The sequence below is a fragment of the Haliotis rubra genome, unplaced genomic scaffold (genome assembly GCF_003918875.1).
Source record: "Haliotis rubra isolate DU_JTF1 unplaced genomic scaffold, ASM391887v1 Scf160, whole genome shotgun sequence".
Taxonomy (NCBI): domain Eukaryota; kingdom Metazoa; phylum Mollusca; class Gastropoda; order Lepetellida; family Haliotidae; genus Haliotis; species Haliotis rubra.
The window spans coordinates 824,598-968,776 of record NW_025765559.1 but is presented as its reverse complement, the minus strand read 5'-3'; the positions used below and the strand labels follow the sequence as shown (position 1 = coordinate 968,776).

Below are 144,179 nucleotides of genomic sequence, written 5' to 3'. Positions count from 1 at the left end.
GACCTTTAGCGCTATGTGTGCTAAAGGTGCTGTCAGGCCTCGATTTGGGGAATTAGCTATAGGGAGCAAGCCTTGAAACCTTGAAACAAGAAAGGAGCCAGAGCTATGAGATCCAGGGTTTATTCAAGCAAGTGTGCTTGCATGACATTCAATATACCTCAATTCATACATAATAATGACAAACAATAATAGAAATAGTAATCAATGATATCCTAATACAGTTTATATCTAAGTCCGGTAATATAAGCAATGTATGGTACAACAGGGTATGTACGGTAACTGCTTACAGAAACATAATGCAAATAATACAACATTTACTTGAGCAACTACGGTACTGATTAACAACATAACCTGACGGATAAATTAATCCTAAACAACAATTGCAAAGAACAAGTACTGAGCGGAGCGCCATAAGTTTAATTACAGCATGTGCCTGGTCCATTAACTGTTGTGCGGATTTATGACTATTACGTTATGTCGCGCCTAATGCGTTAACTACGGTACCGATTTATGACAATTACGGTATGTAGTGCCTATCGCGTTAACTACGGTAGGAATTTATGACTATTACGGTATGTTGCGCTTAGTGTATTGACTACGGTAGGAATTTACTATTATTACGGTATGTCGCGCTTAATGAATTAGCTACGGTAACGATTTATGACTTGTGTAAGTAATTTCCGTTATCAACATACATGCCTTGAGCAAATACGGTAAACGGCGCGAAGTGCTCAGATTTGACATATACCATTTAACTCCGGTATTCTTCTAACTGTAATGTTAACATTAATTTTCTTAATACAATAATTTCGGTAGATACGGTAAGTGGAACTAGAGAGTGATATAAATATGTGTAACTACGGGGACAGACGATATAGTTTTAGCTAGAGTTCTACTACTTTGTCCCATCCTGAATTATTTGGGTGACTACGGTAAATGTATTTCGACGGTGATGTTGCTATTGGCAACGTGTAATTTCGACATATACGGAGTTAAGCCATGACCTAGAATATATGTAATGCTGTAGTGCTACATTTTGTGCTTTACAAAACAAGACAGTAACTTAGTTAAATGAATATGTAATAATGTACTAGGACGGCGCTGTTGTCATAGGCTACGCGTATTTCTTAAATTACGGAGCTAAACAAATACGGAACGAAGACTGTAATTGCAAACTACACGGATTTGAATGTATATTTTCTGGTAATATGAAGAGTAGACAATACCATTTTCTACTGATTACGGTAATGTGATTCGCGTATAAACTGTTTTGTACGGTATACAACTGCACGCGTAACGGAACGTTTAATACATCATCATTCAAATTATTATAGTGTTGGTGAAATGTCAAAATACAAATGTTGGCTGTTATACCTATCATGTGAGCGCGTATCTGAGGTAAATCTACACGAATATCATTTGATCGGCGGACTATAGTAAAATACATAAACTTCGTCTTTGCTGGAATTGATTGTATAAACTCTCGGAACTGTTTTTGTGACTAAGCTACTAGAATCTAGACTACTGAACGAGAATCTAACCTGCATATACAGAACTAACACGCAAAATGAATAAAACAAGACAAAAGACTGGGAATACACTCATGTGTGTCGAAACATAGAAAAGAACTATTCGTTTGTACATGAAAACATAAACTTGAGGAGCCCACGACGCAATGTGCATAAATAAATATCCCTGGGTAGTGCCTAATAATTAATCGGTTATCTAGAACTAGCATTTGCAATGACAAAGCGCTCCAATGTTGTAGGAATGTTTCTAACCTAACTCTAACATTTTCTAGACGATAATTGCAAAGAAATAACAAGTTAAACAAGACTAAAGTTTAAATGTTTCTTACCTTGAAACAAGAAAGGAGCCAGAGCTATGAGATCCAGGGTTTATTCAAGCAAGTGTGCCTGAGATGGAAGAACCCAGGATTTTATACCCCACAGCTCTGCTCGTTTGTCATTATCAAGTTTCTATAAAGTTGAAGTTTCCATATGCGTTATCTACCCTATGCTGACAAAGTATACTACACGAGGTGGGTGGTAAGAAGATGATTACCTAACAAGGTTTGATTTTCTTTGTGGTGTAGCCACGGTCAGCTTGCGCCAGCTGCTTAACAAAATATCTGACCATGGCATTTTACGACAGGACAAAGAGGATGGCATGATGGTAATCTCGATCTTGTTCAACAAAAGTTGATTTTCGATTACGACTTAGTTGGTGGTAGATATGCTCCTGCTGGGATGAGACTATTTATCTGTGCTTGACCAAGGGATGTACCCGAGAAGAAAGGCCGGAGCCGACACAGCTCGCTAGCTTCATCTTTGATTAATTAGTTTAAGGTTGGCGTGGACGCGTTTGCTAATTGCCTACTACTGCGCTTGATACGCGGGGCTATAAACAAGACACACTATGCACTGCAACTTGAACGTATACGAATTTTCTTTGTTATGAATAATTTGTGAAAAATATAAAAATGTATGAAGAAATATATGCACTGTAACAATACCCCTATGCGTCGTGGAGCTTTTGTCCTCAAAAGCTTTTACAAAACAGGAAAGGGTTACAAATACCAAGATGTACAATGAGAATCAAAGAGGTGCGCATGATAGCGTTTGACAAACGTATACACAATGATCAAAACAAGCAAAAATAGGATGGACATAGGGGTGGTATATTTAAAAACAATTATGGTACAAGAATTGAAATACAATTATTTGACCTGAAATACAAATACACATGGCAGTAGAAGAAATCAGGGACAATTTAAAAAGATGGACAAGTAAAAAAGGAACCTGAAAAGGTGAAAAGATACATAGTATATACTTGAGACAGGTTGAATGATGAGGGAGTTTTTAGCGTTCCCTAACAATTTGCCCTTTAAAAGACCTTTAAAAGACCATGCCAGTCGGTTCCAAAACTTGAAAATACCCATGGTGGACTAGTAAAATATATGCGGTAAACGGTTGCTGAAAGAGTTTGCGTAATTTGCGGGAAGTGAGATAGGAGACCGAGATTGATTTGGGGATGTTGAGTGAACGGTGGGTCAGTTTATTGGTGACATGGAAATCAGGCCAGTGGAGTGTGAGAGTGGGAAAGAAATATCCTGAGAGTTGAAGGTCTTCTATGACAGAAGGAGGTTGGATGCGCCAGTAGGAAGGACACAGTGTGAGTGGAAAGAAATAGGCAATAGTGACACACTCAGGACCAGAAGTGAGTTCGAGGAGTAGACAGTTGTTATGTTGAGAATGTTGTGTGTAAAAGTCAAAGATGAGAATTGCTGGCAAAAGGACAGTCGGGACAGGAAGCACAGATATCAGCAGTAACGAAAGGATGGTGACTCCCCATGATGGACCTAAGACAAGACAAGAAACCAAGGGACAAGTCAGATGGGATGACCATAATGCAGGAAAGTTGTGGCCACAACATTTCACAGCGTAGCACTTATAAAACACAAGGTAATATGATTACCTGTAAGGGTTGGTCAGAGCTCATCTACCTTGACCGAAGATGACATGTTGTCAGGAGGAATACCATGGAAGGTCATGACCTATGATTTTGCAAAATATCTGGGCTTCCGTTTTCGTCTGTGACCTGATCGGGTTCTGTAAGTGTGGTAATCACTTATCATTTCAGGACTAAGGTTAGAGGCTGGTTCCCAGGTACGCTGTGGGTAACCTTCCCATTCAATTAAGTAATGGGTTTCTCCTGATCGCTTTTTGGCTTTGTGAATGCGTTTTACCGCATACAGTTGATCATCTTGTTGGGAAGATGATGGGTGTGTGTTGTCTGGTTCATTATCTGGTTCTTGGCTTGACATGTGCTGTGTTGTGATAGGATTGTCTGGCTGTGAGGATGTTGACGGAGTTGGAGTAGCTGTTTGTGAGCCTTGTCTATGTGCATTGTCAGGCTGAGAGGATGTTGACTGAGTAGGTGTTGCCAGATGCTGGGTGGGTTGTGACACTTGCATACGAGGAGTGGGAGGTGTATAAGGCTTGAGTCTGTTGGCATGTATGAATGATTTATGTTCCTTGTTTGTGCTTGCATTCATGAGTTTGTATGTGTGGTTTAGACCAATGCGAATGATTCTGTAAGGCCCTATCCATTTCTTTGATAGTTTGGGTGAAAGGCCGGTTTTGACTGTGGGATCAGTCATTAGAACCTGATCGCCAACAGAGTAGGAAGGTTCCTTGGCTCTGATATCCTGAAGACCCTTGCTTTTGTCCTGTGCAGCAGACATGTTGTCCTTTGCAAGTGATTTAGCCACACTGAGGTTTGTTAAGAGATCTTGCAGATGACCCTGTGCATCCTTGCCAAGAGTAGATTTGGGCAGTAAGGTAGTGTCAAAAGGGAGATTCATTTCCTTCCCAAACAGAAGGTAGTGTGGCGAATACCCAGTTGATTGACAAGGTACATTGCGCATGGCCATCATTACACATGGAATGAGTTTGGCCCAGTTGGTTTGATCAGGGTCAGCATATGTTCGAGAGCCTGTTCTATTACACTATTCCTCCTCTCACACATGCCATTGGTTTGGGGTGATAGGATGAAGTGTAATAGTGTTTGATATCCAAGAGTTCACAGAGGGCATTTACCAACTTGGACGTGAACTGCCTGCCTCGGTCAGTAAGAAGTGTACGAGGAGCACCAAATCGTGAAAACACCTCATTAAACAGGATTGATGCAACCTCAGATGCTTCTTGAGTGCGCATTGGGAAACCTTCAGTCCAGCGAGAGAAGGAATCAACGGCAAGGAGAACATATTTGTAGCCTTCTTTAGTCTCAGGTAGTGGACCGAGGATGTCAACATGGACACGAGAGAATGTGTCCTCAATAGGCATAGGCACCATTGGTGCTGGCTTGGCATTTGTCCTTCTTTTGGAGCGTTGACAGTCATCACAGGACTTGATATAATTCTCAATATCCTGGTATAGGCCTGGCCAATAATACTTAGTGAGTATTGTTTGACGTGTGGCGTCTCGTCCAAAGTGGCAACCACCAGCTTTGGAATCATGGTAAGCAAAAAGAAGCTCTTTGCGACAGCAAACGGGGACAGCTAGCTGCGTGACCATGGGAGGGCGGTTGTTTTTCTGACCTCTATGCTTGGCATGATAGAAATGGTACAGAATACCGTCACGAATGTCATACTCCTGGGAAAGGCCTGCAAGACCCTTCACTTGAGCATCTGTATAGGTGGAGGGAATTTCACCTTTCTCAATGTAGTCAATGATTGGACGAAGGTCCAAAGACTTACGTTGTTTTTCTGCCAAGCCTTCATCGTCTAGATCAGTGCCTATAGTGAAAACCATAGGACCAGCGGGGGTTGGACCTGATTTGTAGACAAAGTCTACAGATATAGAGGATGACACGTCATCTCTGCAGGTGTCTTCTGTAGAAACATTGTGTGAATGAAGTCGTTGATTGTCAGTATTTGAATGTGATGTAGTTTTGAACTTGGCGTGATCTGTGTGTTGTAGAATAGTGTCTTGAGAGGAAAAAGGTGATTTGTCTGAACATGTAGACACTAGTTGATTTGAGGGACGAGATATGAATTGTCGACCTTGTTGATGTTTGTGCAATAAGGCTTTCGGGGATGTAGACCTTGCGTTGCCTGGTTTTGAATGAGCATGTGGATGACAGGGGGCATTTGAGCGTGTAGAGCTCATGTTGCCTTCGATAGAATGTGCATATGGGCGCGTGGAGGCAGTCGAGGGTGTAGGCCTCATGTTGCCTGCATTGGAATTGGTAGAATGGCGGGTGGAGGCAGTCGAGGGTGTAGGCCTCATGTTGCCTGCATTGGAATTGGTAGAATGGCGGGCAGAGGCAGTCGAGGGTGTAGGCCTCATGTTGCCTGCATTGGAATTGGTAGAATGGCGGGTGGAGGCAGTCGAGGGTGTAGGCCTCATGTTGCCTGCATTGGAATTGGTAGAATTGCGGGTGGAGGCAGTCGAGGGTGTAGACCTCATGTTGCCTGCATTGGAATTGGTAGAATGGCGGGTGGAGGCAGTCGAGGGTGTAGACCTCATGTTGCCTGCATTGAAATGGGAAGAATTGCGGGTGGAGGCAGTCGAGGGTGTAGACCTCATGTTGCCTGCATTGAAATGGGTAGAGTGTCGAGTGGAGGCAGTCGAGGGTGTAGACCTCATGTTGCCTGCATTGAAATGGGTAGAATGGCGAGTGGAGGCAGTCGAGGGTGTAGACCTCATGTTGCCTGCATTGAAATGGGAAGAATTGCGAGTGGAGGCAGTCGAGGGTGTAGACCTCATGTTGCCTGCATTGAAATGGGTAGAGTGTCGAGTGGAGGCAGTCGAGGGTGTAGACCTCATGTTGCCTGCATTGAAATGGGTAGAATAGCGAGTGGAGGCAGTCGAGGGTGTAGACCTCATGTTGCCTGCATTGGAATGAGCATAATGTTGAGAAGAGGCAGTCGAGGTTGTAGACCTCATGTTGCTCTCGGGGTGTGGAAATGACACTTGCTTGATGGGGTTGCTTGACTGGGGTGTGGTATGTGAAGTTGGAGTGGGTAAGAGTGGGGAGGAAGCAGTGGCAGCTACCTGTGCATATTGGCATGGTGAAGAGATTGGTTTTGTTGAAATGGGTGGGGAAGGTATGTCTTCAGTGTTGGGTTCATGTACCTGTTCTGCATGTGCAATGCGAGATAGGGCATCTGCATTTGTGTTAGATTTGCCTGGTCTGTGTATAATCTCAAAATCATATTCTTGCAGCATCAGGGACCATCTACTAAGCCGACCAGAGTCATGTTTCGTTTTCTTTAGCCAAGTAAGAGCCTTGTGGTCTGTGTAGACAGAAAATGAACCATTGGCAAGATACACCCTGAAGTTTTGATACCCTCTAGGACGGCTAGGCATTCTAAATGTGTGATTCCCCAATTCTTTTCTGTAGTGTGGAGAGAGCGACCGCCATAACAGATTACTCGTTCTCTGCCCTGTGAATCAAGTTGGCCTAAAATGTACCCTATTGCAGTTTGTGATGCATCAGTTGTGAGTATGAAGGGCTTTGTTTGGTCAGGGTATGCAAGGATAGGTGCAGTTGTAAGAGCTTGTTTCAGCTTTTCAAATGCCTGCTGACAATGGTCAGACCATTCAAATGACACATCTTTTTTCAGAAGGTTAAACAGTGGGGAGGCTATACCAGAAAAGTTGGCCACAAATTTGCGATAATATGATGCCAAGCCCAGGAAATGGCGCACATCATGGACATTGTTAGGAGGTGGGATGTGTGTGACCGAATCTATTTTTGAAGGATCAACATGGATGCCATCTTTGCTGAAGATATGACCTAAATAGGTGACTTGTTTTGTGGCGAATTTACACTTGCTGGGTTTTAGAGTGAGGCCTGCTTCTCTGATCTTTTGAAATACTGCCTTGAGGTGACTCAGATGTTCCGAAAAGGTTTTGGAAAATATTATGATGTCGTCAACATATATCAATATGTAACGCCAATTCATTTCTTTTAGTGCCTCTGAAATTGTTTGCTGAAAAGCCATTGGGGCATTTTTGAGACCAAAGGGGAGGCGATTCCATTCAAACACGCCATCAGGTGTAATGAATGCTGATTTGTGTTTTGTTTCGGGGTGAAGTGGTATTTGCCAAAAGCCACTAGCACAGTCAAGGACACTAAAATTTTGGCATGGCTATCGCCTACAGCATCAACGACATCTTCAAAACGTGGTAGAGGAAAAAAATATGGGCTTGGTAACTGCATTGAGGCGTCTATAATCTACGGCAAAACGGTAAGAAGAGTCACGTTTTTTAACCATGACAACAGGAGAGTGCCACTCAGAAGAACTAGGCTGAATGATATTAGCTTCTAACATTTCTTGTACTTGTCTAGAGCATTCTTTCCTAATGGCTGCATTTTGTCTGTAAAAAGGGAGTCTAATGGGTCTGGCATCACCTGTATCTATTTTGTGATGATGTAAGTGAGTGTGTCCTAAGTCTGACAAATCTGTGGCAAAACTGACCTTTGTGATTGTAGAAATGCATGTAAATGTTTTCGTTGTTCCTGTGTGAGATCAGCATCGCTGAGATCAAACTCAATGTCTTGTGAATGTGTTGTGTTAGCACTTGTAGAAGGAGAGTCAGAATCAGACGTGTCAGGGAGGTCAAGGACAGATGTAGGGTCAATCTCTGAGGCAACAGCAATGACAGTTTTAGAAAACAGTGTGACATGGCTGTCACTTGCATTAAGTAATCTCATGCAAACTGATTTGGGATGGTTTGTAATGAGACATTTGGCACCTTGGAGCTCCATGTCATTTAGTGTTGGGACGGGTTCCAAGAGAAAACTTGACCTTGTTGACAATGAGAAATTTTGATGGGAATGTCAGCTTGAGAGTGTGGAGGAATGACAACAGATTTGTATGGCCTTACATAACCTCCATTGATTGATGCCAGAGAGACAGACACAAGACCTTCGTGTATGTGTAAGCACTTTGAGGGCAGGTCTATGGTGACTTTGTTGGACTCAAGGAAGTCAATGCCTAAGATGAGTGAGTGATGTAGGTTATGGAAGACATGAAAGGTTTGAGAGAGATAGATGTGACCTATGTTGATGTCAAGAGAGATAGAACCTAGCACAGAGTGTTTTTCACCTCCTACACCAATGATTTCAGTGAGGTGAGATGGACCTAAATGAAAGGGTTTGATACCTATCTTGCGTAAGTAACCCATGCTGACACAGCTAACTGAGGCACCTGTGTCAACAAGAGCTAATGTTCTGACTTGTTTCACCTTGACATGAACAGTGTTCTTTGTCAAGGGTGCCACAAGAGATACAAAATCTGACTCTTGCCTGACCCCAGAATGTTGAGAATCAGGCGTGCATACTTTGTGACTGACTGCCTTGAGCATAATATGCACGCATGCAAACTTTAGTATGGTGACCAGTTATACCGCAGTAGCTGCATATTGTGTTTCTATGAGGGCAATTGTGAGGGAACCGAAAAAACTCACCACATCCGCGACATCTGCCTTGAAGATGCTGTGGAGTCGATAGTCGGCTGCTGGGGCTGGGTGGTGGGTGTTGCTGCGCTGAGCTGTATGGTTGATGAAGTGGGGTTGGATACTGCTGTTGTTGTGGTGGCTGTTGCTGGTGGCGGGCTGGTGCTGTGCTGTGGTGGTGGTGGTGGCTGGTGCTGCTGCTGTGGTGGTAGTGTGGTGGTGGTTGGTACTGCTGCTGTGGTGGGTGGTGGTTGGTACTGCTGCTGTTGCTGTGGTGGTGGTGGTACTGCTGCTGCTGCTGCTGTGGTGGTGGTTGGTGCTGCTGTTGCTGTGGTGGTGGCTGGTACAGCTGCTGTTGCTGTGGTGGTGGTGGTACTGCTGCTGCTGTTGTGGTGGTGGTGTGGGTGGTACTGCTGCTGCTGTGGTGCTGGCTGGTGGTGGTGGTTTGTACTGTTGCTGTGTTGCTGAGGAGGGGTGTCTGTTGTCTGTGGTGGTGTTCCCAAGGCTCTTGCTGCTGTAGACCAGTTGAAGGAATTGCTGACTGTACAGCACAGGCCCTGTTTGTTGTGATCAGCATGGCCACCAAGTTTGTTAATTGTTCAACTTGTTGGACCAAGCCGACCTCTGCTGTGCTGGGAGCCTGCGACTGTGCAGCCAGCTGTGCCTGGTGGCGAACCCTCGTCCAGGGTTGCTGGCTCCTTCGTGTACACCCACTGCTTAATCTGTGGAGTAGCCCATTGATTGCAATAGCTACTATCACAGATTGTGGCAATGTGGAGTGCAACATGGATGATTGCACCCTGGTGATGTAGTCTTCTATCGTTTCCTGCTCCTTCTGTGCCATGTGTAGAAGACCCACGTCAAAGGAACGCCGAAAACGTTGTTTGAAGGCTGCCTTCAGTGACTGCATGTCGCGTTGTGTGGTTTCAGGCAGGCAGAGAAACCATACCTTTGCAGCGTCGTCCAAGTAGAATGGCAGAATTCTACAGGAAATGTAGTCTGAATGTCCATGGAGGATGTTAAAGTTGGCAAAATCTGCCCACCAACTTTCAGCATCCTGTTGTCCATTGTATTTTGGAAGGTGTACTTGCGCCTTTGTTGTGGGATGTTGCTGGGTGCATTGAGGCGAACTGTCAAGGGTCTGTGATGTGATGTCTGACCGTGTCTCATCCGTTGATAAAGTGGGTGATGGTGTCGTCTGACATAGTGTTGTTGTATTGGACTGTGGAGATGGTGTTGGGGCTTAGGTGTTTGGAACTTCTCACGGAAACTGCGCAGTCTCAACTTGTAGTTTTCAGGGTTGGCTCCAGGCATCGAGGATCGAACGTCTCCACCAATTAAGACAGCTTTTTCTTTTTGTGTCCAGTTAGGACGACCTTTAGCGCTATGTGTGCTAAAGGTGCTGTCAGGCCTCGATTTGGGGAATTAGCTATAGGGAGCAAGCCTTGAAACCTTGAAACAAGAAAGGAGCCAGAGCTATGAGATCCAGGGTTTATTCAAGCAAGTGTCTGCATGACATTCAATATACCTCAATTCATACATAATAATGACAAACAATAATAGAAATAGTAATCAATGATATCCTAATACAGTTTATATCTAAGTCCGGTAATATAAGCAATGTATGGTACAACAGGGTATGTACGGTAACTGCTTACAGAAACATAATGCAAATAATACAACATTTACTTGAGCAACTACGGTACTGATTAACAACATAACCTGACGGATAAATTAATCCTAAACAACAATTGCAAAGAACAAGTACTGAGCGGAGCGCCATAAGTTTAATTACAGCATGTGCCTGGTCCATTAACTGTTGTGCGGATTTATGACTATTACGTTATGTCGCGCCTAATGCGTTAACTACGGTACCGATTTATGACAATTACGGTATGTAGTGCCTATCGCGTTAACTACGGTAGGAATTTATGACTATTACGGTATGTTGCGCTTAGTGTATTGACTACGGTAGGAATTTACTATTATTACGGTATGTCGCGCTTAATGAATTAGCTACGGTAACGATTTATGACTTGTGTAAGTAATTTCCGTTATCAACATACATGCCTTGAGCAAATACGGTAAACGGCGCGAAGTGCTCAGATTTGACATATACCATTTAACTCCGGTATTCTAACTGTAATGTTAACATTAATTTTCTTAATACAATAATTTCGGTAGATACGGTAAGTGGAACTAGAGAGTGATATAAATATGTGTAACTACGGGGACAGACGATATAGTTTTAGCTAGAGTTCTACTACTTTGTCCCATCCTGAATTATTTGGGTGACTACGGTAAATGTATTTCGACGGTGATGTTGCTATTGGCAACGTGTAATTTCGACATATACGGAGTTAAGCCATGACCTAGAATACATGTAATGCTGTAGTGCTACATTTTGTGCTTTACAAAACAAGACAGTAACTTAGTTAAATGAATATGTAATAATGTACTAGGACGGCGCTGTTGTCATAGGCTACGCGTATTTCTTAAATTACGGAGCTAAACCAATACGGAACGAAGACTGTAATTGCAAACTACACGGATTTGAATGTATATTTTCTGGTAATATGAAGAGTAGACAATACCATTTTCTACTGATTACGGTAATGTGATTCGCGTATAAACTGTTCTGTACGGTATACAACTGCACGCGGAACGGAACGTTTAATACATCATTATTCAAATTCTTATAGTGTTGGTGAAATATCAAAACACAAATGTTGGCTGTTATACCTATCATGTGAGCGCGTATCTGAGGTAAATCTACACGAATATCATTTGATCGGCGGACTATAGTAAAATACATAAACTTCGTCTTTGCTGGAATTGATTGTATAAACTCGGAACTGTTTTTGTGACTAAGCTACTAGAATCTAGACTACTGAACGAGAATCTAACCTGCATATACAGAACTAACACGCAAATGAATAAAACAAGACAAAAGACTGGGATTACACTCATGTGTGTCGAAACATAGAAAAGAACTATTCGTTTGTACATGAAAACATAAACTTGAGGAGCCCACGACGCAATGTGCATAAATAAATATCCCTGGGTAGTGCCTAATAATTAATCGGTTATCTAGAACTAGCATTTGCAATGACAAAGCGCTCCAATGTTGTAGGAATGTTTCTAACCTAACTCTAACATTTTCTAGACGATAATTGCAAAGAAATAACAAGTTAAACAAGACTAAAGTTTAAATGTTTCTTACCTTGAAACAAGAAAGGAGCCAGAGCTATGAGATCCAGGGTTTATTCAAGCAAGTGTGCCTGAGATGGAAGAACCCAGGATTTTATACCCCACAGCTCTGCTCGTTTGTCATTATCAAGTTTCTATAAAGTTGAAGTTTCCATATGCGTTATCTACCCTATGCTGACAAAGTATACTACACGAGGTGGGTGGTAAGAAGATGATTACCTAACAAGGTTTGATTTTCTTTGTGGTGTAGCCACGGTCAGCTTGCGCCAGCTGCTTAACAAAATATCTGACCATGGCATTTACGACAGGACAAAGAGGATGGCATGATGGTAATCTCGATCTTGTTCAACAAAAGTTGATTTTCGATTACGACTTAGTTGGTGGTAGATATGCTCCTGCTGGGATGAGACTATTTATCTGTGCTTGACCAAGGGATGTACCCGAGAAGAAAGGCCGGAGCCGACACAGCTCGCTAGCTTCATCTTTGATTAATTAGTCTAAGGTTGGCGTGGACGCGTTTGCTAATTGCCTACTACTGCGCTTGATACGCGGGGCTATAAACAAGACACACTATGCACTGCAACTTGAACGTATACGAATTTTCTTTGTTATGAATAATTTGTGAAAAATATAAAAATGTATGAAGAAATATATGCACTGTAACAGAAGATACAAAAAAAAAAGTGTCAAATATCGCTTGCTTGTCGGACTTGTACAATGGACTCTGCTTTGGATAGATATTTCAATTGATTTTGCAAACGACTTTTTGTTGTTTTTAGTTACTTTGGATTTTAGTTAAAGAAGTCTGTCTGATAGTGATGAAAACAAAAAATTGCCTTCATACTGGAGCTAAAAGTAAGCTTTTGTAAAAATATGAGTTTTTAACTGGCTTTTGAAAGATGCAAGTTCAGTCATTGATCGAAGTTCTTGTGGTACATTTTCCAGAGTTTTGCACCATTTGAAGAGATTGCTCGGTCACCAAAAGATTTTGTTCTTGTACATTGAATTTGCAGAAGAGATTGGTCACTGGAGCGAAGAGATCGGGTTTGCACATAGGTTTTACAAGTTGTGAAAGATACCCTGGAGCCAGTCCATGGATGCATTTCATAACAAGAAGCAATACTTTGTATTGGATTCTGAAATTGATTAGGAGCCAATGGAGATTTTTCATGACAGTGGTAATGTGTTCAATCTTCTTTGTTCTGCTGATCAATCTTGCCGCTGAATTCTGGACTCTCTGTAGCTTGTGTAGCATATAATTTGGAATACCACTGAGCAACGAGTTGCAATAAACAATGCGTGATGTTACATACACATGCACCAGAGCACTCGTTGTTTTCTCGTAAAGGTACCTTTGGATCAGGCCGATATTCCGAATGTGGAAATAAGCGCTGCGACAAACACTGTTGACATGTGGTTCCATGCAGAGAGATGAGATTCCGGACTTGAGAACTTGGTGTGATTTCACAGTGTCCAATAGAGAAAGTGGGAAGATCAAGTTTTGCCGGGAGCCGCTGGGGCCTGAAAACGATGAGCTTTGTTTTGTCGTCATTTAATTTCAACCAGTGCGTTGACATCCAAATTTTGATACAGTTAACACATTCCTGGACTGCTGTGAATGTGAAAGATGTTGAGGCAGAATCGAGTGTCTTGAAGGACACGTAAACTTGTGTGTCATCCGCATAAAGATGCATACTGACGATATCACTAAGAGGGGTTGTGTAGGCAGTAAAAGGCCCAGAACTGAGCCTTGTGGCACCCCAAACACTAAGTCACTAGGCAGCGACATTTGACCTTGAATAACCACTGATTGTTTCCTGGCTGAGGTGTAGGGCTTGTACCATTTCAACACGACGCCTTTGACATTGAATCTTCCTTCAAGAGTGGCTAGAAGAACATTGTGGTCAATCGTGTCAAAAGCGGTCGAGAGGTCCAACAGGACAAGAATGGAAGCACCGTCCTTGTCAATACCAATGAGTATGTCGTTCTGGACTTTGACAAGTGCCGTTTCCGTGCTGTGGAAGCAGCGGTAAGCTGATCGATAGACTTCATACAACCCATTGCTGTCCATATGATCCTTGAACTGTGTTGCAGCTATGCGTTCAATCAATTTGGAAATGAAAGTCAAATTGGACACGGGTCTGTAGTTTTTCAACAATTCATGGTCCAGGTTCTTCTTTTTGATGAGTGGGGTAACCCTCCAGTCTTTAATTGTTGGGGCATAACGCCCTCCGCCAGAGAAGAGAATCAACATTCTCCTTGAGAAGCCAAGTGGGCAAAGGATCAGAAGCATGCACGTTTTTGAAGGGCATCTTGAGACAAGTTTATGAATTTCAAGTTCTGTCAAGTTTTCAAAAGCTGAAAAGCTAATTTTGGAAGGATCATGGCTTGGCTGATTAGCTCGGGAGTTGTCACTATAACGAAGTGAGTGACGAATAGTTCTTATTCTCTCGCTAATGAAGGATGAAAACCGGTACCTTCAGGGTACCAAATCAACTCGGTCTGGTCAAAACGATGTACAGCCTCTTGAGGTATGACGAACATTCAGTGTTTTCGATCAAGCTATCATGCTGACACCCTTGTCATGCGCGGTTCTTTCCTCAGGTTGTTCTCAACACTCTGTTGACATGTGCCACCTGTATGGGATATGTGGAGTGTGGTGGGTCATCCACAATCATATCTTATCAACATTTTTCTCAGTGTTTCCAGCTGAATGTTTCCCTGACACTACAACCTCTTCTGGGCTCTCTGGTCCCTTCTTGAACTCCACTGTCCACCTCTAAACGGAAAGAGGACACATGTGCCTGCACTGGCACTGATGGCGAGCTTTGAGTTGGAAGTGTACCCCCACTGTGTCCACTTTTCTTAAAACAACCAAATGCAGTCACCGGTAGAACAATAGAGGGATTAGTTATAGTTTGTTTAAGTCTGTTTAAGTCTGGTGACGCCTTGACCACAAGTCTGAATAAACTGGTGAACACATTTCAGAACAAATTGGTGAACACGAATAAATGTCCCACTCATGTATTTCTATGATAAAACGAACCCCCACTTCATCATTCATCACCGTGGCCAATGCTCAAGTTGACGTGACAACTTCCTCATGCATTCAGCACCTGACAAGAACTTCATGATATTTTCCACACCAGACAACCTCCGCCATCAGACACCCTGTGTTCTGATGGGACATATATGTTGGTGATATGTTATCAAGCTGCTGCAGACACCCTGTATTGTGATGGGACATATATGTTGGTGATATGTTATCAAGCTGCTGCAGACACTGTATTGTGATGGGACATATATGTTGGTGATATGTTATCAAGCTGCTGCAGACACCCTGTATTGTGATGGGACATATATGTTGGTGATATGTTATCAAGCTGCTGCAGACACCCTGTATTGTGATGGGACATATATGTTGGTGATATGTTATCAAGCTGCTCCAGACACCCTGTATTGTGATGGGACATATATGTTGGTGATATGTTATCAAGCTGCTGCAGACACCCTGTATTGTGATGGGACATATATGTTGGTGATATGTTATCAAGCTGCTGCAGACACCCTGTATTGTGATGGGACATATATGTTGGTGTTATGTTATCAAGCTGCAACAGACACCCTGTATTGTGATGGGACATATATGTTGGTGATATGTTATCAAGCTGCTGCAGACACCCTGTATTGTGATGGGACATATATGTTGGTGATATGTTATCAAGCTGCTGCAGACACCCTGTATTGTGATGGGACATATATGTTGGTGATATGTTATCAAGCTGCTGCAGACACCTGTATTGTGATGGGACATATATGTTGGTGATATGTTATCAAGCTGCTGCAGACACCCTGTATTGTGATGGGACATATATGTTGGTGATATGTTATCAAGCTGCTGCAGACACACTGTATAGTGATGGGACATATATGTTGGTGATATGTTATCAAGCTGCTGCAGACACCCTGTATTGTGATGGAACATATATGTTGGTGATATGTTATCAAGCTGCTGCAGACACCCTGTATTGTGATGGGACATATATGTTGGTGATATGTTATTAAGCTGCTGCAGACACCCTGTATTGTGATGAAACATATATGTTGGTGATATGTTATCAAGCTGCTGCAGACACCATGCATTGTGATGGAACATATATGTTGGTGATATGTTATCAAGCTGCTGCAGACACCCTGTATTGTGATGGAACATATATGTTGGTGATATGTTATCAAGCTGCTGCAGACACCCTGTATTGTGATGGGACATATATGTTGGTGATATGTTATCAAGCTGCAGCATACACCCTGTATTGTGATGGAACATATATGTTGGTGATATGTTATCAAGCTGCTGCAGACACCCTGTATAGTGATGGAACATATATGTTGGTGATATGTTATCAAGCTGCTGCAGACACCCTGTATTGTGATGGGACATATATGTTGGTGATATGTTATCAAGCTGCTGCAGACACCCTGTATTGTGATGGGACATATATGTTGGTGATATGTTATCAAGCTGCTGCAGACACCCTGTATTGTGATGGGACATATATGTTGGTGATATGTTATCAAGCTGCTGCAGACACCCTGTATTGTGATGGGACATATATGTTGGTGATATGTTATCAAGCTGCTGCAGACACCCTGTATTGTGATGGGAAACATATATGTTGGTGATATGTTATCAAGCTGCTGCAGACACCCTGTATTGTGATGGGACATATATGTTGGTGATATGTTATCAAGCTGCTGCAGACACCCTGTATTGTGATGGGACATATATGTTGGTGATATGTTATCAAGCTGCTGCAGACACCCTGTATTGTGATGGGACATATATGTTGGTGATATGTTATCAAGCTGCTGCAGACACCCTGTATTGTGATGGGACATATATGTTGGTGATATGTTATCAAGCTGCTGCAGACACACTGTATAGTGATGGGACATATATGTTGGTGATATGTTATCAAGCTGCTGCAGACACCCTGTATAGTGATGGGACATATATGTTGGTGATATGTTATCAAGCTGCTGCAGACACCCTGTATTGTGATGGAACATATATGTTGGTGATATGTTATCAAGCTGCTGCAGACACCCTGTATTGTGATGGGACATATATGTTGGTGATATGTTATCAAGCTGCTGCAGACACCCTGTATTGTGATGGGACATATATGTTGGTGATATGTTATCAAGCTGCTACAGACACCCTGTATTGTGATGGGACATATATGTTGGTGATATGTTATCAAGCTGCTGCAGACACACTGTATAGTGATGGGACATATATGTTGGTGATATGTTATTAAGCTGCTGCAGACACCCTGTATAGTGATGGGACATATATGTTGGTGATATGTTATCAAGCTGCTGCAGACACCCTGTATAGTGATGGGACATATATGTTGATGATATGTTATCAAGCTGCAGCAGACACCCTGTATAGTGATGGGACATATATGTTGGTGATATGTTATCAAGCTGCTGCAGACACCATGTATAGTGATGGGACATATATGTTGGTGATATGTTTTCAAGCTGCAGCAGACACCCTGTATTGTGATGGGACATATATGTTGGTGATATGTTATCAAGCTGCTGCAGACACCCTGTTTTGTGATGGGACATATATGTTGGTGATATGTTATCAAGCTTCTGCAGACACACTGTAGAGTGATGGGACATATATGTTGATGATATGTTATCAATCTGCTGCAGACACCCTGTATTGTGATGAAACATATATGTTGGTGATATGTTACCAAGCTTCTGCAGACACACTGTATAGTGATGGGACATATATGTTGGTGATATGTTATCAAGCTGCTGCAGACACCCCAGTATTGTGATGGGACATATATGTTGGTGATATGTTATCAAGCTGCTGCAGACACCCTGTATTGTGATGGGACATATATGTTGGTGATATGTTACCAAGCTTCTGCAGACACCCTGTATTGTGATGGGACATATATGTTGGTGATATGTTATCAAGCTGCTGCAGACACCCTGTATTGTGATGGGACATATATGTTGGTGATATGTTATCAAGCTGCTGCAGACACCCCTGCATTGTGATGGGACATATATGTTGGTGATATGTTATCAAGCTGCTGCAGACACCCTGTATTGTGATGGGACATATATGTTGGTGATATGTTATCAAGCTGCTGCAGACACCCTGTATTGTGATGGGACATATATGTTGATGATATGTTATCAAGCTGCTGCAGACACCATGTATTGTGATGAAACATATATGTTGGTGATATGTTACCAAGCTTCTGCAGACACACTGTATAGTGATGGGACATATATGTTGGTGATATGTTATCAAGCTGCTGCAGACACCCTGTATTGTGATGGGACATATATGTTGGTGATATGTTATCAAGCTGCTGCAGACACCCTGTATTGTGATGGGACATATATGTTGGTGATATGTTATCAAGCTGCTGCAGACACCTGTATAGTGATGGGACATATCTGTTGGTGATATGTTACCAAGCTTCTGCAGACACCCTGTATTGTGATGGGACATATATGTTGGTGATATGTTATCAAGCTGCTGCAGACACCCTGCATTGTGATGGGACATATATGTTGGTGATATGTTATCAAGCTGCTGCAGACACCCTGTATTGTGATGGGACATATATGTTGGTGATATCTTATCAAGCTGCTGCAGACACCCTGTATTGTGATGGGACATATATGTTGGTGATATGTTATCAAGCTGCAACAGACACCCTGTATTGTGATAAGATATATTAGTTGGTGATATGTTATCAAGCTGCTGCAGACACCCTGTATTGTGATGAAACATATATGTTGGTGATATGTTATCAAGCTGCTGCAGACACCCTGTATTGTGATGGGACATATATGTTGGTGATATGTTATCAAGCTGCTGCAGACACCCTGTATTGTGATGGGACATATATGTTGGTGATATGTTATCAAGCTGCTACAGACACCCTGTATTGTGATGGGACATATATGTTGGTGATATGTTATCAAGCTGCTGCAGACACACTGTATAGTGATGGGACATATATGTTGGTGATATGTTATCAAGCTGCTGCAGACACCCTGTTTTGTGGTGGGACATATGTGTTGGTGATATGTTATCAAGCTTCTGCAGACACACTGTAGAGTGAAGGGACATATATGTTGATGATATGTTATCAATCTGCCGCAGACACCCTGTATTGTGATGAAACATATATGTTGGTGATATGTTACCAAGCTTCTGCAGACCACACTGTATAGTGATGGGACATATATGTTGGTGATATGTTTTCAAAGCTGCAGCAGACACCCTGTATTGTGATGGGACATATATGTTGGTGATATGTTATCAAGCTGCTGCAGACACCCTGTTTTGTGGTGGGACATATATGTTGGTGATATGTTATCAAGCTTCTGCAGACACACTGTAGAGTGATGGGACATATATGTTGATGATATGTTATCAATCTGCTGCAGACACCCTGTGTTGTGATGAAACATATATGTTGGTGATATGTTACCAAGCTTCTGCAGACACACTGTATAGTGATGGGACATATATGTTGGTGATATGTTATCAAGCTGCTGCAGACACCCTGTATATGTGATGGGACATATATGTTGGTGATATGTTATCAAGCTGCTGCAGACACCCTGTATTGTGATGGGACATATATGTTGGTGATATGTTACCAAGCTTCTGCAAGACACCCTGTATTGTGATGGGACATATATGTTGGTGATATGTTATCAAGCTGCTGCAGACACCCTGTATTGTGATGGGGACATATATGTTGGTGATATAATTTATCAAGCTGCTGCAGACACCCTGCATTGTGATGGGACATATATGTTGGTGATATGTTATCAAGCTGCTGCAGACACCCTGTATTGTGATGGGACATATATATTTGGTGATATATGTTATCAAGCTGCTGCAGACACCCTGTATTGTGATGGGACATATATGCCGTTGATGATATGTTATGAAGCTGCTGCAGACACCATGTATTGTGATGAAACATATATGTTGGTGATATGTTACCAAGCTTCTGCAGACACACTGTATAGTGATGGGACATATATGTTGGTGATATGTTATCAAGCTGCTGCAGACACCCTGTATTGTGATGGGACATATATGTTGGTGATATGTTATCAAGCTGCTGCAGACACCCTGTATTGTGATGGGACATATATGTTGGTGATATGTTATCAAGCTGCTGCAGACACCCTGTATAGTGATGGGACATATCTGTTGGTGATATGTTACCAAGCTTCTGCAGACACCCTGTATTGTGATGGGACATATATGTTGGTGATATGTTATCAAGCTGCTGCAGACACCCTGCATTGTGATGGGACATATATGTTGGTGATATGTTATCAAGCTGCTGCAGACACCCTGTATTGTGATGGGACATATATGTTGGTGATATCTTATCAAGCTGCTGCAGACACCCTGTATTGTGATGGGACATATATGTTGGTGATATGTTATCAAGCTGCAACAGACACCCTGTATTGTGATAAGATATATTAGTTGGTGATATGTTATCAAGCTGCTGCAGACACCCTGTATTGTGATGAAACATATATGTTGGTGATATGTTATCAAGCTGCTGCAGACACCCTGTATTGTGATGGGACATATATGTTGGTGATATGTTATCAAGCTGCTGCAGACACCCTGTATTGTGATGGGACATATATGTTGGTGATATGTTATCAAGCTGCTACAGACACCCTGTATTGTGATGGGACATATATGTTGGTGATATGTTATCAAGCTGCTGCAGACACACTGTATAGTGATGGGACATATATGTTGGTGATATGTTATCAAGCTGCTGCAGACACCCTGTTTTGTGGTGGGACATATATGTTGGTGATATGTTATCAAGCTTCTGCAGACACACTGTAGAGTGAAGGGACATATATGTTGATGATATGTTATCAATCTGCTGCAGACACCCTGTATTGTGATGAAACATATATGTTGGTGATATGTTACCAAGCTTCTGCAGACACACTGTATAGTGATGGGACATATATGTTGGTGATATGTTTTCAAGCTGCAGCAGACACCCTGTATTGTGATGGGACATATATGTTGGTGATATGTTATCAAGCTGCTGCAGACACCCTGTTTTGTGGTGGGACATATATGTTGGTGATATGTTATCAAGCTTCTGCAGACACACTGTAGAGTGATGGGACATATATGTTGATGATATGTTATCAATCTGCTGCAGACACCCTGTGTTGTGATGAAACATATATGTTGGTGATATGTTACCAAGCTTCTGCAGACACACTGTATAGTGATGGGACATATATGTTGGTGATATGTTATCAAGCTGCTGCAGACACCCTGTATTGTGATGGGACATATATGTTGGTGATATGTTATCAAGCTGCTGCAGACACCCTGTATTGTGATGGGACATATATGTGTTGGTGATATGTTATCAAGCTGCTGCAGACACCTTGTATTGTGATGGGACATATATGTTGGTGATATGTTATCAAGCTGCTGCAGACACCCTGTATTGTGATGGGACATATATGTTGGTGATATGTTATCAAGCTGCAGCAGACACCCTGTATTGTGATGGGACATATATGTTGGTGATATGTTATCAAGCTGCTGCAGACACCCTGTATTGTGATGGGACATATATGTTGGTGATATGTTATCAAGCTGCTACAGACACCCTGTATTGTGATGGGACATATATGTTGGTGATATGTTATCAAGCTGCTGCAGACACCCTGTATTGTGATGGGACATATATGTTGGTGATATGTTATCAAGCCGCTGCAGACACCCTGTATTGTGATGGGACATATATGTTGGTGATATCTTATCAAGCTGCTGCAGACACCCTGTATTGTGATGGGACATATATGTTGGTGATATGTTATCAAGCTGCAACAGACACCCTGTATTGTGATAAGATATATAAGTTGGTGATATGTTATCAAGCTGCTGCAGACACCCTGTATTGTGATGAAACATATATGTTGGTGATATGTTATCAAGCTGCTGCAGACACCCTGTATTGTGATGGGACATATATGTTGGTGATATGTTATCAAGCTGCTGCAGACACCCTGTATTGTGATGGGACATATATGTTGGTGATATGTTATCAAGCTGCTACAGACACCCTGTATTGTGATGGGACATATATGTTGGTGATATGTTATCAAGCTGCTGCAGACACACTGTATAGTGATGGGACATATATGTTGGTGATATGTTATCAAGCTGCTGCAGACACCCTGTATAGTGATGGAACATATATGTTGGTGATATGTTATCAAGCTGCTGCAGACACCCTGTATTGTGATGGAACATATATGTTGGTGATATGTTTTCAAGCTGCTGCAGACACCCTGTATTGTGATGGGACATATATGCTGGTGATATGTTATCAAGCTGCAGCAGACACCCTGTATTGTGATGGGACATATATGTTGGTGATATGTTATCAAGCTGCTGCAGACACCCTGTATTGTGATGGGACATATATGTTGGTGATATGTTATCAAGCTGCTGCAGACACCCTGTATTGTGATGGGACATATATGTTGGTGATATGTTATCAAGCTGCTGCAGACACCCTGTATTGTGACGGGACATATATGTTGGTGATATGTTATCAAGCTGCTGCAGACACCCTGTATTGTGATGGGACATATATGTTGATGATATGTTACCAAGCTGCTGCAGACACCCTGTATTGTGATGAAACATATATGTTGGTGATATGTTACCAAGCTTCTGCAGACACACTGTATAGTGATGGGACATATATGTTGGTGATATGTTATCAAGCTGCTGCAGACACCCTGTATTGTGATGGGACATATATGTTGGTGATATGTTATCAAGCTGCTACAGACACCCTGTATTGTGATGGGACATATATGTTGGTGATATGTTATCAAGCTGCTGCAGACACCCTGTATTGTGATGAAACATATATGTTGGTGATATGTTATCAAGCTGCTATAGACACCCTGTATTGTGATGAAACATATATGTTGATGATATGTTATCAAGCTGCTGCAGACACCCTGTATTGTGATGAAACATATATGTTGGTGATATGTTATCAAGCTGCTACAGACACCCTGTATTGTGATGGGACATATATGTTGGTGATATGTTATCAAGCTTCTGCAGACACACTGTATAGTGATGGGACATATATGTTGGTGATATGTTACCAAGCTTCTGCAGACACCCTGTATTGTGATGAAACATATATGTTGGTGATATGTTATCAAGCTGCAGCAGACACCCTGTATTGTGATGAGACATATATGTTGATGATATGTTATCAAGCTGCAGCAGACACCCTGTATAGTGATGGGACATATATGTTGGTGATATGTTATCAAGCTGCAGCAGACACCCTGTATTGTGATGGGACATATATGTTGGTGATATGTTATCAAGCTGCTGCAGACACCCTGTATAGTGATGGGACATATATGTTGGTGATATGTTATCAAGCTGCTACAGACACACTGTATAGTGATGGGACATATATGTTGGTGATATGTTATCAAGCTGATACAGACACACTGTATAGTGATGGGACATATATGTTGATGATATGTTATCAAGCTGCTGCAGACACCATGTATTGTGATGGGACATATATGTTGGTGATATGTTATCAAGCTGCTGCAGACACACTGTATAGTGATGGGACATATATGTTGGTGATATGTTATCAAGCTGCTGCAGACACACTGTATAGTGATGGGACATATATGTTGGTGATATGTTATCAAGCTGCTGCAGACACACTGTATAGTGATGGGACATATATGTTGGTGATATGTTATCAAGCTGCTGCAGACACACTGTATAGTGATGGGACATATATGTTGGTGATATGTTATCAAGCTGCTGCAGACACACTGTATAGTGATGGGACATATATGTTGGTGATATGTTATCAAGCTGCAGCAGACACACTGTATAGTGATGGGACATATATGTTGGTGATATGTTATCAAGCTGCTGCAGACACCATGTATTGTGATGGGACATATATGTTGGTGATATGTTATCAAGCTGCTGCAGACACCCTGTATTGTGATGGGACATATATGTTGGTGATATGTTATCAAGCTGCTGCAGACACCCTGTATTGTGATGGGACATATATGTTGGTGATATGTCATTGATGTTACTCATACTGATGTTTCTTACCATGCGTATCACTTGTATGTTAAGAAATTATTATTTCAAGCTCATTACACTTATGTCTTGCTGTGTTAATGCCAGTTACATTCGAGCTTATGAATTAAGTAATTTCTTTAGCATGTAGTTTATGACTTAAGAGTTAAGTAGATAATACTATATATCAGTGCCCACTAGCCCGATACAGACTATACCCTAATCCCTCTGTTGTTTTGACACTGCCAATTTCCAAAAGTGGGCACACTGTGAGTAAACCGAGTTGGAGATAAAGGGTGTCAGTGTAGTGGTCAATTTTATAAGTTTTTATTCACAGAAATCCTAGCAAATTTGATGCTTGCAGAAATATGCTGTCTAGAGGTTTATCTGGACGACAACCCCAAAACAAGGAAAGTAATGTACTAAATACTCTCCAATTGTAGAGTGTTGAGAAATTCTTCAAAGTTGAGCTCAGACCTACTTTCTTTGCTGCCAAAAATCGAGATAAACCAAATTTCATATTTTGAATAATTATTTTTGTAACAACGGTTAAAGTTTCACGCAAGGGGTATGGGTTGAAATGTACTGGTTTATAAACATCCATGAACATCTCTTGGCCAAACAAAATTTGGCCTATCTTATAATATAGAGAGTATGCATTTTACACCACCGGAAACATGTCTCTTAAACGAAGACATGAAACTTTTTTTTTTAAAAACCCTTCTGTACAAATATATGGTTTTTGGGGCTGGTACCGCAGTGGGTGTAAGTTGAGAGTAGGTTCCCAGCTCTGCAAGCTTGCCAGGAGGTATAACTGAAATGCGGATTGGTAGGATCGTTGATCATGCTATCACCCACTGTTTTGCCTGGTCGTGCTGTGATTATTTACAAAGTGCCCCAGTATAGACCATTCTTAATGAGGCCTCATGAATATTCATATCTGTACCAAAACGAGGCTAAATTGGGCAAGGACACGATCGCATAATGGCGACAAATCTCAATGTATACTTCCTGGTTTCAAATTTCCCTTGAACGGTACATTACGAAACTGTCGTGTAGTTCAGGGAAATCGCAGAGAAATGGGAAAGGGCTACAAAAATGTTTCTGTAGCATATCCACGGATTGAAGGGTGAATAATTACTGTACTTCGTCTTCGCGACACATCACGATAAGTCATATGACCTAGGTATCTAGGTTAACGTTTACCATGTTGCGCATCATTTATGAAGGGAAGCTACTCTAAAGTCACAATAGTGGAAATGTTACCAAGGGAAGTCAATTACGTTTACTTTATCAACATATGAACAAAGCAAAGGACTCAACGTATTTCCTGACCTGGATTCAAATCATCCGCTTCCACATGGGAGTAGTGTTGTTAATTCTTGAGCTGGATAATCGATATTCTGGACCAAACACAATTGTATTATTCATGTGATGAAAATTATTTGTTTGGTATTTTTTCTGTTTAAAATGTTTTGTCCTATCGACTCTGTTTTATAGATATTAAAGGGGTATTTATTCACGCACATATTTTCAGTTGTACCTACTGGTGATGGCGATGTGCGCGTAACTACATGTTACAATCGCAGAGGAACAACGAATCGCCACATCATCATGTAGAAACTATTTATTTCAATCAATATGAGTGGGACACAAAGTGCAAGACAAAACTGGATGATTTTTTTTTTTTTTTCAAGTTCTGTCTTGACTGATTTGGTGGTGAATAATTATTTTACCTAAATGGACTTATGGTACCTGCAAGGAATATTTGAAACAAATTTCAATACTGTGTTACTATACCATAAAATTGATTTATTGTAGATCTGGTGTATTTATTCTGTACCACTGTAACTGAAGACCGTTTTAAGGAGAAACAATTAGTAACCTAAATAATAACTAATAAACATTTATTCTGAAATGGAGTCTTAAAAGTCCAATTACAATAGACACATTCACAATAGCTTCCAACTGTAACACTGATGAATAACAATAACATTTTCAGAGGATGCAAATTGAAAATATATTAAGTGCAATATTTATGTTGATAGAAATATCTTTTTAGATTAGTCTGACATGAATGACAACAATTACAGCTGGATCAATTCATAATTTATCATAGTTTTCTCCCCTTACACATTCTCATAATCTCTTACCTATGAATGATTTTTTTTTCTGATTCCCAACTAACTCTTTTCAAACAGGATGAAATAAATTCTTTTTCATCAATTTTTAATTAAACAGCAGCAAATGAGTTACATCTACAACTATGACATTATGAAAGACCTTTCTATTATTCAGCTAAATCCATCAATGTGTAAGTATTACAGCTGCCTCTTTTTTCATCCATCATTTACACAGCACAAAAGCACGAAACAATTTCATTTACATTCATGTCTGTCAATGTTGTGCTGTTTGGGCAAGGTACATCACAAAACCTGGGAAGATATTCAACAAATGAAAAAGTTCAAGCTAATCAGTGCCAATGTTTGAAATGACGGAATACTGTAAAATGTTCAATCAATTTTTATCATCATACATGAATTTACAAACTCCAAACTATTCAAGTTCAAGTTTTCTATTTTGTCAACCTTTTCCTTGAGTTGCCTCCCCTGTTCATGCAAGTTTTGCTGGAGTTGTTCTATGTAGGACTGGGGTCAGTGGCTGCTGTATCACTCTCTGCTTCACTGTAATATAAGCATTGTAAAGCATCACTCATCTCTTCGACCACACAAACAATAAATATATCTCTGGAATTACAAATATACATCAAGGAGTAGAGGCTAACATCATTTGATATTTTAGACAGTATGGGCAATCAGTATTTTTATATGTAAATAACATAGCATATAGGTCAAAGTTCAGTTGTAATAAATTCTTTAAAACCATGTCAGCTGGCAAAATTAACTTAATATGATCTGACATTCTTACTGTATCTGAGATGATGACTGTGGTAGATTCCTTATGGGAGGTTCCTGAGCTGGTGACATGCTCTCCGACTCTTTATTAGCAGCATCTGAAATGGATATTTAAACAACTAAATATATTTCAGTTGTTGTAATTAGATTGTCCAGTAATATGTCCTGCATCCCTGAAGTATTTGTCAGTATGCAGTAATTTTGAAAGTACATATTTCAGATTTTTTTTAACAGCACGTGTGTCCTGCATATACATGTACTTGAAATGTTACTTTGATTTGCAACCAATCTAATTTCAATGATACAGAATATTTGCAATAAAACCCCTTACCATCATGACAAGATTGTCTCCATATGTCCATATGCTTAATTTTTTTTAATATAATAGACCGTTCATAATTTATGACTAGGGGGGTGATGATGATTTTAGGTGCGGTGTTTGTGGGGGTTGGGGTGTCTCCCAGTTTGTTTTGGGAGGCAGGGGAAGGGGCCAATTGTGTACATATGAACTAGGGGGGTGGTCACTGATTTTGAACATGACAATGTGTGTGTGTGTGTGTGTGTGTGAGTGAGACATTCACATTGTACATGTGCCCCTAATATTAAAACCTTGCATAGTGAACAGTGTGTACATTTCACGGCAGATCTAGACTATGCCATGTGCCGTAATTATTTTGTACTTACTATGAATCAGTTTCCAGGATCTCTCCGTATTTTCGTCAACCACTGCCTTCTTCTGATCTTATTCTTGGGAATATGGTGAAAAGATACCGTAAAATCTTTACGGGCATCACTCCACCGCAAAGGCACACAGCAGTAATCTTTCTTTTCGAGGTCGCCATTTTCAAGGTTGGGTCAACCTATTTAAGCCTCGCTTTCGATTTGACCTCGAGGTCATGCATATTGGCTAAGAATGGTCTATATACGTAATGTTCCCGATATTTGCGTAAAACATTCTATTCATGCTCAGTAAGTGATTTCTTCACATTAGACGTTCTTGTGGTCTCGGGTATATAATCGATTTGGATATTTCACGAGCACCTGGTGTCGTCAATGATTATCAGTAATCCATTGAACATAATCAAGACTGGGTATTCTTTTGCACTGAGGTTCTATACTTAATTCAACTGGTCGAGGTGTCTGCTGATGGACTGAAGTCTCCGAGATTCATCATAACATATTTAAGTAATCTACGTCAACTACGAGAGACCTGTTTGGTGTGTTGCAAATCAAATGGTTTTCCCAAATGTTTTCTTTACCTTTCTTTTGCCCACAAGAAATGGGCTTCACAGGTACCCATGTGGTGAATAGAACCCGTGTCTTCGTCATGTTGAGCACACGCTTAACCACTAGGCTACTCCACTGCCCCACATTTCACAAATGACGTACGTCTAGTTATATACAACATAGTGATAGTCTAACCGTCTTCCAAAAGTCTGTCGTGATTACCAACTTATTGTTCCAGAAGATCGAAGCCATGACCATGCCAACGCTATGTACCTTCGAGATTGGCTTGTCGTAAGAGGCGACTAACGGGATCGGGTGGTCAGGTTCGCTGACTTGGTTCACAGATGTCATCGTATCCCAACTGCGTAGATCATGCTGTTGATCACTGGATTGTCTGGTCCAGGCTCGATTATTTACAGACCGCCGCCATGTAACTGGAACATTGTTGAGTGCGGCGTAAACCAAAACTCACTCACTCACTCCGAGATCGGTTTGAGGTTAAATGTATCTTATTTTCTCTTTCTCTCTATTTGAGTTCTCGAAAACGGACCGATATCAGACTTGGTGCAAGAATCTTCCAGGTGATCATATTCTTCATAACGTCTTCAAACCATACACAATACAAATGCCATATGAACGTCTAGTTAATGCATCTTCAGTAATGTACCCAACACTCCTTGTATTGCTGCCTGCAAATCGAACGCATGCAAAGAAATTAAATCAGAGACACTTGACTCAAATGATGCTTGTATGGGAACGTGAGCCATCTTGTTAAACCGTACGTCGCTTCACTAATTGTTAATGAGCGGTCGACTTACTAATTGCATCCTTGTGTTTGACTTCTTGACCTTTCGACTTTGTCGTCACACTTTAGCAGGAAGCCGGTTTGTTTGGGGCGAAGACACTAATAGAACCGCCGATAGTTTGGAGTAATGTTTTCAGACAGTCCAGTTTCTGGATAGACATGGGTATGTCTGTGGGCGCCTTACAGACCGTCTTGGAAACGTCAACATGAGGTAACGTGACAGATTTCGATAATGGTCTGTAATGATATTGAGTGGTGTTTCTATGACTGCCAGGTACCCGTGAAGATCCGGGTTAGAATTGATCTTCAGCGATCCATGCTTGTCGTAAGAGGCGACTAACGGGATCGGGTAGTCAGGCTCGCTCACTTGGTTGACACATGTCATTGTATCCCAATTGCGTAGATCGATGCTCAGGCTGTTGATCACTGGGTTGTCTGGTCCAGACTCGATTATTTACAGACCGCCGCCATACAGCTGGAATATTGCTGAGTGCGGCTTAAAACTATACTCACTCACTCTATGCCTGCCAGAATGGTCTACACGCCATGTGGCTTCTGGCTAGAACGCCAGTGGTTTGTACACGTCGGTATATAATGCAGCTGTATACGACCCGTGAAGAAGCGCGTTAGAATTAGTCTTCAGCAACCCACCGAATGACATGCTTGTTATAAAGGGGGCAAATGGGATCGAGTGGTCAAGCCCGCTGACTTGATGTATGACATCCCAATTGCGTAGATCGATGCACATGGCGTCAATCACTGGATTGTCTGGTCCAGATTCTACTCTTTACATACCGTAGTCATACAGCTGGAAAACTGCTAAGTAAGACGTTAAACAACAAACAAACAAACAATAACCTGGCCTGGTTGTTGACTGCTGAGGAACTATGTCGAAGATGAGTACCACTTCTTGTTTGTATGCAAAGCGTGTCGATTTACGTGAACAGTTTATTCCAAGGAAATACTATGTAATTCCAACATTAGGTAAATTCAATCTTTTAATGTCCAGTGATAACAGTGATCTTATAAGAAAGTTGGCTATGGATATTCAGAAGTCTTTGCAACTGAGGTCCAATCTGTTACTGTAGGCAACACGTATTGTGGCCGCTGTACATGTGCAGTCATGGGTCGAGGGCCTAATACTCTTGTTGAATAAACCACTTAGACTGGGGTCCAGATTAGTAAATCTTGGTGTTTGGATTAATCGATCCTCAATCGGCGTTGCTGACATTAGCGCACGGTTGGGACCGATCATTCATGTTTTGTGTTTGCAGAAAACTGTTCCAAGATCTGCGAATCACAGACTGAAACACGTTGAACATATCGGCCACCTCTCGCAGAGTACTGCCAGTTCAAAGCATCCCAATAGGGGGTCCTACACATGATAAACTGATGAAACCTAATTATGATTCACAGTCCCCTCCGTTAACTGGGGAGTATAGAAAGTCTTGACCATGAAACTCAGGGACACACTGAAAACAAGCAGAACAAGACGCAGACATTATTGGGTCAAGTATCTTCAGCAGTTCAGTCCAAACGCCACTTTAGGAAAATGTTAAAAAAAGAAGTACTTTAGGACACCATGTAGGCGGAAATGGTTTTTGGATTAATCGATCCTCAAAGTATATTTGCATGTTACATAAAATCTAGGATTACACCTAGATTTTATGTAACCTTTCAAATATACTGAATTTAATCAAAGTTAAAAATATTTGCTCTTTTACTCATCAGCAGCTCTACTTTTGATTTCGTTAATGTTATGCTTGTTTCATATCCAGACGGTAATATATAATCTCAGATTTTATGTAACATGCAAACATGTTGAATTTGAGTTAAATATCTCTGTTCGTTCACTGATTTGTGTTTGTTCAAGTTGTCTTTGTCTTTGGTTTCATATCTGTTTTGAAAACAGGGCCTCGTTCCTCAAAGCGATCGTAGTGCTATGACAGCCGTAAGTCTGTGTTAAAGTATGGGAGTTACGACCATGTTAGTGCTACGACAGTCGTTAGTCTATGTTAAAGTATGGGAGTTACGATCACCTTAGCGCTACGACAGTCGTTAGTCTATGTTAAAGTATGGGAGTTACGATCATCTTAGTGCTACGACTGTCGTAAGTCTATGTTAAAGTATGGGAGTTACGATCATCTTAGTGCTACGACTGTCGTAAGTCTATGTTAAAGTATGGGAGTTACGATCATCTTAGTGCTACGACTGTCGTAAGTCTATGTTAAAGTATGGCAGTTACGATCACCTTAGCACTACGAACGCTTTGTGGAACGGGGCCCTGGTCGCAATCAAACCCTTGCTTGTCGTACGAATCTCATGCTTGAATAAAGTAACACAGTGCAATGTTAGTATACTGTAGCTACTGTTAGTTTGTTGTTTGAGGCTGCACTCAGCAGTAATCCAACTATATGGTGGCAGTCTGTAATTACTCGAGCCTGGACCAGACAATCCACTCTGTCGATACTGAGAGGATGTAGACATTTTCTGAGGGGTACAAAACAAACCAAACAACAAACACCCAACCAAACAAACAGGTGGAGTTAGCCTAATTTAATTCTGATTGTGTGCAAATACTAATATACTTTGTGTTTCAGTTTTGTAAAGAGATTTCTACAATTCTACTCACGTATTTGGGTCACCCACCTGAAAGTATATGATTAAAATGCACATAATGATTTTGTTACTGTGTCACACAATAGTCCACTCCTGACATATACTAGCCACATAAAGAAACTGTGCATCGTCAAAATATTATCCCAGTTGATAAGTACAATAACAATGTCAAAGGTACATATAAACTTTAACGGAGGGATCATGAGACCATAACAAGTCGGGAGAATTTCAATTGAAAAGTCAATCACAATGACGTCACGAGTCCACAAGCGGGACAGGGGTCAAACGACCATGTCACAAGCTCAATAACGGGTATGTCCACCATCGGCATTGAGAACAGCAGTGCATCGACGACGCATAGAGCCTATCAAACGTGCAAGGAAGGCTTGTGGGATGTCACGCCAGATTCTCTCAAGTTCTGTTGCAAGGTCAAGGACGTTATCTGGCGGATGAGGAAGACGGCGTAGACGTCGATCCATGTCGTCCCAAACATGCTCTATCGGGGAGACATCCGGTGAATTTGCAGGCCAAGGCAGTAAGTCAACGTTGTGGTGTTGCAAGAAATCCAAAACAACCCTTGCCGTATGAGGGCGGGCATTGTCCTGTTGGAATGTTAACCCAGGGCCATGACGTTGCAGAAAAGGAATTGCCTCAGGTCGAAGAATCTGATCCCTGTAGCCCACACCAGTTAAGTTGCCCTGAACAATCACTAAAGATGTTCTTTGGCGTGCTGTTATTCCACCCCAAATCATCACGGAACCACCACCAAAGCGATTCCTCTCCAAGACACAGGCCTGTGCATAACGTTCTCCCACGCGTTTATAAGCACGTCGACGTCCATCACTATGGGAAATGTTAAACCTGGACTCATCTGTAAAAACAACATTTCTCCACCAAAACAAGGGTCTGCGGACATGATTTCGGCACCACATTCGGCGAGCTTGTCGATGACGTGGTGTCAGGATAGGCCGTATGGCGGGACGTCGAGGTCTGATCCCGTGATGACGTAAACGTTGTCGAACTGTGTTGGGGTGGATACGACGAAGTCCTGGGATGGTTCGGGCAGTCATCACTGCAGTCTGAAACCTGTGGCGAAGATGGGTCACCCTTATCCATATGTCCTGTCTTGGCGTTGTTACACGTGGACGTCCAGAACGTGGCCGATCGATGACGTCATTTCTGTTCTGGTAGCGTCTCACCAGTGCAGAAATGTTGCTCCGGTGGCAGTGGAAATGTGCAGCCACTTGTCGTTGAGACATTCCCCCACATGGCCTCGTGACGTTGTGCAGACGTGAGCCTCGGCATGCTATGCGTTTCAATAGCCGTTTAATTTTTTGAACGATCGCAAGGGCACGTGTTGAGCTTTCCAAAGTGACAGTATTGTGTGACATTCATTTGCTCTGTTTCTCTTTCCCGGAATGCACGTGCAACAACGTATTGCACGTCTCAAGGACGAACCCACTGACGTCACAGAACGTGGCACATACATGCATGTTGGATACATGTCCATGAAAGTCTTGTGAAGATCAAAGAAGGATTTGGCTGAGTTCCTGCAGAGGGGATTATGAAGACGCCGCACATTGCTCCATTTCACCCCAGACGTGGTCAGGTGTAACGTTTACCTGCAGACACGTCTCCTGTCCTCAGCTCGGTGAAGAAGGAAACGTGACTCATGGGTTAAGATAACCCTTCTCCACTTACGTGCTGTCAATCGCAAGTGTCGACGTCGACGGCGATGTTCTTGAGTCAGAATTGGCCGTCGGGCTTGGCGTATTGCACAGATGCTGTAGACGACGTCGAATTACTCTCGCACATACACCTCTGTTGCCTGGTACGGTACGGGCTGTAAGGGTTGATGCCTGGAACCTGTGGTGGAGGTACGTGGTCCGTACGTAGGGTCGTTACTGGTGGGCGGCCGCTGAGGTGAAATCGTCAACATCCGTGCCAAATAGTGTTTCACTCGACGAGCAACGTCACGCTGCGAAGACTGAAGCATACCTATAGCGCTCCATTGGTCATTCTGCCCGCGGTGTGGCATATCGAACTGGTTTCAGAACGATGAATGGCTTTTCCGACTTCTACACTTCTTGAGTGAGTGAGTTTAGTTTTAAGCCGCACTCAGCAATGTTCCAGCTATATGGGTGCGGTCTGTAAAAATCGAGTCTGGACCAGACAATCCAGTGGTCAACATCGATCTACGCAAGTGGGATACGATGACATGTGTCAACCAAGTCAACGTGCCTGACCACCCGATTAAGAGGCTCAAACTCTTTTTGTGCACGGGATTCGAGGGTGTGTTTGGAATGAGTGAGTGAGTGAGTTTATGTTTATGCTGCACTCAGCAATATTCCAGCTTTATGGCGGCGGTCTTTAAATAATCGATTCTGGACCAGACAATCCAGTGGTTAACAGCATGAGCACAGATCTACGCAAAGCAATTGGGATACGATGACATGTGTCAACCAAGTTCTTCCATTTCTTCCACCGAGCTTCCATTTCATCCTACACGGGCTCTATAGGTAAGAGACCCAGTGGCTTTGAAGGCCAAGGTATTACTTGAAATTGTGCTGTTGAAGAAAAGCAATAACATCCCTAGTTGTGTGAGGACGGGCACTATCCAGCTGGAATGGCGATCCTGGGTTATGGCGTTGAAGAAACGGAGTTGCTACTGGTCCGAGAATCTGATCTCTGTTGAAGGCAATCTGATCCCTGCTGCCCTGAAGACTAACTAAAAAGGTCCCCGGATGTTCGGTACCTATCCCTCCCCCTAAAATCATCAAGGAACAACCAATTTCCATCCTGTCAAAGCCTATATCATGAAACTGAGTGGGAACCTTCAGCGCATAGACGACACGTCAACACACTTGTACATATGTAGAATAGCCTTGAAGGTCCGGGCTAGAATATTGATCTTCAGTAGCCCATGCTTGTCGTAAGAGGCGACTAACGGGATCGGGAGGTCAGACATCGGTTCCCAATTGCGCAGATCAATGCTCGTGCTGTTGATCACTGGATTGTCTGGTCAAGACTTGATTATTTACAGACCGCCGCCATATAGACGGAAGATTGCTTAGTGCGGCGTAAAACTCAACTCGCTCACTCACTCACATATGTAGAAAATAATTAATAAACAAAGCCCATCATATGCTACTGATCTTATACCACCACCTGTGTTAGAAAACACCAAATATAATCTCAGGAATTGTTATAGTTTTGTTGTATCATTTGCACGGACATCCGCGTTTAAAATATCCTATGCTATAGATACAGAAGGCCAGTGGAATAGTCTACCGTCAGAAGTCAGGAATAGTCCTCCAGTATCTTTTAAATCGGTCGTATCGGCGCAGTCCGCGTTGCCACCGACATATTACAATTGCGGTAAGAGATACAGACGCGTATTGCACACTAGATTGGGGCAGAGTTACAGCACGCTAGATTTCGACCTGTTTCGGGTTAACTTATCTAATGTTATTGCCTGTCAATGTGGCGCTCCATGTGAAAATTGATTCCATTTCTTTTTCGAATGTACTTTATATGATGACTTTAGGAAGTCACTTTTCTCAGGTAAACGCTACACACTATCTTATTCGATGACCCTAACCTAAACGATTTGCTGAATAAAAACATATTCTTGTATATAGAAACTACAAACATACTCAGCAGCTATGATATCACTGTATCCAACCTGTTAATCATAGTTCAATCTGTATATTAATGATAAATTGTAGAACATTTGCAAATGTATTAGATGCACACATTTCACTTTCCAGCACATTGTAGATATCCTGTACAGAGCACTGTATTTAGGGAGGAGGCGACCGTAAGTGGTGCATATGTGCCCAATCTCTTTGTCTTTTGGACAATTAAATATGTTTAAAACAAAATCGTTAGAATTGATCTTCAGCAACCCATGTTTGTCGCAAGAGGTGACTAACGGGATCGGGTGATCAGGCTCACTGATTTGGTTGACACATGTCATCGTATCCCATTATTGATCGATGCTCAAGTTGTTGATCACTGGATTGTCTGATCCAGACTCGATTATTTACAGACCGCCGCCATATAGCTGGGATATTGCTGAGTGCGGCGTTAAACAACAAACCAACCAACCAAACCACACGAGGGATCTCACTGTCCCGACATAGTTTCGTCTCCTTCAAGCTTAACATTTCATTACCTGCAGAGTTCAAAATTGTTCAAAGTTTGAGGAAATAGGTGTAATATTAGAGTCGAAAATCGCGTAAAAATTGGTAGTGATTCATTGCATTCTTTGCTCACAAGTTCGAATATAATTTACTATTAGCAGCAAGAAGGAAATCTTAAAAATCAATTTCTTATTTATATTAAAGGTGTTATCGCACTTCTGGGTGAGGGAAAAATATTAATATAGATCTCTTTAAATTACTATTGATTTTGTGATGCTGTCATTTTATATAACAATAAACAAGTAGCTTAGACTAGTAATTGGTCTACAAGATGCTGGGACACATTTGCATCCGTACTTATGAAATGAGTTTGATAATTGAGCCATTTATAGACAACCGAAACATGACCTACTTTTCAGCCGATCCGAATTTTCTCGTGTGAAAGTAAAAAAGACACCACAAACAAGTATGGTTACACTGAATTCCAATTCCTTGTTTCATAAGAAAATGATATTTACAAGTTAATTTTAATTTTAAACTTTAATAACATCGTATATCTATATTTTATGGCGAGGTGTAGGCAGCATGACCTTAACTAAGACGTCCAGACTGCCCCTGTTTGATGAGGTCGTAAAATGATTCCTTTTGGCTCACTGGTTACACCTGTTATGTGTTCTTTGCGCTTATTCCGTTTAGTTTTGTAACGCACAATGTGATTGATATAATATCAAGTCCGTACCAGACCGCCAAACTTTTCTAGCGGCAGAGCCTCGTTTTGAGATTTCCACGATTTCTAATTGTCAGAACACGCTGTACGACAGAGCGCGCTGCACGATGTGTTTGCAAGGATTAGAAGGAGCGTAGTGTTACAATGTACAAGTGGTTAGATGTATCAAATAATCCTGATTAATATTTATGTATCCAGTTGAATGACTTGGTCTCAAAATTCTGGACTGGTTATTGTACTAAGTTGCACAATAGGACGGAACCCAGTCAGCAGGAAACGAGACTGTTGTGTAATCAATATTTTGACTTGCGCTGTCTATAATCATTTGTGCGAATAAAAATGTTATATGGGTTTATGATTTGCACTGGCTCTCAGGTTAATGAATATCGCATATTTTCCCACATGCCTGTCATGTGTACAAATGCAAGGCTCCAGGTGCTTCTGATACGCATAATCAATATTTTGTCGAGGAATACCAGCACGCCAGTCAAACCCTACGGAAACCTTTTCGGGCCATTCGGGTTTTGTTTTTGTTTTGTTTTTTCTTGAAATTTCAAGATCCATAGATGAAATTTCAAGATACTAAGTTGAATTTTTGAGATACTATGTTGAAATTTCAAGATACATATTAAATTGAAATTTCATGCAAAAAAATGTAAAAAACCTAAAGGCGATAAAAGGCTTCCGTACAGACCTCCTCATTGCACAAAACAGACCATCATCACTATTGTTTCTTTCTTTTATAGATTTCTATATTTTAGGAGAAACGATATAAATCACATCCATGACCTAAGCTTGAACAAAATATTTTAAGACATTGATAAACAGTTTTGTTCTAATAGAAATAACTGATTCGCATCATACCAAAATATATTCCACTTGGACTTATACGAATTCGTAAATACTTTTAGATATTAAATATTAATGTTAACGCCATTAACGACTCTTCGTTCTATCATCGTGCTTGGGATCCTGAAAGTTTAGTTGGCTTTTACTGCAGTTGACGTTACAGGAACAGCAATTGCAAGGCAGGGGAGGAAAGAACACCGAATGCCATTCAAACAAGAGGTCAAATGTGACATATGTTGTATCCGGGATTCGAACCCATACTCTCAGAGTCAGGCACCCAATCGCCAGCACATAGAGTCAGCCATCTATCACTCTCAGAGTCAGGCACCCAATCGCCAGCACATAGAGTCAGCCATCTAACACTCTCAGCCTCTGGGGCTTGTGGTGGCGATTAGGCGCCTGACTCTGAGAGAGTGGATTCGAAACCAGGTTGGGACAAAAGTACTAGAACCTATACTTTGCTGAGAGAATGTATTTCCAAATATAAAATAGGAAGAAACATTGTTATCATTATCAAATATGGATCCTTCAGTGACATAACATTCTGGAGTTCCACTCCTAAAATATACATTCTTGTCTTTTTGCCTATAAATTAAGATATTAACGAAACTGGAGGACACCAGAAATGGTTTTCACACATTGAACCCATATGGAGAATCGAACCCGGATGTTCAGCGTGACGAGCGAACGCTTTAACCACTGGGCTACCCCACCGCCCTCCAATATGTTGACCAGCTGCCACAGTGCACAACTTTCACATTCAACGGTAAATCTAGATAAGCGGTATGATGCTTCCCTTTTCCGTTTTGAACAAAATGTTGATTGATTTGTTAGCATCAATGTCCTCGGATCCCAATTACGAAGATCGATACTCATGTTGCTGATCACGGGACTGTCTTGTCCAGAGTCGATTATTTACAGGTAGCTGCGTTAAAAGACAACCAAACAAATATGTTCTTCCAGCTATGATTTGCTGATGTTCTTTAAATATGTCAGCAAGGTGGCCACTTAATAAACATGGATGATTACAATCCACGATATTGGGTTCATTTCATGACTTTACAGACGCTTCTTTAGATAGATATTGTTTCTGAGTTATCGTCATTGTAATTTCATCGTCTGAAGGTAATATGAGTGAGTGAGTTTAGCTTTACACCGCGAAGATCCGGGTTAGAATTGGTCTTCAGCAACTCAAGAGGCTAACGGAAGACTAACGGGATCGGGTGGTCAGGCTCGCTGACTTGGTTGACACAATGTCATGTCATCGTATCCCAATTGCGCAGATCGATGCTCATGCTGTTGATCACTGGATTGTCTGGTCCAGGCTCGATATTGTACAGACCGCTGTCATACTATTGGACTGTTTCGTTAAACATCAAACAAACAAATAAAGCATATCGTGTTCACGCCCTGCCAAGGAACACAGTACAAACTGATCTTGTACCCTTGAAAACATTGACATTTTCCAGCATTTGTTTACTCAAAGTATTTGTTTATTCAAATAGAGTTCTCTTCGGGCCAGGTAGCTCCAACAATGGACATTGTGGTTGGTTGTGAGAAATGTGATAACTTAATGACTGTATTAGACTGTGAATGAAACCAAGTCGATATTCGACTCATACTTTGGTCCAAAAGATACAAACGCATTATCGTTATTCTGACGTCCAAATCTAATATCTTCTTTCGTCTTCTCTCATTTTTTCACTTGTTCGTATTTAAATACCAATGGTAGTTGTAAGTGAGAACGTTATTTAAACTACGTGACCTGTCCTAGGAAGGACTGAGACGCGTCGTAAAATCCTTGAGGGGATTTTACAGCCAGAATCTTCCATTTTCGTTACATTTTAGAGTTAGGGGCCCTTTTTGTTGACTTTTAACAATATTTTTCACAACTTCGGTCTGACCACTTGACATGAGACTTATATCGTCTATTCGTAAACATTTTAAATCAGAAGACTTATCAATTAACACAAGTTAGACATGATCTTTCTTTTTAAAAATGAAAACCGAGAATTCATTCTCAAAATCAGGCTCCTATAGATGTTTTGAAATTCAACAATATCTGAAATAAGGACAAATACCGTTCGTTACAAGCACGTCCTTCAGCTGATCGTCATCTGTGGGTGTATACTCAATATTAGAACATCATGGATTTGTTCTACATTTCTGAAGTAAAGAATATTAAGAACATACATCTCACACTATTGATGCTGGCTGTTGAAAGTGAGTGAGTTGGGTTTTACCCCGCTTTCAGCAATATTCCAGCAATATCATTGCGGGGGACAGCAGAAATGGGCTTCACACAATGTACCCTTGTGGGGAATCGAATCCGGGCCTTCGGTGTGACGAGCAAACGCTTTAACCATCAGGCTACCCCACCGCCCCCGGCTGTTGAAAAGTCACAGTTTTCAGTCTAATGAATCTACACCTTTTCTACTAAAACTTTAATAAGTCGGATGCTTCAATCCATCAAATAAACGTAACTTTCTGAATAACCTGAAGATGCTGCTCTCGGCTACCTCGGGAGAATCACCACACCAGAATCACCTGCAATATTGTGTATGGGCCTTTAAATCACAAAAGTCTTGATAGTCTTGGATGCATGCAGCAACAGATACCCGCTGAATAGTGCTGGGAATTGGTCGAAATATCACAATTGATGATTGGTTCATTACCAACAAGCAATCATCGAAAAACATTGGTTAGCATCATTTTTCAGATTTTACTATTCATGTTGTTATTGCAGATAAGTATTACATGGTTCTCTGTTGTTGTTTATTTATTCATTTATTTTTATCTATTTGCAAATTTCACATCAAATGTAAAATGATGCAACTTGCTACTTTAAAGTAATGACTTATATATCATGAACATAAACTTCCCAGAATCTTCAAGAAATATTCAGTCATGACTTTTTAGTAAGTGAAGTGGGTTTTCTAAGAATTAAACATGTTTCAGGCTCTAATAACTTCTAAGATATGTTCCATTGTCAAGTGTTACAAACACTAAAACAGTAGTTCCAAACTTGTTTGTGTTCGATTAGCACACACCCCCAATAAAAAAAAATAATTAATAATATGTGTGTTTACGGTTTCCTGACCGACACCATCACAGACTTCCGACCCTAAACTTTTTTTTCCGTTTTTTAAAAGACGGCGAAACATTTTGCTATCCCAACAGTATGTACTCCCCACTGTTGGGGGCGATTATATGTGACCTGTGCTCACTTACTCTTGTGTTTCATAAATGTTGAATATAGAAATGTTGATGCTTCAGTTATTAAAATTTTAAACTGGTTTCCCCTCTTTTCTTTTAAAACAGGTAACTGATATTACATAAATATGTGATTTTATGAAAAATATGCAGGTGCATTTAAAAAAAAATGTAAGAATAATAAATATAAACCCTACCTACCGACACTGTTTCATAATTTCATGTTACACTAAACACATATAAATTTGTTTGGCCTCATGAGAAAATGTGATCGATCGCTTGGTCGTTTGGTCACTGCGACCAATCTTCGATTATGTCAATCGGAACACCACTACTGCTGAACGGAACAAATCACTGGTGTCTGCCTCGGCAATTCCTTCCTCCCATACCTGAGGTGGTGGGGTAGCCTAGTGGTTAAAGCGTCCGCTCGTCACGTCGAAGACCCGGGTTCGATTCCTCACATGGGTACAATGTGTGAAGCCCATTTCTGTTTTCCCCCGCCGTGATATTGCTGGAATATCGTTAAAAGCGGCGTAGAACCATACTCACTCACTCCTCCCATACCTACAGAATATCCTGTTGAGCTTTGGTCTCACATGGTCAAGACCAAAGCTCAACAGGATATTCTGTTGCATCGATTGTAGGCTTTCGAAAATGACCGGAATAACGCACGGCCAAAATATGAATGCCTTCGATGCCTGCGGTCTCAAGCAGTCACAACGCCTCGTATTTACCAAAATTAAGTCTGGTGGCCGTTAAATTGTAAATTTTCACTAAAATTGACGGTTATGTCAAAATTTACACTGTTACTTGCTATCAAAATATACTTTTTTGAAGAAAATAACTAAAGATATCATGTCATGATATGCATCGAATCGATCGTATCTTTCCAAGATATCGCGATACGTACTGTATCATGAAATGTCTGTATCGTCACACCTGTATCGTGAAATGTATCTGAAAAGTGGCCAATATCAGAAAATAATAGTTCAAGGACTTCCTTTTAAAATAAGTTCAGTGAGTCACAAGTCGATCACCCAGAATATCTTTTCTGGACGCAGCTTGAACTTCCAGATTCAAACATACACGATGAACCTATATAGTAATATCTGCTTTGGGTGATGCTGAAAAACATTGGGGATTATTTTAATGCGCACATTTCATTGTAAATACGGCTTTCGTATTATCTCCTGTGTGCCCACGAGTTTTGTATACACAAGAGTTACCGCCCTTTCTGACAGTTCTGCATTGTGGGACGAAAACATGTGACGTCACATCCTACGAAAACATCAGCTGTAAATGTAAGGACGAAGTATTTTAAAGTAACAAGTGGATGTTTTGTCCCCAAAATTGGCTTGATCGTGTAGATCGAAATGGCCGCCGATTCTCCGAGAAGAACATCCCGTTTTAACTGCGCATCAGTGAGGCCCCAAGCTTACAGGTGCAAACAGTACCCATTTCGTCTGTACTACTGTAGTGATTAATAATAGAAATGACTGTTTATTATTCTATGTTTACATTTATCCCAATCTTCGTAAAGCTTGCTGTGTATTTAATTAGATCTTTTGTGGAAGTTTGTCGTCTTATAGACATGGCACAGAGTTACAAAGAATTAGGAGATAAACCTACTGTGTGGGAAAATCAGAGGTATATAACGAAATTATAATAGCTCTAAATTTCATTTAAAACCGAACGCGTAGCGTGAGGTTTTAAATGAACAATTAAACTATTATAATAGATTCTCTCTGATTCTAACACAATCAGGACTATCTCATTCTACATGACAATTTTATGAACAATTTCAGGTGGAGCTCTTTCTTTGGTTACGAGTCAATGCGTGAAGCGGCCTCGCATTCCAATCTCAAGTGGGTATCGCCCGAAACAGGGTGTTTGGTGGCAAACCGTCAATGACTAACAAACTCCAGATTCAGTAATAACAAATCACGTTTTTGTTTTCAATGCATCAATCACCAATCATTAACTGATAAGTTGGAAAACATATATCAAATAAGTTTCAAAAAGCTTGGTTCACATTTGAAAATTCCACCGTAGACCCTTTCCCCACCAGAATAGTGGCAGCAACCTCATGGCCTTGACCTTTTCTCAAAGTCATTGTTTACATTTGGAAGATCAGGACAGGAGCCACTGACAGTTTTGCCAAGGTTAACCTGATTGTATGACTGAGATAGTCTTTGATATCTAATTACTGGTACTGGTACAAAATTTAAGAGTAGAGGCTTTTGCTGTAGCGAGAGTCCGTGTTGTACGAATTTACATACTGTTGAATTTTTAGCCCTGTCAACTTGGCGATTCCAGCACCTCGTCTGCGTCGACAGCTGTGGTGACTCTTACACACTCGTGTTATGTGCTTTATTAACTCAAATTAGATTCTCACGGATATTATTTTCTACATTTTGGAAAGTGTTTTGTGACCTAGTGGCTTCAAAGTGTGTAGTGAATTCAAATTGAATCGGATTGGCTGGCATCCATGTTAGAGTCTGTTGACAAAGAGCCAGATTTGTGGTGATATTTCGAAAAGGATGGATCAGGACCGCGAGGGTGTACCTCTGGCATAAACCGCGGTAAGGTAATTAATTATACTTTAATAGACTACTTTAGATCAAATCAAACAGTGTAATGGATAAGAGGGATCATGACTAAGCTAAATAACTTTTTCAAGCGATATTATACATTTAGAAAAAAAATATGTTGGACTAAACAGAGCGGTTTGCAGATTCTGTAGATCTAATTGTGTTTTACTGCGCTAAATTTTGAAACAGTACAAATTTCAAAATATCATTTTGTTTGAATTGATAACCCAACTGTTTATTTATGTGAATGCGGAAGGCATTAGAATCTAAAATTTCTTCGGCGTTCGATGTTAATGCATCCTCCGTTACGGATCAAGATCGAGTGGCGATATATAGTTGTGAAAGCTGATAATAAATTTAACACGGAATTTTGTAGCAGTCTATTGCTGGATCTATTCTGACATAACATAGAATCAGCGTAAACATATTTGTTTTGCTGAATTTTTATTAGGAAAGCGAGGCGATGTTTTGGATCTTGTTCGACTGAATATTTGTTTCCATGCTTTGAAAGTACTTTTGTATGTATAAACACCTATTGCTGTGATTTACATGAAGTAGTAGTGAGTCGTGCCCGTCATCGCTAAATCCATCTTTAAAGACATATGTGTAATTTCCGACAGTAAAATGGCCGTAATTTATCGATGCATCGGTAGGTTGTTCGGTGTCCGCCATGTTAGTGGGCAGACAAAAATAGTGCATTACCGTAAACCATGTATGATTGCGCACGGAAAACAGAGACCTGTATAACGTGATTATATACCTCTGAATGAGTTTAATTAACCAATCACAATCCAGTGTTTACTGAAGTCATGGTAGAATAGAAATTATGCCACTGGCCAGTGCTAATGTTGGTTGTTTACGTGATCACATTTTGCTGATAAAGTATCTCCATTTTGCGGTTGTGTAAGGATGTATTACCGACTGACACTGCGTGAACGAGCATAACATATTTCACATGCTCTTTAAACTAGGTTGTATGTTTTTTTCATAAATACAAGTTATTTAATGACTGTCATTCCCTTGTGTCAATCAAATGGAAGTAATAGGGCAGGCCTTTTTGGGGTATTCAGTAAGTGAAGTCTCCAGTTTTAGACACTGACATAATTCACATAAACTATCATTATATATGGAACACTATATGAAAATCACATCCAACAAGGTTTAGATGAAACACGTCCAGGTTAACTCAAAGGTGTATTTTACAATGGTAAACACAATATACAGTACACAGTGGAAAATAGCATGTACATAGCCATTCTGCATGTGACATAATCACCCCTTAGAGATTATAGATGGCAGTAGGAACAGAAGAAATCAACACTGTTAAAACTTCAAATTCATGCAGTGTTGACATTATGTGCACTATCTCCACCTTACCAATGTAAGGCATATAGCCTAAGTTCCTGACACTAATGACAGGTGAATGTGCCACATACATGACATGTTAAACTGGTACCTGTATCACATTTTTGTCACATAAATCATCAGTAATGGGTTTCCCTCACAGAGTCTTTCTTGCATGGATGGGGCGGTGGGGTAGCCTTGTGGTTAAAGCGTCCGCTTGTCACGCTGAAGACCCGGGTTCGATTCAACACATGGGCACAATGTATGAAGCCCATTTCTGGTGTCCCGCCGTGATATTGCTGGAATATTGCTAAAACTAAAACTCACTCACTCTATCTTATATGGATGCTGACTGATGTTTCAATGATACAAAATGGAGCCATGGAAACATCAGTGATGACATGACTTGGTTAAAACATGCCATCATATCCCAATTGTGTAGATTGAAGCTCATGCTGTTGATCACTGAATTGTCTGGTCCAGGCTCGATTATGGACAGACTGCCACCATAAAGCTGGAATATTGCTGAGTGCGGCATTAAACAACCAACCAACCAAAGGTCATTGTGCAGAGTTATAATTATAATACTTGAAATGAGCAGCAGTTATAGAGATTCTCATCTGAGTGTCTTTTAAATCTCAAATAAATCTTGTCTATGAAGGTTTAAATCTGGGGCTTTTAACAATGATTGTTGATATAAATTTTAAAATAACATTTACGGGGACCCCCATAAGTTTTCAGCTTTCACCATAAGCATGATAAGAGTTGTGACAAGGACTCCCTTATGTTCAAGCTGATTGTTTTAACATGACATGTTGGCTTTTATCAATGCAGTTTATGTGTAAGTCCTGTGTCCTTCTGGAATGAAATGCTGATGTACATAACCGGCTGATAACTGAAATATTATATGTTTGTAGCAGTATACATAGACCAATGCTTAGTCCCTGAATAATTTATATAATTTTGATAGTAACAAATAAACCCATTTAAATTGAAAAGGAGCCCCAGTGAGTTGGGAGATTGAACCTGGAGAAATCTAGACTGCTTCATTTAGGGCTTTAGCATTGCAGGGAGGGCTAGGTAGTCACAGTAGTAGTAGGGAAAATAATGTGGTTCAGGGACTGTGAGACAGACTATAGTATGTACACCCAACTCCTAAGTTGTATTGCATCACTTAAACATCACTGCTTTGTTAAATCTTCTTAGGGACATTTTGTAGCCATGATTATATCAGTATTTGTTTGTTTCTTCCTTCAGTGACAAGTCTGTGGTGGAGAGTGTGGTGGACCTGATTGCTGATGTGGTACCCCAGGTACAGGTGAGTTAATCCTTCAGTGATCAGTCAGAGACGTAACGTGTATGCGAGATGGCCTATCGTCTCTTGTACGCGAGACGGGTGCGCTCCGCGGTACTAACTGAAGCGCTTGACCCTAATTAATTCAATCACCGTGGAACCAACTCGATTGGGTGCAAACACGGCGCGGGGTGATTAAAGCGTCCCGTAAAATCACCAAGCGTGGTGGTTACTTGACAGTCTTGAATAAACAGGTTTCTCGGGAAGAAACACCACACCCAGGGTCGGTTGTTTACATATGCAAATTACGTAAAACAATTAATCGCATTTGAAAAAGTGATTTATTTTGGAGGATGTCATGGCTAATTTTAGAAATGTTAAAGTATTCATCTTTGCAGTGAGTTCTGGAACATTTTGAAACTAATATGACCTCTACATGCATTGCATCTTGCATGAATCAAACTTACTTGCGTCAAGAGTAATCCTGCAAACAACCATAAAGTCATTTGCATATTTTCTGGAAGTGGCGTGTGTGTGTACCTTCACCTGCAACTACAGCCACACACTGCGCTTTTTAAAAGTGGAAAAACTTATTGTTATCGTGTATACAAATGAATAGAAGTGACAGATGTTTTGGTTAAAATGATATTACTGATCTCAGTTCCGAAATTCCTAAATAGTTTTTAATATTTAAACTAGTTAAGATTGTCCTAAGTAAACGTTTGACAATGGTTTGTATATTGTGATCGTGTTGAACGGGTTGCGACTATGTGCGACAGATTTGTAGATAAAACATCAGTCAACCGAAAATATATAAAAAATGACAAATGTCAATTAGCGTTCATAATCTCGATACCGATAACATTACCTATCGCGTTAATGGAGGGGTCCATGGTGATAAGTCTGTGGTGGACTTGATTGCTGATGTGGTTCCCCAGGTACAGGTGAGTTAATCCTTAATTGACATGTCTGTGGTGGAGAGTGTGATGGACCTGATTGCTGATGTGGTTCCCCAGGTACAGGTGAGTTAATCCTTAATTGACATGTCTGTGGTGGAGAGTGTGGTGGACCTGATTGCTGATGTGGTTCCCCAGTGACAAGTCTGTGGTGGACCTGATTTCTGATGTGGTTCCCCAGTGACATGTCAGTGGTGGACCTGATTGCTGATGTGGTTCCCCAGGTACAGGTGAGTTAATCCTTCAGTGACAAGTCTGTGGTGGACCTGATTGCTGATGTGGTTCCCCAGGTACAGGTGAGTAAATCCTTCAGTGACAAGTCTGTGGTGGACCTGATTGCTGATGTGGTTTCCCAGGTACAGGTGAGTTAATCCTTCATTGACAAGTCTGTGGTGGACCTGATTGCTGATGTGGTTCCCCAGGTACAGGTGAGTTAATCCTTCAGTGACAAGTCTGTGGTGGACCTGATTGCTGATGTGGTTCCCCAGGTACAGGTGAGTAAATCCTTCAGTGACAAGTCTGTGGTGGACCTGATTGCTGATGTGGTTCCCCAGGTACAGGTGAGTTAATCCTTCAGTGACAAGTCTGTGGTGGACCTGATTGCTGATGTGGTTCCCCAGGTACAGGTGAGTAAATCCTTCAGTGACAAGTCTGTGGTGGACCTGATTGCTGATGTGGTTCCCCAGGTACAGGTGAGTAAATCCTTCAGTGACAAGTCTGTGGTGGACCTGATTGCTGATGTGGTTCCCCAGGTACAGGTGAGTAAATCCTTCAGGACAAGTCTGTGACCTGATTGCTGATGTGGTTCCCCAGTGACAAGTCTGTCCTGAGTGACAAGTCTGTCAGTGGTGGACCTGATTGCTGATGTGGTTCCCCAGGTACAGGTGAGTTAATCCTTCAGTGACAAGTCTGTGGTGGACCTGATTGCTGATGTGGTTCCCCAGGTACAGGTGAGTAAATCCTTCAGTGACAAGTCTGTGGTGGACCTGATTGCTGATGTGGTTCCCCAGGTACAGGTGAGTAAATCCTTCAGTGACAAGTCTGTGGTGGACCTGATTGCTGATGTGGTTCCCCAGGTACAGGTGAGTAAATCCTTCAGTGACAAGTCTGTGGTGGACCTGATTGCTGATGTGGTTCCCCAGGTACAGGTGAGTAAATCCTTCAGTGACAAGTCTGTGGTGGACCTGATTGCTGATGTGGTTCCCCAGGTACAGGTGAGTTAATCCTTCAGTGACAAGTCTGTGGTGGACCTGATTGCTGATGTGGTTCCCCAGGTACAGGTGAGTTAATCCTTCAGTGACAAGTCTGTGGTGGACCTGATTGCTGATGTGGTTCCCCAGGTACAGGTGAGTTAATCCTTCAGTGACAAGTCTGTGGTGGACCTGATTGCTGATGTGGTTCCCCAGGTACAGGTGAGTAAATCCTTCAGTGACAAGTCTGTGGTGGACCTGATTGCTGATGTGGTTCCCCAGGTACAGGTGAGTTAATCCTTCAGTGACAAGTCTGTGGTGGACCTGATTGCTGATGTGGTTCCCCAGGTACAGGTGAGTTAATCCTTCAGTGACAAGTCTGTGGTGGACCTGATTTCTGATGTGGTTCCCCAGGTACAGGTGAGTTAATCCTTCAGTGACAAGTCTGTGGTGGACCTGATTGCTGATGTGGTTCCCCAGGTACAGGTGAGTAAATCCTTCATTGACAAGTCTGTGGTGGACCTGATTGCTGATGTGGTTCCCCAGGTACAGGTGAGTAAATCCTTCAGTGACAAGTCTGTGGTGGACCTGATTGCTGATGTGGTTCCCCAGGTACAGGTGAGTTAATCCTTCAGTGACAAGTCTGTGGTGGACCTGATTGCTGATGTGGTTCCCCAGGTACAGGTGAGTTAATCCTTCATTGACAAGTCTGTGGTGGGTGGACCTGATTGCTGATGTGGTTCCCCAGGTACAGGTGAGTTAATCCTTCAGTGACAAGTCTGTGGTGGACCTGATTGCTGATGTGGTTCCCCAGGTACAGGTGAGTTAATCCTTCAGTGACAAGTCTGTGGTGGACCTGATTGCTGATGTGGTTCCCCAGGTACAGGTGAGTTAATCCTTCATTGACAAGTCTGTGGTGGACCTGCTTGCTGATGTGGTAACCAAAGGTATAGGTGAGTTAATCTTTTAGGTACAAGTCTGTGGTGGACCTGCTTTCTGATGTGGTTCCCCAGGTACAGGTGAGTTAATCTGACTCACACTTAAAAAAAAGACTTATTTCCGAAGTTTACAACTGACTAATGTTTTCTTACTAATGTATGTTGGATGATGTTTCTGGTCTGATATTTATTGCTGTATATTTCTGTTGTAGGCGTACAGCGGTACACAGAAGACAGATGACAAAGACAAGATTCTGTGGGTGAAATTTGAGAGATGTGATGTGAATGGTATGGCTATTATTAGGATGTTCACAACGTAGCAGTTATTTGCCTGTAGTATGATAGATGACATCTTTGTCTTGTCTGGACTTAATTATTTACTATCCGTCTTAATATACTGAGAGAAACAAATAATGGAAAACAGGAATATTCAAGTGTTCCATTAATATTTTCCAGTTTTGAATCGCTCTGTGAGAGGAAATGTGAATAAATATAGGGACACTGCCATGAAGTGGTGTTCCTTTATTTGTTTCCCTCAGCATATTACTGAAATATTAGTGATCAGTACTGAGTATATAGACAGCATCCATCTGTCTTTCCTGAATGTTTGATTTTGCATACATAATCATGATAATGTGATTCACATCTTTAAAAAAACTATCCAATAAATGGAGAGTATTACTTTGAGAATTTGACCAATCAATTTACTGCTTACATACTTGTGCAATTAGCTCTACCTTCAGGAAATAAGGAAGCCTGGGTAGTCTGAGGCGTCGAGTGAATGTTGTTTTATGCAGCAGTGAGCAATACTCCAGCTGGATCTATACAATTTAGCAGTGCTGCAGTGATTGATCGAATAATCAGTCAGTCGATTCCATGATTATCTACAAGTTTGGGAGACTAATCGATATTCATAAGAAATGAACCATCAAATTAAACTTTATTAAGTATGCTTCTTATTTTTTGTGGGCGTTGGGGTAGCCTAGTGGTTAAAGCGTTGGCTCGTCAAGCCGAAGACACGGGTTCGAATCCCCACATGGGTGCAATGTGTGAGGCCCATTTCTGGTGTCCCCCGCCGTGATGTTGCTGGAATATAGCTAAAAGCGGCGTAAAACCAAAACTCAGTCAGTCAGTCTTATGGTTTGTTATGTTAAGTCAAGACATAAACGACCAATGCATTATCCTGAGTCCTAAACGTTAGTAAAACATGCTTGTGTGTGTGTCTCAACATGGAGTTTCCTTGATCATCTTCATCGTGGTATTATTCAGAGCCTGTTTGGTTTGTACAATGTTATGATTGTGTCCTGTTATTGGCCCACATGAGTTTTGTGGTGAGGTGTGTGATTACAATCGATTACTGAGGTCTGACTGTCAATCTGCATTTTGTGAGAAATAACTAGCACTATAATATATGCTGTACCACAAAGCGTTAATAGTGCCTGTTCAGATGACCAATATCTTCGACTCGTTGTGATTACACACAGCCTTGTTACACCATAGGACTGTCTGGGCCCCGTTCCTCAAAAGCGATTGTAACCCTGGGACGATCGCAACTCCCATACTTTAACATAGACTTACGACTATCGTAGCACTACAATCACTTTGTGGAACAGAGCCCTGGTCCTCAGTAGTTGAGATGAAGAGGTCATATTCTGACACAGAATTCAGACATTGTGGTCATGTTTACATCACATTGTTGAATAATATAAATTATAGTGCCGATTAAAAAAGAAACATACAACGATTTGTTTGTTTCGATGTAGATTCTTACATGTTTACACTTGTTGACACTGTAAGCTTGATAAGGATGTAAGAATCTACATAGAAACCTACATAGAAACCTCGCTTAATGTAACAAACAAACAAGTTGTCATCCATAAAGTTTGTTTCATTTTTGACGCTCACGAGCTTCTAGAATGCCGATCAAACAATATAGTGCCGATGTTGTCTCTTTCAGATTTGTCTCACAACCCCAACTTCCACGTGAATGAGCCGGGAGGTCCTCCGCTGTTGTTGATCATCGGCTATAGTAACGGCGTCCAAATATGGCATGTGACGGTGAGTTGAGTTTATCAGAATCACATTAATTTTTAACTTACCTTACCATAGGTCTTATGCATATTACCTCAAGCTCCGCCTAAAGAGATCAGACAGTCGTTGATTCGCCATTCTATAGAACGGCCACCTCGTGTATCGACGAGTGTACAGGCAACGGAAGTGACGTGATCTCCCCTCCAGCGCAAGCGCGGTCCATCCAAAATCACTTTTACTTCAAGCGTCTTGCTTGTCAGACGTTTTTGTTTCGCTAAGTTTTCAGACACTTACTAATAGATTTCAGATATTAAAGTTATTGGTATGTATGTTTTTCTATCTTATGTCTCTTCTCTGTGGGTGAAGAACATAATTTACAAGTAACTTCACTTACCTGGCTACCTCGTGTTTATGTTTTTCACTTCGGCTTGGGGTGTGTCCCCACGTTCCGAGTTTTTTCCACGTGGCATGTTTGGGTGTTTTGATACCTCTAGGGTTCTTCCACCTTCTGTTTCATGCTTGTTTTGTGTACCTTCTTTTTCTTGCCTAAATTGTGTGTGTTTTTCAGCTTTTTAGACTCAGTGTGGGGCAGCCATCTTGGTTGTTTACACGACTGTCCCACTTACTTGGGCGTGCCCATTCTTGTGGGAGGGGTGCTTCCATTTTTTCGTCTGCAGGGGTTGTTTCTAGGTTTTTTACGTTTCACATTTGTGTGTTACAGCTTTTGGTGTGCATGACCCGGCAGTTTTGTTGCATCTGCAAGGTGCAGAAGTCTGCCAAGGACCCACACCCCTGGTGCCCAGACTGTGCGACTGTTGCCTGTTCCATTGACGAGCGCTGTCACTTTTGTACTCCAGCTGTCCGTCGCAGATTTCAAGGCCTACCTCAGCGCTAAGAAGAAGCGCTTGTCACAGCGGAAGGGAAAATGTCTTCCCCTGTTTCTTCTGTGGACTCGGTCTTCTCCCCTCGTGCGCCCGGTCGGACGCTCTTCTCCTGTGATAGATCAGCCGTCCACCCCTGCGCCTCGTTTGCTGACGCCTGAAGCCAAGCGCTCGTCTGACGCCTTTGTTGACCTATCCCACCCGGACGCTTTGTCGCATCCGGAGGTTCAGAAGTTGCTTCGGACGCTCCTTTTGCGGCAGCTGCGGATTAAATAGCACCGTTCCAGCGCCGTTGCCTAGCTTTGTCCCTCGCGCTGCGGCGCCTGTGGCACTTTGATTCTCCAGTTGCTGACTTGTTGATTCAACCAGCGTCGATGCCTCGCCCGGCCCATATCGGGACGCCGGCCGCCCGATACCATGCCCGACCTGTACCGGCCAGCGCCAGCGCCAGCGCCAACTCCGGCGCTTTGGCAGACTACCGTATCCCCAGGAAGGCTACAGTGTCTAGAGAGAGAACCACAGCGTCAGTTAATGGAAGAAGCGTTCCCGGCGTCAGGGCGCCCGGCGTTCCCATCGTTCTCGACGATCTCGTTCCAGGTCTCCTCGGCAGCATCATCGGGTCTAGGAGTCCTCGTCTTAGTTCGGATACTTCTCTTCGCCCGTCGTCGGTCTGACTCAAGGTCTCAGCTCTCCCGTGCGTTCCAAGGATAGGGAGAGAGCTCCACCGGTCACCGATCGCGTGGTAGGCGATACCGTTGGTCCGTTCAAGGTCACCTCCTGTTCGCCGCTCGCCGCGACGTCCACGTTCCCCGACAGTTACTTTGAGTGCTGCTTCTCAATTGTCATCGGTGCGCCCACCGAAGCCTGCTGCTTCGGGTCAACGATTTACTGCTCCTACCGTGTCCTGGGAGGACACTGAGGAGCGCTATTTTTCTCCCGATTATAATGAGGAAATGTTGCAAGAGGATGATGATGATGGGGGCACCTACCTCCCTCTCTCTGCTGTGTTCGACTGGATTGCTGACAGACTGCCGGATTGTCCTTCTCCCTCTTCAGGTTCGACCGACCCGAAGGCTATTCGGTCTTCTCCGGAGTTACTCCTCCCGCCTCACCCGATGGTGGCCGATGCTGTGGCTTCTTTGGACGCTGATTTTGCTACTTTGTCTCTCAATACCACGATAAAGGCTCCTAAGTCACGCAAAGGGGATTACAAGATTCATAGTTTGGATTTTGCCGATGGAGGCGCGGCTCATGACGAGTCCCTCAAGCGCTTATCGGCTTCCCCACAGGCATCCTACCGAGTGCAGGACTCCAAGATGTTGGCCATTGATGCAGAACTCAAAGCGGATGTTGAAGCCGGTATCAGCGTTAGCCCCGGCAACCGGCTGCTGCTTGGGATCTGACCGGAAGACAACACGTCAAGGTTAGAACATCTTACCACCCTGTTTCAATGGCAGGGCAAGGTGTTGCATGATTTGCTGGCGCACTCCGGCTGCTCTGGCCATGACAACGCGGTTGTTGGTTGGATGGGTTTCCTGGAGCCCTGTTCTTGGCAGGAAGAGTTTAAAGGGAAACTGTTAAGAGCCCCTTTTAGCGTCTCGTTTCCTCTTTAATGGCGGCATTCGAGGTGTATAAGGAACACGCAGAGCTTACCAATACGGAGGTTTTCTTTGTCTCTACGTTCAAGCTTTGAGTTCGGCCTTCGTGGCAGATCATCTGCAAGGGGTAGAGGAAGCGCCGTTGCGTCGAAGAGACTCCGTCCGGCGGCGCCTCTGGCAGAAGGGGCGTGGCGTGGCAGATCCGAACCTGTTTTTCAGCGCCCGTCAGCAGGATCGTCCCGGGACCCCTTCGACGCCCGGCAGAAGGTAGGGGAGGCGCCTTACCGATGCCGCTGAAGTTGCGACCCAACACGATTGGGACCTCCCGCCCCAGTCGTGCGGTTCGATCCTACTCCAGTAGGCGGAGACTGGGGATCTTCTGGCCCAATTGGACAATCCTGGAAGACCCGTTTATCACCAACATTCTCAGGACCGGGTTACAAACTGCCAATGCGCCATGTCGCGCCTCTGACTTCAACGCCCCAGTCGCGTGTGTATGCTCCAGACCAACAGTTACTGCTAGCAGACAGCATCCACACTCTGTTACGCCAAACAAGCTATAGAGACAGTGCTAGACCCCGACAGTCCCGGGGTTCTACTCACCAATCTTCCTGGTTCCCAAGAAGGACTCAGGGGAACTACGCATGATTCACAACATGGCAGTTTTCAACCACCTTTATCTTTGAACCGCCTCACTTCCGCGCATGGTGTCCCTGGAACAGCTTCTGAGCCAAGCTTGCGCCCAGGGTCTGGTTGGCCAGCCTCGACCTTCAGGATGCCTACCTGCATGTGCCCATTTACCACCGTCACAGAAAGTACCTGAGGTTCTTTTTCAGCGGGTCCCCACTACCAGTGGAAAGTGCTTCCATTTGGAATTTCCACGGCCCGTGGCTTTTACCGGATTACCTCGCCGATCACCCGGTTCCTCCATCTCAGGGGCATCGACTTGACCCTTATATAGGCGACTGTCTCATGAACCACCCTCGACCCTCAGTTGCTTCCGCAAACAGATGCACTTTGCCATTCATCTCTTGCAGCAACTGGGATGGATTATCAACATAGACAAATCCCACCTGGAGCCGTCCAGGAACTGACGTTTATAGGAGGCCTCTTCCTGACACATTGCGACCTTGTCAGGATTCCGCTAGATCGCTGGAGAAAGATTGTCAGTTTAAGCCAACCGAGGTCTATCCCAGCCGCTTCGTGCTCAGGGAGTGGCAGTCCCTCTTAGGTCTCCTCACCTCAGCCCAGGACTTGGCTCAGAGGTTAAACTTGATGCTTGGCCCGTTACAGCGCTTCCTGTTGCCTTACATCCAGGCGGACGACCTTCAGATGAGGTTCCTTTTGCCCCTGCATCTCCACGCTTACCTCCGTTGGTGGACTGTCGAGTCGAACGTCTGCGCAGGAGTCTCCTTGACAGAGTTTGTTCACGATCACGAACTGTTAAGTAGATCGCGTCTCTTCAAGGTTGGGGTGCTCACCTCAGCGACCAGACCACCTCGGGCTGTGGTCAGGCACCGAGCTAGGATGGCACATCAACAACTTGGAGCTGCAAGCAGTCATTTTAGCGGTTCGACACTGGGTGCCTCTGTTGCGGAACACCAGGCTCCTGATAGCGTCGGACAATTCCACGGTGGTGTGGTTGATTCACAATCAGGGAACGACCAGGTCCAAACAGTTGTTGGAGCAGACGTTCCAGCTGGCCAGTCTCCTGGACGACAATGGCATCAGCGCCAGAGCCCGACACATCCCAGGGTGCAAGAACGTTTTGGCAGGCGGCTCTCTCAAGGCCGGGCAAACCGTCTCCAACAGAGTGGATGCTACATCCAGAAGCGTTCAAACTTCTTTGTCACAGTCACGGCCGCCCTCTGATCGACCTGTTTGCGACTCGCTTCAACACACAGCTGCCGTTGTACGTGTCTCCGATTCCAGATCCAGCGGCATGGGCGGTCGACGCCATGTCCTTGTCGTGGGAGGGTCTGGACGTGTACGCCTTTCCACCACCAGTTCTGTTGCCAGCGGTAATAGCAAAGGTCAGCGGACAGAGAGCGATTAAGTCTGCTTTTGTCGTCGCCTTGGTGGCCAGCCAGAACCTGGTTCCAGATCTCGCCCCGTCTGCCGAAAGAAGTCCATAACAGTTACCAGACTGGCCTCACCTGCTCAGGCATCCCCACAGTCGACAGTGGCATCGATCCGACTTCGGTTTCATCTGTGCGGTTGGATCATCTGCAAAAGGCTGAAGGCCAAGGGCTTCTCCGCGGGTGTCGCCAAGGTTATTGCTTGTGCTCATCGAAGTCTCCACAAGATCACTCTATGATGATAAGTGGGTTTCTTTTGAGAAGTTTTGTGCACAGAAGTCCAAGGACCCGTTGAAGGCTTCTCCTCAGTTTATAGCAGAGTTCCTTCTCTTTCTTCGAAGTCCCGGCGTCTCAAAGGGCAACACTATAGGAACTTATTTATCGGCTCTTAACTCCGTTCTGGCGGTCAAGTCGCGACAAAAAAGATTTCCAAGGTGCCAGAACTCGCCGCCCGTCCTCAAAGCGTTTAAGCTGGAGGACCAGAAGGCAAAGCTCCGTCCTCCGGCTTGGGACCTAAGCGATGGATTCTTAGATCATCTGAGAGGTCCCCTTATGAGCCCTTGGACCGGCTTCTTTTGAGAACCTCTCCAGGAAGACAGCCTTTCTCTTGGCCCTGGCCACAGCAGCTAGGGTTAGTGAGATCCGCGCATTGGATGTCACCAGGGTGCGTTTTGAGCAGTCACGGCATGGTCTTGTTCATCTCGGACTGCTTTGGATTTCGTGGCCAGAACCAGCTGCGGGGACAACCCGGATAGGATCTTCTCCATCCCTCCTTTGTCTTCCATTCTAGGACCTCCACGGCGCTGAGGAACAGCTGCTTTGTCCCGTGAGGGCACTTAAGATTTATATTGCCAAGTCATCTTCTTCAGGAGGCAGTCTCAAGTAGAGACTGTTCATCCGTTGTCTTCTGTGGCCAAAGGTGAAGTTAATAAGAATCACGCTTGCGCTCTGGCTCCGATACTACCATCCTGACCGCCCTCACGATGCGCCAAGATCTGCCTCATCCTACAGCCAATAATCCGCGCCAGAGATTAGGGCTCTGGCATCCACCATGGCTCTCCACAGAAACTGCACCGTTCCAGCCATCATGGAGGGTTGTTTTTGGAAGTCCTCTACTGTCTTCGCTAGTCATTACCTGCATGGGATTTGGCGTCGAGGGGCGTGGAAGGTCTTCAATCGTTTGGTCCACTGGTGGTTGCTCAGCAACTCACCCGTCCTACCGCCCATTAGGTAACTACTTCTTCTTACCTTCTGGTCTTCAGGTTAACTTACACTTTGGGTGTATTTGTTTTCCTTAGGGTTGCCTTTAGTTACTATCTGTCTCCTGTTCCAGGCGCCTCCTCACGACAGTCTGGCGATTCAGTAGTTTCTTCTGGTTTTCCCTTGGCATGTTGGTTTTAAATGGGGCCGGTCCTCTGGAGCCCGACACCGCCGTCCTACTGTCGAATCCATATGCATAAGACCTATGGTAAGGTAAGTTAAAATTTATTAAAATCTAAATATTTTAGATATTTAAATGCTTACCTTACCATAGGGCGGTAACTCCCTCCCAACGCTGGATGCTCCTCCCCTCTCTGGGCTCTTCGGACCTGGTCAGTAAAAGTGATTTTGGATGGACCGCGCTTGCGCGGGAGGGGAGATCACGTCACTTCCGTTGCCTGTACACTCGTCGATACGAGGTGGCCGTTCTATAGAATGGCGAATCAACGACTGTCTGATCTCTTTAAGCGGAGCTTGAGGTAATATGCATAAGACCTATGGTAAGGTAAGTATTTAAATATCTAAAATATTTAGATTTTAATAATTCACTCTGACAGGATTACTTTTTATGAGTTCTGAGAAAACCTTCATGGGAGGTTGCATCAGGTGAACACTAAGTATACTCTGCTCGATCTTAATGACAGGTTTATTCATGGGCTCATGGGACAATTTCTTGACCACTTTTGTTCTGGAAATTTTGCAGAAATGAAATCGAAACTTACTGGACACAAATGTTCCTTCCAACATGCTCCATTTTCAGCTGTGACCAGACTGGTGACATGTGACTCTCTTCACATGACAGCATGACATTAAACATGCTCAGAAACAGAAAATTTGTGATTGCACGAAGGACATGGGAAATGGCCTGTCCTAATTTTGAAGTTTTTAGGTCTATTCTTATCAGTGAGTGAGGATGGGTTTACACTTCTTTAGCAATGTTCCAGCAATATCATGGCGAGGAACAACAGGAATGGGCTTCACACATTGTGTCAAGTCAAACCTGTGTATTCAGTGTAACAAGTGAACACTTTAACCACTAGCACCCCATTTCACTTACGACAAGAGAATATCAATTAGGTTTCACTGCTATTAAGGATATTATCAGATATATATTTTTTGAACCCATGGAGTCGAGAGTTAATACAATTTGCATCTATTAGCACTATCATCATCAAGACTGAGTCCAGGGTAGTTAATGTTAAGCACTATGGCACTAAGTTAATGTTACTATCTTATCTTGCTAAGAGAGCTTAAAAATCTAGGCCCAGTAGTGTGTCTGGTAAAGTCTTGCCTTCTGTCCATCTTGCTGCTACAGCCCAACAATGGTTTGGAAGTGAAGTGTTGCTTGGATAATAGGAATCTAGCTATAGGACTACAATTTTGCATGAGCAACTCTTTATCATGTTTAAACTCATAGAACATAGATCAAGGAGATTTGTTTGCTTGAATTTTATGGAGTTTTTTTCATCTTCAGAGCAATGGAGAGGCACAGGAAGTGGTGTCGCTCCGACAGGGACCAGTGAGGATACTACGGGTTTTACCAACACCTGAACCAGGTAATGAGTTATCTCCCTTTGTAGAGATGTTTTCCTTGTGCAATACCACATTTAAAGGAGAATCGAACGAAAACAAAACTTTGATATGTTGTAAAGGAAATTCTAAAAGTCACCTTCCGTGATTAAAATTGAACAAAAAGTTTGTAAAATAGCAATAAAACCACAAAAAACGTACTCGTATTTCCGCCTTTTGCGGAAACACCCGACAGTTAATGAGCAGAGGGGGTATCATGTGACATGACATCATATGTGCCTGTTGCTGATGTCTGTCTCTTTGATTTTACCTCACAACTTAACAGTGTCCACCGATTCTGAAGCAGTAAAAGGTGTTCCTGATGTCATTTCTGAAATGGATATTAGACTGTATCAATACGATCCGATTTTACATCTTGCAAGACAATCTTCCAGTGAAGATGAAGAAGAAGAATCCAGCGAAACGGAGGCACCGCTTGAGTTCAAAATAAATTAAAAAATGTACCATATCATTTAACAAGAATACTTTTTGACAGCAAAATGTGATACAGTTCCAACCAGCAAAACCACCCCTATAAGTATATGACCAGTCCCTAAGAATTATATTTTTTGAATGTGAGTGCAATTCCTTTTGTGTCAAATGGATGATTGTAGGGTGTCTAGGATTTAAAAACACAATAATTATGCTTCAGACGGGGGAAAATAGAAATTATCTGCTACAAAAATTACACTGGAGTTATTTTGTTGAAAAAGATTTAGGATCCTAGTTCTCATTAATAACGTAGCGAGTCTCCACACAAAATCCCAGCCTGGTCGAGCAGAGATAATATTCGCGAAGCAGATAAGTTCTTCCCCGAACACTGGTGAATTATAAAACACTAGTCAGGACAATGTATGTTTCCCCAGTGTTTGGTTTTGGAAATAGTTATGGTACTCGGTCATAGCCTTAGAATGGCATCTTGTCAGCCAATGTGAACACAGAACAACTTTCACGGCACACACTACTGACAAATAGCGAGTCTGATGCCGACATACGTAGTTGGAAAAAATGGAAAACAATGAAAGCAACAAGTACTGCATGATTTGCCGTTGTATTTGGCAATGATTCGGGTAGTCTGCAGCATTTAGGGCTCCAAACCGAAAAGAACGTCATAGCGAAACATTTTCAAGCTCATGTGAAATCTCTTACTGATTTTGATAATATATATCTCATGGGTACCAGTGGAACTGCCCCAGCTACAAAATGCCCCAGCAAATTTGGTCATTCATTCTAATTTGGTCAAATTTATTTAAGATAATTAAATATATGCCGTAAATGCATAGGTTTTGTCAAATTTGATATTATATTCTTCATATAAAAGTTTTTAAGAAGTAATATTTCTGATAAATGTTCCATCAGAAGAACAGAATATCAAAGTTGACAAAACTATGCATTTATGGCCTATATTTAATCATTTTAAATAAATTGGGGCATTTTAACTACCCCACTGGGGCAATTTGACCAAAACTCCGGGGCAATTTGACCAAATTTCCTGGGGCAATTTGCAGTGGGGCAATTCGACTGGCAATCGTACTTGATTTAATTTATGTTTAAAATACCTCTGACAGTAAGCTGTAACAGGGAATGATGGAGTATAAATGAATCTCGTGGGTAATTCTTCCTTCTTCAGCCTAGCTTTGGGATTTGTATGCCCCATGTGTGCTTGTCTCTTTCATATGCGTCCGACTCGGAATGATCGGAGCTTTTCTCCTGCCTAAGTCTGTCTCTTTACTTGGAAAACGGAAGAAATGGTGGCTTTCCATTGTTCAATGATTCCGTGCATCCCCAGGCAACAGAATACACCATCGTACCATTTACAAAACGACAGAAACAACACGATTTGTACTACTGTAGCGCTTGGTCTTTGGCAATATGGCGGATTTATAGAAACTGTTTTCGCAATTAAAACATAATTATACATAATTTTTAATTGAAAATTTTGGAATATGTTTCTAATGACTTTATCTTTCACCCAGCAAATTATTGCGATTCACTCGTATTCTCCTTTAAGTTTTGAAATTACTTTTAATGTGTGTGTAATGAATGTTAAGCCTATCTGTTAAACATTCAACCAGATTATTGTCTCACAGACATGAACATGTAATTATTGGCTTGTAGCAGCACAGTTTTGTTTTTGAAAATGTGTTCCTGATGTCGCTCTTAACTGTAATTAAACATGAAATACTAGTCACCATGGCAACCCTTTCAACAGTGATAAACTTCTAATACAGAATTACCTTGGATGTTACTTTGTGTCTGTACCATGTGTGTGGAGTTGTTCAAATTAGCAGGATTTTTACAAACAAAACAAAATATTTTGAAAGAAGTATCATCTTGGTTTCCCCCAATTTAAGGGACCGTTCATAATTAATGATGGGGTGTGTGATAATGATTTTAAGGGGGTCACCCATTTTGTTCTCGGGAGGTGGTTGTGGGGTCCTCAATTTTGTGCACGTGTACTTGGGAAGTAGGGGTGTGACCAGCAATTTTGCACATAAAAACGCTTAAAAATTAGGCGGGGGCATTGATTTTGTACATGACATGCAGGGAGAGTGACTTACTTTGGACATAAATTTTAGGGTGGTGGGGGTGGGCATTCTCATTGTACATGCTTCTCCATAAAAATCATCACAACCCCCACCCACCACCCCCCTTGCCATAAGTTATGATCGGTCCCTAAGCCTTCAATGTGGCACGGACAAGAAGATACTGACTGATATGTTTGATCTACCCATCTCCTCCTCAGTCGGCCTGTGTTGCACAGCTGAATAAGGGGGACCTCTTGATATTCTTAGTTTGGAATGAGGGATTGAGTTTCATAAAAAATGAAAGCTCTGAAAAGCTTATGTTGAAATGAAAATTGATAATGTTGAAAGAGTTCATTGAAAACATATTTAGACCCAGTAGGAAATCCTCCCCTATCTCCACTCCAGATAAGTCCTTACAATGATGGGGACCGCCTCCAAGGTGTAGTGGTTAGAGCGTCCCCCAGGAGAGAGGAAGGTTGCGGGTTTGATCCCCAGCCGCGTCATACCAAAAGACGTTAAAATATGGAACTTGTTGGTCCCTGCCTGGCTCTCGGCATTAATGGGTACAACAAGGACTGGTCGGCTCGGAGTCAGTATAATGTGTCTGAGTGGGGTATTAACGCCATACTGTGTCATGGTATCTCAGTGGGCTAGCACTATAAAACCAGCTTCAGTCTGGGCTAGTACAAGCAGCCGCACATACACATACACACGCATGCATGTCGTCATATGAGCGAAATATTCTCAAGCACGACGTTAAACCCAATGTCACCTCACCTCACCTCACAATGATGCATGTCATACGACAACTCTGTCAGAATAATAAGCACTTTGTTGTAAATGGTTCAAGATTTGAAATTTGTTGCAGTGTTTGCAGATATTGACTCCTTCGGTGGAAAGCGACCCCTGTTTGCCATGTGTGACTCCTCAAGGTACGTCCCATCACACGTGTGATCGCATCATGTACCATGTTTCAACTACACACATTCAAAGTTGTTGTGAGATGAATATTTCGCAAGACACTATACCAACATGCCCCAAACTAATTCTAATGTCAGAACCGTTTAGAGAATCCTGATTCCTGTTGAAGCTATGCATCCTATGCATGTTGTAAGTGGCGACTTCATGGACTGGGATGTTTCGGCCCATTGCTTGTTCAGTTACATGCTCACAAGATCCATCACTGGTTCAGGGCGGTGGGTTAGCCTAGTGGTTAAAGTGTTGGCTCATCACGCCGAAGACCCGGGTTCGATTCCCCACATAGGCACAATGTGTGAAGCGCCTTTCTTGTGTCCCCCGCCATGATATTGCTGAAATATTGCCAAAAGCGGCGTAAAACCAAACTCACTCACTCACTCCCATCTCTGGTTCGTCTACAGACATCATAGAATTACATGCTGTGTTAAACAAAACAAACAGTATATCAAAATGTCATCTACGACAATTAATAGATTCATGCAGTTCATCAGAAATTTTTAAGATATTGAGAAAAACAATCCTTTTGTCTGGTGATTATATCTCAGGAAAATATGCTTACTTATCAATAGATGAAAAACTGAAAATGTCATTCATGTTTATTATTTCCCTACATTTGTTATAAATGAGTTGGGGGACATTGGAGTATGGGGTTAACAGGTTAATCGGGCATCGGTACACCATAATCATAATAACATACCCTTCACAATACACCAGGGTCACACCAGAAATGAGCCTCATTCATTTAGTTCAGCCCTTTGGGGAATCAAACTTGGGTCCTTGCCATGTACACATGAAGATGCTGGTTAGAATTGGTCTTCAGCAACCCATGCTTGTTGTAAGAGGTGACTAGTGGGATCGGGTGGTCAGACTCGCTGACTTGGTTGACACATGTCATCGTATCCCACTTGTGTAGATAGATGCTCATGCTGTTGATCACTGGATTGTCTGGTCCAGACTTGATTATTTACAGACCACTGCTATGTAGCTGAAATATTGCTGAGAGCAGCGTTAACCAACCAACCAACCAACCAACCTTGTCATCGGTTCCCAATTGCGCAGATCGATGCTCATGCTGTTGATCATTGGATTGTCTGGTCCAGACTCGATTATTTACAGACCACTGCCATATAGCTGGAATATTGCTGAGTGCGGCGTAAAACTAAACTCACTTACTCACTCACTCCAACCTTGTCATGATGGATGACACTTTAATCACCATTCTGTCTGCTACCAATTATTTTGTACATCCATGTGGTGATAGTTGCATTGTGTTCCAGTGCTGGTCAGCCTTTCTGTAGTGTGAAGCTAGTCTCACTGAGATCGGGAGACGAGGTCCACCACATCTCCTTCAAGACACTGCCAGTCCTCAACATAGAGTGTAACAAAAGGTGAGTGACATCAGGTGACATGTGAGGACAACTCTCAGGCTATGTCTGGTAAGTGTGTTATACGCGGAGACTGAAGACAATTGACAGCATATCAGGATGCTGAGATGATGAAACAAAGGATGAGGTGAAGGAAATATAGCAGTATTTTATAAAGTGTATATGTTTTTGAGTACAGCATCCGGGTATAATTGTCCGACACATGACAGGATCCTTCAGCTGTGCTCGAACAGATGGAGCATTGCTATTCTGTTGGGTCAACTCGCATGTCATCGGTTCCCAACTGCGCAGATCGATGCTCATGCTGTTGATCACTTGATTGTCTGGTCCAGACTCGATTATTTACAGACTGCCCCCATGTAGCTGGAATATTGCTGAGTGCAGAATAAAACTAAACTCACTCACTCACTCACTAATGGGTCAACTGAATTTCATTTCGGTCTTATTTCCCTATTGTCCTATTTGTAATTTATTTTGTTATTCAACATATTCTCCAGGTTCCTTGTGGTTGTGTTTCAAGAGAAGCTGGCAGTGTATGAGACGTGTCAGTTCCGCGAGCTGTTCTGGGTGTCAGGTCAGTAGCTCATCACCAAGTTTATGTTCCATCACCTGATGACATTTAATACTGGCGATTATATTAGCAACATGTGTATAATAAAATTGTCAACATTTCTTTACTTAACATTGAACATGTTTTCAACTTTGCTGACAATCCTTTTATTTATGAGTTATATTTATTGGTAAGATTTGTAAACAGGTTGAATGGTTAATTCTAATTTCTGGGTTGTCACTTTTGTAAACAAACACCTGTTTTTTCCTTATCCTGACTCATGCTCTTTTTGCTTGTCTTCTTCTTCTTGCGAACATAGTGGAACACTTGTATCTCCCTAATTGAAGCTCCTTCAATTTAAAATCACTAATTAGTATTCACCACGAGTTACCTCCTTTCCACAAGCAAGCGGGGAGCGAGAGCCACCTCTACCCATGTGCCTCACTCTCTCCTTCTTAGCCCAGTGAGCTGGGCGTGAGGCGCCCTGTGTCTCCGACACACTATATCCTTTGATTATATTTAGTTAGTTACCTCGTTATAGACATCTATAGAGGTTTAGCTAGTATCCTTCAACGATTATATATTGATATTTAGTGGTTTTTCTACAGTTTATTCACGGGGCCCGTGTTTGTTTCAGTGGATTACGTTGATGAAAATTCTGTACTATTGCAGATTACGTTTTTATGCTGCTGCTGATCCACCTTTAATATGATGTGCGGCGGCCATGTTTATTATATTCACATTGCAGTTCGCGGTACTAATTTATCAATTCTACCTCTTTATTAATATTTACTTTGCGTTTGTACGCGCTTTGCAGATAGGTCGGCGTATGCAGAGTCTAGTATGACTGATACGGAACCCTAAGCCAGTCTACTGCTGTTGGCCGACTCCCCTCCGTGTGGTGTTCGCTAGAGTGGTGGAGAGGTGTGGGGCGTAGTCCGCCATCTCAAGAAGCATTCTGCTTCCCCAGACATCCCATCGTCGCAGCAGAAGACTAGAGGGTTTTCTACTACATCTCAACAACGAGACCGTTCCCATCCGAAGTTTGGGCCTGTATGATGATCAGCCGGTCATCATACGGATGTACATCAAAGATTGACCGATGTCGGCACAGATCAGCATGCAGCCTGATGTACCAAGCGCCAGATATCGCGATGATCGTCCTGAGGTCCCCATCATTACCAACACTCAGCGCCAGGCGTCGCACACCCAGGGCAGCGTCGACCTCTGAGGAAAATCAGCGAAGTCTACTAGGACTTTCTCAGCGAGAGATTGTTCCAGCCGATGACCTGGACCTCTCGATGATCAGCTGATCATCATCCCGGCGTCGCCACAAGAAGCGACCGGGGACAGCTACAACGACATCAGCAGAGATCACCATGCAGCCTGATGCCTCTACACTGATGTCGGACGATTTTCGGTGGACCCCTCCATTAACACGCCAGATAAAGCACCGGCGACCTGCGTCGCAGACCATCCCAGAAGACATGATCGCGACAAATTATGAACATCATGGAGGACCAATATCTCTTGCGGTAGCAGGGTCGAGCAACCAGCGAAGGCTCCAAGCGTGAACAACACCCAGAGGCACCCCGTCAGCGTAGCAGCCAGGGCGATGTCACCTTCGCGAAGGAAGTCACGGACCACCTTGGCGAAGGACCTAGATGTACAGCCTTAGAAGGCCTTGGCGAAGCGGAAAGGACCTAGATGTACAGCCTTGGAAGGGGAAAGAACCTAGATGTACAGCCTTGCGAAGGACTTAGCGAAGGCAGGATCGATCATCACCTTATCGCGGTTTCATCCCTAGATGTGGACTCGGACCATCAGACATCCGCGGAAGCCTTGGCGAAGGTCATATCGTCGTTCCCCGGACGGACGCAGAGGAAGCTTCAGCGAAGGCATCGCTTGAGACACCTGAATCAGATCATCATCATCTAGAAGGACATCGAGGGACTATACAAGAGCTTGGCGAAACTATCAGCGTTCCCCTCACAAGTCTCGAGAAGATCAACCCATAGACAAGTTGATCATCGATATCAAGTATAAGAACTACAATGCGTATATTGGTTCTGTTGAATCCATGGCGAGGCGTATGTTAAGCTGGCCTAAATAGATCTAGAGCGATCAATTAGACACTTATCACCAGACTTAAGTAACCACGACTTCTGAATATGATAAGATGATCCATGCGGCCATACTTAGGCAAGCGCCGCCGATCCACATCCTGTTAAACACAGAGGCTGTTCCGCGAAACAAAGCTCATATATATATTTATATATATATATATATATATACTAATCGGGCTTTGACTCGACACCTTAGCGATGGTCGCGAAGGCTAAAATAACTCAAGTCTACTTCACCCAGAAGATCTAGAAGGGATGCTTGAGAACTTAGCGAAGTCTCAGCGTTCACCGAGGAAGTCTCCTCAAAGGTTTCCATATACTAGCCACTTTCGTCATATATAGCTACTTTCGTCAGTCCGTTCAAGGCGTCGCATAAGTTGATTATCAACTGTATGCCAGATGCGATCTATAAGCCTCTCTGCGAAGATAATTGCTCAGGCTATTTACAACACAGAGCGTCGCTGTATTATTAGTCAGCGACATTTCATAGATCTTCACAGAAATCAACTATTCCGTTATAAATTGCTAATATACAATCCCGGACGGCGATCACGATTATCTACATGCGTGACCATTACGCATATCTGCGAACAATTCAATATCGAAATTGAACAGCAGCCTTGTTACAGCGAGTATAACTCTTAATCGTCAAAGTTTCTGAGAAGAAATATGTACAACAAGTTCAACGTTAATTCTACAATTATGGCGATACATTCATGTATACAGTCTACAAGCTCACAACTTGCAAGTTGTTTATACCCTTATATATAAGGAAGTCGAATTATATTCAAAACTGAAATTACTTTCCGACAACCAGGAAAATAACCTACCCAGCATAAAATTACAGGCGAGATATTTGGCGGAGGTTTCAGCGGTTACCATTAACCCTCGAAACCGTGGTCACTTTCGGATAACCGGGGAAGCTACGGTGAAGACCGGCGTTTATGCTAATATCAACGGCGACAAGAATTTATTCAAGGTGGGTTTTCCCGCTACACGGTGACATCACAGGCGGGTATTATACAGAATCAAAATGCCTTGTTCTGATTGGACCCTTGAGGGACAGCGACCTACACAGAGGTCGATCTCTATTCACAGTTCAAGACTTACGTCACAAGTGACAACTATATATCAGTGAGCGAGCAAGCCTCATTACAGTCCAGTTAACCTGAACATTCATGATTAGACTGCCTTTCTTCAAGATAGAGACCTCCCCTGTCAAGTTAAGGCGAGGGATGCGGCAGTCAAGCGATTTTACATAAAGTTCAGCGAGGACAGACACACCTGGTTGTGCACCTACATCGTCAAAGGACTTAGCGGCGAATTACCTGAGCGAAGATACAAGTGGATCTAAATCCACAGCGTTTCAGACTACAGCTGAATTTCATCAAGCGACTAACACAACTAGATGGTTAGTAAACCTACTAAACTTCTGTTTGGAGAATAAGCGGAAATTTCAGCCCAACCTGGGGATATGAATATAGTGCTCCAACACCTCACAAGTGAGGTTTATGAACAACGCCTGGATGACATACTTGGACCCCATGATACGATGATTCTATCAAGATGGCCAGCAAGAGCACTGTAAATTTATCTCCACCAAACCAAACAGGAGTAAAAATGCAACAGATTATTTCCTCTATCATCAACTTACGCATGAGAGAAGTCTCATGTACTATATCTCCATTTGGATCAGAACTGTCATACTACGTGCATATCTTGGATGGACCTATTCCGACCCTCCATGAGCTTAATACTCATGATATTATAAGCTAACTTCTACAATTGTTCCACACAAATGTGATTGAAATATTGGAGGGTTTATTTCTGGAGATCCGATATGGTGGTTGCAAACCATTATCTGAGAGATATCACCACGAGGGCGTCTCAGGTATACACCAATTCGATCCCATGGTCCTCGCACAACAGCTGACAGTTCCTCGGAGAAGATAAGTCAATCTAACAGATTTTTACTTATCTTATAACAATACTAAATAGCTTCATGCTATATATAATTTACTTAAGTTCCTTTTATCATCACAGTACTATGATTATTACATCATACAATATATAAGTTAACAACTCTACAGAGTTTGTTATTATATATATTTACCTTAAGTTATTCATATCTTAAGAGTAATATTATGGTTACATGATAAATGCATCAGCTAACAAACTCTACAGAGTTTTTGGCTATTTTATACATAGCTTAAGTTAATTAAGCTAACAAACTCTCTGAGTTTTACTATTATATAGGTAACTTAAGCTAATTATACCTTAAGCATAGTACTATACTCATATTATTAAAATATATTGGCTAACAAACTCTAAGGAGTTTTGCTATTATATAGGTAGCTTAAGCTTATTCATATCTTAAGCTTAGTACTATGTTTATATCATATAAGTAGATTAGCTAACAAACTCTAAAGAGTTTTTGCTATTTGGCTTAAGTATCATCATATTTCTAAGCAATATGGTTATATTATAACATGTATTAGCTAACAAACTCTACAGAGTTTTAGCTATTATATATGTAACTTAAAGCTTATTCATATCTTAAAGCGCAGTACTATGTTTATATCATATAGGTATATTAGCTATCAAAACTCTAAAGAGGGTTTTGCTATTATATATTTAAACTTAAGTTTCATCATATTTTAAGCTTTATAGTTACATTATAACATGTATTAGCTAACAAACTCTCTGGAGTTCTTGCTATTATATATGTAGCTTAAGTTTTCCTTCATAAGCTCAATACTAGGTTTATATCATAGCTAACAAACTCTAAAGGGTTGTTTTAAGCTATTATACAATTAGCTTAAGTTTTCATCATATCTTAAGCAGTATGGTTACATTATAAAGGTATTAGCTAACAAAACTTCGTGAGTTTTGTTATTATATATATATAGCTTAAGTTTCATCATAACTTAAGCTCAGTACTATAAGCTTAGTACTATGGTTACACTATAAACATATTAGCTAATAAACTCTACAGAGTTTTTGGCTATTATATATGTAGCTTAAGTTAATAATATCTTAAGCACAATACTATACTCATATTGTAAAATATATTAGCTAACAAACTCTCTGAGGAGTTCTGCTATTATATATGTTGCTTAAGTTCATTATATCTTAAGCACACTACTATACTCATATTGTAAAATATATTAGCTAACAAACTCTCACGGGTTTTGCTATTATATATGTAGCTTAAGTTAATTATATCTTAAGCACACTACTATACTCATATTGTAAAATATATTAGCTAACAAAACCCTACAGAGTTTTGCTATATATATGTAGCTTAAGTTAATTATATCTTAAGCTCAGTACTATACTAATATTATAAATATATATTAGCTAACAAACTCTACAGAGTTTGGCTATTATATATGTAGCTTAAGTTAATTATAGCTTAAGCACAGTACTATACTCATATTATAAAAATATATTAGCTAACAAACTCTACAGAGTTTGGCTATTATATATGTAGCTTAAGTTAATTATAGCTTAAGCACAGTACTATACTCATATTATAAAAATATATTAGCTAACAAACTCTACAGAGTTTTGCTATTATATATGTAGCTAAAGCTTATTCATATCTTAAGCTCAGCATTATATCTATATCATATAAGTATATTAACTAACAAACTCTAAAGAGTTTGCTATTATATAATTAGCTTAAGTTTAATCATATCTTAAGCTTAGTACTATGTTATATCTTAAAGTATTTTAGCTAACAAACTCTAAGGAGTTTATACTAGCATATTAACAAGCTTAAGTCTATTAGTCTTAAGCATTGTATTAATGTTATATATACTTTATCATAATAAGTACATGGTAATAACCTTTTATATGGCAGCTGATAAGTTAGCAGCAGGAATTCATCAATTCAGTGCCTTTATGAAGTTCCCATAGGGTTATTACAATCATCACAGTTCAAATCACTAATTATTAAAAATCCAAAGTATTAGATATTCCCACCTCCGTTCCATTAGGATGCTACAAACAAAAGAGCATGAGTCAGGATAAGGAAAAATATGTAAATTTTTGGAGTAAAATTGATATTTTATACTTATCCTGACTCATGAGGTCAGCCCTCCCATCCTCCCCAAATAACACTTTGGATTTCCCTGTAAATTCAAATGTTGGGCTCAGTATATGAGGAGAGAGTGAGGCACATGGGTAGAGGTGGCCCCTGGTTCAGCTTGTGGAAAGGAGGTAACTTCGTGGTGAATACTAATTAGTGATTTTAAATTGAAGGGAGCTTCAATTAGGGAGATACAAGTGTTCCACTATGTTAGCAAGAAGAAGAAGACAAGCAAAAGAGCATGAGTCAGGATAAGTATAAAATATCAATTTTACTCCAAAAATTACATTTGTGGTGCAGTGAGGTAATCTAGTGGTTAAAGTGTTTGCTCATCACGTCAAAGACCCGGGTTTCGATTCTCCACATGGGTACAATGTTTGAAGCCCATTTTTGGTGTCCCATAATATTGCTGGAATATTGCTAAAAGCGGCGGAAAAAATCTAACCTCACTTATACACTCACTCACTCACAAATTACCTGCCATTGACTTCTATTTGTCAATTTGATTGGCTACACCACTTGGTCCAACATACCTATCAGAGTGTGAGTCAGTGGCAGGTTGTGATCAAATTTGCATGGAATTCAATATTGGAAATACTGACACAAGTGCAAGGAAAGCCTTCAAAAATCTTTTTGATTGAAAGTATGATGGTAGTTAATGTGTCCTCAATATCTCCTAATGTCACATTTCAGTAGACCTACATTAATTCCTGTATCCCTTTAGTGGTTTTCTCGATCTCAGATTACCCACCCTTTATTGTCAGTATCATTAGCAACCAATCATTGTCAAGATAAGAGAAAGCAAATCTAATTTGCAACTGACAATTTTCTTTGACATAAACTAAAGACATTTCCACCCAAGGGTGTTTGTATACTGGAATATTCATTCAGGTATTGTATTTTTGAAACAGAATTGAAAACACAATAAAATGTTGAAATAATAACAAGGCATCATGTTCTAGTCAGAATTTGTTGTTTGGAAATTCTAATGGTGAATTTGTTTGTGCTCTTGACTTCAGCTGGTGTCGATGCACCAGTCGTGTGGTGGGATGTCAGGAGACGGAGCCCAGTCTTACGCTGCCACAGTCATCAGTGCAGCCAAGGTGAGATGATGTCCCTGAAACCAGATCCACAGTGTTGTGGAGGAGAGTGAAATGTCATAGCAAATGATGTTAAAAGATGGTACTTTTTGTTACCTTGTCTTATTCAGCATTCGGGGATAGAACAAGGACTGGCTGTCATGGAGAAGTATTACTGTGTTTCACTGGGGTTTCCATGTTGAGCTTAAGCATGGTATCATGGTATGTTACGGCAGTTGAGCACTGTTCTGGCGAACTCTAATATAACCTCTCGGTCCCGTCAAAATCCTTCATAAATTATTATTATTCAAGCTCTTTTAACTCGATACGGATGTCTTAATATTTTGGATATCTCGATATTATACAATTATTGACTTCAGTTCAGTTGATCCAATGATTTATCGACCTTGGGCGTGTGATATTCACCTCGGCAGGATCAACTGAACTGAAGTCAATAATTGTTTTATTATATCACAAAAGTACTGAATACCTTGAATACACAGTCATGAATCTTCGTGGTGTCGTGTCATCTGCCATTTGATACAGAGGGGATGTAACTCTAAACCAACACAGTCACAGGGACGAAGCGATGTCTATCTCTTCCTTATCTAGCGTGATGCACGCAGTGCGGAGTTCACAGCTGGAATATCCCAAATCTATTTTTAGCCACGGGAGGTGCTTGGATTGGTATATCGACCTCTCGCAACGTGGCAAGGTTGACATCGCTTAGCGTCAAAGCTGTCATGTGACCCAGTGGGCCAATCAGAAGGGCGGAAATCTATCCGTCATATAATAAAATTTCATGGTCTCAACAATCAAAATTACCCTTTTAACTCGATAGTTGCAAAGAGACTCGATATTCACCTACCTTTCATGGGCAAGCATCCCTCTGAACTGAGGTTGTTTCCACACGTTTACACACGGTGCGGCATGAATCAAAGGGAATGCGGTAGAGTAAACTGATTAGGGCTATTTGACTTGAAGGTGTCGCTTGTTGGGGGGTATTAAAATCCGTGCGTGCGCCCGTGCACATTTATTTTTTCCGGAGCATAACTTTTAAACCGTTCAATATTTCTTCACCAAACTTGGTATATAGATAGATCTGGTGGTCTACTGGTGCATTTTGGTAGTTTTGGATTTCTGAATAAAATATTTTTTGCGTTTCCATGGCAACAAGTTTGAATTAGACTGAAATTGGTGGTAGTACTCTTTTCCGGAGCAGAACTCTTAAACCATTTAATGTTTCTTCGACAAACTTGGCACATAGATAGATCTGGTGGTGAACTGGTGCCTTTTGGTAGTGTTGGATTTATGAATAAAATATTTTTGGCGTTTTCATGGCAACAAGTTTGACAGACTGAAATTGGTGGCAGTGCTCTTTTCCGGAGCAGAACTCTAAAACCGTTAAATGTTTCTTCACCAGACTTGGCACATAGATAGGTTTGGGGGTGAACTGGTGCCTTTTGGTAGTGTTGGATTTCTGAATAAAATATTTTTGGCGTTTCCATGGCAACAAGTTTGACTTAGACTGAAATTGGTAGTAGTGCTCTTGTCCGGAACAGAACTTAAAAACTGTACACTGTTTCATCACCAGATTTCATACATAGGTAGGTCTAGTGGTGAACTGGGGCCTTTTGGTAGTTTTGGATTTCTGGATAAAAACGTTTTGTGTGTGTTTCCATGGCAACAATTTTGGCTTCAACTGAATTTGGTGGTAGTGTTCCTTTCTGGAGCAGAACCTTTCAGTACTCTCCTTCCACTTAGCTATATATACACACCAAAACATTTGACATAATCATAACTCGTAGACATATTCATGAAGAATATTTTGCCATTGCGGGGGATATTGATGACTTTGTCTTCTTGTTTGATATTTAATTAGGATTGATTAAGAAGAAATTAATTAGGAAGTACTCTCTGTTACGACTAAACACTACTGATAACGGATTATAGTTTTGAATCAAAACATACTGAGAATCCAGTGAGAGTTTTGTTTAATCAAGTGACTAGCATGTGATTGTTGAGTTGTTTCTAAAGAGTTTGGCGTTCCACAGAACACATTTTCCACATGGATAAAGAATTCTGATAAAATCAAAGAAGCATTTGAGAGCTCATCCTTCTACCCAGCTAGAAAACGTATGCCCACAGCTAAGTTTGCTGATGTAGGCGAGGCAGTATTGAAATGGATTAAAACAGTTAGGGATAACAACATTAATGTACCAAGGCATATGATTGTGGTTAAGGCAGAATAATAAATAGAAATAAATGTATAAATAAATATACATGAAATCTACTTTTTGTTTTGTTTTCTTTCATAGTGATATGTGATGATATACCTGGTTGGATGTCTCGAAGTTCGGATAACTCGATATTTTTTCTTAGTCCCATGAATATCGAGACAACGGTGCTCGACTGTATATGGTTGCTTATACAGTTATTACTATTATCATTTTTATCCGTTTTATTTGACATGGTCGAATGATAGTTCTTATGAAATATTGACCACCTTTTTTCATGACCATGATAATCTTAAGAGATCTCTCAGAATTGAGATATAAACCAGAATCATGTCAGGTCTCGACAAATTGTTCAGCTAAGTTTCTGTCCTGTACCAGGGAGCGTTCAAGGGCCTGACGATGTTTGGGGAAGCCATGATGAGCAGCGTGACCGGCAACAAGACTGCACCGAGTGCCAAGAAAGGGGAGACAACTTCCCAAGTTGACAACAACTACAGGCCGGGGATTGTGTCCGTCATTGACATGCAGACTGTAACAGGCAGCCATGTGAGTGGAATCACCTAGATATCAGAAGCATTCACCTCGCCTGCTATTTTGTTTTCCTGGATAATTCAAATATATCAATAAATATTTTCTTTAAAAATTTGGTGTATGGTCCGTAATTGATTTCAATAATATTGGTTTATATTGAGTATGTATGATAAAGTTGAGCCTAAAATGTACTCTACATGTTCTAAATGGGTAGCGAGATGTCATTTGTGACAAATATTGATGAATTTTCAACCAGGAAATGACAACTCACATATTCTCTTCTTTCAGTTCCATGTGAACGATGATCAAGACTGTGATGGTCTGATTGCACACTTCCATGCACATGCTAACGAGCCGGTTGCTGCTATGGGCTTTGATCAAAGCGGGACACTGCTCCTGACTGCTTGTAAACTGGGACACAACTTTCATATCTTCCGCCTGATGGCCCACCCCTGTAGCTCCTCACTTGGGGCAGTTCATCATCTGTATACACTACACAGAGGATACCACAGCAAAGGTAGGTCTTTGAATGTTGGTACTATTCACATACTGCACCTGATGGCCCACCCCTGTAGCTCCTCACTTGGGGCAGTTCATCATCTGTATACACTACACAGAGGAGATACCACAGCAAAGGTAGGTCTTTGAATGTTGGTACTATTCACATACTGCACCTGATGGTTGGTACTATTCACATACTGCACCTGATGGCCAACCCCTGTAGCTCCTCACTAACACTGGAATATATTCACTTGTTGAGAGGACTTTTGATAATAATGTTATTTTTTATCTGTTGTGGTTTTCAGGTCATTGACATCACCTTCACCCTTGACACTCGCTGGGTTGCCGTGACAACACATAGGGGAACAACCCATGTGTTCCCTATCACCCCATATGGAGGTAAGGGAACACTCCATTGCTAGTCAGAATATCTATCCATATTATATCCTCATCTTGATTTACCCTGTCTTTTTTCTTTCTAGTTGTGTCCCTTGTCACAGTTATACCCTATATTTTTTGTTTTATCCATTTCTTATTTTGCACTTTAATTATTTGGAAGTTTATAGGGCGGTGGGGTGGCATAGTGGTTGAAGCGTTTGCTTGTTGTGCCGAAGACCTGGGGTCGATTCCACACATGGGTACAATGTGTGAAGCCCATTTATGGTGTCCCACGTTGTGATATTGCTAGAATATTGCTAACAGTGTTGTAAAACCCGACTCACTCACATAATTTACAATTTAACCAACCTACAATTTTTTAGGTAAATATCAAAACCAGCACTAATTGGACTTGAGCTGCCATTTTCAAACCGACATAATCCATAGTTACGTGGTTACCCTGCTGACTCCCACTGACCGTGTGTATTGTTACAGGTGCTGTGAGCATGAGAACCCACTGCAGCCCTCGAGTGGTCAACAGGATGAGCCGCTTTCACAAGAGTGCTGGTCTGGATGAGATTGACCATGCCTCCCCCGGACGTCGAAGTCCGGTGTTGTCTGGCAGCCCTGGCTCGTCAGGTACATGATGAAGTCACAGTAGAAGAATGTGGCGGTTGTATAATGGAATTTAGTCACTTTGATGATTTGACTTTTAGTTGTTGATTCTCAGCTTCAATGATTCTTATTGGTGATAGACTGAAATAGGGATTTGTAAGATGCCTCCACCCTGCTGTGTGAGCTGCCTGTTGAACACAGGAACATGCCAGTTAGCAGCGTTATGGAGAAGTTACAGTTTGACCTTATGTAAAAAATATAAGGAATTAAGGGTGATTGATAGGGGTGACTATTGCGATAGCGATAGTCTATTGTGACCAACTATTGCAATAGTTTTTTTTCTCCTTGAAGTTGTCTCATTTGAAGTCATTTCTCAATTGAATGTATAGTTTATATGAAATAAAAAGAAGCTGAAGTAGTTTCAGTCTCTTTCAATAACGGACAAGAAACTTAAAGCCCAATATTAGGCACTGGTTTATTTTATTTCCCTGTTAATGATCCTTTGCATTTTTAGTGTTGGCCCCACCTTAGAACAGGTCCTGGGTAATGGGTGCTTGTCGTAGGTGATTAAATTGGATCAGGTGATAAAGCTAAGTGTTAAAGTTTGTTGGTGTCTCATTATATGGCAAGCTAACTGTGTCTGGTTATTGTCCAATAGATCATGAGATGGATCATCTGGTTGAGACTTGATGGTTTAAAGGCTGCTGTTATATAGCTGGAATATTGCTGAATGCTACATTAAACAACAAGCATGCTGAGATATGTATATCAGGAGTTGCTCTTCTTGACATGGAACTTTCTAACTTGCAGGGATTCCAGACCAGTACCCAACCCTGATCCGACACAACGCCCTGAACAACAACATGGGTAACCCCCGCCTACCCCCCTACCCCCACCCCACAACCATCTACCCTCTGGCGCAGCTCAAACAACAGCTCAGCCTGCCAGGGATCGGTCCTGGCGTGGGGACAGGGGGCAGGCAGCAGAGCCCCACCCATGCCACCAGTAGTGACAGCATGTTCAGTGTGGCCGCTTTCTTTGCTGTACCCAGGGTCTCATCCATTGGGACACAGAATCTCACTGTGGAGAGGAGAGGTGAGTGGTCTTTAAATAAGGATCAGTCAAGTGTTTTCTGTGTTGTTTTTCCCAGTACAAGCCCCTTACAAAGTCTTCTTACAAATTCCAACATGGGTACAATGTGTGAGGCCCATTTCTAGTGTCCCCTGCTTTGATATTGCTGGAATATTGCTAAAAGTGGCATAAAACTAAACCCACTCGCTCCTTCCCTCACTCCCTCACTTCCCTCCTCACTCACTCTTTCACTCACTCACTCACTATTGTCCTATCCAAACAACTCAAATGATACTATATTTAGCAATGTGCAGCGACAAATACATTTTCATTTCATTTGACATACCCAGGTTAATTGGTTACAAAATTGTGTAAGCCTTCATCTAGATGGTCAACATGTCATGCGTTTTGTCACATATGCTGTGTGTCTCATCGAGTCTGAAAGCCATATTTTCATGGGTAGTGAAACAACAATGGAAAATATGTTTTTAAGCCTTCACTAGATGGGAGACACATTATATTTGACAAAATACATGAAATAAACTATTTGGTTGACTGAGAGAATAGTTGTCAGCAGGTGAACCAAGGGAGACAACTTCCAAGAGTGGTAGCTCTGGACAAAAGTAGTTCCGTCATCCCTGGCCCATAAAAATACTGGTTATTTTTCCTTATCCTGACTCATGCTAATTATGCTTGTCTCCTTCCTCTTGCGAATGATAGTGGAAGACTTGAAATCCCTTGAAGTTCCCTTTAAAAAAGTGGACGTAAAATCACTCACCCAGAGTAGCGTCCCTTCCTCCCTTTGGCGCCCTTTTGGTCACCTGACCGACCATGCCTTGTCACTCTCTCCTTCTTCGCCCTTGAGAACGGTTGTGAGAGCACCTGGGTCCCTATACGGCACATATCCTTTTATATTTTCGGACCTTGCATCAAAATTATTGCTGTCTACGGTTTTTAGGATTATATTCTACATTATGGTTTGGAATTTGATCTAACTTTTCCGTTGTTTGACTTGTGTTTTCATTGTGCTTACATTTGATGAAAACCTGTATTCGTTGTAGGTACCGAGTGTCTGCGGCTGACCCTCATTTATTATGTCCTAATTGCACTATTTCATGTTCTTTCAGCTCTCGCTGTAAGTTTTGTGTAAATTTAACCTCTGTTGAATTTACTAATTACCTTTTTTCCATCCATACACGTGCTAAGGACTGGGTACGTAGGTATTCACAAGTCATGTCTAAATCAAGTGATTGCGCTGATAACAGTGTGTTAACCACTGCTGCAGACATTCATAATTCCAGTGAATTGCCAAACGTTTCTCGGGAGCAGGTCGCTGTACCAGTGGTGAACGCCGCAGGCCATAAGAGATCATCGTCTACTGAGCTGACCTCGTCGCAGATGAAGAAGGCTAAATCATCTTCTATGCAGAAGAGGAAGGCTACTACCTTGAAGACTTCATCGAAGTCTATGCTCAGCTCTCACAGAAGACGAGGTCTTTCTCAGCCGAGATTGTTCCTGCGGAAGAAGCAGACGTTTATGATGATCCACCCATCCTCATACCAGAAGTCTCCATCGTCAGTAAGAAGACGAAGCCTGCTTCTACAGCTACATCGACATTGTTATCAGCGCAGACATTGACAGAAGACCTTCTATCAACGCAGACATCGCATACCAGAAATAGCAGCAGCGTCAACTCTTCACAAGTGCAGCGAGCCTTAGATAACATCTCTTCAGTATCAGATGCATCATCGCTGCAGCAGTCTCTTCAGACAACGCAGAACTTCAACCCGGGACTGTTCATGCAACAGTTTACAGACCAAATGATGTCGATGATGGAACGTCGCTTCGCTCAGGAGAAGGCTGCTATGAAGACCTCTACAACGACTACTAGACTGAGTGAAGGTTCTACACTCTCTCCACCGCATCCGGATCAAGAGGGAAACCCGCGCGAAAGCTCACGGACACGACGATCTTCCCCATCTGAAGTGAGGAGTCTGGACACCGCTACCGTCAGTTCAGCCGTAGACGCTCCAGAGATTGCTGCTAAGAAGTCTCCACACAGGAAGAAATCGAGGCGGTCCCCTGAACCCCATAGATGTCGCATATATGAGTCTTCATCTCCATCGGACTCTGACGCCCATCGAGAACCTGCGTGAAGGCATTCCTACAGAGGGGAAGCTACGTCCAGAAACCCACCTTCACGAAGACCTAAAGAATCATCTCAAGACTCCAGAAAGGATACACGATCGCATCGGGATCGCTCGCCTGCGCGAAGCTCCTCATACAGATCATCTCATAGAGACTCAAGTCATCGTGGATCCTTAGAGCGAGAGATGTCCAAATCAGAGGAAGAAGATGAAGGCATATTCTCCGATACGGAAGTTAACTCCTGGATCGCCAATGGCTTTGACTTAGCATCACCTTCTAAGGACACAGATGAGGCGATTACCTACAAGATGTCTAACGATGATTTCGACACGTTCACCTTTCCACCGATCGACCCGATCTCTCAAGTATCAGACAACCTCAATGCAGCTTTTGATAAAGCCACCAAGTCTCAGAGTCAGCACATCCCGAAGTTCAATGCCAGGAAATTCCCTCTACATAGGATGGAACCCTTCCTGAAGGCTCCAGAGGTGGATGATGACTACAAGATTATCACCGACTCCCGTCAGAGAACTTACAAGATTGAGGATAAGAAGTTAGCGCAGCTGGATACAACCACCAGACGTACCTTCTTCGGATTAGCCAGATCTAGGGCTATCAACGAAACACTCATCTCGAAGTTCAAGAATTCCTCCGCCGAAGAAGACCAGATGATATACTCCGCTCTACTAATGCAGAAGAGGGATCATCAGTTTATGTCGGAACACTTAGCATCCACATCAGCGGGCCTGACTCTTCTGAGAAGACAAGGGTTATTGTCAGCATGCACTTGGAGTGAACACTTCACCAAGTCCTTATACAGAGCCCCATGGTCAGCATCTTACATCTTTGGAGGAGGAATTGAAGAAGTCGCCAGAGAAGTCTCTCATGACTCAAGGGAGGTTATGATGATTAAATCCATCGACACTTTGGCTAACGTGATTCGCCAACAAATCCAAGTTTGCAGGAGTCCAGAGAGCCAGAGAAAAGAAGTATTCCAGCATGAAAGGAGGAAAGGCTCCTTTCGTCGCCCAACCGGAGCTCCTAGAGGTAACCCCTGCGGAAGAGGTCGAGCACCTAGGGGTGCAAGAGCAATCAAGCGCTGAAGGCTAGGTTCGGAACGACTGGAGTTGACCACCCCCAGCCGTTCCTGTACAACCTTCGACAGTGGGTGGACGTTTTCAACGATACTGGGAAAATTGGGGAATTCTACAAGACGACTATGTGTCCCAGATACTACGCAGAGGGTACAAGATACAGTTAGAAGCCACCCCGCCGCTCACAAGCAACCCGATGGCCTTCAACTATGCAGCCGACCAGGTAGAGAAACTGGACGACGCTATCAAGACCCTGCTCGACAAAGAGGCAGTAGAAGAGATAGATCAAGATCTCATCACGCCCGGGTTCTACTCCCAAATTTTCCTGGTACCGAAAAGAATTCCAAGGAGAAATTTCGGCTCATCTACAACATGAGGAAGTTCAACCGGGAGTATCTACGCAGACCAGCAAAATTTAAGATGATACATCTTCCTCAGCTCTGACATCTCGTTCGTTCAGCAGACTACCTCGCCAGCAGAGATCTGCAAGATGCGTACCTCCACATCCCGATACAGCCACACCCAAGGAAATACCTACGATTCCTGTTCAACAGACATCACTTGCAGTGGAAGGTTCTACCATTTGGAATATCGTCGGCCCCTGGTTGTTTACTCGTGTGACCAAGCCCATCGTCACATATTTACATCGTCGAGGTCTACGCAGTGCTTTCTACCTGGACGACAGGATTCAAGCTCATCAAGATCCCAGTCAACTCAGACTGCAACTAGTTTTCACCTTCAGGCTGCTCACTCAACTAGGATGGCTAGTAAATCTCCTCAAGTTGGAACTGGAGCCGAAACAAGATCTGCAATTTCTAGGAATTCGACTCATCAGACCAGTGAATCGCATAGTCGTTCCAGAGGATCGTTGGGTCAAGATACAACAGATGATATCTCAAGCAATGCTCTCTCCGTTGACACAACGTGCTTGGCAAAGCATGCTCGGTCTACTCACCTTAGCTCAAGACATGACTCGCAGAGGGAGACTACAGTTGGGGCCACTACAAGTATTTGTGAACGCCCACCTAGACAGCCTAGTTCATCAGCCCAGCCCAGCCTAGTTCAGACAGCCCAGTTCATCAAACAGGCTATAGGTTCCCCACTAATAGACCTGTTTGCAACAAAGTGCAACAAACAGCTACCAACATTCGTCTCACCGATTCAAGATCCTCAGGCATGGGCAACAGATGCTCTAAGCATCTCATGGGAAGGACTAAATGCTTACGCGTTTCCACCTCCTGCACTGCTACCACAAATACTACAGAAAATCTAGCAGACGACTAAGTTGCAACTGATTTTCGTCGCGCCGCCCTATTGGCCAGCGAGGGTATGGTTTCCTGTCCTCATACAAGACCTCGGAAGTCCACCCCTGAAACTACCAGAGTGGTCGAACCTACTCGTCCATCCACACACCAAGCAAGCTCACGGGAACCCGACACTGTTCCAGTTACACTTGTGGAGCGTATTAAAGCTTGCCTGAAGACCAGAGGGTACTCCGCCAGAGCAGCTAAAGCAGTTACACTAGCTCTATGCAGATCAACTCGCAACCTGTACGACACAAGTGGCAGAAATTTGAACAGTATGCAAAGAGGAAAGGCTTTACAGTGGTGAAAGCAACACATCCCCATGAAAACGGGTATCAAACTGACCAAAGTACCAGAGATTCCGGCACTACTACGCTCGTTCAAGTTGGAAGACCAACAAAAGAAATTTAAGGCTCCTTCCTGGGATCTCAACATAGTGCTACAACATCTCACCAGTGATGCCTACGAGCCTCTAGAACGGACATCCTTTGAGCTAGTAACTCAGAAAACGCTGTTCCTGATCGCCCTAGCAACAGCTGCACGGATGTCAGAAATACATGCTCTGGACTTGAAACAAGACATCATACATCTTGGACTGAGATGGGATTTTATTGCCAAGAACCAACTGCTCGGTCAGCCTGACAGACAGTTCCACATCCCAGCACTATCTACAGTCCTTGGGCCACAGGATACGCAGGATCTATCCTTATGCCCACTCAGAGCACTTGAAGTCTACCTACAGAGAACTAAAACAAGGAGACGAAAATTCAAGCGCCTATTCATCCCCTTATCCACTGAGACGGAAGTCTCTAGGACAACGATATCGATCTGGATGAGAGCCGTTATACTAAGGGCCTATAAAGCAGCAGGACTTGAGCTCCATGAGCCTCCAACCCACACGAAGTCAGAGCCCTGGCGTCAACACTTGCTCTGCATGGAAACTGCTCGATTACAACTATAATGGAGGGCTGCTTTTGGAGATCGAACACAGTGTTTGCCAACCACTACCTCAGAGACATTGCCACCGAAGACGTCTCAGGCATTCACCAGTTTGGGCCACTTGTTGTAGCACAACTAACGGTTCCACCGTAAATCTCACCCCTTTCATCACGTGACTTGTGAAAACCAACGCTCTGGAAAGCAATGGCTATAAGTCCATGCACACGTCTAGGACACACTATCATGAGTGATAGACCCTGTACTTGTATAGGACATACTCGTACATGAAGAAGGGTCGCATCTCCACTTGATGCGCGCATCAAGAGATGGAGTTGCAATAGATAACTAATGGAATATTAGTATATCTAAATCCACACGAAAATGTCAGGAGAAGTTTCGGAAGAAATCTGACAAGTTGTGGTTCCCCCCAGACTCATCCGAGAGAAGTTGAAAGAACAGAATCTTCAACAGTGCTGTCATAAGTTCCCAAGGGGGGTAATACAGGACGTAAATCTACAACCAGTGAATCCAGAATGTGGCCTGACCCACCACTGTTTCTGACGGATTCTGCAAGCATAATTAGCATGAGTCAGGATAAGGAAAAATATGTAATTTTCTGACTAAATTATGATATTTTATACTTATCCTGACTCATGAGGTTAGCCCTCCCAACCTCCCCTCTTATGGCACTCTGGATTTCCCTGTAAATCCGGGTGTCGGGCATTCGTACGGAGAGAGTGACAAGGCATGGTCGGTCAGGTGACCAAAAGGGCGCCAAAGGGAGGAAGGGACGCTACTCTGGGTGAATGATTTTATGGCCGCTTTTTTAAAGGGAATGTCAAGGGATTTCAAGTGTTCCACTATCATTCGCAAGAGGAAGGAGACAAGCATAATTAGCATGAGTCAGGATAAGTATAAGATATCAATTTTAGTCAGAAAATTACTTTATATTTTCACAGTATAGAAAACGCTGATTTTTATTTTTATTATGGTGAAATATGACTTTTTGATGAAAAAAGACTTTTTATGATTTTCATATTACTTAATATGTCATACTCATTCGATAATAATATGGTTTAATGTTCTGATATTTTGAAGCAGTACTAAGTAAGGGTTACATATGCAGTTAAGGGGTATACTAAGTCTAAAGCATGCTCACTTTCAGCTGGTGATCTACAGATATTACTATAAAAAATGTGATCCTTTGTGAACTTTTATATTAGGGCTGGGACGATACACTATGTCATGATACGATACATATCGCGATATTTTACCTGCGATACGATACGTATCACGATACATACACCTTGAAAGAATGACACGGTATCAAGATGTAAAATTATTTATTTCAAGGTATTTGTGTTTAACAATACCACTATTGTAATAAACAAACAAGTAACTCCACCATACTTGCGTATTTTTCTCTAAATAAGTACTGTAACATGTTTAAGATAATATTGCCTTTAAAAAAAGTTTTGTATTGTTTTGTATCGATACACCAGTTGATGATACGATAGCTGTATCAAACTTAGATGTATCGTGATGCATCGATGCATCAGTGAATTGTCCCAGCCCTATTTTATATGGCACATTTTACACCTAGTTGGACACATCGGTTTTAAGTTTAACAATGTCTGAATGTGTTTGCCAGTAGTACGTATGGCTTGTGGTCTTATAAACAGTAAGGGAACTTCATTGTGATTACACGTGTATAGTGACATATTAATCTCACATGATTCTTAGAGTCTGGAAGTCTTTCAGTGTTGCTCATTGACTACCTCTATTGGAATATATACTTTTGATAAGCTACTGGTGTTTTTTCAGAGGGTACAAAGAAGCCAGCTGAGTCCCTGTTTGTTATGGGGCAGCATGGGAGTCTGATCGAGTACAGTCTAGAACCCCGGGCTCGGCCTGGAGGAGACAGGGTAGCAGACGACAGTCCTCTAGATCTGGGTGTGGCTGGCAGACTGCAGTGGTTGTTACAGAGGTGAATTAATTAGTTTCCCCATTTGATATTATACAAATATGTGTGTGAAAATTGACTGGTTCAGTTGTGGGGACAATGTGGATACCATGATGGTCTGGTTATGGGTTCAAATTGCTGGAGGGGCAGTGGGGTAGCCTGATGGTTAAACTGCTTGCTCGTCACGCTGAAGACCCAGGTTTGATTCCCCTCATGGGTACAATGTGTGAAGCCCATTTCTGGTGTCCCCCGCCGTGATATTGCGGGAATACTGATAAAAGCGCCGTAAAACCATACTCACTCACTCAAATTCCAAGATTCTCTAATGTTGATCCTTGTTCAGTCAGCACCATCTTAATGGCTAACTGAAGTAGTAAACATCTACAGTCTGTGCCACACTTTCCTCAACCTTTAGCTGACCTGTCACTGAGCGGGTCAAGATACAGAATAACAGATACCTAACAACCATATTCTTTAGTGTCACGTGCACTTCTATAATAGGGAAGCATGAGCTATAAAACTGGAAAAAATAAGGGAACCTCATAATAAATAATAACCTTTAAAATCAGATTATTTGGGACAACTTACGGTTAGTAAAACTAACCACCGATTTTGAAAATGAAAGGTAAGTTATCACAAATAAAAAATATATGTGTCTTTGAAAAAACAGAGCTACAGAATTCTGTGAGTTGGAGCGAATGAGTGTGGGAAAGTTGCCTAACCCTAACTCTAACCCTAACCATATTGGTTAAATTAACCCTAAAGAAGATAGTAGCAGTTATTACCCACGTGGTCAACGTATGGGTAGTTGCATACTATTCTTGTACGTCACACGAGTGTCGTATCACGTTGACCTGTGTCGTAACGACTTGACCTGAGATTCTAACGATTTGATTGGATAACCGATGACCTCTCAATTAGGTCACATTCTGATGTAACTATTCTTTCATTCATAACAAACACGTGAATTCATTCATTCTACAACTTAAATGCATTGTGGGAATGTAAGCATTGCGAATGTTGTCGTGTGGCTGTTTAATTGTGAGTTGAACTGAGACATTATATCCGTCGAAAAACAAACACAATGTTTCCACCAGTGATGTTAGCCGAATGAAGCAACTGCAAACCAAGAAACGGGGTGCTACGGAGTAGTTTACTGTAGGAGGCTGTACAAAGGCGATGACAACTGACATGCATCGTGACGTCGGTTACCAAGGCAGTGACGTCATTACAGTGTGACGTCATGCAAATATTGTACTACAGTACAAAACTCTTCCGCAACCTCTTTATGAAACCGGTTTTGGTTTGAAACCATAAAAATAAAAAAAATATGCTATTTTGTCAATTTAATGCATGTAAGACGGGTAATAAATAAAAATACCTGATTTAGGTTCATTATTATACAATTATAACGAATCTTCGTGATCTTCCTATGGTATCTGTCAGATACCATAGGAAGGACACTCGTTTCGTATAATTCGTATGTAATGAGAGCTCGTGTAGTATTCTCTATGTATTTAAGCGCTAAGAAAGTAAGAACACTAAGATAGAGAAGGACTAAAAACTCGAGTCAAGTGGTGCAGTTCTGAAGTTTTCAAAGATGGTGGAAGGTATCCGCTATTCTGTAATCTTACCCAAGATGGGCATGGCTCAAAGCTGCTTGCTTTATGGACATAAATGATGTAGAGATATATATTAATGCTGCAGAGACCTGTACTGAATGGAAAGGGATGTCAAATATAGAGGTGCAGCAGTAACACCACCCATCTTGTCATCATGCTTGGTGTGTTGGATAGGAATCAGTCCTGCATCAGTGTGTCAGCCATGTTTGAAAGGACTTATGAAGTTGTGTTTGTTTTCAGAACAAAAACATCGACAGAAGTGAAGCCCCAGCAGCCCAGCAATCCTCTTGTGGTGGCCAGTGAAGCTGTGGTCAGTCAGCAGCCCACCCTCTTCCCAGGTCAGTCCCTGTCTTGTGTTAATGTACATCCCATGTATAGCCCCACCCAGAGTGTGGTCAGTCAACAGCCCACCCTCTTCCCAGGTCAGCCCCTGTCTTGTGTTATCATATGCCCATGTATAGCCCCACCCACAGTGTGGTCAGTCAACAGCCCACCCTCTTCCCAGGTCAGTCCCTGTCTTGTGTTAACATATGCCCATGTATAGCCCCACCCACAGTGTGGTCAGTCAGCAGCCCACCCTCTTCCCAGGTCAGTCCCTGTCTTGTGTTAATGTACATCCCATGTATAGCCCCACCCACAGTGTGGTCAGTCAACAGCCCACCCTCTTCCCAGGTCAGTCCCTGTCTTGTGTTAACATACATCCCATGTATAGCCCCACCCACAGTGTGGTCAGTCAGCAGCCCACCCTCTTCCCAGGTCAGTCCCTGTCTTGTGTTAACATACATCCCATGTATAGCCCCACCCACAGTGTGGTCAGTCAACAGCCCACCCTCTTCCCAGGTCAGTCCCTGTCTTGTGTTAACATATACCCATGTATAGCCCCACCCACAGTGTGGTCAGTCAGCAGCCCACCCTCTTCCCAGGTCAGTCCCTGTCTTGTGTTAACATATGCCCATGTATAGCCCCACCCAGAGTGTGGTCAGTCAACAGCCCACCCTCTTCCCAGGTCAGTCCCTGTCTTGTGTTAACATATGCCCATGTATAGCCCCACCCACAGTGTGGTCAGTCAACAGCCCACCCTCTTCCCAGGTCAGTCCCTGTCTTGTGTTAACATATGCCCATGTATAGCCCCACCCACAGTGTGGTCAGTCAACAGCCCACCCTCTTCCCAGGTCAGTCCCTGTCTTGTGTTAACATATACCTATGTATAGCCCCACCCACAGTGTGGTCAGTCAGCAGCCTCTTCCCAGGTCAGTCCCTGTCTTGTGTTAACATACATCCCATGTATAGCCCCACCCACAGTGTGGTCAGTCAGCAGCCCACCCTCTTCCCAGGTCAGTCCCTGTCTTGTGTTAACATATACCCATGTATAGCCCCACCCACAGTGTGGTCAGTCAGCAGCCCACCCTCTTCCCAGGTCAGTCCCTGTCTTGTGTTAACATATACCCATGTATAGCCCCACCCACAGTGTGGTAAGTCAACAGCCCACCCTCTTCCCAGGTCAGTCCCTGTCTTGTGTTAACATATACCCATGTATAGCCCCACCCACAGTGTGGTCAGTCAGCAGCCCACCCTCTTCCCAGGTCAGTCCCTGTCTTGTGTTAACATATACCCATGTATAGCCCCACCCACAGTGTGGTAAGTCAACAGCCCACCCTCTTCCCAGGTCAGTCCCTGTCTTGTGTTAACATATACCCATGTATAGCCCCACCCACAGTGTGGTCAGTCAACAGCCCACCCTCTTCCCAGGTCAGTCCCTGTCTTGTGTTAATGTACATCCCATGTATAGCCCCACCCACAGTGTGGTCAGTCAACAGCCCACCCTCTTCCCAGGTCAGCCCCTGTCTTGTGTTAACATACATCCCATGTATAGCCCCACCCACAGTGTGGTCAGTCAGCAGCCCACCCTCTTCCCAGGTCAGTCCCTGTCTTGTGTTAATGTACATCCCATGTATAGCCCCACCCACAGTGTGGTCAGTCAACAGCCCACCCTCTTCCCAGGTCAGTCCCTGTCTTGTGTTAACATATACCCATGTATAGCCCCACCCACAGTGTGGTCAGTCAGCAGCCCACCCTCTTCCCAGGTCAGTCCCTGTCTTGTGTTAACATACATCCCATGTATAGCCCCACCACTCACCCATGACATGGCCTTCACACAGAGCAAACATATAGCCCCTCCACATCTATCAGTAACTTCCCCCATCTCTAAACACATGCTTATTATAGTTCATGTAATACAGCTTATCTTGGATAGCAAACTGCCTCCGTGGTGTAGTGGTTAGAGGGTCTGCCCAGAGAGTGGAAGGTCGCGGGTTCGATCCCTGGCTGTGTCATACCAAAAGACGTTAAAATATGGTACTTGTTGTTCCCTGTCTGGCGCCCGGCATTAATGGTCCAACAAGGACTGGTCGGCTCTGAGTCAGTATACTGTGTCTGAGTGGGGTATTCATGCTTCACTGCGGCATGGTATCTCAGTGGGCTAGCACTATAAAACCAGCTTCAGTCTAGGCTAGTACAAGCAGCCGCACATACACACACATGCACGTCGTCGTATGAGTGAAATATTCTTCAGTACGACGTTAAACCCCATTTCACCTCACCTCACCTCTTGGATAGCCCGTTTTACATAACCCTCTCTAATTGTCAGACATGTCTGAAATGGATCCAGTATCTCGCCATGACTCCAGAGACAGTCTCTCCTCTGATCACAGCACAAAGGATGACCTTGACGAACAATGGCTTTCCCAGGTACTCCTCATAAACCTATTGTAAACTGCTTTTGACCTTAATTAAAAACAAAACTTCTTATTCATTGAACATAGAGATGATGATGCTAAGAGAATTGAAAGTGCCTTTATTATGTTAGAAAATTTTCTTTCGGCTACTATTATATATAAGTTTGGGAACTGTATGTAATTCTTATCCTTGTGGGGGCGGTGGGGTAGCCTAGTGGTTAAAGCGTTGGCTCGTCACGCCGAAGACCCGGGTTCGATTCCCCACATGGGCACAATGTGTTAAGCCCATTTCTGGTGTCCCCCGCCGTGATATTGCTGGAATATTGCTAAAAGCGGCGTAAAACTAAACTCAGTCAGTCAGTCTTATCCTTGTACTACAGGTGGAAATCATCACCCATGTCGGGCCCCACAGGAGGTTGTGGATGGGCCCCCAGTTCTCCTTCAAGACCTACCAGAACACGACCACTCTGTCCTCGACGTCCTCTGCCCTCCTGTCCCAGAGTCCCGAGACACAGGCTCATGTGTCTGGGATGGACATAGCTGCAGACGAGTGTGATCTTGAAAGTCTCAAGTAAGTGTCTTGAGAGGAAATGATATTGAATTAGCTTTGGAAGCCTTCACAATAAAACCTGTGAATTGGTTAGAATTAGTCTTCAGCAACCCATGTTTGTTGTAAGAGGTGACTAGGGGATCGGGTGGTCAAGCTCGCTGACTTGGTTAACACATATCATCGTAGCCCAATTGCGTAGATTGATGCTCATGGTGTTGATCACTAGATTGTCTGGTCCAGACTCGATTATTTACAGACCGCTTCCATATAGCTGGAATATTGCTGAGTGTTGTGTAAAACTAAACTCACTCACTCACTCACTATACAATCAGTATGAATGTAGACAATATTAAGCTTAATTTTATTACTAGTAGATAATGATTAGAATCTGTTCTTTATAGCAGGATGGTGTCTTACATAAAGAACACGGGAATGTTTTTAAACTATTCTAACCACTAATTACACATGAACATTGAAAACAGAACTTGAAATGAAATATAATTGTATTGACTGAAAAATCATAAAGAAAATTTGTGCGAATGTTACATCTGCAGCAGAAACGTGGCACTTCACTAAGGATTTACAAAGATGGCTTCATAATCAGGGTTAACAAAGCCAGCATTATAATTAGGATGATAATGTGTGGGGGCGTGTGGTCCTGTGCACAGAGCTCAGGTCACGAATCAGTTGAAGTTAAGCAAGTTGAGCTTAGACAGTCCTTGGATTGGTGACTGTGTTTGGCAGCTTGACTCCTGAGAGTTTCTATGACTTCAGTCTGCCCCACAACGAAGCACATGTGATACATGTGGTCAAACCTTAGGCAAGTGAATTTGTTCAAAATTGCCTCTGTTCACCCAGCAGAAAATGGGTACCTGGTTGGATAAAGTCATGTGACTATAACCTTCTAGCGCCTCACAGGAAGCTTGGGTTATCTGGGGTAATAGTAATCAGATTCTGATTAAGCGCAGCGAGCAATCACTTGGTTTTTGGAGACTGTGCGCTATAGAAGATGACTTATTATTATTATTATGTTTATCAAAGGAAGCATTATTCTTGGGGTTTACAAATATGGCATTTTGACAAATGTTCACTGACTTTTCCAGAATCCATCAAGCCAGGTCTAGCCCTGTGGCCATCTCGATGACCAGGCCGGCCTACAGACGATCCTCCACCACGGACTACAGCCCATCTCCTGGCCGCACACACACTGCTGGGGCTCTCCTTATAGAAGCAGGTCAGTCTCACTCTTGTCTACCGTAACGGTGCAGTACCCAGGGATGGGGTTATAAGACTTGCTTGCTCTCGATTTTCACATCAAGTTTCTGACAGCATCTTTACAGTATGAAATTAATGTTGGTTGTTGTTTAAGGCTGCACTCAGCAGTATTCCAGCTATATGGCGGCGGTCTGTAAATAATTAATCAAGTCTAGACCAGACAATCCTGTGATCAACAACATGAGCATCGATGGCATGTGTCAAACAAGTCAGCGAGCCTGACCACTCGATCCCGTTGGTCGCCTCTTACGACAAGCATGGGCTACTGAAGATCAATTCTAACCTGGATCTTCACGGGTCCATGAAACGACTAAAACAGCAGGTACAAAGGGTGTGTGTGGGGGGTGGGGGGACAATACAACATGCATAGCAGTATGGTGATCCATCAGCAGATGTGATATCGTTCTTGCCCATGCTAGTTACATTAAAAGTCACCTGGGAACACAATGATATATTAATAACAAGATATAATCATCAAAGCTGCACACACACACATCCTCTTATCACAGGTACAAGTTACATGAATTAATAATATACATAATAGTAATCCATTGCAAGTTCAAGATAATGTGTGCACTCTACATTCTTATGCCATAGTATATTAATATATGTACTGCACAATACAATGTTGATCGAAGTAAATCCAAGGGAGCTAACTCGTGGACTTTGGTATTGACTGCACAAAAGATCATTCTTTTTCTGAAGGTGTCTTCCTTTAGGTACATATATGCATCTACTACTGCTGAAAATATCCTGTGTTAGTTGTAATAATAGTTTGATAAATAATATTGTTAAACTTGTAATGGAAATATTGTACCATTAAAAAAACACCCCTGAATTTCTATTTGTTATCTGATAACCCCACCACCCAGAGTTACCTCCCCTAAAGCTCATGTTTGGGTATATACCAGGAGCACCATCTCTTCCATCTCATCATTCCTTCTGCTGTCAGTCCTACAGTGAACACATGTGGAACCTCCCTGATGGATGATTAATCATGTAATGAGATGTAATTTGAAAAAGCAAATACTGTATGTGTATTGCCTTTTTATTGCATTCGCATTCTGAAGACAGTGCAGTTTAGTGCAGTTCTGAAGGAGGTTCCCCGGCTTATTGCTGTCGCTCTAGCTCAGGCTGCAATGCCGATGATGCAGCTGGATCTGGCTGAGTTCCACCTTCTCAGAACTCAGCTCCATGTTCTGCCATCTGAATGTAATCGACCCCTTGCTTTTGGGCTTCCTGAGTTGCGCGGTACCAGCTGGGGAAAGATAAACTTTTCTTGGATCCATCGGTGGACAATTACATTTTCACCTTGGTCACCCAGGGAGGTGCTTCAGCTGCCTTGCAGCAGCTCTGGCTGTTATGTAGGTTCATCCTTTTTCCCAGTCGGAGGCCCCTCTGAGGGCTGTACTGAAGATTCAAACATAATTTCAGAATGTTTGCCAGCAGATTTACATGGCAGTTCTGTTTACCTCTCCTTGCTTCAGAGGTCAGCCCTGTGGTCCTCATGTATCAGTTGACCGAGGCGCAGACACATAACACAGGACTGTTTGAGGTCCTCTGCATCACAAGTGATGTGTGCAGTATTGGGCATGTGCAGGCTCTGGCTGTCAGCTTCTCAGTACTTGACTGTCAACTTCTCAGTACTTGACTGTCAGCTTCTCAGTACTTGGCTGTCAGCTTCTCAGTACTTGGCTGTCAACTTCTCAGTACTTGGCTGTCAGCTTCTCAGTACTTGGCTGTCAGCTTCTCAGTACTTGGCTGTCAGCTTCTCAGTACTTGGCTGTCAGCTTCTCAGTACTTGGCTGTCAGCTTCTCAGTACTTGACTGTCAACTGCTCAGTACTTGGCTGTCAGCTTCTCAGTACCTGGCTGTGAGCTTCTCAGTACTTGACTGTGAGCTTCTCAGTACTTGACTGTCAGCTTCTCAGTACTTGACTGTCAGCTTCTCAGTACTTGACTGTCAGCTTCTCAGTACTTGACTGTCAACCTCTCAGTACTTGGCTGTCAAACTGCAGTACCCTGCTTTCCCTCCCATCTACCCTCTTTCCTGGGGTGCATCTGGGAAGCTGCAGATGCAGCTACCGCCTTCAAGGTTTCTTAGGCCTGGTTTATAGCAGCCACAGTGGAAGCAAGTTCCGTTCTCAAGGATCAGGCCACTCCTTGTGCCATACTGCCCGGAGAAGACAAAGGTTCTGCAAAAAAAATCCAAGACCTGCAATACAAGCCACAGAGCACGTGTCATAGGGTGAGGAAGACATGGGCTGTTATTCCACAAATTCAAGGCCCATACTCAACCCCGAAGTGTTGAACTGCATGATAGTGGTTTCATCCTTCAAAGAAGGACACACAATGTTCAGCCATTCACCTCAGTCAGCCTCAAAGATGTGTTCAAGTGCCAATACACCACTCATTCAAGAAATACCTTCTGTTTTCTTATGACAGGATTTGTTACCAATTTCAGATACTTCCTTTTGGCATATCCACTGCTCCTAGAGTACTTACCAATCTCGTGTTAGATTCACAACAGAGGAGGAGGGTCTTGTCACTCTCTCTCGCCTTACCATATCATCAAAGTACGGGAAATGGTGTCCTTTTTCCTCTCCTGTGACCAGGCCCTGGCTCGGATGCAGCTCTGTTTGCTGGGTTTCGTGGCAAAGATATGGTATGATGTGTTTGGTTTAGCAGGGCTCCAGATAAAGGCTGTATCGGCGTATGTACGGATAAAAGATATGCACGATACGATAGGTAATAATTTAGGAAACGTAGCAGATACGCGCCACAGCAATGGTGTATGGTCTTAGAATCATTTACGGAGGTATTTATCTGAAAACGTATTATCTTATTGTTTATTGCCCCATTTACACAATGTTGTGGTGCATATATGAAACGAAACACAAGATTACTTATACGCCAGTTAATTCCATTCAGTACTCTAAATGTACTCTTAAGTTATTTTTCCTTATCCTGACTCATGCTCTTTTGCTTGTCTTCTTCTTCTTGCGAACATAGTGGAACACTTGTATCTCCCTATTGAAGCTCCCTTCAATTGAAACATACGTAAAATCACTAATCACTACTCACCAAGAGTTGCCCCTCTTTGCTCCAACTGGCGGGAAAGACGGCGCCACTGTGCCCCACATGCTTCACTCTCTCCTTCTTCGCCCAGTGAGCAGGATGTGAGAGCGTCTGTGTCTCCCTACGGCACTATATCCTTTGATATTTCTTACTTAGTTACCTCTACAAGTCCCTTATAGAGGTTTAGCTAGTATCCTTCAACAATATGTTTTGATAATTATTCGTATTTACTGCTGTTTATTCGCGGTGTATGCCGTAATTGTTCAGTAGGCTACGTTCATGAAAATCTGTACGGTTTGCAAGTTACGTTTTTCTGCTGCTAATCCGCATTTAATATGCCCTAGTTGTACTGTACCATGTTCCTTCAGTTCACGTTGCAGTTATTGTAATAATTTATCTAATTCTGCTTTTAACAAATATTTACTTTGGTCTTGAGACGCGCAGCAGATAGGTCATGTTAGCTACATCCAGGCATGGATAATGCTACCAATCCCCTCAAGTCAACTGCTGTTGGACGACCCCCTCCCGTCTGGTGTTCCGCTGGAGTTTCCTTCGGAGGAGAGGCGTGGGACACAGTCCGCCGTCTCCAAGAAGCGTCCTGCATGACCAGACATCCCGTCGTCGCAGCCTAAGACTAAGAGGGCATCTACTTCTCAGCGCAGACTCCGCACCCCCAGGGCAGCGTCTACCACCAAGGGGAAACCAACGCAGACCGCACGAACTTTCTCGGCCGAGATTGTTCCCGCTGCAGAACAGGGCCTGTATGATGAGCAGCCGCTCATCATACCCGATGTTCATCACAAGAAACGACCGGTTTCAGCTACAGTGACGTCAGCGCAGATCCGCAATCAGCCCGATGTACCAACGCTGATGACTGACGAGTTTCCCATGGGTCCCGTTGCTACCAACGCAGATAGGGCAGCGCCTACATCTTCGCAGACCGTCCCGGGCGACCTGGTGCAACAACTAATGAAGTTGATGGAAGACCGCCATGGACTAGAGAAGAAACAACCAGCCCAGGGCCTGAGGGACCTCCCATCAACGTAGCGGCTGCTACCAAGTCACCACTGAGGGACCAGCCTGCACGAAGGAAGTCACAGCCTACCTCTGCGAAGGACCCAGACGATCAGCGTTCGCGAAAGCCTTCGCGAAGGACCTCTAGATCGTCACCTGCCTCGGACTCCGATGATCAACGCTCGCGCGCTTCACGGAGGATCCTCTCATCCCGGACTTAGATGAAGCTTCGCTGCTGGCCTTCGCTGGACAAGTCATCACTCCCCAGATGCGGACTCAGATGAAGCTTCGCGGAAGATCTTCGGCGGACACCAGTTACAGTCTCCAAGTCATCTTCGTACCGGAGGTCATCGAGGGATTCCCCAGGAGCTTCGCGGGCTATCATCATCGCTCACCTTCGCGCCGAAGGTCGCCTTTACAGATGCAGCTCGTCGGGCCGTTCTCCACGTCGATTGCCTCGCCGTTCTGCACGTCGATTTTCTCGTAGGTCTCCACGCAGACCGCCACGCAGGACACCCCGACGCTTGCCTCTCAAGTCTCCGCGCAGGTCTCCAAGAAGGTCTCCGGACAGGACTCCACCTCAGTCACCATCGGAAGAGTACCATCGGCCTCTAATCAGTGATCCTGTTACTGAAGATGATGGAGGCATCATATTCTCCGACATGGAAATCCATTACTGGATGGTCAACAACTTGGACTTGGCTTCACCTTCTAAGGACGATAATTCAGCTAACACCTATCTTATGAGGGAGGAAGACACAGACACGATCACCCTACCTCCGATTGATCCTATAGCAACGGTTCCACAGAGCCTGGATACAGCCTTCCAAACAGCCACTAAAAGCTCAGGTGCCGCACTTACCACAGTTCAACGCCAAGAAGTTCTCTGCCCATAACATGGACCCCTTCCTTAAAGCACAAGAAATCGACGATAACTTTAAAGTCATCAACGATGCCAAGGCCAAGGCGTACAGGATCGAGGACCGCAAGCTGGCTCAAGTCGAAACTATGACCAGAAGAATGTTTTTCGGCCTCAACAGATCCAGGACTATCAACGAAACTCTCATCACTAGGTTTTGAGATTCCACATCAGAAGACGACAGAATGGTATACTCGGCCCTCCTTATGCAAAAGAAGGACCAACAGTTCCTGACGGATCGCCTGTCATCCATCTCCGCAGCTCTTACTCTGGCTTGTCGTCAAGGACTCCTCGCCAACTGCAGTTAGGGTGAATAGTTCACAACACCGCTCTACACAGCCCCATGGTCAACTCCATCCATCTTCGCTGGAGGAATTGATAAAGTCTCTAAAGAAGTCACCAAGGATTCAAGAGAAGTCCTCATGATTAAATCTATTGACACTCTGGCCAGCGTCATCAGACAGACATCACAAAGATATTCCGGAAGATCCAAGTTTACTGGTCTACAAAAAGCACGGGACAGGAAGATGGCCGGCTTCAGAGGTGGAAAGGACTCTTTTCGTCGCCCATTCGGCAACTACAGGGGAGGATCTGGAAGAGGCAGGACACCCAGAGGCTTCCGCAACTATCGTCGATGAAAGACGGGTTCGGAACGACTGGAGTCTTCCACCCCCAGCCGTCCCTATACAACCTTCACAAGTTGGTGGACGCCTTCAACTGCACTGGGAGAACTGGGGAATACTACAAGATCCATATGTCTCCAACATCCTACAACACGGATATCGCATCCAACTACGGGCCACGCCTCCGCTTACAGTCAACCCTCACAAGTTCGACTTCCAGGCACAACAACTACTGAAGTTACGAGAAGCTGTTTCATCTCTCCTAACCAAGCAGGCCATAGAAATCGTGGATCAAGTAAACATCGAACCAGGTTTCTACTCCCCAGTTTTCCTAGTGCCCAAGAAAAATTCCAAGGAAAAGTTCCGACTCATCTACAACATGAGCATCGCTCAACAGGGATTATCTCACGAAAACCGCCAACGCTTCGCATGATACATCTACCTCAACTACTGCACCTCGTTCGTCCGATGGACTACATGGCCAGTATAGATCTACAGGATGCCTACCTGCATATCCCGATACATCCCGACTTGAGGAAGTACCTACGGTTTACACTAGACGGGCTACATTACCAATGGAAGGTCCTACCGTTTGGAATATCATCGGCCCCCTGGTTGTTTACAAGAATAACGAAACCCATCGTCACTTACCTACATCGGCAAGGGCTACGCAGTGCGTTCTACCTCGACGATGGGATTCAAGTAGATCAAGATCCAGAGCGTCTCAAACTACAGTTGAATTCCACCATCAAACTACTAACGCAGCTAGGATGGTTAGTGAATCTACTCAAGTCGGACCTAGAACCTACGCAAGACCTGCAGTTTCTAGGCATCAGATTTCTCACGACACAGAACCGTATCGTCGTACCAGAGGATCGATGGCTCAAGATTCAACAGACGATCCTCTCAAGCCTTACTCTCCGCTACCACTACGACAGTGGCAGAGTCTGTTGGGTCTCCTCACGTCAGCACAAGACATGACAGCCAGAGGCAGACTACAGTTACGCCTGTTACAATTCCTCATCAACGCTCATCTCGAGGACCTTCAACCCTTCGGTCTACCGAATCACCTCAGACCTCATCTACTTTGGTGGACCCGGAGGTCGAATGTTTGCGAAGGCATCTATTTAACAGAACCGGAGTTCAAGACCCATCTCTATGTCGACGCGTCGCTCCAAGGTTGGGGAGCTCATCTCGCCAACCGGACGGCAGCAGGGTTATGGAACCAAGAAGAGAGCAATCTGCACATCAACATGCTTGAAATGAAAGCAGTAATCAACGCCTTACTTCATTGGAGCACCATTCTACAGAATGCGCATCTCATGATCCACACCGACAACTCAACAGTGGCATTTTATATAAACAAGCAAGGCTCAACAAGATCATTGAACCTACTGACTCTATGCTTTCAACTGTTCGACCTGATCGACGATCTCAACATACATGTGAGAGCATGCCACATTCCCGAGCCAAGAATGTACTAGCAGACGCACTCTCTCGGCAAAATCTACCGTCACCAACGGAATGGAAGCTCCACCCCGAAATCTTCGCTCAGATTATCAAGGAAATAGGAGCTCCATTAATAGACCTATTCGCCACTCGCTTCAACAATCAGCTAACAACATTCGTCTCACCAGTCCCAGATCCACAAGCGTGGGCAACGGACGCTCTAAGCATATCCTGGGAAGGCCTCAACGCAGATGCGTTTCCGCCGCCAGCTCTAATACCAAGGGTATTACAGGAAATCAGACAAACTCAGAGCCTCCAACTGATTTTGGTCGCTTTACTGGCCAGCGAGAACGTGGTTTCCATTCTAATACAAGAAATCGGACAACCAATGCTACAACTACCAAGGAGTTCGAATCTACTGCATCCCTCACACAAAACAAGCGCGACGACAACCCAGGATCATTCCAACTTCACGTATGGACTGTATTAAAGCGTGTTTAAACAAGAGAGGTTACTCAACCAGAGCGGCGAAAGCAGTCACGCTTGCTTTACGCAATTCTACACGCAACTTGTATGATGACAAGTGGCACAGTTTTGAGACATACGCTGCTAAAAAGGGATTTACAGCTAGAAATGCTACACATCCTCAAGTGGCGGACTATCTTTGTCACCTACAACAAACCAAGCGTCTAAAAGGCTCTACACTTTCAACGTACCTCGCAGCACTAAGTTCAGTGATAACTATGAGGACGGGTGCCAAGCTAACCAAGACGCCAGAGTTACTGGCCTTGCTACGCTCTTTCCGATTGGAGGATCAGAAACAGAGATTTCGCGCTCCAGCATGGGATCTCAATGTTGTGCTTCAACACCTCAGAAGTGAGGCTTACGAACCATTGGAAACTACATCGTTTGAATTCCTGACACGGAAAACACTGTTTCTGCTATCCCTAGCAACGGCAGCCAGGATGTCGGAAATCCACGCTCTAGATTACGAGAGAACACATTTTGACGACAATCAAAACTCAGTGCATATGGGACTGCGATGGGACTTTATCGCCAAGAATCAACTGCCAGGTCAACCAGACAGACAATTCCACGTCCCTGCACTTTCCTCCGTACTTGGACCTCATGATACGCTGGACTTATCACTATGCCCAGTGAGAGCACTCAAAGTTTATTTACAACGATCCAAAACGAGGCTTATTTAAAATTCAAGCGATTATTCATCCCTCTCTACAGCGACACAGACCGAAGTCTGTCGCACCACGATATCTATATGAATCAGAACTGTCATACTACGAGCCTACAAGGCTGCAGGACTCGAACCTCCAAGAGCATCTAACCCTCACGAAATTAGAGCACTGGCTTCTACACTCGCTCTACATGGAAATTGCTCGCTGAATACGATCATGGAGGGCTGTTTCTGGAAATCGGACATGGTGTTTGCTAACCACTACCTGAGAGATATCGCCACCGAGGACGTCTCAGGCATTCACCATTTCGGTCCTTTGGTCCTCGCACAGCAGTTGACAGTTCCTCGTAGACGATGAGACGTAGTCTCACTATATTATATCAGTAATTATCAAGTTTACAATTCTACGGAGTTTTGCTTTAGTCTACATGTCTATCTTAAGCCTAGTTCAGTCTTAAGCCCATTACTTGTTGTTACTTGTACAGTTGGGTCGCTTCTCCACTTTGGAGTCGCTTTATTTCTATTTTAACCTACTATTGTAGTCCCCCCATCTATGGCAGCTGGTAGAACTTATGTATGATAGCAGCAGAAATTAATTTATTTACAGTGCCATTATGAAGTTCCCATAGGGGGTTATTGTACGTAAAGTCACTAATTAAATCCAAAGTATCTTTTCCCACCTCCGAGTCCGTCGGATTCTACAAGCAAAAGAGCATGAGTCAGGATAAGGAAAAATATGTAATTTTCTGAATAAAATTGATATTTTATACTTATCCTGACTCATGAGGTAAGCCCTCCCATCCTCCCCACATGACACTTTGGATTTCCCTGCAAATTCAAGTGTCGGGCTCGTTATCAGGAGAGAGTGAAGCATGTGGGGCACAGTGGCGCCGTCTTTCCCGCCAGTGGAAGCAAAGAGGGGCAACTCTTGGTGAGTAGTGATTAGTGATTTTACGTATGTTTCAATTGAAGGGAGCTTCAATAGGGAGATACAAGTGTTCCACTATGTTCGCAAGAAGAAGAAGACAAGCAAAAGAGCATGAGTCAGGATAAGTATAAAATATTAATTTTATTCAGAAAATTACATTTTCCAGTACTCTCATTGAAAATATAAGGAGTACGTACTCCTGATGTTGAAAAATTATCTGGAGCCCTGGTTTAGGATGTGTCCAATGCAGCACCGAGACCATTTCCAGATTTCCCAGTTGTACAGGGAATTCCAGGTTGATCTGTTTGCATCAGGAGGGATGAATCGGCCTCTGACGCCTTCCTGCTGGACTGGATGGACAGGGTGGGTGAGTCAACATTGGTTTTGACCGCACTTTTTTCGCTACAAGAAGTTTTGTACAGTAACAGAATTTCCCTCTTCCCACGGACTTGGGATTCAGTATAAAAGTATGTATGTTGCACCTCCACAGGGGTTTTCAATTCTTTGAAGATAATTCTTTGAAGATATGTTATATACTGGACAAAATTAGTAAGGGATATTCGTAAATTTTGAAATTATGAATAATGATCTATTTATTCATTGACACACGGATAAAATATTAATCATAAAAATACCAATATCCCTAACTTATTTTGTCCAGTATATATGGGGTTACACTTTCTTAGTAAAGTGCAGATTCTAGTACTTTTTGGTTTGAGTCCCATCCGGGATTCGAACCCACACCCTCAGAGTCAGGCACCTAATTGCCAGCACACTAAGTCAGACGCATAGACCACTCAGCCACTGCGGCTTCCACAAAAATGGAAGTCGGACAATTGGTATTCTAGACTGCGGACTTTGAAGATAGTCTTCCGTGGGGTGGCACCACCCACCTCCCCACAATTCAGTTCTCTGATGTTGATAGTCAGCAGAAGGCATGATGAGATGGGACAGGGGTGCCTATGGCTATGTCTGCTCCAGTCAACATGTGCCTGTTGGTGACCTTGGAGCAACATTGGACGTATTGCAGGCCGTCAGGGCCAGATGTTGTTCTCCCTTAGTTGGTTCCGTACAGTCCTGGAACTGACTGGACGAAAGCCAGGAATATCCTAGCAGTCAAACTTGCCATCAGCAATCGATTCCTTAGATGGATCAGTCAAATGTGGTTGTCTTGCTGACATGACGTCACTGTCTGAGGCAAATCTCGTGTTCAACTATGTTGAAAACGTCTCCATAGAGATAAGATCATGTTTCGATGGGAGTCAGCATAAAGGTATATATGTTGTACCCCAAGGAAGACCTCTTCTGAAAAGAAAGTAGCCAAACCTGCAGGGGTTTTCAATTCTTTGAAGAGATTCTTCCTTGGGGTGACACCACCCACTTCCCTATCTTTTGGTGGCACCACCCACCTCCCCACAATTTGGATCGTCAGCAGAATGCATGATGAGATGGGTCAGGTGTGCTTATGACTACCTGCACAAGTTTCTTTATTATACAATATATTTTACTGAAACATTGTTACAACTGTCACCAGATATTTTCACCAGCACAAAATGCATACATGTACCCTAATGAAGATTCTCTTCAAGAACTGAAAACCCGACAAAATTTATACATTATCCATATATATTCAGTATAAAAATCTACAATATTTTGTGACAGAATAAGATATATAATTCACTAACATATGATGATAAAATATAGAATGTACATATGCTCCCTGTGAAGATCCTGGCTAGAATTGGTCTTCAACCACCCATGCTTGTCGTAAGAGGCGACTAATGGGATCGGGTAGTCAAGCTTGCTGACTTGGTTCATGGTTGACACATGCCATCGTATCCAAATTGCGTAGATCGATGCTCATGCAGTTGATCACTGGATTGTCTGGTCCAGATTAAATTATTTACAGACTGCAGCCACATATCTGGAATATTGTGGCATAAAACATCAGACAAACCAAACCAAACCAAAACATGGAGTCCAAGACAAATATGAACATTTCAATGCTTTCCCTGTAGGAGATACCAGTGAGTACAGCTTGTTCAGCTTGACCTGATCAAGTGAATACTAATGCATTGCGTGACCGCGTCACAACTGGTTGGGTCTATTATTGTGAAGGGGTGCACCTTTGTCCGTTGATTGTCAACATGTCCGAACAGCTGAGACAAGGTCGCCGTTTGACATCTCAGTGTCGAGAAATTGTCCTAACTTTCTTTAAAAGAAGCTACAGATGGTTTAATGTTTCCGATTCGGCTTTAGGCAGCGAGCAGCAGCAGCAACTGGTGTTTCCAGTACAACCCTAGGCTGAATAGAACTAGAACAACATTCTCTGCTCCCCTATTTAATGAACTCAACCTGCCGTTTGTGCCATTTGACCTCCCGGGTCATGCATATGTAGAGTAGCTCAGGTCAAGCTGAACAAGCTGTCGTTCCCTACTGCTGTATTCAATAGCCTACATGAATAATACATAGATGAAACACACTAGCTGACATTTAACATGTTAACACAATAACACACCCAGCCTATTAATAATCATTTGCATATATTACATTTGAATCTGTAACTTACAAACACTATTTAGAAAAGCTTAAAAGAGATTCTGGAAGTAAACGATAATTACACATTTGTTGGAAATAATATTCTTTGGTGGTAGTTTATGGTCATTTAGCTCACTTCATGAAGATTAAAGTAAAAATATATAACCTATGTTTATATTACATGCATTCGGTATATTTAATAAGACAATTATAAGATACTGTATCATTTCACTGCAAAACAATATGTAGATTATGGAGATTTAACTAGCTCATGTAAGGTGGTGACTTTCATTGTGATGATCAGTACATGTCTGTCAAAAAAGAATGAGTGAGTATGGTTTTACGCCGCTTTTAGCAATATTCCAGCAATGTCACGGTGGGGCACACCAGAAATGGGCTTCACACATTGTACCCATATGGGGAATCGAACCCGGGTCTTCGGCGTGACGAGCGAACGCTTTAACTGCGGAAGTAAGCATGATGATCAAAGCATACATTGTAATGACAGGTTAACAAAGGTGTTAGCTTGGCCAATCAGCATGGAGCTTCTGGGGCAGGTAGTAGGTCACATTAAGTAAACATGCACTGTTGAAACTGAAGGAAACTAACAACTTACAATATACAACTTACATCAAGGTTTAGATGCAGTAATTTTAATACGGCTGTTGAATGTGGCAGGTATAATGGAATTGAATATAATGAAAGGCTATGTCCTTTTTTGTAAAGCCAGACGCCAGCATTATATAGAAAATGAATATCATGTACTATTTATTTGTAATGCCTACGATATACTTAGAACGAAATATATAACAAAGTTCACTAAAGAATCACCTACTCATTACTCTGTCGTAAATCTTTTGCAAAGCAAAAATGATGCTGTCATATACAATGTTGGATATACTTATACAATGTACAGAAATTGAGAAACTCCAGGACATAGAGCTGCAGAGTTGTTTTACGCGACCACTAAACACAGTGTCAGTCTGATTGTATTATGGGCGAGGGTCTCTTTACTGAATAAATACTGTCTGTCTGAAACTAAGAACTTACTGTATGTAGTAAATATATGTAATAATCAAAAATTGATTAAAAAGATTGTTGAGAAATTCATTAAAACAAATATATACATACAGTTCATTATCTTGATAAAGGATATAATCAATTTTGTTCTCCGAACATGGGACGGGAGTTATTGGGATAGATGTTTAACACTCAGTAGGTTGATCACACACACAATCAGTCAAGCAACCATTGTATCCACCAAAATGTCAGTTGTATTTTTACAATGTAGTGTTACACTGTCTTAGAATACCCCAGGGAAATTTTTCAGTAGATTTTGACTTCTATGGTTAATGACCTGTCCTACTCACAGTTTGATATTGATGGACATGGGGAAACAGGTGTATGGGGATATTCTTGATAGCCATTGAAGGACAAATATGTAAAACATGTGAAAACATGGCCGCATGGAAGAGTGGTATTATTTTACACCTCTGACATCAGTCACCCAGTCACAGGGGGCCAAAAACAGGTCTCAGGTGTACCCTTTAGTTACACGTGTTGTCTGGGTTAGACTTGGTCTCCAGTAACCCATGCTTGTCATAAGAGGCGACTAACGGGATCGGGTGGTCAGGCTCGCTGACTTGGTTGACACATATCATCGGTTCCCAATTGGTAAGATCAATGCTCATGATGTTGATCACTGGATTGTCTGGTCCAGACTCGATTGTTTACAGACAGCCGCCACATAGCTGGAATATTGCTGAATGCAGCTTTAAACAGTAATCAGTCAATCTAATTGATTCCATAGTGAGCATGTCAGCTTGTTGAAGGGGTCCGATTGGGCCTATGATTTAAATTCCAGTACAGGACTGAGACGTTTATGGACGCTACCTTGATACCCAACGTGTGGCTGAGCATGCTAAAATTGAATTTGAGCAGAATATCTCAGTACCCCTCTCTGTGGCCAGGGACATGCCTTCTGTTGGGGGGGTTTGTAGCAGAGCAAGGTGGCATAACACAGATTATGTGGTTAACATCTTTGGTGATGTGGACAGGGTGTCTGAGTTCGAATCCCATAATGGAACTCAGAACTTTCATGGTTGCTACAATAGCATGGCCTGATAGTCAGCCACAGACCTATCCCATGTAGTACCAGTCTATCAGCAATATAGGAGATCTTTCTTGGAAGCAGAAGTTCAGTCAGTATGATAATGGTGCATATATATAGAGGATATTTTGTTAATGTTGTCAAGTAACCTGTATATTTCATCGAGTGGTCTGACAAAGTTGATATGTTCACAAGTGGTCTGGCTCGATGACTTGGTTGGCACATGTCATCGGTTCCTAATTGCGTAAATCGATGCTCATGCTGTTGATCACTGGATTGTCTGGTCCCGACTCGATTATCTACAGACTGCTGCCATATAGCTGGAATATAGTGCAGCTTAAAACCCAACTCACTCACTCACTCACTCACTCACTCACTCCAAATGCTACTGAACATGCCTTTGTTTGCTACAAATGTTTCTAAGGTTGATTGTAAACCAATGACTTCATGATGCAGGAAGTTTTGACCAGTCTCCGAATCTGAGTGATGTTCTGTGCGGGTGGGCGGAGTCGAACCTGGTCCGCCAGCCCCGGAGCAGTGAAGAGGAGGAAGATCGTCTCCGTGAGACATTGGCCGACGCCATGGTGGAATCTCCTGTCAAAGACTGTGGACCCACCAGCATGAGGGAAGGTGAGTTTCCATGGTTTCAACACTTACAGAATTTCATTTAAGTTATTATTTCTTTAGTTTGGCTGAATGTTACTGTCAGCAGTATTTTTGTTACATTAAACTGTGGACATCAAGACATGATTTCAGACATTCTATTTGTTTGAGGAATATAGGTATAATGAAAAAACGTTCCAGTAGGAATGTGGTTTTCCTGTTTCGATGGTCAAAAAGTTCTTTAAAGTCCAGACAACAAGAAATGAATTGTTGTAATTTTATGTCTGAATTGCATCATGACTAACACCTTGGACCCAGTTGGGGATGGTCCCATCTTCTAAGGTGACAGAAGTTTCTTGGCAGAGTTGCTTACTTGCAATGCCAGAAACCATGGGTCCGAATCTAAGCATCACCATGGCAATGTTTCTGTCTGTTTGTTGCTTAACGCCTTACTCAGCAATATTCCAGCTATATGGCGGAGGTCTGTAAATAATCCGGTCTGGACGAGACAATCAAATGACTGATTTTTCCATTTAAATAGTGTCCTGAGACAATCCAGTGATCAACAGCATGAGCATTGATGTATGCTTTTGGTATATGAGCCTGACCATCCAATTCCGTTAGTGTTCTGACAAACATGGGTTCCCGAATTCTAACCCAGATCTTCACAGACCATTATATTAGTGGATGTATCAGCACATACTCATTTGTGATGCCAGTTAAGATTAAATCATTACGTTAGGTTAAATCCTTACTTCGGCCCTTTCTGTGACATATAGGTGACTGAGTACCCTTGTTGTTGTAAACCAACCACCCTCACTCTTGACCCAATCACTGTTTTGCACTGATTTATATGACATGGTACAAAACAAATTATCTTGGAACCAATGATTGACATGATTTCAGACGTTAAAGGATATGCCTAATTTTGCTGGGGGAAAAAAAAATGTTTATTTTTTTTCAATATTTGTTTAAGACAGATTTGTAAACATCTAAATTTGAAAAAAGCCCCCAAAAAAAACCAAACAAACCACACACCCCAACAACCCCCACCAACCAACCAACCAACCAACCAACCAACCAACCAACCAAACCAAACCAAACCAAACCAAACCAAACCAAACCAAACCAAACCAAACCAAACCAAACCAAACAAACAAACAAAAACAGCAAAAATAACAACAACAAAAAACAACAAAACAAAACCCAACCAACAATCCCCCATAAAATATAAAAATAAAACGGTTAAAGTTATGGAATATCTTAGGCAGTTGTTGTGAACTCAGAGATGACTTGCAGATGAGATCATTAATCCATATATTCCCAAACTGTAAGTGAGCTCTTTGCATAATTTGTAAAAGTTTCATTTGGGTTTGGGTTTGGAAGAAATAGCCTATATACTATTCTCCTGTACACAATGGATTTGAACTCTTGTTGTTCCACTCACACTGAACTTTTTGTTGTTGTCAGAGACAGGCAGAGTTACTTCCCTTACACCTCATCCTTGCAGCATCTCAGATGATTTCTTCAGAGTGTTTTCGAATTAACTTAAGGCAGACAGAATAAAAACTAAAGTTATATTATTTAACCCAAAGAAATATATCCTAGCATTGTGTAATGTTAATTACAGTTTTTGCTCTATAAATTAATTAAGATTAAGATTACCGTGTGTATTTGAGCCGGAAATAGCAATCAGCAGCGAACAAGCTCAAACATGCACAATAATATAACGGGACGAATATTCTGACGCAGTCGTCAGTAAAATATAATACAGAGTACTATTATTTAACCCAAAGAAATATAACCTAGCATTGTGTAATTTTAATTACAGTTTTTATGTCAAATATATATAATCAACACTAAGGTTATACAGACCCTCATGAACGTGGTAAGCAGAAGTTGTATGCACATGGAATGGGGTAAAATACGGAAGCCATTTAAATTCACACATTTTTACCGATGTTACTGTAAACTAGCAGTCAATAGAAAACGAGGCGGTAATCAGTTCGTGATTGTTGAATGGGGTAAAATAAGCAAGCCAGTTTGTTGCTACAATAAATATGATATTTAGAGAAACAAAATATATTATGCATTTTCTGTCATCTACACTTCGTTTCGATCCGTGAGTAGACACAATATATATGCAGTGTAGGAAAGATAGCCCATCCCAACGTCCGAGAGGGGTGAATTTTGTGGAGGACGGGTTAAAAGCCCGTCCCAACGTCCGAGAGGGGTGAATTTTGTGGAGGACGGGTTAAAAAAATATCTAGTCCGTCCTCATGTCGGGTCAATTTTAGCAAACCAATGACATATATATAATGATTATAACCATTTTGAATATTTACTGCCGAAGGTGTTTTATTTATATTTGGAGGACAGGCTAGATTTTGGCAGGACTGGTAAAAAATTTGACCTGCCAGTCCTGTGGACAGGCTAGATTTTCTACATCTTTCCTACACTGATATATGATTGTGAATTCTTTGAATAATGTGGACCAAAGTTATAATTATTGGTAACTGCCAGTTGTCTGTTGTCTGTGTTTGCCGCGATTAGGACCCCATCGCGGGGGATCAACTTATGCACGAAACATACCATTTTGACACTGATTTTAAGGGTCAAGTTTGGGGGTCGTCTTTCCATGGGGTCGGCTTATAGACGGTAATATACGGTATTCAGTATCTGCATATGCAATATGCACTATGTCGATTTTTCTTCTATTCACATATTTCTCAGGTTTTTACTGTTTTATTCAAAGAATATTGTTGACCTAAGGCTATAAGGAAAGTAATTCTCACAGGGCATTGTAATTATGTATGGGTATAGAACCAAATGCTTTTAGTCTCCCCACACTTGCTGTAAAATTGAGATTTGGTCAATAAGATTGACCAGTAAGATTTTTTTTATTTTCTTTCTTTGTTGACCTGGTCATTTGTTCAAGCACTGATCTAATTGGTCCAGACTCTATCGATTATAGAGTTCACTCACTCACCCACGTCATTTTTCAGATTTTCCTATCCAGGTTGTTATTGCAGATATGTATAACATGATTCAACTTGCTACTTTAAAGTGATGACTTATATATCATGAACATAAACATTCTGGAATCTTCAAGAAATATTCAGTCATGGCTTTTCAGTTAGTGAAGTGAGTTTTCTAAAAATTAAACACGTTTTCAGGCACTGACAACTTCAAAGATATGTTCCATTGTCAAGTACTTCAAAGACTAAAAAAGTAGTTCAAAAATCGTTTATGTTCGATTATGAGAAAATCGATGGCTTGGTCGTTTGGTCACTGTGACCAATCTTCGATTATTTCAATTAATCGGACCACCACTACAGTACAGTCCAGAAAGTTTCTGATTCAAGTTACAGCTTCAGAACAAAAACTAGTCATTAATATCAATCTTGTACAAGCTTCCTATGATTTCTGAGAAAATATGCTCTCATCGTTTTAAGTTTCCAAAGAAATAAGCTGGTTCCAGAAATATACAGTTTCAATATGAGATTCTGTTAATGTTATTAACGTACGGCTGAAAAGGCTAACGAGAATATGGCTGAAAGCAGAAGCTGAGATATTCCTGATTCTGTTTTACTCTAGATACATGTCTTCATGCATAAGGGATAATGGTGTTACATTGGAAGTTTACATATTTAGGTGTCAAATATCATACTTCTCCAATTCTTATTTTTATAGAGTAATATCTTTATATTGCTGAGCCATGTATAAAGTTAACTGTGTGCTAGCATCAGCTGTTTATTATTTGAAATATAACTCCCTCCCTCTAAAAACAGAAAGTAAAGATAAAGGTTATAATATCAACATAAGCTGTTTTCAATGTATATAAAACAATTCTAAAAGAAACATGAGAAAACTCACCAGTTGTGTTCTAATTTCCAACTTTCTGTTTATGCTGTATGATATGCACCATTAGATGGTGGGTTAGCCCCATGGTTAGACCATTCACTTGTTACATCAAAGCCGAGGTTGGATTCATCACATAGGTACAAGGTACCGGTACCTATTTCTTCTAATCTGATATGGCTGGAATGTTGCTGAAATTGTGTAAACATAATCACAGTTAAAATTTTTTTGCCCATTTCTGTTCATCACAAAGCGGGGCAATGGGGTAGCCCAGTGGTTAAAGCGTTGGCTCGTCACGCCGAAGACCCGGGTTCGAATCCCCACATGGGCACAATGTTTGAAGCCCATTTCTGGTGTCCCCCGCCGTGATGTTGCTGGAATATTGCTAAAAGCGGCGTAAAACCAAACTCAGTCAGTCATCACAAAGCAGTTTGTTTTAAACTTTGTTTCATATTCTTTTATTTATCTTTTCAACATTGTTCACTGTTTCATTTCGTTTTCAAATATTCTGACAGTTTATTTTTACCATCACCTCAAACATGAAAATCGTTTCTGGAAGAGCTAAACTTGAATTACCTTTTACTTGTAATCATTTTGCAGTGATTTTTTTCCATTAAAACAGAATAAATGTCATTTTCCACAAGAAGTGTTTAATGCTTTTAAACTAGGCTTGGGCACATAAATTTTGCACTTTTGAAATTTCATCTGCCCGAGGTGTATTTTGCAGCCAGTCATGATAACTGTTTTCTGCTCAGTTGGGTTTAATTAAATCGGCAACAAGACAACTTTAATTTTGATCATTTTCCGTGATGAGAGTTAATGTGCTCGGAATCACCTTGGTTTAGTTGAAGGTGACCTGCTGTGTACTGGGTGCGTTTGAAGTGTACCAACCAAACATGTCGTTAAACACAGGTAGTTGAAAGAATGCTACAAGTCCTGGGTCGTATCTGACCTGAGCTGTCTCATCATTAACTTCCATCTCGTGAGTGACAGAAAATGTACGCCTGTCATTTTCACTTTATGTTTTCCTGCGTTGAAACGAGCGCTGATGATTTCCCCATGTTTGTTAATTCTGAAATTACCACTTATAGTTCAGCATTCATTAACCCGCGCAATCCTTTGCTTTGTTCCAAAGTTTATGAGCCGTGGGTTACAAAGCACGCAGGTCTGGCTCGTCCATTGCTCTACTGATTACTCCCTGCGAAATCAACCAGCGTTAACTAAATTATAGAGCTTCAACGCTCTCTCAACCTGTCATCGGAGGAAAAACGTTGCTTGACGACATTCACGATTATTATAGAGGGTTGTTGTGTATTTATTCCAAAATGCGTGTTGACAGTCTCGAAACATCCAACTGGAGATTTTCTGATCACAGCAGTGGCAATTGTTTTCATCAGTTCCAAAATCTGGTTTGCTCACACATGTCAATTAAATACCAGATAATTTCCTTTGCCAGTTTTTAATAACTAAATGAGGTTGTTATTATGTATGAGTCAACACATGAGGAAGATTAGGCTGTAATTATGTATTGGTCAAAAGCGCTTAACAAAAATGGCAAATCCCTGTGTCAGCTTTAAGAGGAGGGTGTCCTGTGACATCAATGCTCTTTTGAAAAGCAACAGCTTGGCCATAAAACTTCATACAAATATTGAGAAATTAATCACATAAGGAAGTACGGTTGAAATCACTGTGTAAATAAAACAATTATCCTGGGGATTTTCTCTTTGTTGTTGACTACCAGTGTGTGGCTGCACTTTAACATACATATACTCCTCACAAAAAGTTAAGCAACACAAATTTGTAGTCTCATTACATTTTCATTTATTGAAATTTCAAATCATGGAATGATGCAATAGAAAGGTTAAATATGTATACACACGATTAACAAAATGAAATGAAATGGTATTGAGCAATAATAGACTTACAAATCATCAAAAGCATGTACCCGAGAAACAGTCGTGCAAAATGTGCTGCATTGATGGAGCAAAATGTTAACATTAAGGTTCAAGTCAGTTTTGGACAGTGAAGCAGTGTTCAGTAAAGCATGTTCAATGGGATTAAGATCAAGTGACCTTGCAGGCCAGTCCATATGTGTGATGTTGTTGATCTAAACAACATCGTTAACAACTCATTCTCGGCCATTATCATCCATGGACGGGCATTATCACCCATTAAAATGAAGTTAGGACCCGCTTGTTGTGCCAGAGGAATGATTACAGGTAGGTTTACAATGATCAGGGTGCATGTGTGAAGAGTGGTGCACATTCATCCCACACATTTTGCATGTTGTTTCTGAGTGTGGTTGTGTTCGGGTTATGTTGTCAATGTTATCAGATAAATTAATTTGACAGTCACTAAAGGTTATGTATTCTTTGAATATTTACCTTTCAGTAACATGTCGGCAAAAATTGCTATCGAAATTGATAAAGATATTACACTGAAAATACTTGTTGCTTATTTTTTTGTGAGGAGTATATAATGAAACAGGTCCCAGAATAGTTTAAAACTTTAACATACATATAATGAAACAGGTCCCAGAATAGTTTACACTTTAACATACATATAATGCAACATGTCCCAGAATAGTTTACACTTTAACATACATATAATGCAACATGTCCCAGAATAGTTTACACTTTAACATACATATAATGCAACATGTCCCAGAATAGTTTACACTTTAACATACATATAATGCAACATGTCCCAGAATAGTTTACACTTTAACATACATATAATGCAACATGTCCCAGAATAGTTTACACTTTAACATACATATAATGCAACATGTCCCAGAATAGTTTACACTTTAACATACATATAATGCAACATGTCCCAGAATAGTTTACACTTTAACATACATATAATGAAACATGCCCCAGAATAGTTTACACTTTTAAAATTTCAGAAATATGTTTCAATTTTATTTTAAAATATATTTTCAGGTTATTTTATGCAGGAGTGAATAAGAATATGATTATGCATTTTTTAAAAAGTCCATGTACACAAAATATAATTGGAGAACATTGTGGAATGAGTTCTTTACAATTTGAAATGTTATTCATTTTCCAATATATTTCTTCAGAATTTAATGTTTTTCAATCAACTAAAAAAGTCCTGTTGTATAAATTCAATTGAACTTTTTATCACCATTATTACTGTCATTCCTGTTAACCACAAAAATGCTTTATTTCTTGAAAAATCATTGAGAAATTCAAGCATGTGTCAGAATATACATGACATGAAATTGACGACAATAGACGTAGATATCAGTGAAAAGACTTCCACCTTCCCATATATTTACAAGCCGCAGGAGGCGCACTGTGACACTAATTACTGGCTGTTTAGAAAAGAGGAGTCAAATATTATCTAGCAAAGGTTCAGCTCTGACATATTTCCATTCGGATTATTAGCCATATTTGTGCTTTTGCTACCTAATATTACGCCTCCATTTATCGCTGAACAAAGCCCTATGTGTGATGTACCAGAGAGATTAACTTGCCAGCTCTATTAAACTTCTGACACCTTGTCATTTCCGACAGTTCTTTTCATGCGGATGAGCCTAGAGGAGTCCTTTTACCTCTGTCATTCCCGCTCATCTTGTTCGACCTTCGAACTTTTTTGACTCAGATTCTTTTGACAGATGCCCAGGCAACGAGGGACATTTGAGTCAACCGGTGCTGATGCTCAGTGGTTGGAAACATTTCCTATGTTTTTCGACAAACTCGAAAGGAAATTGAAAGGGAACAGTGCTTGAGTGCCGCGGCTGAACGGCCATTATGCCTGTCGAGTGCTAGTGTTTGATTGTTTTGTCTCCGGGGGTGTGGACAATGAACTAAGGGACAGGTTTTATGCATTAGATGCGTGAAGTATTTCCACACGTAGATCTACGAGGTTCAGTGTAATTATGAATCATGATCAATTTTCAGTACTTATATTGACATCAACAATGACACAGACGACAATGTTGGTTTTATCTAAGGCGGAAAGTATTGTAGGGAATTAAAGCTTGTGTATTATGCTGCGACGGCAGAACGGCATCTTGGGAAGAATCCCAGCAGGACCATCCATTCATGTGTTCAGATCTTATCTACTTCAAACCCAAACCCTCAATACACGCACCCCATGCCTGACCCTTGTCTCAATTGAATATTAAACCCCAAGCACCTATTAATTTTTGACACGTTAATATAGACGAGTATGCAAGGGTTCTGAGCTGGCATCAATGTGATGTAATGAGAGCCTCAGGTCAAAGGTGAAACCCTACTTTTGTTGAAAGCCCCAAACGGCATCTAGATGAAAAGGGAATCGTAGGATATTAGCGTTTTGTCGAGACCATTCAGTTCATTCAAAGTACGGTGGCGTCTCACAAAATAGCACAAATACCTACCGATTATTGTTGCACAATTATGACATTTGTTAACAGTGAAATCACTTTAATCGCGGAACAAGTTAGTTGTACTGCTTAGTTCGGAATGTCAGTACTTCTGGTGCAAAGCATAGTTTATCTCAGTACAGGACTATTGAAAATTACTTTGTATTGAGCAGAACGAGGAAAGACCTTTACAGAGAGACTGACATGTAGTTTTCTTTAGTGTTAATAGCACGTAAATAGTTACACTTGAATGTGTTTATTACACAGCTGAATGTCAGTCTTTTTGGTAATAGATAAAACCCATGTCGAAAAAATATACACATATATCTGGTTTTTCATGACATATCTGAACATGTTGGGGGTTTTTATGAGAGGAACACATATCCTTGGTTCAAGATTCTTTTTTAGCAGAAATTTGCTAAACTTGAGAATACCATATTTGATGTGTGGGGAATGATGAGTGTCTCATTGGTGGAAACAGGTTTACATTCTTAACACTGCTCTTGGATCATATGTGTTATGTTTATGCAGGACATATATTTTTTCATGAATGTAGGTGTCATGGGTCTAGGTCTAGGTCATTTTATATCACAAACACTAATTCAGTTTTTGCCAGTGAGGCTTACATATAAATTTACTAACTGAAGTGATAATGATGATGATGATGATGATGAAGAAGTTGATGCTGATGAAGAGGATGATAGTGATGATGATGGAGATGTTGATGATGAAGCTCGTGCTGATGAGGAAGAGTAGCTGGAGGATGATAGTGATGGTGATGGTGGTGGTGATGATGATGATGATGATGATGATGATGATGATGAGATGATGATTTAAGAAGATGTTTATGAATGTAGTGATGATGATGATGCAGGTGGTGGTGGTGATGATGATGATGATGCGGGTGTGGTGGTGATGATGATGATGATGATGATGATGATGCAGGTGGTGGTGGTGATGATGATGAATGAAGAAGATGTTTATGAATGTAGTGATGATGATGATGAGGGTGGTGGTGGCGATGATGATGATGATGATGATGATGATGATGTGGGTGGTGGTGATGATGATGATGATGAAGAAGATGATTATGAATGTGTGATGATGATGATGATGATGATGATGATGATGATGATGATGATGATGATGATGATGTGGGTGGTGGTGATGATGAGGATGAAGAAGCAGAAGATGTTGATGAATGTTATGATGACGAGGAGGAGTAGATGCAGGAGGATAGTGATTATGAGAAGGGGGTGGATGTTGTTGTTGGTGATGATGATGCTGATGAAGAAGAGGAGGATAGTGATGATGATGATGATGAAGATGTTGATGTAGATCATGAAGTTGATGCTGATGAAGAAGAGGAGGATAGTGATGATGAAGATGTTGATGATTTGTGATGTAGATGATGACGTTGTTGCTGATGAGGAAGAGTAGCTGAATGATGATGATGATGATTATGAGGGGGATGATGATGATAATGAGGAGGAGGAGGAGGATGTTGACGATGATGAGGACGGCATTTCTACAGGGTCAATGACTAAGGCAGCTCTTCAAAGTGTCATGTCATCATTACCCTGGTCAGTGGATCAGTCTGCTCTCATTAAACAATAGAAGTAAATCAGTAGGTAATTGGCATTGATTGGTAATAGCAGTGGAACAATAGATGCCAGGAGTAATCCAAGCGTCAGTACTTCTGAGTGCCCACCTTTGTCATCTTATCAGTTTTGATGCCTCACATGTACATATGTATACTACTACCTACTGGGTGCTGGACACTAACACACACCTAACACCCAAACACTCCTAAGCCCACTAAATAACACCCAAACCTTCAAAGCCTTAGGCATATTTCTTATAAAAACTGGCCTTTTAGGTCGCCTATAATCCCACATAACCAACTAGTGCTAACATAAAAAATAATGATACAAAAACAATACATTAAATCAAACAAAACAAATACTAACCATCCCATAGTTCATCCCCCTTCAACTCTTGGCAAATTTGCAAATTAAAAATTCAGACAAATTTAATTATGCAACACTAAAGCCCCCTTCAGGTTGCGATATCTTTGGTCTAGTCAACCCTCTTTCGATCAAACACGGGGCGGTGGGGTAGCCTAGTGGTTAAAGCGTTATTTGTCACGCCGAAGACCCGGGTTCGATTCCCCGTGGGCACAATGTGTTAAGCCCATTTCTGGTGTCCCCCGCCGTGATATTGCTGGAATATTGCTAAAAGCGGCGTAAAACTAAACTCAGTCAGTCAGTCAGTCGATCAAACACTGGCGACCCTGTGTGGTTAAAGCGTCTGCTTGTCACACCGAAGATCCAGGTTCAATTCCCCACATGGGTACAATATATGAAGCCCATTTCTGGTGTCCCCCGCCGTGATATTGCAGGAATATTGTTAAAAGCAGCGCAAAACCATTCTCACCCACATATATATTCATAAATATTCTGTTCTAGTCATCTTGAATTATGAATATTCACTTAATGCACAACTGAATCATGACAGTCCTATTAAATACACCGACATACACATAAACGCCTCAACAAAACATCAGAAAAACATTAATCAACAAGAAAAATGTATTAGAAAAGATTTGAGGCATAAATTATAAGGTAACAAAATCTCACAAGGTTTGCTGGTTAAAGAAACAACTGACTGATTTGAATGATTGACAAGGTAAAACCCATCCATGTTTGTCATCAATTACGCCTTGTATTGGTCAGTGCCTTGTGATCCATTTCTTGAAATGATTTTATCCAATGTCAGACCATTACAACTTGAGTGAAGAAAGTCAATTTGAGATGCCCCATCAGTATCCTTGGATTAAGACAGGAATATAAATATTCATTGGCAAAAATGGCCTTGAGTTAATGTTTGGAATTAATAGTGTGAGACTTCAAGAGATCATTTTGAAGATGGAATGTCAGCCAGAAGCAAAAACGCTACGTTCCTGCCAATATTTTATATTAGTTGAAGCATCCATAAAGACCAGTAGAAATTAGCGAAGTTTTGATGCTCTCTGAAATGTCATCTAAAATACCATGACTAGGTCAGGTTTTAGCATTGGAATGTCTGTTAATGGATGGTTATTTCTCAACAAAGAATCTTGAATTAATTTTATGACATAATAAGTAACAAATAGGAGATCTGATACGAGGAATCTCCCTTTGTGTTTCAAAGATAACCAGAAAAATGTCTAACAAATGTGTTTTTTGTGGAATTTTGCAGTACTGGTTTGATTGTATTATTTGATTCAGTGTTGGATGAAAACATTTTATTTTCTTGTTAAATCTGTAATCATTATCGTCTAGATTTAAGAATGATGTTGGTATGGTTAAAGACAACAGTAGGCAATAATCTGTGTTTACATGATACAGCATCAGTTTCATGTCTACAGATGGCTAAACTGAGTTACCTCCCTTACTCCATTTTGTTGGTAAATAGCACTTGCTGTCTTTATTGGAAATGAGATAAATATTTATTCTTTTATTCAGAATAAACATCAAATGTATTATTGATGGTTTTTGTACTTTAGTTTACCCTTGGGAGAAAATCTAAAGTGTTATGATTAAACTGTGATCTCTTAGATCTGTGAAACATATTTGTCTCATATTATTGTTACTTCTTAAAGTACTGTCGGAAGTACTGTTTTTAGGCTGTTACTCTGTATCCCGAAAATTACACAATTGCAAATAGCATATGTTGAAATAACCCACATCGGCCTAACTGGGCGTTCAGTGGGATGCATAATAGGATATCCAGAAAAGCATGTTTACTCGTAAAATCGGGCAAAACTTAGAAAAATACGAATAGCTGCTGAAAACAATAGATCAGACTATAGATGGCAATTAGGTCGCTCAGCCAGGTATGACGACGAGCCGTCGACTCACTTGGCATGGAATGCACGTGCTGCCCACAGACACAAGGGGTCATCTCAAAGATATTTTATGCTTTTTCATGTGTATTGAATATGTCTCTATTGATTATCTAATCTTAGCTAATATCTCTATCTCGAAGCCTGACCCCAACTACCGTCAGCAACACCCGTCTTGTTTTTGCTTTTGAGACGACCCCTCCTACCTGTTTCTTTTATAGTGATAGTGAGACTCAATGGTATCTATATCCTTAATAGTTTCAGTATTAAAGTTGTTATTTTTTACGTCTGCTATCTTTTATAATGAAGCCAAGTCTAATTTCAAAATGGAAATTCAAAATGTGTCATTTGTTATACAATATCTTCGCACACTAATTTGCATAAAGCCATGGTCTGCTCCAAATAAGTCGCTTTGGACTTTGAAAACCCCGCATTGCTCATTTCTGCACTAATATCTCTTCAGTAGAATCCTTCTTTTACGTTTCCTATCTCCCTCCCACTGAGAGTGTAGTTAGGCCAAACTTAGTTTAACAGATATTTCACACTTTCACATATTAACAACCTAAATTGTAGACATAAATGTGAAAAAACAGTTTTTTTCTATTTTCAACAGTACTTCTAGTGTTTCTGTTTGAGGGTTGGTAGGTTGGGTGGAGGTAGTGGCGGGGTAAAGGTATGTAAATGATGGGGACAGGGAAGAGTTTTCCGTCGGGACAGGGTAGGGGTTGAGGTGGGGTTGTAATTGTTTTTAGTATGCCAGGGTAGGAATTAGAGGATTGGCCTGAATTGTTTAGTGGTAGGTGATAATTTGTCGTTTGTTAAACTCTGCCCTTGGCGTTATCCCTACTGGTGTTATGACAGTGACCTGTAACAATTGAATCTGGTCCAGATATACTGGTGATTGATATTATGAGCACAATCAGGTCACACAATCAACCAATCCCACAAGCCTGACCGGCCGATTCACTGAGTTGCATCGTTCAACCAGCATCAGTTGCTAAGGACGTACAGTGAGACCCCGGATATCCGGACACATTGTTTTTCTGGAAATCGTCCGGATAACTGAATATCCGGATATCTGGATTTCTGTCATCCAGGCTTAGGTGTTGAAATGGTAGCCAGCATACACTTGGGGGTTAAAATCACTTCCAAAACAGCATGGTCATTTTGATTTGCCAATTAAAATTCACTCTTTGCCAGATAGGCCAACTAATCACCACCAATAACCTGCTGATCGGTCATTAATCCGGATTAGCACTTCACACGGTCAGCCGTAGATTAAAGCTTCGTGCGGATAAGTGAGTCAATTTTGTGTTGATTAAGCCGGTTGGTTTGTAAAATTTACTGTCCGGGAACGGAAACCGCATATCCGTTATAGACAGTCACTTTTATAACGTAAGAGATTGTTTTTTATGAAAACTGACCGAAGGCGAGGTTTCCGGATATTTGGGGTCTGTGTATCCGGGGTCTCACTGTACTCAGACCAAGAATACCTACAGAGGTGAGAGAGTGGGAGTGTAGTTTGGAAGGGAAATCGTGGCGTAGGGTTCTGGGTCCAGATTTTCGAAGCTCTCTTAGCGCTAAGATAGTCGTAAGTGCCATACATTAACATTAACTTACGACTATCTTAGCGCTAAGACAGCTTTAAAAATCTAGGCCCAGGTCTTTACAAATTAAAAATAGTGAAAGTGTTGGTAATGTGGAGCTGAGTGGAAACAGTGGGAGACGGAATAGCTGACTGGAATGGATGCTAGCTCTCATGAATGAGTGAGTTATGTTTTACACCACTTTTAGAAATATTCCAGCAATATCACAGCAGGGGACACCAGAAATGGGCTTCACACATTGTACCCATGTGGGGAATCGAACCCGGGTCTTCAGCGTGACGAGGGAACACTTTAACCACTAGGCTTCCTCACCGCCCCTCCAGCTCTCATGCTACAGTTGGGTTAAGGATTCAGCTGTATTTAATGTCAGTGGATGCTACGTGACTAAGGGGCACCACTGATGCTTCCTTTGCAACTCTTCCTATGCAGTATCACCATGTATGTACTTTTACAGTGAGAAACAGTTCTGGATAAAATACATCGGCAACTGGTCCAGGCCCAAGTGGTGTTTTACTATGAAATGCCAACTTCGCATCGAGACATTCACCATACCGGCTATTGAAAAAACACTATCTCTTTGCATTATGTAGACTATACTTAGGGCTACGCAATATAACCGGTTTACCAGTATTTACCGGTTCAGGCATGAAAACGATACGTATTGCGATATGTATTTGACATGCATTCGGAAAACTTCCTAACATTCGGAAATCTTCGGATATTTCCGTTCTATAAATTGTTTTTTTCCTTGTTTCATGTGTGCCAAACATTATTTACATTTTTACTTTGCATGATTAAAAGTTTTTATTAAAGCCAAATCAAGCATAATGATTTTGTTGTATTTTTGCTTTGTAAATCAAGCATTAACTCAATTATAAGTAGTTGTTTGTTAAAAGAAATTCTTGCAATATATTGCAATACATATCGCAATATATCGCAATATGAAAATTCTCTGCAATACCCACCCCTATATATACTTATCACAGGTTCATCAATGATTGTGATCCATCCCCTCATCAGCCTAACAAAGGTGATATTAATGGATTATGAATTATTGTGTTTGTGTGACAATGACTGTGACAAGTGTAATATCTGGCTGAAATCACAGGAACTAGTCGTTTCGAAAATGTTCTATATGCATTTCACGTCATATTTTTGCCAAAGTCATAGGAGTTGGAGCCTGCAGAGTGGGTAGGCGGAGGCACTGATATCCTATACTTTAGTCAATAAATATTGCATCCCTTACTTGCACCAGGATCAGCTGACTGTAAGACTCCATATTACATCCTTGTACATGACACCATTTCTGGTGTCCTCAGCCGTGATATTTCTGGAATATTGCTAAAAGCGGGGTTAAACAAAACTCACTCACTCAATTGTACATGACACTGGGCGGTGGGGTAGGCTAGTGGTTAAAGCGTTGGCTCATCACGCCGAAGACCCGGGTTCGATTCCCCACCTGGGTACAGTGTGTGAAACCCATTTCTGGTGTCCCCCTCCGTGATGTTGCTGGAATATTGCTAAAAGCGGCGTAAATCTAAACTCACTCACTTACTAACATTTACATGACATTAAAGTGTTAAAGCACCGATGGCCTGCACCAGATGAACTTTTCTCCACACTCAACTAACATACCATCACATTTGTTCCAGTCTTTCTTGTAACAAGTGTTAAAGACATGTTTAAGATTAAAATGGTTAAGTTCATTTTTGTTTGTTCCAGGCCCTTTTGAAATGAGTGTTAACGATATGTTGAGATTGAAATGGCTAAGTTCGTATTTCAAGATGAAATCATTGTTACTTTAGACACAGATACAGAATCAAACTGCACTCTGCTGGTTAACCATGACAGCTTGCTTCAAGACCATGATTACAGGAAGATAATAACGTGACACTTGTCATAATGAGGCTCTCCGACAGATGCTCAGCAAGTTAACATTGGTAGCTTTTGGTGAGAAAGACATATTTGTATCTGATAAATTTGTGTTAAATTTAAATGGAATTGGCACCTAGTTCTTCTGGCTTAGCCGGTCACCTGCTTCTATTTACTTCTCCCGAAAACTTCCAGTACATCTTGATAGTACCTCGTTGTGGGGGATGTGAAAAGGTATGCCAGTGTAGAAACTGTTTGGAGAATGCATCAACTATGCCGAGTTCTGCCATTCCACAAACCGCTATTTTAATCGCTTTGGCAACTTTGAAATATGCGGGGTATTCTTTTGGAGGAAAAGACTTTTACTGTGTGATATATTTTCAAATAGATTGAATATGGATGAATAGATGTGTGCAGTGTACGCTGAGGTGAGGTGATGCAGTGCAGAGTTACATCCATTGGGTGTGTCATACACCTGTGAGGGGTGGCGGAGTAGCCTAGTGGTTAAAGTGTTTGCTCATCACACCAAAGACCTGGGTTTGATTCCCCACATGGGTACAATGTGTGAAGCCCATTTCTGGTGTCCCCTGCCGTGAATTTGCTGGAATATTGCTAAAAGCGGCGCAAAACTAAACTTACTCACTCACTCATAAACCTGTGATCTTAGGTTCAGACACCTGATTCACCCAGGTCTGTCAGTACAATACCTGGGTGTGGGTTTCACCCCGGTTCTGTTTCTACGTCTGTCAGTACAATACCTGTGTGTGGGTTTCACCCCAGTTCTGTTTCTACGTCTGTCAGTACAATACCTGTGTGTGGGTTTCACCCAGTTCTGTTTCTACGTCTGTCAGTACAATACCTGTGTTTGTGGGTTTCACTGGTTCACCCCAGTTCTGTTTCTAGGTCTGTCAGTACAATACCTGTGTTTGTGGGTTTCACTGGTTCACCCCAGTTCTGTTTCAAGGTCTGTCAGTACAATACCTGTGTGTGGGTTTCACCCCAGTTCTGTTTCAAGGTCTGTCAGTACAATACCTGTGTTTGTGGGTTTCACTGGTTCACCCCAGTTCTGTTTCTAGGTCTGTCAGTACAATACCTGTGTTTGTGGGTTTCACTGGTTCACCCCAGTTCTGTTTCAAGGTCTGTCAGTACAATACCTGTGTGTGGGTTTCACCCCAGTTCTGTTTCAAGGTCTGTCAGTACAATACCTGTGTTTGTGGGTTTCACTGGTTCATCCCAGTTCTGTTTCAAGGTCTGTCAATACAATACCTGTGTTTGTGGGTTTCACTGGTTCACCCCAGTTCTGTTTCTAGGTCTGTCAGTACAATACCTGTGTGTGGGTTTCACTGGTTCCCCCAGTTCTGTTTCAAGGTCTGTCAGTACAATACCTGTGTTTGTGGGTTTCACTGGTTCACCCCAGTTCTGTTTCAAGGTCTGTCAGTACAATACCTGTGTGTGTGGGTTTCACTGGTTCACCCAGTTCTGTTTCAAGGTCTGTCAGTACAATACCTGTGTTTGTGGGTTTCACTGGTTCACCCCAGTTCTGTTTCTAGGTCTGTCAGTACAATACCTGTGTGTGGGTTTCACCCCAGTTCTGTTTCTAGGTCTGTCAGTACAATACCTGTGTTTGTGGGTTTCACTGGTTCACCCCAGTTCTGTTTCAAGGTCTGTCAGTACAATACCTGTGTTTGTGGGTTTCACTGGTTCACCCCAGTTCTGTTTCAAGGTCTGTCAGTACAATACCTGTGTGTGGGTTTCACCCCAGTTCTGTTTCTAAGGTCTGTCAGTACAATACCTGTGTTTGTGGGTTTCACTGGTTCACCCCAGTTCTGTTTCAAGGTCTGTCAGTACAATACCTGTGTTTGTGGGTTTCACTGGTTCACCCCAGTTCTGTTTCAAGGTCTGTCAGTACAATACCTGTGTGTTTGTGGGTTTCACTGGTTCACCCCAGTTCTGTTTCAAGGTCTGTCAGTACAATACCTGTGTTTGTGGGTTTCACTGGTTCACCCAGTTCTGTTTCAAGGTCTGTCAGTACAATACCTGTGTTTCTGGGTTTCACCCTAGTTCTGTTTCTAGGTCTGTCAGTACAATACCTGTTTGTGGGTTTCACTGGTTTCACCCCAGTTCTGTTTCAAGGTCTGTCAGTACAATACCTGTGTTTGTGGGTTTCACTGGTTCACCCCAGTTCTGTTTCTAGGTCTGTCAGTACAATACCTGTGTTTGTGGGTTTCACTGGTTCACCCCAGTTTCACTGTCAGTACAATACCTGTGTGTGGGTTTCACCAGTTCTGTTTCAAGGTCTGTCAGTACAATACCTGTGTTTGTGGGTTTCACTGGTTCACCCCAGTTCTGTTTCTACGTCTGTCAGTACAATACCTGTGTTTGTGGGTTTCACTGGTTCACCCCAGTTCTGTTTCAAGGTCTGTCAGTACAATACCTGTGTGTGGGTTTCACCCCAGTTCTGTTTCAAGGTCTGTCAGTACAATACCTGTGTTTGTGGGTTTCACTGGTTCACCCCAGTTCTGTTTCAAGGTCTGTCAGTACAATACCTGTGTTTCTGGGTTTCACCCTAGTTCTGTTTCTAGGTCTGTCAGTACAATACCCGTGTTTGTGGGTTTCACCCCAGTTCTGTTTCAAGGTCTGTCAGTACAATACCTGTGTGTGGGTTTCACTCCAGTTCTGTTTCTACGTCTGTCTGTACAATACCTGTGTTTGTGGGTTTCACTGGTTCACCCAGTTCTGTTTCTACGTCTGTCAGTACAATACCTGTGTTTGTGGGTTTCACTGGTTCACCCCAGTTCTGTTTCAAGGTCTGTCAGTACAATACCTGTGTTTGTGGGTTTCACTGGTTCACCCCAGTTATGTTTCTAGGTCTGTCAGTACAATACCTGTGTGTGGGTTTCACCCCAGTTCTGTTTCAAGGTCTGTCAGTACAATACCTGTGTTTGTGGGTTTCACTGGTTCACCCCAGTTCTGTTTCAAGGTCTGTCAGTACAATACCTGTGTGTGGGTTTCACCCCAGTTCTGTTTCAAGGTCTGTCAGTACAATACCTGTGTTTGTGGGTTTCACTGGTTCACCCCAGTTATGTTTCTAGGTCTGTCAGTACAATACCTGTGTGTGGGTTTCACCCCAGTTCTGTTTCAAGGTCTGTCAGTACAATACCTGTGTTTGTGGGTTTCACTGGTTCATCCCAGATCTATTTCAAGGTCTGACAGTACAATACCTGTGTTTGTGGGTTTCACTGGTTCACCCCAGTTCTGTTTCTAGGTCTGTCAGTACAATACCTGTGTGTGGGTTTCACCCCAGTTCTGTTTCAAGGTCTGTCAGTACAATACCTGTGTTTGTGGGTTTCACTGGTTCACCCCAGTTCTGTTTCTACGTCTGTCAGTACAATACCTGTGTGTGGGTTTCACTGGTTCACCCCAGTTCTGTTTCAAGGTCTGTCAGTACAATACCTGTGTTTGTGGGTTTCACTGGTTCACCCCAGTTCTGTTTCTAGGTCTGTCAGTACAATACCTGTGTGTGGGTTTCACCCCAGTTCTGTTTCAAGGTCTGTCAGTACAATACCTGTGTTTGTGGGTTTCACTGGTTCACCCCAGTTCTGTTTCTACGTCTGTCAGTACAATACCTGTGTTTGTGGGTTTCACTGGTTCACCCAGTTCTGTTTCAGATCTGTCAATACAATACCTGTGTTTCTGGGTTTCACCCTAGTTCTGTTTCTAGGTCTGTCAGTACAATACCTGTGTTTGTGGGTTTCACCCCAGTTCTGTTTCAAGGTCTGTCAGTACAATACCTGTGTTTGTGGGTTTCACTGGTTCACCCCAGTTCTGTTTCAAGGTCTGTCAGTACAATACCTGTGTTTCTGGGTTTCACCCTAGTTCTGTTTCTAGGTCTGTCAGTACAATACCCGTGTTTGTGGGTTTCACCCCAGTTCTGTTTCAAGGTCTGTCAGTACAATACCTGTGTGTGGGTTTCACTCCAGTTCTGTTTCCGCCTGTTCAATACCTGTTTTGTGGGTTTCTGGTTCACCCAGTTCTGTTTCTGTCTGTCAGTACAATACCTGTGTTTGTGGGTTTCACTGGTTCACCCAGTTCTGTTTCAAGGTCTGTCAGTACAATACCTGTGTTTGTGGGTTTCACTGGTTCACCCAGTTCTGTTTCTACGTCTGTCTGTACAATACCTGTGTTTGTGGGTTTCACTGGTTCACCCAGTTCTGTTTCTACGTCTGTCAGTACAATACCTGTGTTTGTGGGTTTCACTGGTTCACCCCAGTTCTGTTTCAAGGTCTGTCAGTACAATACCCGTGTTTGTGGGTTTCACTGGTTCACCCAGTTCTGTTTCAAGGTCTGTCAGTACAAAACCTGTGTGTGGGTTTCACTCCAGTTCTGTTTCTAGGTCTGTCAGTTCAATACCTGTGTTTGTGGGTTTCACTGGTTCACCCAGTTCTGTTTCTACGTCTGTCGGTAAAATGCCTGTTACATGGGTTTCACGGTTCACCACAGGTCCGCTCATTAACCAGCAGCACTTTGAGGCTTCCTTACACATCCACTGGGTACTGTCTAAAAGGTGTTGTTAAACCTGACGTTTTTGGAGAATGCAACTGTCAGGAGATTATCAAGTGTTGCATGAAACATGATAAACATCAGAAATTATTTAGTATTTGCAGATACAGTATCCACTATGTCATACTCTCTCTTTGATTCATGTAACTCTCGGGTTTTACTGTGTGGCCTAACCGATTACTGTAGCTGTATGTTAGAATTTGAGGGAAATATGTAAATACGGAAATATCTTATCCATTGGCTCAAAACAGTGTATGCTTATGTAAAGAATTTATGGTGTTTTCTTTCAATGAACTTTTTATCCATAAGGTTTAAGACAGTGAGAGATACAACTAAAATAGTACAATGTGTATTTTGATCTGCATGCAATAAGTGCATCAAATACAATAGAATGCACACTGACAATGCTAAACTCTTTCTTTCTTCAACTTGAAATTTAAGCTAAATTAAATAAATTTTAAAAAGTACCTTTTCTCTTCAAATGGAAAGACAGATTAAGTGAAAGGTATTTAAAAACAACCGCTTCTTTATTAAACTGGAATTTTGGATTAAATGAAATAGATTTTGAAAATACTCTCATTATTCAATTGAAAGTTAGATTTTTTCAAACAAATTTTTAAAACTATCTATCTTACAAAATGTTAAATACTCTAAATACTGATCAGTGGACATCTTTAATATCTTATTTATACAAAGCTCTCTTTAATCAATAATGAAAACTTCTGCCATGTTGTTTTTCTTGACAATCTTTACCAGTTGTCATGGATATGGCAGTTAGTTATTTAGGCTAGCAATTAACTCTGTTTATTATTGATGATAATATTTCATCATTCCACAGTGATGTCACTGCATTACAAATGACACGATTCCTACAGCCTTCAGTGTAATGTAATATGGACATGCACTGTCAAGATGACATGTAATATTATGTAAGGCCAAGCAAACATATTGTTTAGCTTCAGGTACTATATATTCAGCAGTCTATAGGTTGGTGCTTTTGGTGATTTAAATATTTTTTTAACATATATGGTTTGTTTAGAACTGGTGTTGGTTGCAAAGTTTTTAATTTTTAATCATTTTTTTTTTCTTTGATAAATATTTAGGTTACAATGAAACTTATGGGCATGTCCAGCTATCAGAAGTAAGTATTAAAAAATCAGTGTATTATCAGTGTATTAGATTATGAAGTATTAATGTTCTGGCCTGCTAATACAAATAGATACATCTTCTAATAGTGACTGAATGATTAAATCGATCAACTCGTCACCTTCAGTTTTCCTGATCCCATATGTATTTGGGACCATTGTTCAAACTGATATGGGGAAGGTTGGGCAGCCTGATGGTTAAAGCGTTCACTCGTCATGCTCAAGACCCAGGCTCAATTCCCCACATGGGTACAATGTGTGAAGCACATTTCTGGTGTCCCCCGCCATGTTATTGCTAAAAGCGGCGTAAAACTAAACTCACTCACTTAAATTGAAATGACATACAACATAATATGGGCACCGTTTAGTTTGTAGGCCTATCGGGTAGCCTTGTGGTGAAAGTGTTAGCTTATCATGAAGAAATCCTGGGTTTAATTCCTCACATGGGTTCAGGATTATATCCATTTTCTTGTGTCCTCTTGCATGATATGGCTGATGCTGTGAGCTGTGTTAAAGCCTACTTACCTATCTCATTCCTGTTATGACCAAGCCAGTCTGCCTTATCGTTTCGGTGGAGATATATTTTATCATGTTTGTAAGGGAAATCCACCCTCCCCCACTCTCCCCTTTCCTTAAACCCCCTGAAGGAAAAAAACAAACAACACTTTTAGAAAATGCCTGCCATGAAGTAAAAAATAATTTTTTGTGTGATACATGAAACTTTCAGCCATCGGCCCAGCAACCTACTTCAAAACACTCTGAACTTAAGGACACGATTCCTTCCCACCACAGATAGAGTCATCAAACTGCGACATCTTGAGTTGACACGATGAAACCTATAATTTGTCCCAATCTTTTTGTCAACTTGTGACACAGAGGTCGCACTCTCATCAACAAAGAAAGGGGCCGGAGCCCTGTTCTCCTCATCACTGACATAAAAGCTAAATAATGATGGCTCAACGATCGGCCTGTCATTCGAGATTCAGACCCTCTTTAGTGAGAAACTATCTACCGACCATCGCTGCTAAAGGGAGATAATTGGTATTGTCCACCTTCACAAGGTATTGTGTGGATGCGGAGAGTTGTAGGACCCACTCGCGAGTTAAAGAGCTCTTTGAGAGCACTAGTTTGCAACTAAGTTGCTTCAGATATTAAGGGCTGGGTTTTACGCCGGACTCGCGTGATATTATTCCATAAGTCAACTGGTCGCCAGCCGTGCATGGTATTTGTTTAGCCGTTTAGGATGGAGTGTAAAAACAGAATACCTTCTCTCTTTCTAAAGTGAGCTTTTCAGCCAGCAGAAAGTCATTGTGTAAAGTAATGCGTGTAGTAATAGCATGGTGAAGTGCTCAAAATGATAAGTTTCCCGCGAGTCCCTAGACAAGCCTGCGACATTATAATGCAACTCGGGCGATAATATCATTTGGCACGAGTGGAAATAATAATGTAGAGAGCTCGTATTCTAACATGTAGAAAGCACGGTGATTTACGACGATTCCTCTTATTGTTTTAATGTTTGACTTTAATCAAGGAATGATTAGGGTTTCGACATTGTCTATCAATGCCCAGTGTTGACGTTTCTCAACACACATATAATTCTCCTGCTAACGTGAGTAATTTTGCAATAATGGACAGACTTCATGCTAAGTTGTTTGCAGTTCTTCTAACACAGTGCACCATTCCTCATTCCACTCCAACTCGGATGATATGATTTTTGCTCGGAAACATCAGTTCCCTTGTCATGTTTGTCAAAGTTCAAATACAGATAAAATAGATTCTGAATTAAACGGATTAATCATATTTGTGTTGTGTCAGGGCTGACAGTCGTCATGTAGGAATTATTTTCTTTTCTCTTCCAGATGTATTTTTCATGTAATGGGCAAGTTTCGGCCCTGATTACGTGCTCGAGGAAATCAATACAGTTACACTGAAATATCCTGTTTGAGCATCACCCCGGGCATCTACATTACATTAAAGAATGATTTAGTGAACAAATTGAACAGATTTGACAGTACACATTCGCCTCTTTGCTGACATTTTCAAGCCGTTTTGTTCATTTGAATTCATTTGCAGAGGAAACAGTTGCTATGATAACACGCTTTTCAAATAAATAGAGAAATTAAAATTTACCCTGAAAACACGCTTTTCAAATAAATAGAGAAATTAAAATTTACGCAGGCTATTAATCCACGTCAAATGTATTTTGTCCATGTACACCTACTTGTGAATGGTCTTAAATTTGCAAAGCCTTTGTCTAATATTTGATGAGGTTTTTTGCCACTGGCAGGGCTTTATACTGTTAGAAACATTCAAACAGGTTGTTGACTCTTTGTAATTGGTATTGGTGAAGTGACAATCAGCACCTGGTTCCATTGTTTGGTGGGTGCAAGTTATGGGTATTCTGTGTGGTAGATAGAGGGTTTGGGCAGATTAAGCTTGTATGGTGCTTAAGTGCTCAATTTGGACTTTGGCAGGCGAAGTCCTTGATATTCAAGAATAATTCTGAGTCTAGACATATTAAAAATTATGTAAAATTAAAAAGAATGATGAGCCATTTGGAAACGTCTTGTACCTTTGTTAAATGACTTATTTGAAACAAGACATTTCAAAGAAATTAAAAAAGATAGAAATTAGATTAATTTTCCAAAGTCACAAATTATGATTGCAACCAAGAATTCATTCCTCACAATTAATATCTTTTATACATGTGCCATTTTTTTTAAAACACCCACACACTTTAATCTGGGTGTAATACTGGAAATCCCCATACCCATTCATATCGGATCAGTAGGGCCCAGTACAGGCCCCTAGTGACTAGTGAGGTCTTATGTGAGACCAGGGAGGTTTGTGTTATATTGGGGAGGTTTGTGTTATATTGGGGAGGTTTGTGTTATATCAGGGAGGTTTGTGTTATATCGGGGAGGGGTTTGGGAGTAAGATTGGGGAGGTTTGGGTGATACCGGGGAGGTTTGAGGAAAGAAAGGGAGGTTTGGGGTAAGACAGGGAGGTTTTGGTGATACCGGGCATGTATGGGGTAAGAAAGGGAGGTTTTGGTGATACTGGGGAGGTTTAGGGTAAGACCAGGGAGGTTTGGGTGATACCGGGAGGTTTGGGTGATACTGGGGAGGTTTGGGGTAAGACCAGGGAAGTTTGGGTAAGACCAGAGAGGTTTGGGTGATACCGGGGAGGTTTGGGGTAAGAAAGGGAGGTTTGGGTGATACTGGGGAGGTTTAGGGTAAGATCGGGGAGGTTTGGGTGATACCGGGAGGTTGGGTGATACTGGGGAGGTTTGGTGTAAGAAAGGGAGGTTTGGGGTAAGACCGGAGAGGTTTGGGTGATACTGGGGAGGTTTGGGGTAAGAAAGGGAGGTTTGGGGTAAGAAAGGGAGGTTTGGGTGATACTGGGTAGGTTTGGAGTAAGAAAGGAGGTTTGGGTGATACCGGGGAGGTTTGGGGTAAGACCGGAGAGGTTTGGGTGATACTGGGTAGGTTTGAAGTAAGAAAGGGAGGTTTGGGTGATACTGGGGAGGTTTGGGGTAAGAAAGGGAGGTTTGGGGTAAGACCAGGGAGGTTTTGGGTAAGACCGGAGAGGTTTGGGTGATACCAGGGAGGTTTAGGGTAAGAAAGGGTGGTTTGGGTGATAATGGGGAGGTTTGGGGTAAGAAAGGGAGGTTTGGGTGATACCGGGGAGGTTTGGGGTAAGAAAGGGAGGTTTGGGTGATACCGGAGAGGTTTAGGGTGAGACAAAGGAGGTTTGGGGTAAGACCAGGGAGGTTTGGGTGATACCGGGGAGGTTTGGGGGAAGGTAGGGGAGGTTTGGGTGATACCAGGGAGGTTTGGGGTAAGATCGGGGAGGTTTGGTGATACTGGGGAGGTTTAGGGTAAGATCGGGGAGGTTTGGGTGATACCAGGGAGGTTTGGGGTAAGGTAGGGGAGGTTTGGGTGATACTGGGGAGGTTTAGGGTAAGATCATGGAGGTTTGGGTGATACCAGGGAGGTTTGGGGTAAGAAAGGGAGGTTTGGGTGATACCGGAGAGGTTTAGGGTGAGACAAAGGAGGTTTGGGATAAGACCAGGGAGGTTTGGGTGATACCGGAGAGGTTTGGGGTAAGGTAGGGGAGGTTTGGGGTGATACCGGGGAGGTTTGGGATAAGAAGGTGAGGTGAGGTGAAATTGGGTTTAACGTCGTGCTTGTTGGGATAAGAAAGGGAGGTTTGGGATAAGACCAGAGAGGTTTGGGTGATACCAAGGAGGTTTGGGGTAAGACCGGAGAGGTTTGGGTGATACCGGGGAGGTTTGGGGTAAGATCGGGAGTTTTGGAATAGGACCGAGGAGGTTTGGGGTGATACAGGGGAGGTTTTGGGTAAGACCGGAGAGGTTTGGGTGATACCGGGGAGGTTTGGGGTAAGACCGGAGAGGTTTGGGTGATACTGGGGAGGTTTGGGGTAAGATCGGGGAGGTTTGGAATAGGACTGAGGAGGTTTTGGGTGATACAGGGGAGGTTTTGGGTAAGAAAGGGGTGGTTTAATGTGAGACTGGGTTGGTTTGATGTGAGACCAGGGAGGTTTGGCATAAGACCGTGTATTTTTGCATGAGACAGGGTTGTTTGGCATGAGACCAGGGTTTGGGGTGAGACAGGAGAGGCTTGGGCTGAGACCGGGGAGGCCGGGGAGTTTGCAGGCATGAGATTGGCAAGATTTAGGGTGAGACTGGGTGGTGTGATATGATGGAGGTCTAGCTTGCCATGATGAAGGTCTGATGTGATATGATGGAGGTCTAGCTTGCCATGATGATGGTCTGATGTGATATCATGATGGTCTAGCTTGACATGAATGTTGTGATATCATGGAGACCTAGCTTGACATATATGTTGTGATATCATGGAGGCCTAGCTTGACATGATGAAGGTCAGATGTGATATCATGGAGGCCTAGCTTGACATGAATGATGTGATATCCTGGAGGCCTAGCTTGACATGATGAAGGTCAGATGTGATATCATGGAGGCCTAGCTTGACATGAATGATGTGATATCCTGGAGGCCTAGCTTGGCATGATGAAGATCTGATGTGACATCATGGCTGTCAAGTGTATTGCAATGGAGATCTATTTTAAATGATGATGGTTACGGGGACATCATGAACTCTAATGTGACACCATGAGATCTAATGTGACACCACACAGATTTAATGTGATGCCATGGGGGTTTGATATGACACTCTGAGTTGTAGTCATAAAACTCAATTAGCTTCTAAAGCACATTAGTTTAGAAACTCATTAGTAAAGAAACCTCACCAATCCAGAAACCTCACCAATCCAGAAACTTCACCAGTACAGAATCCTCACCGGTCCAGAAACTTCACCAATCCAGAAACCTCACCAATCCAGAAACCTCACCAGTCCAGGGACCTCACCTATCCAAGAACCTCATCAATCCAGAAACCTCACCAATCCAGGAACCTCACCAGTCTAGGGACCTCACCTATCCAAAAACCTCACCAATCCAGAAACCTCACCATTCCAGGAGCCTCACCTGTCCAAAAACCTCACCAGTCCAGAAACTTCACCAATCCAGGAACCTCACCAGTCTAGGGACCTCACCTATCCAAAATCCTCACCAATCCAGAAACCTCACCAGTCCAGGGACCTCACCTATCCAAGAACCTCACCAATCCAGAAACCTTCTGGAGTACTATTATTTCGTCGGTTTGTTTGTAACTAAATATTCATCATTATATACCCATGAATTGGTGATCCAGAAATTTGTTAATTTATGCAATATAACTGAAAATAGATTAACAGTGTCCAAGATATCAGGGTTCCACTGTATTAGATGACCTCTCCACTTATTTTGAAAACCGAGATTTTTGTAACGACATTCTTAATGACCTTAATATCTAGGAGGATAAAACAAATATTGCTCCTGAGAAAAAAATTAATAGAATGTCTCAAGTTTCAAGTTGTTCATTTCGGTAATGACGATAATTATGTCCCTAATAGCATTATTAATTAGTCTGTATTTTTGTACAATAAATTGTCTGAATTCTGACTTGGGGTTTTGAAGTATGCCAGCCTCGGGACAAGGAACATCGTGTGATATCTGAGTCATCACAATATACATATCCCAATACTTCATCTTTCTTAAGTGACGTTTCACCCTGCTTGGCTAACCAACAGGAGGCTGTTGATGCATAGACCATGCTATGTGATAAGTATTATAGAATAAAATGCTGCGTTATATTTCTTGATGGGTGGTAACTAGTTATTTCTGCTAAACTTTGCCAATATACACAAAGAACTTAATTAAGCACCCCCTGACATATCTCACGATTGAATGAGCCCCGATCGTAGCCCTTTGGAGTATATTTGGGACATGATTGTCGTCGTGTGCAACAAAGGGATCCTCCTGTACAGAACCTGGCCCAATTGGAAGCTGCTTTACACGAGGAATGGCGTAGACTGGCCCTTCAGAAGATCAGGAGGCTGACGGGGGGTTTGAGGAGAGAGAGTGCTGGCTGTCATACAGTCACACGGAGGTTACACTCGGTATTGACCTTGAATCGTGTAAGATAAGCAAAATGACATTTTGAATATTCACATTCACCAATAAATTCAAAATTAAACATTCCAGGGCCATATTTGTACAAACATGGTTTTGTATAAAAATCAGTGTTTTTTTTTTTTTAAATGAGCAATTATCATCATAAAATCAACATGGATTCCAATCATTTTGTCGTTTTTTAGTCAAAAGATCATACGGGTCAGAAAAACTCATGTTTTTCCATTGTGGTCACCATGATAAGTTATATGTACGTGTTGAAAACCTATCATTGCAAAAATACAGGTGTGCTTCATTTGAGCTTGTCTCATGGTCTGTTGTCCTTTACACGTCTCATGAAGCAACATGTATAGTAGCCAAGCTGGTATAGATCATCCCTACCTGTGAAGGTCCCAGTTAGAAATGGTCTTCAGCAACCTATGGTTGTCGTCAGGATCACATGGTCAGGCTTGCTGACCTGGTTGTCCTATCCTACTGCATGTATTGATGCTCATGATGTTGATCACTGGATTGTCTGCTCCAGATTCAATTGTTTACAGATCAAAGCCATGTAGGTGGATATTGCTGATTGCAACGTTAAAATGAAATAACAAATATGTATGTATGTATTTGTTTAACAATACAAATTAGTAGTTACAGATTTCTGGTATAATCTTAAGCATATCTGCCTTTGAAACTATTTGTGTTATTTGTGCCTATTATTAATATTTTTTCCATGCAACATTGTTATTTAACACATGTTATATATGGGATTACACTTTCTTACATTGTTATCCCTGATCACAAAGTGGGAAGGCGATATCGGAATGGGTGCTGCCAACTGTCTTTACATTCAACATGTTTTGCTTCCCGAAAATAAATCACAGATGGTAGCAGTGGTTGTTATAAAGTTTTACCCTGATGTTGTTTTCGCATATGAAATAGTTTTGGTGTTTCAATATCCATTGGACACAATATGATAGATCCGCAGATCCATGAGTTCTAATCCTGACTCTTCTCCTACTTCAGATGTGTTCCATGGCAGCAATGAGGTCCTCAGTACTATAGTTTGGCATGAAATGCATGTGGACCCGTTTTTTTGTAAATATCTCTTCATCCAATGACCTAGACTAACAACTAGTCTCTGAAATGAACATATTTTACTGAAAAAAAGTTCATAGTAAAAAAAAGAAAAATATAATGAAAAGGAGCCCTGAGACTTTCTTCATTGTGCTGAGGAAATCTAGACTTGCCACATTTTCTAGACTTGTGTGGCCTTTCTTGGATATATTTGCTTCAGGGTCTGTTACTACGAGAGACTACCAATGACCCAATCGATCTCAAACTGTGCAAGTGGATGTTTTGTCAGACAACCTAATCACATTGTAAATCACCGATTTTATGCATTTGTATGAAAGAATCTGTCTATGTAACTGTCAACAAAATAAACAGCAGAACGCAGAATGCTTGCAGAGGGAGGGAGCCAATGACCTGTAACAGCGGCAGTGTTGGGTCATAAAGGTCAATGCACGTGAGTTACCTGTGCACTGCACAGTGATAGACCGTTTGGATCATTCACATTGACTACTTCTAGCTGTCATCATGAAAGCTTATTCAGATGATGCTAAACGTTTAATTAGAAATGTGTTGAATTTTTAAAAACAAGAGAGCAAACCGATTTATAAGGTGTCGGATTACATGAAACGTACAGCTTTTGCTCTTGGCATGAAAAAGAACATCGTGCTAAAAATTGTGAAAAATAAACCAACAGCCAATAAACAACACCTTGTACAAAAAGGTAGGCATCGAAAGTTAGATTCTTTTGACATCAGGGTCATCAGAGATGTCATTTGCCGGCTATTTGCAAAATTTAAAGATTTTAACTTACAGAATAATTCTCACTAATGGGTTTTGTGGTTAATGTTGAACAACTCAGAGAAACAAACTCCGTATGATGGTTAACAGTTGGCACCCACCTTACCCTATTCACGACCTGTGACACCTCTTCATACCTGTCACTTGCATAGCTGACCTACATTGACGAACGTTGACCTTTATGACCCAACACTGCCACTGTTACAGGTCATTGGCTCCCTCCCTCTGCAAGCATTCTGCGTTCTGCTGTTTATTTTGTTGACAGTTACATAGACAGATTCTTTCATACAAATGCATAAAATAGGTGATTTACAATGTGATTAGGTTGTCTGACAAAACATCCACTTGCACAGTTTGAGATCGATTGGGTCATTGGTTGAAGAGATATTTTCAAAAACGGGTCCACATGCATTTCATGCCAAACTATAGTTCTGGGTCCACAGATCCATGTGTTCTAATCCTGACACTTGTTCTGTTTCAGATGTGTTCCATGGCAGCAATGAGACACTCAGTACTAGTTCTGGGTCCGCAGATCCATGTGTTCTAATCCTGACACTTGTTCTGTTTCAGATGTTCCATTCCATACTAGGCAGCAAATGAGACAGATGTGTTCTCAGCAATGATAGTTCTGGGTCCGCAGATCCATGTGTTCTAATCCTGACACTTGTTCTGTTTCAGATGTGTTCCATGGCAGCAATGAGACACTCAGTACTAGTTCTGGGTCCGCAGATCCATGTGTTCTAATCCTGACACTTGTTCTGTTTCAGATGTGTTCCATGGCAGCAATGAGACACTCAGTACTAGTTCTGGGTCCAGCGGATGTCCACTGCCTCCTCGAGGACTCGCAGAAACCGGACTGGACATGTTTCCAGGGGGTGGTTCCGGCTCCCCAGACCTTCTTGGCTGACCGGTGGACACTCATCTCCCTGAAGGCTGTCCACACGACCGGGGCTACTCTGTTTCCCTGATGTTCTAGAACAGCTATAATGTGGTCTATGGTGATTCAAGTACTAGCTTTCTGTCTTCGAAATAAGTAGTCCTTGTCATTTAAGGCTTTAGTGTTTATACCTTGACGCAGTCTCAATGTGTCTTTTGCCAATGTGATGGTAAATCAGTATCTCTGAATTGAAGGATACCTTTGCTTGAATAATGAAATTTAAGAGTGAAACTTGAAGGATCCTTCTCATAACCTAATTTTAAACATTGAACTTATAGGTGGTCTATCGATTCAGTGGTATTCCTGAAAGTCTCAGCCATCCAAAGATTTGCTTTAATGTTAATATTCTTTTGTGGTAACTTTATGGTTTTGACAGAAACTTATCCCATGCTTGTCGTAAGAGGCGACTAACGGGATCGGGTGGTCAGGCTCGCTGACTTGGTTGACAAATGTCATCATATCCAAATTGCGTAGATCGATGGTCATGCTGTTGATCACTGGATTGTCTGGTCCAGGCTTGATTATTTACAGACCGTCGCCATATAGCTGGAATGTTGCTGAGTGTGGCGTACAACTAAACTCACTCACTCACTCACTCACTGAGGTTCATCATCAAGAGAGATACTTCTCTATTTTAGTTGATTTATTTCGATACACGTGTGGATGAGGTATGATTGACCTTCAGTAAGACTGACATTGAAATATGAGGTCAGTTTGACCTTCTGGATGTTGTGTCTAAAACCATCTAACTGCTCACACACAATGTTGCTTCCTCCCTGTTCTCCAGACATCTTGACCTTTACTGAAATCAATACAACTGCACATCAATAGCTAACAGGCAATCGGACATTTGAATTTCAAGAATAAGACATTCTCAAATCAAAATTATTGCAAGTACTTCATAGGAGCTGGAAAATACACATAATATTATGATTGAGGTTGTAACAGCCTGAGCATCTCCAATCCCAACATTTGAATTACTTCGATCTCATCATTGGTGTGGATCACTTGCTTGTCTGATTCCAAACCCATTTAGCCTTGGAGTATTATTATTTTTATTATAGGATATTTCTATAGCGCACATATCCACGCAACTAGTGCATGCTCAAGGCGCTGGTACTTTTTTCCATCGATCATTGGATGTCAATCTCAACGCACATCGTATTATCAATCTCAACTCCCTGGCGAGTATGTAACTCTTGCAGCCATTAGGCACACCGAGTTATTGATGCTTTCTCATCCTTACGGGGTACCCATTCACAGCTGGGTGGACTGGGACACATAGTGACAGTACTTTGTCCAAGTTCACTGCACGTTGCCGTACTAGGTGTTTGCACATATGCGGCCATCATCTGGTCATATACTAACGGATTCATGGGTTCTTTTAAGTGCACTGGTTTGTGTACTGTACACTAGGGGTTGTGACAACACTGAAAGAGTCTGCACACAAAGTTGATTCCAAGGTTTTTACACCCGGTCACAGGTGGGCTCGATCCCGGCACCTCAACCTCGCTGGATCCCTAGCCTGGCTCCTTAGCCAGCTCACCCACCACGCCCTAAGTGTAATAAACTAGCATCTTGTCGCTGAAATGAACATATTTTACAGAAAACTAGAATATTTTCATAAAATATAATAAATAGGAGCCCAAGACTTTTGTGATTTTCAGAACAGTGGTTATCTAGACTTGTGACATATTCTAGACTTTAAAGGGCTGTGTTGGGTATATTTGTTCCAGGGTCTGTATGCCACACTAGATGGTCTGTGACAGTGGGGACTTTATTGTCTTAAAATGCCCAGTGGTTAAAGCGTTCTGTGGTCACACCGAAGGCCTGGGTTCAATTCCCCACATGGATACAGTATGCGAAGCCCATTTCTGGTGTCCCCTACTGTGATGTTGCTGGAATATTGCTAAAACCGACGTAAAACTGAATTGACTCACTAAATTCACTAAAATGGATTAGATGTGTGTTATGATATTGTGAAACCTCATTGTGAAACCTTGTTGGCCTGTTAATGGTGAAACCCCATCTTCTGGATGGTGATGATGGTGCTAACTTTTTCATCTTAGGGACCGTTCATAATTTATGGCTAGGAGGGGGTGATGATGATTTTAAGGGGCGGTCACCCATTTTGTTCTGGCGAGCTAGGGGGTCATCAGTTTTGTACATAAAAATATGTTTAATATTATGCTTAGAAATTATGGGTATGGGAAGTGGGGGTCATTGATTTTGTACATGACATGCAGGGGGGTCACTTATTTTGTACATAAATTTTAGTGGGTGTCATTCACATTGTACATGCTTCTCCATAAAAATCATCATCACCCCCCTAGCCATAAATTATGAACGGTCCCTTAAGGATTGGGCATGGGTGGTGTAAGACGACCCAGTTATCGGTCAAGAAGTCTGTGATGGTGAGTTTGTATCCCGGTAGGCCCTGATTGTGACTCTTGGTTTGCCTGCACCATATCTGTTTTGATGGATTTCACCAGAAAGGTAAATCTCTGGGACCTGCATGGGGTTAGCCTAATGGTTTAAGCCTCCATTTGTCATAATGAAGACCTGGGTTCGATTCCCACATGGGTTATGGGGCCCATTTCTTGTGCCCCCCCACTGTGATATTGCTGGAATATTGCTAAAAGCAGCATAAACGTATACGCGGTCACTCACTTTGGGCTTTTCTCCGTCAATAAGCTGACACTCCGTGATATAACTGGAATTCTGTTTAAAGTGGCAGTAAAACCAACTCACTTAATCTCTTGCTCCCTCTTGCCCACCTGCCCTCCCTGACCCCCTCTCTCACTCACTCACTCACTCGCTCAACCACTCACTCAACCACTCAACCACTCCTGGGGTGGTGGGGTAGCCTAGTGGTGGAGGTGTTCGCTCGTCATGGGTTTGATTCCCCACATGGGCACAATCTGTGAAGCCCATTTCTGGTGTCCCCCCGCTGTGATATTGCTGGAATATTGCTAAAAGTGGTGTAAAACCATTCTCATTCACTCACTTGCTCACTCCTGGTGAAGTTTTGCTGCTCTGCATAGATCTCTAAAGGAAGGGAGGTAACTATTTCACTTGTCATTCAAAAGAACATTATAAATAATGTTTTCTGTTTTTCACTTAAAGAATAATATACTTGTAGATGTTAGTTTGAAGTTGGTCAGAATCACAATTTTCAAGGACATTTAAAGCTAACACTCAAAAAAGCCTCTTTTGTCCTGAAATAAAATCCAAAAATCACTGATACCTCAGAAAATCAATGTAAAAAAGTATAAAAAATGGCCACATCACTTCTACTTTTAAAAGCCTGCATTGATTAGTACTTACTCTCCCGATTTACGTGGAACTGATTCCCTATGTAGATTCCGACTATGAAATGTTAAATGATACCCTATCCTAGTGGCAGAGATAGTCGTAAATATGACAAGCCGTGAAGTACTTTTAAGAAGCACTTAAAGAGATTTATACAGTGATACCTGCTTTGATCAAAGCAGCAATACTTTGTGATAAGCCAGTACTTTTTGTATGCTTCAACCAGTAGTTCTATCAACACGTCCAAACAAAGTACCAAACATAAATCATTTATAGCCAGCATATCCTCAGACTTTATGACCGCTTCTTCAGCAGATCTACAATCAAGAGTATCTACATTTTTGATGGCGTCTTTAAAATCTGTTACGACAAGGACAATTAAACGGCAGGAATCACTTAAACTGACAGACCTAATGCAGAAACTGAGATAAGTTATAAATTATGAATTTAATGACAATCCCATAAAGAAGTATGATGTGTAAAAAAGCCCATCTTGCACTTGACAGGTACGTTCACATGAACGTTTTCTCCTCCGAATTGGTGACATAGCTCTCTCAACACATCACTGTCAACCCATGCCATCTCATCTGTTGTATTATTCAGAAATAGACGTCAGTTCAATTGCGCCGTGCTTATCACGGTGGAGTTTTATTTTCCACAAATGCTATTTGAAATGCAACATTCTCATATCTTCGGACTGATTGAAAGGTCATTAGAAGGAGAAAAAAATGAGTTACTGATGTTAAGTCTTTGATACATTTTGTTTTATGGTACAGGAGGAATTGGCTCTTATGGTCCTGGGAATTGAAATTAACGTCGTTTATTTCAAAATGATTTGTGTCAATTTCATTGAAATTGACGACTATGGGGATTTTGGTTGGGAAATGAGCGATTCTGTGACTTTATGATCATTAAACTCTCTAACTGAACTTGTGAAGAAATGCTCCGTACCTGTCAATATCCTGTAAAATATCGAAATATGTATGTGGGAATATAGTTTCATATTTTACATGCCAGTTTATGGGTTGGTAATGATTTTAATATCAGATGAATTATGTTATGTGAGGCAAATCATGTGAGTCCTTCAGGCAGTTCTTATGCTTTTTCACATAGAAATATTGCTAAGTTCCTCGTACACAGAAAATGACGTAGGCTATATGAACAGGAATGAGGTTCTGATGTGTATAATAGCTTCAACTCCTAAATGGAGACATTTATTGACTTCTCCTAAAGCTGTATCATATGGGTTTAATTTGTGGTTTGTGCATTTGATTTCAAAGTCATTTTTATTTTTATTTTATTTTTATTTTTTTTTAATTTGTTTCTTCTTCAATAATATTAAGCCTTACAGCTTTGTGTCAATAGTTTTCGATTTAGTTATTAATTAAGACACAATCGTGGAGTTAAGGTTGTTATGAGTGAGTGAGTGAGTTAATATTTATCGTCACATTGACAATATTTCAGCCATATCGTGATGATTAGGTTGTTAAGATTAACATCTGATATTCATTGATTTGCTAACATTTTTCTACCCAGAATTCCACTTTCGGGTCTGTGTGAACTGTGATTCCAACTGTTGCTGATCATGTGTCTCAGAACAGGCGATCGATCTGGCTGAGACATCACACATATTTGTCTGTCGGGGTATTTTATGGCTTTAGTATTTCTCTTCCAGTGCATTACTCAAAAACAATTGTTATCAGAGGACTTTTACTGTTTAACATTTTGACATTTTTTTATGTTTATTTTGTTTGAGATGGTCTGACTGTGTTGAAAGATTTAATCAGTTGGTGATGTAGAAATGGAATACTTGTCAAGAAGATACTGTGGTACCTACATGTATCGGTATCTGTAACTCGCTTACAGTATTACTGTGGGTTGGTCAAAATATATTAAATATTTCAGTAGGTTCAGGTGACCTGTGAAGATCCGGGGTAGAATAGGTCTTCAGCAACCCATGCGTACCACAAAAGGTGACTATGCTTGTCGTAAGAGGCCACTAATGGGATCGGGTGGTCAGGCTCGCTGACTTGGTTGACACATGTCATCGGTTCCCAATTGTGCGGATTGATGCTCATGCTGTTGATCACTGGATTGTCTGGTCCAGACTCGATTATTTACAGACCGCCGCCATATAGCTGGAATATTGCTGAGTGCGGCATAAAACTAAACTCACTCACTAGTAGGCTCAGGTAATGTAGATCATATGTTAACCTTGAAAAATATGAAATGATATCATGAGACTGAACTGTCCACACATAACTTGCACAGTAAATGATTGAAATTTTTGATGAGATGTGATAAAGTGAAAAACATTTCTATAATAACCACCACTTTAGCTTCATTTTTAATCAGAACTGTTCATAAGAAACTTGACTATAGTCTTAATGTCTCTGGAGATCTACTAAACCTGGGAAATGATGGACATTGTTCAGATTTATGATATTAACTACAGCATGAAGTGCAGGTAATATACTCGGCATCTTACACAGTCTGATGGCAGTATGTTCTAATGGTAAGTGTTGCTGTGGTAGTAGTAGATGCTGGCCCAACAGTGTCCCTGATGTAGTCAGTATGACGTACTGCTTGTCCTTTGTTAGAGTGAGTGAGTGAGTGAGTTTAGTTTTACTAAGCAAATATTCCAGCAATATCATGGCGGCCCTTTGTTAGAGCTACTAGATGTAATCATACTCAACACTGAAGGATTCTGGATGTTATAGTCTGTTTGGTTTAAAAGCGGACCGATGAATTGCAATCTAACTCGAAAACTACTAAACATATAACACTCAGTGAAACACTGATCATAATCACAACATCAGACCAACTCTGATTTTATCGCAGAATTTATGTCCTAAAAATAAAAAAAGTTGTTTAACAAACTATCTTTAAACTTTTGACAAAGTTCACTATATGTTACAAGGGAGGATTGCAAAGAGTTGAACAACCAGGTGTACGTGGAACACATGCACAAGTGCCGACAAAGTTATTGAATGATTTCCCTGTGCTGTGCTGTCTCCATCCTGTCTCACACACCTGGCTGTACCTCTCTTTGCAGTCCTCCCTCGTAACATATAGTGAAGCGTGTCAAAATTTTAATGATAGTTTGTTAAACAACTTGTTTATTTTTAGGACATAAATTCTGCAAAAAAATCACGGAGTTGGTCTGATGTTGTGATTATGATCAGTGTTTCATCGAGTATTATATGTTTAGTAATTTTTAGATAGATTGCAATTCATCGGTCTGATTTTGAACCAAACGGACTATAACACAGGTTTGAAGTGTGTGAGTGGCGCCACTGTACCAACCTGGCTGTTATTTGTGGACAGGTTCCAGATGATTGAGTGATTGAGTAAGGGAATTTTTATTTAAAGCTGGATCAGCAATCTTGCAGTACTTTGTGACAAGGATCCCAATGAGTTAGTGAGTGAAAGTAAATGAGTGAGTGAGTGGGTATTTAACGCTGCATCAGCAATCCTACAATTACACCTGATGATCAGGATCCAGGGGCCCGTTTCACAAAGCGATCGTATCACTACGACTGTCGTAAGTCTATGTTAAAGTATGGGAGTTACGATCACCTTAGCGCTACGATCGCTTTGTGAAACGGGGCCCAGATGAGTTAGTGCCTGATTGAGTGAGTCAGTAGTTGTTGTAATTTGCTGTATCCTGCCTCTCTTCGTGGTCACTTGGAACGGGATGAGCATTCATACGGAATTCAGCTGTGAGAAATCATTGTTGATGGTAAGGACATGTTTTAAGTCCAATCTTGATCATCAGAGTACGCTTGCATTATTGATGGCCATTGGCAGTTGGATGGCAATGTGCAGAAAGCTGTTGGCAAACAAATGTCACTTCTAAAACGTCAACATGAACTAAATGTCAGAAACATCCATTTATGTATAACATGCATATGTTGTAGCAGAGACCAGATGCTGCTGATAGCTGATTATGGTTATGATTATGAATATTATTTTGAAAATAGTTGAAAATCCAGACCCCCCTTCTCCCCAGAAAAAAATGTTCCCAGAGGAGCATTTTCCCCTGACATTTGGACTGAAATCAACCATTGCATCCTGATCTGTTGATCGCTCAAGGCAGAGGTTGATCAACAGGACAAAGATGAGACATGAGAATGATCACCATGTCTTTAAGGGTTATTTACAAAGTGTATCAACAAGTGGCAAATCTCATCCTAACCCAAAACTTTAGCACAAACCAAGAACTGGAACTCAAACCTTAACCTCAAACCCAGACCATAGCCCTACAATATTTCCAACCCCAAGCCATAACTGATAACCTAAACTCAGTGTCTCATGTAACTCATATCCTGAACCCAAGAGCTAGTCCAACACAAAACACCCTGTTACCCATAACCTACACCTTCAACACTAGTCTCACAATGAACCTGACAATCATATCTGTTTCCAAAGACCAGCCTGTACTGCTCAGTATCACGTCAAAATGGTCCCCATTTATTAAGAAAACATCCCCATGATCTCAGAACTACCCCTGAATTTGAATAATACTGCATGTTGTGATTTACCATGTATGTATGTCCTGTGTATCTGCTAAGCTATGTCTGTATTTGTGGATTTACTTGAGAAGTCCTGCTTGCAGTTGTATGTTTCTGAAGAATTGCATGATGAAGCACTTCCAAGGTGTAATCAATGTTTTCTGGTCAAGCCATAAAAGCAAATGTTTCTCTTCACGATGATAAGGTGAAGGAGGCTCCCTTCCACAAGGTGAGTCTCTATACGCAGAGATGCCAACCTCTTTTATATCATCTCCGCTATGAATTTTAGCCTCAAACTGCGCCAATACGACTGCACAAGAAATTCTACGAAATTTGAAGAAAATTCATTAAAATTTGCATATATATAGACAAAAACATATATTTTTGTCGATTAAATACATTTTTGCCAAAAAGAGACGACAAGAAGAAATGTAATGCTGATAATTTGGAAATCTGCTTTTGGAGGTATGTGAAATTAAAGCTTTACTCTTGATTAGTGTCATATTATCTTTCTCAGAATCCATCATGATTTTAAGTATTTAGTTGACTACTAATTTTATGGTCAACTACTAATTTTGATCCTTGAAACTACTGTTTGCAACACTTTGGGGTTGGCATCTCTGCATACGACTGAAATAATGCCGATGCAATGTAAAAGTTTCTTGAACTCGTGCACTTCCACAAAGTGATCTGTGTTGTCAATGGTAAAGTATTGGAATTCTAATCTTTCCTTACCATCTTTGTGTGGAACAGGCATCTGGCATTTCCTTTTCCTTTTACAAATACCCTGTTTGAGCTGGGGAACTAATAGTGAATACTAATGACTTGATTCAAAGTGAAGTTTTAACAACAGGGTAGAAAGGTTTAGCCAAAGGAAGATAACTCTTGTTAAAATATGGACATTTTATTAA

At 41.9% G+C, this 144,179-nt stretch overlaps 2 protein-coding genes across 2 annotated transcripts; one reads left to right on the top strand and one right to left on the bottom strand.

Annotated features, from left to right (window-relative positions):
• Positions 1 to 2,719: 2,719 nt before the first annotated feature.
• Positions 2,720 to 4,435, bottom strand: LOC124271427. The gene is made up of 2 exons (XM_046706579.1): positions 3,749 to 4,435; positions 2,720 to 2,728 (listed from the first exon to the last, which is right to left on the bottom strand). Exons 1-2 carry the CDS (start codon positions 4,433 to 4,435, stop codon positions 2,720 to 2,722), a joined length of 696 nt encoding a protein of 231 aa, XP_046562535.1.
• A 37,746-nt stretch (positions 4,436 to 42,181) lies between these two features.
• LOC124271425 (BCAS3 microtubule associated cell migration factor-like) lies at positions 42,182 to 135,917 on the top strand. Its single transcript, XM_046706578.1, has 23 exons — positions 42,182 to 42,346; positions 46,098 to 46,158; positions 49,431 to 49,506; positions 51,176 to 51,276; positions 58,541 to 58,622; positions 62,032 to 62,095; positions 63,419 to 63,529; positions 64,024 to 64,100; positions 65,884 to 65,927; positions 71,314 to 71,397; positions 73,989 to 74,156; positions 74,430 to 74,658; positions 74,764 to 74,777; positions 74,948 to 75,041; positions 75,516 to 75,659; positions 76,446 to 76,730; positions 84,016 to 84,178; positions 86,017 to 86,114; positions 88,424 to 88,524; positions 88,892 to 89,082; positions 90,165 to 90,295; positions 104,643 to 104,816; positions 135,273 to 135,917. Exons 1-23 carry the CDS (start codon positions 42,279 to 42,281, stop codon positions 135,410 to 135,412), a joined length of 2,700 nt encoding a protein of 899 aa, XP_046562534.1. The 5' UTR covers positions 42,182 to 42,278; the 3' UTR covers positions 135,413 to 135,917.
• The last annotated feature ends 8,262 nt before the right edge of the window (positions 135,918 to 144,179 follow it).

Coding starts and splice junctions, on each gene's coding strand:
- LOC124271425 (XM_046706578.1), top strand. CDS start 42,279: ATGGCCGCCGATTCTCCGAGAAGAACATCCCGTTTTAACTGCGCATCA. Junction 42,347..46,097: donor GTGAGGCCCCAAGCTTACAG/GTGCAAACAGTA, acceptor TTCTTCCTTCAG/TGACAAGTCTGTGGTGGAGA. Junction 86,115..88,423: donor GCAGCCCACCCTCTTCCCAG/GTCAGTCCCTGT, acceptor TCTAATTGTCAG/ACATGTCTGAAATGGATCCA.
- LOC124271427 (XM_046706579.1), bottom strand. CDS start 4,435: ATGGCCATGCGCAATGTACCTTGTCAATCAACTGGGTATTCGCCACAC.